The 107353-nt window shown below is 44.6% G+C and overlaps 1 protein-coding gene across 6 annotated transcripts; it reads right to left on the reverse strand.

Annotated features, from left to right (window-relative positions):
- Positions 1 to 902: 902 nt before the first annotated feature.
- Positions 903 to 88905, reverse strand: ACTN1 (actinin alpha 1). Of its 6 annotated transcripts, none has more exons than XM_048307099.1 (22): positions 88727 to 88905; positions 47846 to 47960; positions 41967 to 42086; positions 34789 to 34875; positions 34139 to 34226; positions 33124 to 33202; positions 27155 to 27236; positions 23980 to 24065; positions 18479 to 18571; positions 17125 to 17355; positions 16441 to 16588; positions 15694 to 15844; positions 13166 to 13274; positions 12541 to 12681; positions 10403 to 10585; positions 9546 to 9680; positions 8536 to 8715; positions 7492 to 7638; positions 5842 to 5922; positions 5224 to 5289; positions 3597 to 3755; positions 903 to 1798 (listed from the first exon to the last, which is right to left on the reverse strand). In XM_048307099.1, the coding sequence occupies exons 1-22, from the start codon at positions 88829 to 88831 to the stop codon at positions 1640 to 1642; spliced, it is 2745 nt and encodes a 914-aa protein (XP_048163056.1). In that variant the 5' UTR covers positions 88832 to 88905; the 3' UTR covers positions 903 to 1639. The 6 variants fall into 6 exon arrangements, with proteins under 6 accessions (XP_048163056.1, XP_048163055.1, XP_048163060.1 ...); XM_048307098.1 differs by lacking the exon at positions 23980 to 24065 and adding an exon at positions 25409 to 25494 and having other exon boundaries at positions 88727 to 88904; XM_048307103.1 differs by lacking the exon at positions 5842 to 5922.
- Between the last annotated feature and the right edge of the window lie 18448 nt (positions 88906 to 107353).

Here is a 107353-nt window from a genome sequence, read left to right on the forward strand (position 1 = left end):
ATCCCCTCTCCCAATAGAGTAGGCAGATACTGTCACACTGGGACACATCACAACTTGCTGCTCTGATTTTTATTGTGTCCTGCTGAAGGTCAGGAATAAACCAGAAAGCTGTGCAATACCTTCCTCAGGACTCAGCTCTGCCCTGGGGAAGAGAGGACGATGTTACCAAGGAGCTCCTTGTGAATCTGTCCACAAATTCACCATTCCTGCAGTCATTACTTCAAAATAAAATCTGCCTTTAGGACTAGAGACAGAGGTATATGCTTATACCTATAAAACACTTACTTGAAACACGTCACAAAGCAGTAATGTTATTTTGCTCCTAAACCTGTGTTTCCTAAAGTTGTGGGAGGGCAGGAAATGTACCTGTAGTATGAGATGGCTGGAAGGATTAGCTGCTCCCCCCTTTGCTAATTTCTAGACACATGCATGCGTGTGTTATTTTATGACACAATAAAAGTCCCAAAGGAGTTGTCCTGAAGGCTGGTTTCTTTTGTATGTCCAATAGAAAGATGACCTCTGCAGGAATCTCTGATGTCAGGAGATGTGGTATCAAAATCAGTCAGATATTCAGTGCTGAGCATGGAACAGTGGATGGATGTTTCATGGATGGTTTAAGATATGATGGTTTTTTGTACAGCTCTACTAATTAATTCTGTGCTGGTTTTTAAGGAATAACAAGAATACTGCTTCTAAAGATAGGGATGTATTGAGGTTTTAAAGTGGTCATAAAGCTGTGAAAATTTCAACATTATTCAGCAAGAATGAAAAGGCTATGGGGCTGAGAATATACCATTAAATGTACTGTAATTTTAATTAAAAACATAATTTTGGATTTTCCTTATCATGTTTAACTAAATAGGATTAAACAATTTTACTATACAAATGAATAAAGTCTAGAGTTGTTATCACAAGAAGTTTTTAATATGGTTTGTGACAAGCAATATCAAAGTTATCAACTCTCAAGCTTCATGTTCTGAAACCAGACAACTCTCAGCAACAAAAAAAGTTGTGCACTGATAAACATAGGCGGCGTATTGTATTTTTTAATTAAATATGAAAACATGAGCTGTGTACATTATTTTTTCCCTAGAAAACACAGCAATTTCAAAAGTTTATCATAAAATATTTTCATGAAATGAGTGAACCAGCAAACACATGCACTTGTGTGCCTTCCCCCCTCCCAAGATAAATGTGATAGGAGACATATGCAAATGTAATAGTTAACAGAACAAGTGGAGTTTTGTCATAGTTTGGTTCTTTTTGGAAAGGATGGAATGTAACATTGTGCTTGACTTTCTATGTCACAACAAAAAAATATTTGGTGCGATATTCTAACATTTCCTTTTTAAGTTTCAATCTGGTGGAGAAAAATACCTTTTTCTATAATAAAATATGTCTGTTCTTTTTAAAACGTAACTTTTTTTGCACAAAATAATTTTGTAAACTGTTATTTCAAGGGCAAGGTAGGCGGTGCTGTGTCAATGTCCTCCCCCCCCCACTTAAAAATGTGATCTGTTATCTGACGCAAAACAGGAAAACACAAAAAAAGAGCGGAGCAGAGGTTGCTTTGCAAAGAGAAAATAGGGCGTGTTGGACGGGGGAGAGGGGAGGGAGCGTGTGGTGGGACAGAAAAAAGTTAAAGGTCACTTTCGCCATAGAGCGCTGTGGAGAAGGACATGTAGTCCAGGGCACCAGGTACAGCATCACGGCCAGTGTAGGGTGCCATCCTAGCAATGCAATATTCAGCCTGATCAGGAGGCAGTTCCCGCCGTAATTCATCCACAGTGATGTAGTTCTGCAATGAGGACAAATGATAAGGCAATCATTACTTTCAGGAAACTGACTTTCCTCTGAGGGACAACCCCCCCCTGTCCCACCAGGGCAGCAAGGCAACACTGAGGGACAGGATCCCAACAATGAGACCTGTGCTGTATACCCACACAGGGAGCTCTCTGCACTTACACCCTGGCAGGACACGTACTCCTTCCCTACTGTTTGGGCAAGTAGATGGTTTTTACAGTGAATATTGGTTTCGCAGGAGAGATACTGGTGCAGCTAAAGAAAAGACCTGAAGGCAAGTCAGGCAAGTTGTTAGAGTAAGACTGTGCCTTCCTGTTGACAAAGGAGTTCCTGCTGAAAGTAAATGGGAGGAAACTGAAATTTAATTTGGATGCTGTCCTTCACCAGCAGGAGGTAACAGCTGCTTGTGCTGCTTGGGAGTTGCCATTCCCTCTCTTCAGAGCAAGGAAAGGGGCCCCACTAGTTCTTGCTAGTGCACCAATGCAGGCAGGAGACAAGCAACCACTTTGTATTGCTTCCACAGTTCCTTTCACTGTGGACATTTTTAATAAGCAAGCAAAACTTATGTAAATTCATCTTCTGAAGACTTGCTGCGCTGAGCTGAGCCAGCTTGGCTTCTCTCCATGCAGTAGGTAACAGTAGTTGCCTGTCTCCTAATCAGTATGTTGTCTTTAGCTTACCAACTCATGGCCATTTACAGTCTGTCTGAGCAATAGCTCAGGTTTCACATCACCCTTCTCTCTCCTGTGACTTCTTATAATTTTGCCTTTCACTTTAATGACTGGGGTATGAGGTATTTTTCTTCATAATGAAATACTAGCTCATGTTACAGTCACCAGAGCATGTTAAACACTGACGAGTGCATGTAACATACCGTCCAGAGTAAACAAGTTAATAAGTAATACTGCATCTCAAAGTACCTATTTATTCAGTGGTTAGCTCATCTGAATAACATGGAATTTTCAGGCCTCAAAAGACAATAGAACTGGCTTTGGTCAGGTATATATCTAAAGGACAGGTATCATGGGTTTCTAGATTATGACTATGAAAAGATTCTTAGTGAAAAATGGAAACCAGTACCGGATTTAAGGGTAACTCATTACAATCTGAGAAATGGCATCCAGTATTTCATGTGAGATAACTCAAATCATTAGCAAATAAAGAGATATGTTAATATTACATGTACATATAATATTTTCAGTTACATAAAAGCTTAGTGGGCACTGTTATATAAGAAAAATAAGATTACACTTTTTATCTATCAGCTGCTTGCACTGATCATTTAAATTTAAAAAATTAATACTTTTCATATCATCCTGAGTTTTCCTACATTCGACCAATTTCTATGATTAAAAGGTGTTCCTCCTGCAGATACTGCATATTCTCAATGAAAATCTACTGACTGTATAAAAACTGATAGTGACATGTAGATCTGAGAAAGGTCATCTCAAGTTTACAGCTGTCAGTAAAGAACAGTTTTCAAGACTAATCAAAAACCATCTGTTGAACTTGTTCATTTTAAAATAACAAATTGCAACCAAGCTCTTAATTAAAATTTTAAAGCAAGAGTGGGCTGCAAAGTTCTGACTGACAGCTGAACAGGACTTTCGAGTGCCTTAGCAGGCTGCTCATTAACCCACACTTTGACCTTGCACTCTTCCAGCACTACAGAATGTTCCTGTGAAAATACCCCCCCATGACAGAGTGCTTCCCTCAACACCTTCTCTCAGAGACAAGTGAAAAAAGAAAGCAGGAGCTAAGCAGATACAGCAAGCCAAGGTGTGGAGCCTGACCTTATCTCCAGCCAGGATCTTGAAGGAAGCCATAACCTGGTCAGCAGTATCTGTATCTGCCGTTTCCCGGGACATGAAGTCGATGAAGGCCTGGAAGGTCACTACCCCCAAACGGTTCGGGTCAACAATGCTCATGATGCGGGCAAACTCTGCCTCTCCCTGGAGAGCAAGAGAGTCATGTAAGCCTGGGTATTTGAGCAGCAGTGCTACCAAAGTGAGAGAAACCATTCAGCAGCACATCTCATAGCTAGAAAACAAAACCAAATAGAAACCACCTCTAGGGTTTTAATCAGGATGTTCTTTTCTAGTTTGCTGTTGTGTACAAATGCTTGCCACTCATTTGTCCTCTGGAATAAAACATTGCCAGCTATGCCTGAGGATAACATCTAGGTCTAGGACAATGCTCCTACTGGGGAACAATACCAACTGACTTCAAAGGAAGACCCAAATTTCTCTACACGTGTGCTAGATGTCTGTAGCAGTATTTGAAGATCTGCACTTCTCAAATCCTTTTACTTTCATTTACTTAAAGAGAACTTTTACAATTTTCTTCAGCTGACAGAACAGAACAAATGTCTCTGGGATATTTCATAGTATCTTACTCATCTTTAATAGGCAGGCTTTGGAAAGAAGGACTTGCATATCTGGAGTGGCCCAGGGAAATAGTCTCTACAGGGAAGATCCTACAGAGAAGTTTTGCTACGGAAGACAAAACCTTGTAGTGTAGTTTTTTGCATTTCTTTCTGCATTTAAACAAAAGGTCATCTGTTCTCATCTCTGGGACTCCTTCCTCCCCAGGTAAGGAGGAGGGGAGAGCAGAGCTGAGTCTTCTCCTGGGAACAGGCTCTCCTAACACATTTAGAACAGTATACCTTCAAGAGTAATTAAGATACCTAATCAAATGTTACTGTCTTGGCACGCTACACCAAAGAGTCTGTATTTATACTGGGCTGATGAGTAAGATGATTAAACTGCTTTGCCTGCTATCAGGAGCAAAGACACCCAGAGTGCAGATGAATATGCTTGCACTGTGCTCTTCTCCTGCCCTTTGAGGAGCATCAGTCTTTGGTGAAGCTCTTCCTGTTCACTGTGATGCCTCTCAAGGTGCTATATGTTACTGCTCTGAATATTCAGGTATTCTCGTGAGGGAAAAGCTTTGGGGAGAATGACTGGAACTGGAACATACATGTACAGGAAAGGAGATGTGAAACAAATGGTAGGAATGTGAGGAGCAGCATTCTGAGCGTATTCAGAAGTGAGGTCGTGTATACTTCCAAATGATTTCAACTGAAATTCAGGGCTGGGGGAGATTGTGTGTGCTGTGCAGAGAGCAGGCACCAGTATGAGGGAGCTTATTGTTTCTTCCACTAGTAGCTACACAGTTTGATAAACATAATTTTTATTTGAACTATCCAGGAATTAGACAATCATTTCTGTTTTTACCTTTAGCTATAGTTTTGAGACAAGAATTTTACACATACAACCAAGATTAGATTTAGATTTAACACTGTTGATAATTCTGGAAAATAAGGCTATATTTACCTTGATTCACTACACATTCTCCCTGTATTTTTGAAGGTGCCTACAGAATCACTTTGAATAGGAGTGACAGAGGACTCTACATTACCATATTGTAACCCATGGAGATAAGGCAGGCTCGGAAATCTTCACAATCCATCATACCAGTCTTCTTCTACAGAGAATGACGCAAAGATGGAAAAAGCCAAGAGAGAAAAGGGAGACCAGTCCAGCGAGAAATGAACCCACAGGAGACATTACAAAGAATGAGTTTTGGCAGGGGGAGAAGATAGAAGGAAGGATTTACAGGACAATGAAAAATAACAGAGGAAAGAGAGTTTGTGAAACCATGAAGAAGCAAAGGTGGTTTTGGACATGGAATAGTTTACACACAAGAAACATATTGGCGATGAAAAAACGGCAAAAAGACATTAAGCAAGACAGATTGAGGAATGGACAAGAAAAGGAGTTTTAAGTGACCCAGAAGTAAGCAGAACAGTTCGAAGACATAAAAGGAATTCTCCCAAGACAAAAAAATTAAGGAATTAAAAAGGAATAGATACCAAAGCGCATTTAGAGAGGAAGTAGTATAGAAAAGTGATGTATATATAGTCAAACACAAGAACAACAATGACAGATGGATTAAGACAAACAAGAAAAGAAAGGAAAAAACTGTTATTTTTTCACAGTTTAATATCTGTCTGTGTTCACCACTAGCATTCAGTACCTGTGCATCGTTTCCAATATCGTAACCCAAGCTGATGAGACAGGCTTTGAATTCCTCAGGGCCAAGTGTGCCGGAGTGGTCCTGGTTATGCGGTGTGCCAGGCAGCAGGACATGCAGTGCCAGTGGAGTGACGGTGTGGGGCAGAAGGAAGGGAGACACAGGAGAGATCAAAGGGAGATGAAAGGACAACAAACAGGTGCACCATGCAGTGGGTGAGGAGAGAGGAAGAGTAAGAATGACATGCAGATAGAAAGACAGGGAAGAAAAATAAAAAGTGCACAACATTAGATATCACAATGACATTTTAGGATGTGCTAAAAATGCTCTTGGAACAGTTCCTTCTCAGAGAGCTCATCCCATCTTGAGAGCATTTGAATGACAAAAACAGCTGATGCTCAGAAGCCTCAAGATCTCAATCTCCCAAGTGAATTACTTGCATCACTGCTTGTTATCCAGTGTCAGAAGCCCTGTGTTTCACCAGTAACCCAGAGTGCAGGTGAGCAGGCAGAGGCAGTGGGAAGCATTGCCTTAATCTTATAGTCAAAAGTTCCACTAAAGGAGTAGGTGAGGGCAGGCATGTTTGACAACACACCCAAGGAAGCTTAGCTGTCAGGGCATCCCAGGAACAGACAAAGAAAAACAGCTGAAGCTCAGGGGAGCAGCGTTATGGCTGTATTTATGAGACCTGCACACGAGGTGGAGCTTTGACTGGCAAAGCTATTTCAAGTGCTCAGCTCTGCAAACACCACAGATGTACAGTGCAGCACAATGCAGCTTGGCAGCTGCTCTTCCCTTTGCTCATTGCCCACTCCCCCAGCGTTTGGATGTACCTATGAAATAATACACAAGCTACTACAGGAACTAAGAATCCCCACTCATTCTGCAGAATTTTAGCTCAGAACAGCCCCCAAGCACTGAAGAGCCCCTGCCTGCTGCCACTACCTCTGGCCAGATCAAGGAAGCTACAGACAGGATGGTGGGCCCAATTTCAAGTGACTTTCTTCAAAAAACCCCCAGCTTTTAAAGTCAATGTTAAGCCATCATAAATCAAACAGATGAAGGTGGGAAACCCGTGTTCTGTCTGCATTAACATTCAGACTGTTGTGAACTTCAGAAGGGGCAAATGATATGAAGGTCAAAATATAAAATCTATAGAACTTTATGGGTCCCTCTCCTAAGGAGAGAAGCCATGGTTTATTTTTCTTTGACAGCTAGAGAAGGGCTGAAATAGCCAGTAATCAGCAATTTAAAAGCATTGCCAATCTCTGAGGGCAGGCTGCCCTCAGATACAGCAGAGATGGTAGAGAAGAGTGGAAAACAGACTGTCTCAAGAATTTTATAAATCAAAATAATAATCTGCTCTCTGAAGAGGAATGGATAAAAGTCTTATTGCCTAAAAAAGACTTCAAACCTTTCCACACTTTTGCTTTACCAGGAAATTTTGCAGTCTCCTGTGAAGACATACTTCTCCCCAGGCTAACAATCACTTGGCAGTCTTCACAGAAATGACTGCTCCACAGGAGTGGCACTTTTAAGAATGAAACATCTTCTGTGATCTCATTTTATCACAGTGACTGCTTGCTTGTTATTGCATTGCACAGTCCACATGGAACCTTGTAGTTTACCAAGCTGCAGTCAGCATTGACTCACCCTGTCAAAGTGGTTGAAAGAAGCCCGGAACTCATTCATCTGTTCCTGGCTGATTCCTTTGGCATCACGGGTCAGAATCTGGTTTTCCACTTCGTTGATGGTTCTAGCAATTGTTGTTAGTAACTGCTCCCAGCCCACTCGGATATGCTGGAAAAAGAGGTCAGGACAATATTGAAATTAAGAAGTCGCTCTTCTCCTTCTGAGGCTAGTGGATCAGACGTGCTACTTAGTGCAAATTAAATGATCCTGGTGTGCAACACAGTCCTGGTGTCCATTTTCTCACAAAAATTCTTTCTAATCTGCAGGTGTTTAAAATCTGAATTTTGACTGAAAAAACCCCATATTGAAAAGGCCAAATTCTGATCTTAAGAAAAACTTGGTCCTATTCAAAGTTCCTTTGCCTGGTCAGAGCAACATACTGGAGGGGCCTTTAACACAAATGAGAAACAAACCCAGTGCTCCTAGGACTTAGTTAAGCAGAAAACTCTCTTTACCAAGAAACTAAATAAAACACAGTGCTTGGAAGACACTGGAGCTCCCCTGCCTCTACTGTTGCTTAATGGAAAGCTGGACAGAAACCAAAAAACCAGTTTCAAAGCCTGTGTTCAGCTGGACTCATGTTGAACTCGGACTGCTCCCAAGAAACCTCACGTTATCAACATAAAGCCAGTCTCCAACTTTAAAAAAACCTTCTGTTGGACTTTTTTCTTGTGCCAGGTAGCTCAAAATCAGCAGCACTTCCCTTTCTAATCCCAGCTAACACAATCGGGTGGCAGGAGAAACAAGACCTGTCAATTTTTCAAGCAATACTGTGGATCTCATTCAGGTTGTTTCTGTTGTCCATATTTGGAAGTACATTGGAAGGGCTTGGCATGAAGTACAGCAAGGCAAAAATGAAATTCAGTGACATGTTGTTGCATGTTTGGCCATATTATCAAGCTCTCCATTTGCCTGAGAACCACAATATGTTGCCAGAACTAGATGTGGCTGACGCTAGCTGGCCACAGCAGATGAGGCTGTCTGATCTGCTGCCAAAACACTTACCTCCATGGTGTAGTTGGTGTGCTTGTTGTCAAAGATAAGCGCTTCCTGGATCAGCTGGTGGTCTCCTTCCAGCTGGTCAATCTTTGGTTTGTAGTTCACAATGCTCTTCTCGTACTGCCGCAGGTGGTTGAGCTGGTCCTCCAGGGTCCCATGCATCTCTATTGAAATGCGGCCAATCTCCTGCGATAGCAAAGCCAAAGGAGTTACACTCCACTGAAAGGACGAGCCTCAACATGCTTGACCTTTATTGCAGCAATTTCACTCTCACACAGGATGATGATTCAAAAAAAAAAAAAATTTCATGGAGCAGTTACTGTCTCGGCTCCTGTGAAGTGTCAGCAAAAAATTTAGCACAGCCCTGAACATTTTCCAAGTGAGGTGAATCACATAAGATGTGTCTAATACAAGGATACAAAAGAAAAAGAAACTGCAGTCCATAAGCTAGTAATGTACCAAGCCAGATCTTTTTCTGGTGTACTGTCTGCCACTTAGCTCCTTCATACAGACGTATTTCTGTAATCACTCTCTTCTTTCCAGCTCCTACCATCAGTAATAGCTTAGTATTTTTATGTTTCATCAACTCCAACTACTTTACCTCAAATCTTACCTAAAGAGAAACCTCCCTTAAAAATGTCTCCTCTGCAGATGTTTGGTATGTTCATTGTATTTATTTAGTCATGTGTATCAAGATCATTCTGCGAAAGCAATTACACAAACTATGTCTCTGATCTAGGATTTTTAATTTGTTGCATTTAAACACAAATCTTAAAATACCAATGTTCTCCATCTTAAGTAATGCTTTTTTTCTGGTACTAGAGTGAGGGGCAGAAAAGTACAAGCACTTCAGTAACCAATATTAATCTTGATATTCTTTGTATTTTCTATGATGTTTCTCTTGTTGTAACTTGAAGAAAGAATGGCTGTGACAGTGATCAAGAAAGACCACGAATAAGGATATCAGTGAAGATCACAGAGGAAAAGAGACTGTTTCAAAATTTGCAAAGCACTACCTCCATCTTGGTCTGGATCCAGGGTCCAATGACATTGGCCTGTGCACCAAACTGTTTACGAAGTCGTTCATTTTGCTGCTGGCGAGCGTGTTCTTCCATCAGGGCTTGATCCCTTCTGGGAACCAGCTGCCTCACCTACAACAATGAGCAAGTGTGCAGTTTAGACACACAAAGGCACATGTACAGTAAATGTAGAAGTTGCCTCAAGGGAGGGAGGAGTGGGTGTTTGCAGTGAAAACAAGCATTCATATGGTTTAAGTCACAGTGGGCAAACTCATGGAATGCGAACCCAATCTGCTGTAGGATACACACAAGCATATGTCAGGCCACAAAAGACCAGAAGCACCTTCCATTCATTATTTGGGTTTTTGGTGGCTCATGTTAACTGAGTTGCAGGATTCTGTTCAGATCTCACTTTGCTGATTTTGTTTGGTAGTAGGAACCATAAGTGCAACGGGTATGGGCAGTAGTTGCTCTTTTAGGATTACAGCAAGGAAAGGGTACTTGGCTGCAGAGATAGAACATTTGAAGGGCTGAATGGTGAAAAAGGATACCGATTTATGTGCTATACATGCAAGTCAACTGAAGATCAAAAACCTCAAAGCTTTTAAATTTAGCAACTTTCATTTAAAATTAGCATGTAAAAGGGAGTCTGATGTGCCTTAGACATTTATATCAAAGACATCTTCCACTTTCCAAGCACACGGCAATTGAGCCAAAATCAAATGACAAAACCACACCAAACTCAGGAGTAAACATGAGAGGTTAACTGCAGAGTAAATAATCCACTTCCTGGGCCCACAGTGGTTGAGCAGTGACATTGCCCCCACTACCCTGCAAGGCTGGAAAGAACTCACATGCTCCCATTTGCCATTGATCTCATGTGGGGTGATTGTAGTGTAAGGATTCGTTCCTGCCATGTTGACATGATATGTCTGGACAATCTTTGAAACTTCATTGTGGATTCCCAGGATGGCTTGTCGCTCCTTGTCGGCATCTGGCAACGTGGCTTTGAACTGCTCATGAGCTGTGGTCAATCCCTGCAGAAGGAAGGCAGCAGCAAAGGGAGGGTAAGAACATTACTTATGAAATAGCCTCTTCAGAGACCATATTCCTGAAGTGACTGCAAAAGCTAACATATTCCCAGCATACAAAGCAGGCTAATCTAATACACTTTTCAGGTTCTCTCAGTATCACTAATGGGATGTTTTAAGTAGTCAAATGATGTGAAGTCTTGTTTTCCCTCTCTTTCTGTCCCATGTTGACCAGTGACAGAGATCACATACCAAAAAAAGATGGAATAGTAACGGCTCATAATTTAGAAGGAACTATTTCTGCAACACTCCTCAGTGACTGCTTGCCAGCCTCTTTGGGGAAGAAGATCTGACTATTAAAAAAAAGTCTCACTAGTTTAAATGCACTGTGTTTTTTCTTCTCCCACCAGGTATGCACCATTTCTACACCCAAAGTAACTCCAGATGAGTACTAAGAGTCAGATTCAATTTCATTAGAATCATTTAGAACCAGGTGAAGGTCTTCCAGACAGCTGCAAATTTGCACAGGCATCACATGCTCCTGCTGCTGGAAAACAGCTCCTTCTGCCTGACCACAACAGGCCCTTCCTGCTCCCTGTCTCGCTGCGGTGCCCAGGCTGTGCTCCAAGGACTGCCGGTTGGGGAGTGCTTGCTGGTAAATTTGTAGTCAGCTGACAAGCCAGCTAGTCCTGGCTCATCTCCCACTGCTTCTACAGGCCTTTAAGGTACTTCATCCCAGAAACCTAGAAGATCAAGACTAGGGAAGCAAATGCAGGGAAAGAGGCAGGAAAATGAATGGGAAACAGCGGTGTGTGCAGGGATAACCAAGGGAACGGTGTGGACAGAAGAGGGCATGAAAGTAAACCACGTGACTGACTGTTCTCTCTCACAACACACACTGTTAACTACTTTCTGTAAAATTCCTTTCTTACACAGTGACTCATTACTTTGCAGCTGCTGTAGTGGCCATAGAGATGTAATACAAGTCTGGGGGCTGGAAAAGACACTGCAAACAGTCACAAGGAGATGATGGAAGTGTTTAAGTGCTGTTTAGATTTATTTTGCATTATGAAAGACTTAATGAAGCCCTTTGTTCAGGAGGGCATCATGGATGAAACAAGTAGCACCTCAGTAACAGTCACTGCTCTGCTTCTGCCCTGGCTGTCATGCTCCCTGTAGGTCTGCCATTTGCTGCCTCACTGATGGTCACACTCCTGTCAGCAATTCCGGCAAAGAGCTGACCTGGACTCTTTTCACAAGCCCATCAAGCAGGTGAAATAGAAGTCCTCACTGCAGTTCAGGAAAGAGTAATTCCTGCTCTCTAAGGTCTGCAAATTACCTGTCTATACCTCAAGCTGCTTTCCTAACACTCTTTCAGAAGGGGAAAAAATGAGACACTTGTCTTTGTTGTCTTAGAGTAGGCAAGACAACTTTGATTTCAAATGGTAATTCCACGCCAAAGAGGACAATTCTGATTTTTCTTGTGCTCAGCACCAAGAACCAGCTGGCAGCTCAACAGTCCTCATGGTACATCCTGTCAGTCACATAAGACCAAATGACCTGGACGTGACATTCCATGTGAGAACTGACCTGCAGACCCTGTGAGCAGCACTAAGCTTTGCTTGTGTGGGTTAAAGAAAAATTCCACAAGACTCTAAAAGGTTCTCTCGATTTTCAGGCTTCCATCAATATGGCTCTGGAGTTACTCTGAAAAATCTGCTTTCAGTTTTGTTGTCCAGCTAGGATGATGTATGTATGTTTTATATCTATTCAGATCCAGGTTTTTGGAGAAAATCAAGGAAAAACATACTCATTTTTATTTCTCTTGATAAGGCTCACTCAATAGAGCAGAAGTACCAAAATATAACTTATAAATTCATACCACTCTGAATTCATGCAACTCAGGAGACCCCAAACTTCTCACTGTCCCCACCTAATTGGTGCAAATGACTGCTCTGTACCTGGATCTCCTCAATCGTGTGAACAATGAACGTGTCCTGCAGATCCTCCATGGCCCCTTCCATCCAGTTATTGAAAGGGGCAGCTCGTTTGGCATATTCCAGGTACAACTGGTCAATTGTTTCCAGTAGTTTCTCTGTCCTCTGTGCATACACAAAAAGAAAAAGAAGAAAGAAAATCAGGAAAGATGGTTGGAGAAGAATAATCACATAGATACATGGGTTGTCTGAGCTGCTCCTTCCTTTCAGACCTCCTTGGTGCTCCCAGGATGGCACGTCAGTAAAAATCTCTCTGCTGTTAAGAGATTACACACTGGACAGATTTTTTCTCTAAGGGAAATAAAACAAATCCGAGGTCCTTTGAAATAAAACAAAACAAAGACAGTCTTTTCATGCAGAATGAGATTACAAAACACAAAAAATGTAAAAATAAATCAATAGTCTGAGAAAATAAATGGCACCATAATTGGGCTGGAAGAAAAGCAGACTAAGTATACTGAAATGTAGCCCTTGTTTACAGTCCAGGATGTTCTAGGAGTTCACAAGTGAGCTGATATTGCTTGTGCACACTGCAGCTTGCCCCCCACAAATGCACTACCCAGAAGGTCCAATTTGTAACATATCTCACCTCCAAGGCTTCTCTACGTTTCTGGGTTAGAGCACCCAGATTATCCCACTGATCACAGATCTTCTGGCACCTGGCATTGACACTGGGAGAGTCGTAATAGTCCAGCTCACTATAAAGGGTTGGGGAAAAAAAAAATGAAAAAAAGTCAAATAAAGACCCTGTACAGAAATAAGAGAAATCCATTAGAAATCTTTATCAGTCTTGAAGACAGATTCAGACAAAGAGATCATGGTCACTGCAAATAAAGCAAGTCAGGATGATACCAGGATCTAGTTTAGGAGACACTGTATGTTATGGTACATTAAACAGCACAGAACAGGACCACCCAAGGCCTCAATAAATACTGAAGCTGGCTACCTGATGGGAATAACTTGCCAAAGGGGGAAGGGAGTATAGACTGTCGCTCAGACTGGAAATAAGGAGATTATGAGCGGAGCAATCTGCTCCGGTACTCTGCTTAAGAACATTATGCAGGCTAACTAACTGTGGCTTGTACATCAGAATGGAAAGCAAAGATTTTATTAGGAACACTAAGAAACTGCTTAAGAGTGTCCTAAGAATTGCATAGTACAGGTGGCAAGGAATAGCTAAATTACATAACCCAGTAAATTTATTTAGGACAGTCCCAGAATAACAGTGTAGGTTTCTCTCCTAGAAGCCTGACGAGAAGTGCTTTGCTGACATATCTACAGGCTGACACTCAAGGAACACAAGCTGGTGAAAGTATGACTGGGGAAAGGAGAGCACAGGGACACGCTAAAGCTTACGGCCTTGCACTGCTTTGTGCTCATAGTTCTGCATATGGTCAAAGAGGGAGAAATCTGCAGGGAGAGGGAGACCAGCCAATCTGGGAAGTGCCAGCCTTAAAAGAAAAACCCAGAATAAATCACTGGGATACTGAGTGACCCTGAGCCATCTGATGAGCAATTCTCTAAGCAGTAATGGAGGTTACACTCTTGCCTCCCCCAATCGTGTTTCTTCATGCCATTGTATTGCCCTCCTGAGGTGCGTGGGCATAGCTGTCAATGGAGTTCTTCAGTAAACTAGCCAGGAAACTGATTTGGGCTAAAAATAATGTCTTTGCTAGGTTTCTAATCCAGATCAGTTGCTTGATCGACTTTGCTGCAGACCCAGCACTGCAGAAGAAAGAACTCTTTCTGAAAGTCTGACTTTTAACACACCCATGCTGGACCACTACTGCTAGGGAGTAGTAGTAGTAGTGCCATGCCCCCAAACTTTCCTGCCATGGGTAGCTGCAGTGGCTTCCTCCACACCCTCTGCATGTCTCTGGCAGTGTGTCTTAGGGGGAGAAAAGGAGCTCTGCCATGGTTTTTCAGGACATGGCCTCTTTGCTGAGATGGAAGATGGCTTTTATAAGAATAGCAGAGCTCGCTGTTCTCACACTTTAGAAGAAATAACCTCTCCCACAGCTTGGGCCTCAGTCTTCCCTGTTGCTCTTAGAGCTGCAGCTGCTTTGGCTGACATGTAGCGTGTGCTTTGGAAGTGGCAGGTCAGGTAATGCTTGCTGGCCAGACAGACTCAGTTTTAATCTTACTGACATGGAGGATTGCCTTGAACCCTCCTACTGTTCCAAGGTCAATTCTCCAGTAGACAAGAGAGCAATTCTGTAAATCTCTTTTGTCAAAGAAGATAATGATCTTGATCCAGTAATCCTAATTTTTTAGAGAAAAACAGCTCTTCAGCCCAAGAGTACTGATCTTGGCCCAGACACTAACTTTAGATAGGCCAGTGTGATACATAAATCTTTTTAAAATAGGAAACAGAGTCAACACCAAGTAGTTCAGACTGTTTTTTGCCAAGAAAAATGCAGGGTTTCAAAACCTCCCTGCTGCAGTCACTAGCTCTTTGCCTGCCTGTTATCTCCAGCAATCCTGATGAGCTTCCCATTTCTCCTGGTAACCTGTATTACACCAGGAAAGGGAGTGGAGGTGAAGGTTTCCACACTGGAGTGGAGCAAGGAAAGAGTTAATCTGCTGTGAGGATGCCCTGTAGCAAGTGCTTAACAGAGTGCACACAGTGCAGTACTCTTGGGGGAAAGAATGAGGCCACGATGGCCTCCAGCAGCTTTTTTCCGGCTAGAATAAGAAGGACTTTTTTTTTTTTTATAAAAGAGAGCAAACTGAGACCCTCCTATCCTCTCCTCTTTCCTTCTGTTCCTGGAAAAGTGTGATAGTATTACAACTCTGAAACACAGCAGGTGCCAGCAGCAGGTCAAACTCTTTAGGAAAGGGTGCATGGCAGCATAATGAACTGCAAGAGGATGGAAACTTGGCTTAGGAATCTAATTCTGCCTCCTCCTCCATAGCACCCACGACTCATCCATTTTCTGGCCTGCTTTTCTGGTGTGTCCGGATACTGGATAGCAGTATCCTAGATACTGTTTGGAAACACTGGGAATTCCCAGCATTTTTGTATGAGGATGGATTTTTTGCTCTCAAGGGGGCAGAGAGCAAAGCTCACTAAGCCTCTGTGGCCCCAAGGATGGGACGTGCGCTGGGGTGCCGTACTTGAGCTCTTGTGCAATAGCAGCAATCTGTTCCACGCGGTCCTGGTGTGCAGCCAGGTCACTCTCAAAGGCCTCGTGTTTCTTCAGCAGGGCCTTTATCTCTGAGAGGGTTGCAGTTTCGTAATCCTTCTGCTGCAGCATTGCTTCCTTACCTGTGGAGGGAGCCAAAGGACAGAAGAATGAAGGACAGGACCCAGGGTGGCCAAAGCCAGCTCTGGCCACCCAGGCACCCTCGAGGGCCCTCAAAAGGGCATCGGCCCCACTCCAGTCGCCCTGCCCGAGGCTTGTCCCCATGACTGCTGGCCCAGAGAAAGCACAATGCTCACTTTCAAACCACAAAGTGTGAGTTTGCCATTAACAGCACAGAAGGGCACATAATGCAGCTTAAGCCAGCACTGTCACAGTTTATACTGGACTCGTCTCAGTATGTGCAAAATGGGCTACGCTGATCCTGTAAAAGCCAATGGTAGCATTTTACAGCACAGGAACTTTTCCTTTGCTCTGTAGCTGCTCTCTTCTAGCCAAAGTTCTCACTTTGCCACAGTTAGGGAATGCCAACACTTGACTGCATGATGCAGAACAGAGATCAAGCTGGTTTTCATACATTATTTTCTAATAAAATAAAAAATAAATCTAGCCTTCTCAAGAGGAAACTCTCATGGAAGGACCCATGCACAACCCATCTCTTCCTCCCTAAATAACAGTCAGCACTGTGTCAGGCAATAGGAAGCATGTAGGTTGGCATTACCATCTGTCCAGGACTCATGAATGGATGCCTTCTGCCGGAACTTCTCTGCCAGGTGATCCAGCCTCTCTAGCCTCCGGATCTCATTCAATAACCACTCCTCGTAGCCCTTCTCAGCCTGCTCTAGACCACCCCAGGCATTGTTTATATCCTAGAGACAGGAACATGAGAAGGAAAGGTAGGTTAGAAGGTGGAGGGAAGATGTTCACCCGCATTAGTCTCAGTGAGCTACATGGCTCCAACTGACTGGAAAGCCATGAAAAGCACGGGCTTTTCACCTCACGGGGTTCTGCAGACAAGTCAGGGAGACAAGCAGGACTAGAAGTGCCAGGATATAACTGTCTGCAGAAAAAAGCCTCTCTAAACACCTCTAGAGTTTTAAAGTTTCCCTACGTGAAACTTTAATAAAACTTGACAGTTTCTGAATCAGAAAGAACAAAAGGCACCCAGACATCTCCTCATAAAGACATGCAATTTGGGAAGAGCCTCAGAGTCTGATTTAGACAAAGGAAAGCAATGATCACTTGATCCTCTCCTATCATGGCCTCCCTGATCCATATCTTGCAGGGTTCCTCCTGCAGAGTATCTCACAATGAAGGTGGGCATTCTCTGCCCACCCACGGGCAGAAAGGGAGTCTTGTTTTTTAGGCATGGTTGGGGTACACAGAAGCAGTTACCCCCACTCACCGAGACCATTTTCCCTTCTGAGGGCATGAAGGCTGGCCTATTGCTGAGCCGCAGCTTGGTCTGCAAGGTGTTGAAATTGATCTCAAGCTGGCACTTCTCTTGGACCTTGGGGGGCTTGTGCAGGCGGCGGTAGTCCCGGAAGTCCTCCAGTTTCTGCTGCATGGCTTGCATGGTGTTCTCTGGGGCCCGGTTCTCCAGCCAGGGGATGGTGCGACGAATCCACTCCAGCAGCTGGAAGGAGCAACGACAAGAAGCCTTCAACTGAAAATTGTGTTAAAACTGCAGGTGTTGCTCTGATTTCATAAGGGACCATTTACTTTTACGTTTGCTGCCAGAAAGATCTGCTACCAGCAGTGCTCGTGAAGAGAAGTTTGCCAGCTTTTTTGGAAGTACTTTTTTTTTAATGAGCAGCACATTCCCTACCACACTAAGTAGTAGTGCTTGTTGCAGCAGTGCCAATCCAACATGCTTAAGGCACAGCTTTTGCACAACCAGGACCAAAACTATGTCCTCAGATTATGGTAAAGCCTTAGGAATTTTGCTGGACTGTTGCATAACTAAAGGATGCTGTAAGTCATATGATCTCCAGAACAATCTGACAGGAGAAATCAAGTTCTTGCCTTCAGTTACATTTTTTCCCCTCTAGCTTCCTCAAAGTCAGTGTAGCTCTTTGAATATACCTCCATAACAAACCTATCTGGAGAGCTGGCAAAACACTAATGCAATGGGCAGTCCACAGAGTGAGTGGAGTAGTGCCCTATGCTTTTCAGATCAGGCTGAAACCAGGCTTATGGGTTATGTTTGCCCTTCTGTTGTCCATCTTCTCCCTACTTACCTACCACAAACATACTCCAGTCCACATTTGGGCCTCTTTTTGTAGTTTCTCTGCTGTCAGTCTGTAAGCCTTCTCAGTTAACAAAAGCAGCCACCAGTTTGTATCTGATTCAGATTCTTTCCATTATCAGCAAATGCGTATCTCTTTCTTCAATTATCTCTAACTTTTATTCTCTGATCCTGACTTCTACAGTATACTAGCATACAAGCTGTATGAAAGACATAATGAACTTGTATAGTCCTGACAAATGCAAGTTAAGCCAGCTTGATTTTTCCTTCAATTTTAGCATTTCTGGGCTGGCTCCTAATAAACTGAGCAATTCAAAGCTTCTCTATGGAAGCTTTCTGTTTTAAAGTAGATTGTTCTTGTCTTTAAGGTAAGTTCAGTCTTCAATTTGAAGAGGAAACAATAATTTCCCAGGGAAAATAGCAGTGGGTCAATAGCACTCTCCAAGATTACTTATCAGCATTAAATGCAATTCTTTTCTGCATACTACCACACTCAGAAACCAACACCTACATCACTGGCCAGTTTTTCATAGTCTTCCATGAGCTGCTCATTTTCTTGGTTGACTGCCAGCACCTTGCAGATACGATTTGCTGCTGTCTCCGCCTGACAAAGAGAAGAAAAACAAAAGAAGGGAAAAGTGTGAAAAAAACCCAATCCGAACCTTGCAGTTTAGCTTCCTGCTACATACCTGAAGGTAAAATCTCCTACCCTTAGCTCTAGCAACCTGCCTGCACTTTGAAACATCTGTCCTGATTGCTCTGCTTTCCATCTGGCCTTCTATAATGATTTATTTTTTCCCTTCTCAGGTGAATGCATTCCTTCAGAGATTCTCAGCTGTACTGATTCTACCTTATATGTTGTGGGACAACCAATGTTTCTATGCTTTTTCTGGAGCTGCTTCTGTTAAGAGGGCCTTGTGGTTTGATTCCTACCAGAGGGACCGTGGCTACCTCTTCATAAAGACAGGGCATTCCTGCTGCCACCTCCACTCCCCATACCAGCATTCTGAGCTGGAACAGCAGTAACAGAGTGATGTCAAGCTCATGAGACTGTCTCCATACTTTTACCCCAGGAAAGAACTATCCAAAGAGAGTTAATCCACAGACTGGACTTACAGGAAAATTCCTAATTTTGTTTGGAAGACAAAATGGTAGATACTCTTCTTAACCTTAAATTCTGCCCAGCAGCACTGTCTTCCAGTTTTCCCTGTATTTCTGGCACTGATTACAGGGCCACGTCCTTGGTGGTGCATACACCCACCATGTATTCAGGGTCTCATGATCCAGCTGAGAAGAGGATTTCTTTTCCCCCCATCTTTCCAGGTAATCCTTCTGCTTACTCTTCCAAAACAAGTCTCACAATAAAAAATGATCCTACTGTTACTACTTAGGTTTGGAGGTTTTTCTTTCTTTCTTTCTTTCTTTCTCCTTCTTTCTTTCTTTCCATTGTGAGACCAAACCCTGATTCTCTGCAGGGAGCTGAACATGTTAAAACATGTATTTGGAAAGTAAGGATCAGAAAAATCCCAGCTATGAACTTGGAAGCAGTCAGTCTGGTCTGGAGTGCCATGCATGTGTTTGGCATGGGGGACATACAAGCAGGCTGATCCTTGCATAGAATGTATCTGTGGGTTATCAGCTCCCTTTTTCATTACCATGGTGTGTGTCATGCTACATCACCTGAGGATGTGCCCCTGTGATGCATCAGGGGATTGCTCAGACCCCCTTACCACAGTACAGCTGTGACCCTGGTGCCTGGGGAAGGTGCTAGAGGTAACCCCCAGGCCCTGCTGGGAGAAGTCCTCCTTACAGAGGCTGAGTGCAAATAAGGAGGAGAGGGTACATGCCAACACTACAACAAACCAACTGTCAACGCTGTGTTCTGCCTTTAAACTACATTTGGGACTGATGCCAAAATAAGTTTTGCTGAGTTTGTAACTGGTAAGTTTCAACCTTTTTCTATTTTTAAAAGACCTTTAATTATCTGTTTATTCAATCTTCAAGGACATTTGAGAAAAAACCTCTAATTTTTGCAGCTGATGTGAAGCAGCAAGAATAGCAACAAAGTCATAGGCTGTACAGTGATATATGGATTGCTAAGGTCCCAGGGGACAAGGCAATCTTACTAATTTGTAGAATGAAATGAAGCTGTTAAAACATCTATTCAGTCATCTGCCCCTTCCCTAAAGTGGACCAGCTATGAGATACACAGATTATCAGCTAATATAAAATACATCAGAGAGACCTGTACAGGAAAATGAGCAGTTTCACTTAAAAGAAATCTGCAAAAAGTGGAAACAATGGTTATGTTTAAAAAAGCTTGTACTTTGACCTGTTTTTAACTAAAGTTTGTACTCTAATGGAGTGGTTTTGATATACAGAGAAAACTATACACAATGGGACCAAATAGTATGTCAAAAAGACATTGCTAGAGCCCTGCCATGATATGCCTAGGGACTGCAGGGAACTGGCAATACCAAATGTTTATCTCAATCACTCCAGGAGAGGTGTTCATTGCACACTCTTAACTTTCTCATTTTTGCACCCCATGAGCTCACTGCAGCAGCAGCCAGCTGTGCAGGCAGGACCCCATTCCATTGAGGCACATTTACATGTATCTGATGCTAGGACTTTCTCCAGCTGCCCAAATTTAAATATGTGTGTGTGTATATACATATTGAACAACTGTCCAAACAAAAAGACCCTAAGAATGTCAACAGTTAGGACATTATTTGTATTATCCCAATGGCAGAAGCTTAGAGGCTTTCTTTCCCCCACCAGTACTTGCCTCCCAGTGGTTCTTGCCTTGGAACTGCTACTGCTCTATGCAACAGCATGCTGTTGCTGCAGCCACAGGAAAGGCTCTGTGGCCATTAATCACCATTAATGTCACGAGCAACGTTACACTGTGCTCTGAGCAAGGTAGGACAGAAGGATCCCAGTGCTTTCAGGCAACCTTCACAAATATCCCACACACTACTCCTAATGAGCTGATCCATGGTGATGGCAACCTCAAAACTAAAGCAAAACACTTCAAAGTAAGAGTGGCACACAAAGATGTTTTCATGAGGCCAAAGCAGCTCCCCCTACACCTTCATTAGTTCAGTGGAAAAAGCTGTTTTGGCTTCCCCACACTGCTAATGGCAACAATGCATTTAGGATGCTCACCCTGGCTCCAAACAAGCCAAGATGCCCACAAGGGCAGCACTGAGAAGATGCAGAATCCTGGGGTCTGGAAGCTGCACAGCTGTATTCTCATAGAATCTGTGTGAGCTCCTCAGCTTCAGTGCAGCATCGTGCTGATGCACTGTACTGCTTGCACTCAGAGTGCTGGGGAGGACAAGCCCAGGACATTCTGCATGATACCACGCTGGAGTATCTCTGCACATGCTCTCTGGTGGAATCAAAATGAAATGGCAGCAATTTATCTGCCTTCTGTCTTTTCTGTACTTCTCAACCATAACTTGAACTGCTTAGGATAGGAGCAGAGTTTGCAGTCTCTCTAGTTCATGGATCTAAGTCTTTCTGCTGAGGAGGATCATGAAGGAAGGCATTCCCACAGTGCACAACGTAGGGACGCCTGCCTGTTGCTGTCCTCTAGCCTCAGGGGAAGATGCCTGCCTGCTGCTGTCCTCTGGCATCAGGGGACCACTCCAAAATGCTGTACACCAAACACAATCTCTTAATAAAACAGTAAAACATTTGTTAGAAATTTCCACAAGTTTACAAAATATCAAGCCAACCAGGAGTTGCATGCATTTAGTGTGAAAGTCAGAAGCGGTTAGAAAACAAGCAAACCAACCAAAGCAAGTATACCTACAAATATATATATATATATGTGTATATATATATATATATATATATAAATGGCATAGAGAAAAAGCAGCCATCTACACACACATGTCAGGCTGGGGACCCTGTACCTTCAAAGGCTCAGTATAAGAAAGTGAAAGAAGTAGAAAGCAGCTCATGGGACTCTCCCCTCAGGCCTGGTGGCAGTAGTGAAAAATCTGGATGAAAAATTCAGCGATATCACAGTAAGTCACCTAACCCTGCATGAGGTGGCAACACAGTAACATCTGGGCAGAGGCTTGTATTCAGTAAACGCTTTGCATTTGCCTGCAGGTTTGAATCTGTATCACTTAGCGGCTGGCTAATGTATGACTAGGGCAGCTCCCAAATGGAGCTGTGCCCCTCCTGCCAGGGCACAGTTGAGTTGCTGGCCCACCAGGACTGCTAAAAAATGAACAAACTATTAAATCTTCCCTGTAAGCCGGTTGGACTACATGGGATTGAAACTTTAATAACTAAGAAACTTCATCTCTAGTTTTTGCCTCAGCTACTTGGTTCAGGTCCTGAGGCAAGTAAAAGACTGTTTTCAGTTATCCCAGGAGACTTTGCATCCACCTAAATTACTGATCAGACCATGGAACCTGCTGAGCAGGTTCCCAAATCACGGAGTGAGTGCAGAGAGAAAAGGAAGAGATTGGCAAGCTGCATGGCTGTTTCTGCAGCAGGCTCCAACCCTCCTCGTATTGTGGTTTGATGTTTCCTCATCTGGAGCTCCTCAGGTTAAGCAGACAGCATGGAGCAGTCCCTCAGGGGCACCTGGCAAACAGCAGGCCTTATCAGACTGGCATGACTTCTGAAACTACAGTCTTCCTGGGCAAGTATCAGCTGGCTGGAGCTTGCAGACTGGTCTTAAGTGTTTTGAACAAAAAACCACAGGATCACAAAGCAGGATCCTAGCAGGAAAGTCATTACACCACATGGGCAAGTCTACTGCACTGCTGTGGGACACATTCCCAGTTCCTTGGAAACAAGACATTATCATGTAATTTATACAAAACTGGGTAAAGAACAAAAAGCTTGAACTAAAGAGCTGCTCCCTGGAAACTACTGCTTGCATTTGCCCTCTGAAAGTCAGCATCAGCATGGTAACTGAATCAATGTTGGGACCATCAGCACTGCTTTGCACAAAAGAGATGGAATCTTCCTGGAGTCAGATTAGCCCTCAAGATGGGCAACACAAGGACTGTGTCTCAAATAGAAAAAGCCTAATGAGAGAAAGAAATTGTGGCTGGGGGAAACAACAAGATTTTAATTCTGTTTGTAACATGAAGAATGCAGTCTTGGATTTTGGATTTTACTGTTCTAAAGCCTACAATTTGAAATTAGCAGTAATCTTGTGGAAGGGCCGCAGCCCAGGCAGGTTATGACACGGGAGAAAAGAATGGAACTTTTTCCCTTATTCAAAGGATTGCTGGGAAATTGCTTGCCCAAAGGCAATCTGCAACTATTTAGTTACAAATGTCCTGATGTCAGGCAAGGAGACTTTGGAGTAAAGAGGAAGCAGAGGAAGAAGGAAAGCCTGAAGCTATGGAAATGGACAAGGCAGAGGAAAGAGAAATAAAACATATAGGTGGTTTGGGAAACGGAAGAGAATGACAAGGAAGAAACGAGGAATGGAAAAACCTCCTTAGTCTGGGAAAGCTGAACGTCTGGTAGAACTGAACTTTGTGGCTGGAGCACAAAAGTGCTATGTAACCAGCTCACAGATGATTCAGCCTAGGAAAAGACCTAGTGGAGGCTGAGTGTGGAAGGCAGGATGGCAGCCCAAGAGGGACAGGCTGTGATTTCCTGGAGTGGGCGGATTGGACTGTGGTACTTCTGGAGGCACACTGCCTGGCCAGGACAACGCCCACTAGTTACTGAAAGGGTTCTGCCTCTGTCAGAGCAGACATCCATTCACCTTTCAATGCCAGCTTTACCAAATATTTTCTTCTCTGCTGTGGTGTGACACTGGAGGGAAGGAGCAGCTCAAGTCTGTCCAAAAGGACATTTACATCACTTCTCCAGCAAGACTACAGATGGCATATCCAAATGCATCACTGGATGCATTGGGCTTCCCTGCAAACGCCCTGGGGCGGATGGGGATCTGGCATTCCTCATTGGAGAGGACAGGTGGGCAGGGCAGGGTGAGGGGAGGGGTTGTTAGCAGTAAAGTCTCACCTTCTGCGCCCCTGAGAAGGCGTGGTAGTAACAAGAGACATAGGTCATTATGGCCTTCTCATCCGGCCTTAGCGTGCCTATAATATCTGTGCAGAGAAGGAAAAGAGGTTGAAAGGATAAAGTAAGAAGCAGCACATAGGATAAAACAAAACAATCATGGGTGGCGTGAGAGAGGGGGAGAAAACTTCCCATCATGCATTGCAGGACAGGCCAAACAGATTTCCATGCGGAGAGCTAGGAATTCGGATCAGAAGGTGGCTAGCAGCGTTGGCTTGTGGCTCAAAGCGGCACCCCTCCCTACCCCCCAATCCAGGGGGATCCTGAGAGGAGGATCTGGGCTCTGCACCTTCACAGCTGCGGTCTGGGGGCCTGGCCCAAGGATGGAAACAAGTTGTTTGGAGATCTGAACGCCCGCGCTCGAGGCCCTTCGTACGCCGAGGAACTGGAGATCAGAGCCTTCCTACGCAGTGCACTTCCTACACAGGATCTGCTCTGCTGCAACGCGCACTGCCTGTTCCTAAGGCACTGAAGTACAGGCGGCTGCTTGGTTTTGGCAAGAGATGTGTACAAGGTTTCACCCACAAAATGTTTTCCTGAAGTGACTCCATTACCAACAGGAAAATGGCTTAGCCAGAAGTAGCAAGGACTCAACTGCCTGATTTCCAACACAGATGAGAAAAGAGGGGGAAAAAAAGATACAAATGAACAAAACCAGGCATCTCTGTCATGATAAGTAATGCTCTGTTTGCAAAACCACCATGGATGTACTTGTTAGACATGCTTTGTAAGCCCCAGATGAACTGAGACTGAATTTGTGGCACAACTTGAGAAAGCAGCAGGTTCAGACCTTAAAGCAAGGGTGCTGGAACCTGAAGCGTACATTAAGGCAAAAGAAAGCTTTGGCCATTCATTAAACCCTTCATGAAACCTCAGTCAGCTCTGTTTCTCCATCTTTGGAGAAAGCAAAAAAAAAGTTAATAGGTATCTGTATTATCTTCCCATTGGGGCAGGCTCCAGTTTCCTGCTGGGCAGAGCATCTATGTGGTGGCCTTTACTTTTTGTGAGACCAAGCATCCTAGCTCAGATTTACCAGGAACAGGAGGTACAGGTTCTCAGCCAGGATGACAGCAGTTTGTAAGGCAAATGGAGAAGGCAGAGCCCCCTGCTCCCTTAAATTTGCATGTGTGCCAAAGTGTGGCATACCTAAGTGCCATTGGAAGTACTGCTGACTACAGGGAAATGGAATTCCTGGCTCCCTTGCCCCATGTATTGTATCTGGGGCACCACTTTGAACCAACAGCCAACTCTACCAAGAACATGATAATAAAGATGCCCGTAGCTAGAGAGGAGAGAGAGAAAGAAAAAAGGTTTGGACATTAGCAACGGCACCAGGTGTGCTCTGTGGAGGGAGCTTGGGATCCTGCGATACCTTCTGGGCTCCTGAGAAGGCGTGGTAGAAGCTAGAAACATAGGTCATGATGGCTTTCTCGTCAGGACGGGCAGTTCCAACAATGTCTGTCAAAAAAAACCTCACGTTAAGAGCATAATCAACTGATGGGAGGAAAGCAAAGGAGAGGAAGAACCACAACTGTCCAGGAGGCCTGCTGCAGTGTGTGCTTGTCATAGTGATTCCACAGGGCTTCCCAGCATTCCCCAGAAGATGTGTGTGTCTCAGAACCCAGGATCACCCTTCTGGTTCCCCTCCCTCATCATAAAATTTCCTCCAGAGTCTGGACAGGCTAATGCAGCCATATGTCAGCATGTCTTGTGTCACAGCACTTCCCTGTCCTGAGAATATTATTGTGATTGGTGGATTGAATCAACCCAAACTGGCAGCAGGCTGACATGACTTTTATAGCCATGCAATTCCTCCACGCAGTTCTGCTCTTCTGGAAACATATTTTCTCCCTTCTTTTCCATGCCTCCCTCCTCCGTTTCAATACAATGATGGCTTGAATTTCAAGAGGCCCTTTCATTAGTTTCAGGGGAAACTCAACACCTCCAGAGATCAGAATTAATGGTGTGGAGGAATGCACATTAGCTCAACTCCATGAGGGAGGAGAGAGATCAGTAAAGAGAAATGAGAGCTCCTGCCAGGGGCCCTCTTCATCACTGCTACTTTTGCTGAGATCTGAAGCTAAATCCACTTATTTTGGAGGTGTCTGTGTTTCCTACAGAATGGTAGGAAACATTTGAATCTACTCTGGAAACCTAACGATTTTTTTTTTTTAACCTCAGCATGATGAATGCAGGGAAAGCAAAACTCATCTCCAGGCATGGGAAATATTACCTAGGAATATGAACATCCTAGTTACTGAAATATAAGTTCACTGGGTTTGGCTGTCCTATTCCCACCTTTCCTCTTTGCTCCTCCTACTCCTTTTATTTAACAAAAATCTTTAACTGCTTCTCCTGTCCAACCCAAGCCCGAAATAGAGCTTCTACCATTGAAACCAGCTGGCTTTAGGCAAACAGCCAACAACCAGTGAACTATTTCAGGCTGTTGTTTGTACTCCACAGTTACAGTCTTCAAAATCTATTGCCAAGCTGGTCCTGACAAGGCTCTGAAAAGTAATCCTTGCTGTCCCAGGGGCCTCAGGGAAGCAATCATAATCAGCAGCAAAAGCATCTCTGAACAACATGGAACTCTGCCTTGGTCTCCAGATCCAGTCAGTGAAGGATCTTCAGGCCAAACACTTCTGAGTAGTCAAGAAAAAGCAGATAATAATAATAATAATAATAATAATAATAGTAATAATAATAATATCATGCCCTCAAAAGGAAGAACACCAGCAATGTCAGAAGGACCACACAAAAAAACCCTAGAGCAAAAGGAACACAGTCCTACACCATACACTAACTCACTATTTGGCCTGATAATTGAAAGGGAACACTTGAGTCAGCAGATGACAGGTGTTACTCATCTCTGCCTCATGTGTCAACCCCAAGCTAAGATCTCCATGCTAGACTCAAAAGACTGAAGGACAGAGGAAGAAGAGGGAAGCAGAACATATGAATCATTATTCCATTTTAACTTTTTCCCTATACATTTACTACACAGTCATGCAGGGAACATTCAGAGGTTACTGAAATCTTGTACAAAAGAAGTCCACCTAGAAGAAGTGGAAAATTTCTTGAGAAAAAGCAAGTTAAAAGCAGTTGGATTCTACTTTACCTTCTGCATCCAGCATCTTCGGAATATCCAGATACTTCTCAGCCACATCAAATGCTGTGTTTAGATTAGTGAGAGGATCATCCTGGGAAAGAAACAGAGGAAGGGCATCAGCGTTAAATTTAACAGGGTACACAGCATTTCTCTCAGAAAGAGCTTGGTTTGGTTCAGGTAACTGTGCTGTCCAGAAAAAATTGTGTGTGAAGCCTCATGTATCAGGATGAAATAATTAGCTTCCTTTTGAAAGAAGAGCCTGGGGACTCATGGTATGATAATTAACATAGAGTCTGTGCACTTGCAAAAAAAAAGGAATAATGCATTTTGTCTTGAACCTAGTCTAAACTAAAATTAGCTTCACATCATACTGATAGTAAATGATGAGACCACATCTCACATTTACATCTCATGCTGTATTAGGTTTGCAACTTCCATTTCCAAGAACTGCAGAGCTGTGTATCTGTTAGAACATCTAAGCAATACCAAAATAGTAACAACATCTGCAATGGGTGCTGTCCTTAGCTAGTGTACAGTTTGCTGAACACCAGTTGAGTGGGAGGAAGAGAAATGTTTCAACAAATCTCTACAAAATAAATACATATAGAAGTACCCAGTTTGCCTTGAGTATTGCTTTTCCTCTTGCACAGGTCTTGTAATTTCCTTAGTACATTTCTATTCCTCTCTATATAAATTTTCTGTAGATTTTAAAGAGCCACACGAGAAAACATGAAATACAAATGTCATTGAAAATGAAAGACACTCTGCAAATTGTGTCCAGCATTCAAACATAATAATCAGCAACAAGACACCTGCCAACCTGTAGAAGATGCTCATACCAGCTTGTTCCTATATTCCTGTATAACCATGATACTTCATTATTGTGGATCAATCCACTTCATGGATTCGAATTACATTTGTATTATCAGTTTCTACTGTTGAGACATACGGCTTCTACCGGATGAAAGGCTGTGCATAAACTGCTAGTGTTTAGCCATCTTGTTTGGTGTCTTTTGGGAGGGAGGAAAGATGGGGTGGTACTCTCCATATTGCCCTTTGTGCCACCCACACTGAGACCCACATAAAAAACTAGGAAATAGGGAGTAAAATTACTTCACCTTCTTTCTAGAGTGGCATCCACGTTCTGTTTATTTTCTACGTGAATCATATGTCTTTGCTTATTGCACTGACTTGGAAGATTAAGCTGTGCCTCTGAACTCTAATCAACAGGCAGTTTCCTTTGAACCCACCCAGCAGGAAAGATGAAGCTAGGCAGGCTTGGGCAGACAAGGTATGGGCATGAATAGAACTTCCTTTATGGCATTGGTCACTATGCAGCCCTCAGATTACAGCCTTCATGAATTAGGAAACTCAGCTGCTCCGAAAAGCAGTTTCCTGCAGCATTTCCCTAGGAATCAACGATGTATTAGGCTGGCATCCAACATCAGCAACATATTCCTTTGGGTGAATGTCTCTAGCAGACAGCAGTGTTTCACCTACCGAAGTAAATCACACACAAGGGCCATTAAAACAGACAGTGATCTGTATTTAGTCCACTAGAACAAGTCAGTATTAAGCAAGGAAATGTTGTACAGGCGTGCTGTGATGAAGGCAGCAGCTGTCACGTACAGTATGACATAGTGTCAAATCCCCATATTCCTTTCAATGGTACACTACATCAGATATATCTACATCCACCTCTTCAGAGTTGAGCAGTGGAGGAGGCAGTGGATTTTTACTATTCTCCAGACACAAGGAACCATCATATGGCATGGAATTAGAGGAACCAGTTCAATTTCAACCTACTTGTCTTCTGTGCCTGATGTGGAGAAACCTCTATGAACCCATAGTGTAACTAAAAGCCTTACTTGAGGAGGTGAGACTAGCTGGTATATAACATACCTTGTTCACTGAGTGTAGACATGGCCCTAGCTTCATTTCGGAAGAAAAAAGAACTGATTTTCTTTTACTCAAGTGCAGGAGCGTCCAGAAATGCCAAGTGGCAGCTCTCTTGCCAGCCTTGCCCTAGCCCATGTGCCATTTTCTATTTCTGTAGAAATGTCACCACCACTGCGTAGCAAATTTCACCCTATGCTGACCATGACCATCATGGTTGTTAACACCCTGATAGAGTGTTTAGTATTAACACACACTCTTCCTTGGCATAGACCCATCTGAACAAGTTGCATCATGATCTGTCAGCCTCTCCTGGAGGAAAGGGAGGAGCAAATCTCTCACTGCAGATAGCTTTCCTATCAGTTTGCAAGTAACACCACCAGGAGCACTGTTGCCAAAGGTTAAAAAGAAATTTTTGGCTGAAAGCTGGGAGAGGTTTCCTGATGGAAAAACTTACTGGGCTTGGGCAGTCCCAAAGGAAGGGCTGGAAGTTTTAACGTGGGAAACTGGAGACTCACCTAGATAAAGCCAGCAGATTTCTACTTCAAATGCAAGAAAGATGTGTGATCACATATCTCTTAAGGAATGAAACTAAAGATAGTACTACTGAAAGCAAGCTACCTAAGTCCAAGACTAGCTTTGAGATGAGCAGAGAGCTACACTCGAGCAAGATTGTCCCCTGTAGAAAAAGCTTCACGCCTCAAGGACACTGGAGCAGCTCATCACAACAATGATGCTTCTTTGTGCAAGACTTAGGGCTTCCCCTGGAGCTTATCTAAGACTACAACAGGGTCTCAAGGCCTATGAAATTCCTCCGAACTCCACCACTTTCACTTCCATCCCATGGTACGCTAACTGATCATTATTTCAAATCACCTGTTTCAGCTGATGCCCATGAAAAGGGGCAATGTAGTAAAGACTGGCCAGGCAGCTCCAAGCCTCACACTGCAGCACCATGGCTGCAGGCACATTTTAGGGGCCCCGACACAGCAGATCAAACAAAAGACAAGTCACCTGTCCCCTGATTCCTTCCACAGCTGAAACACACACCCAGAAGAGCACTGACCCAGATGAGGCTGCAGAGGTGCAACTCCATTTACATGAACATAGCAATGCCAGAGGCTTGAAGAGGAACAGTAACTTGCCAGACTCTAGCTGGGCTAGCCACAAGGAAATCTACAGCTTTACCATGGAGGAGGTACTTTGTTTTAGTAGAGGCAGACAGCAAACCTGCCCTAACAGGTGCCAACCTGGCTCACTCTCTGCTTTTGCTGACTAAAGACTATTGCGGCTCTTCATCTTTTGCCACAACCCTAACTCATACAGGGACTCCTCTCTTCCTCCAGCTATTTCCAAGTCCTTGCAGCACACAAGGTTGCCATGGCAATTATTGCAATGTAACAAAAAACATCATCTATTATCTAGCAGTCAGGAAAGGAGATGGAGGGGGAGGAAAATTGAGAGAGTGCAAGCACTTACTATATCTGCCAGAGTTAAAGACTCTAGGAAAGAATTCCAAAACTCACGTTTTCAGAAATATCTGCATATAACACAGCAGTACACAGACTACAGTTCTACACAGATTGTGGTATATGATGGGGTGTTGGAGCCATCAGTCAATCACTGTACTTGATGAAAGTATCTTAGATGTGGCTCACGGCTGAGCTACAGTCAGGGGCAAAAAGGAGGAAGGGAAACCCCACCTTCTGCATACCCCTCACTTGCAGACCATGAGCTTATCTACAGTGACCCAAGTAACAGCAGACAGACCTGCACTAAATAGAAACTATCTAACCAAGTAGCTGTAGTGTCAGGGAATCACCACCACCAAGCTGGACTTGCACCTGCTGTTTTGAGGCTGGGACTATAGAAATAACTTTAGTTAGGCAGTGCCCATATGCAGAAATTAATTGTGCTTGTTCCACTAATATAGCTAGACTTGGAGAAATAGCTAGGAACAAACTCAATACAAAACAGTGCTGACAAAAGAAGTTGCTAAATTTTGGGAAGACATGCAGCTACTCCACTGGCTACCTTTTTCAAGTATACAGCACCAATAGAGGTCTGTAGCCTAGACACAGCTTCTGTGAAAGAGCAGAAAACACTAAAGCTGCAAAAGAATGCTGCCCAAACAGGAGGTACAGTGCAGAACTCTGGACAGCTTGGACTGATTTCACCTCTTTATCTTGTACATTTGTGTGTGTGTCTATACACAGAAACACACACAGCATTGCCAAAGGTACACACAATTGAGATGCCACTGCTCCCTGGAGCTGGAAGAGAACTTGAGGTGGATCTCAAATCTACTATCCACTGTAATGGCTGCTTCTCAGCAGTCTCCTCTGTGTTTATACATTCCACAAAGGGGTTTATAACACCTAGCATAAAAAAGGTTAACTTCCCTTCAGCACACATCAACTGCCAGAACTAAAGACTAGGCTCTAAGTTCCTCCCAGCTATTTGCTCAAGATTTCAGCTGTTGTAGAGTTCTCCAACATACATTTAATCTCATCCCTTTAGAGTAACTGAGGCAGAACAACAATAAAAACAATACAGAGAGAGTGAGAAGACTTAAGGAGGACAGAGGGAACCGGATGAAGGATAGGATCAAAAGCAAGCAGAGATCAAAAGATGCTGGTTCTATTTAACCTTACTCCAAGTAGGAAAAAAACCCTCTCATGTACACTGAATTTGGCTAGAACAATCACCCTATTTTTCACCCAAAAAACCCTGCAGACAATATGACCAAATAACTCACTTTCCTTCACTCTGTTTTTGCTTGGGTTTGGCTTAGGGCTTTGTTGATAACAGAGTGCACTGTAGCATTTACCAGCCTGGGTTTGTCAGGCACACATTGCTTAGCTGCGTTATTTTCCCAAGATTAGGCACTGAAAATGTTACTCTAATAAGTCCTTTTCTTCTTACTGCTGTTTATGTGAACAGGTACAGTCTCCTCCCACTGTTTACTCATCATGTGCTGACTCCAGACACTAAAACCGATCAGAAAATATAACTGACTGCTCTGCAAGACAGTAAAGATCTAAAAGGTTATTGAAAAGCAGATCAGGCATTGTACAACTCATTGCCTTTGGAATGCAGCTAATTTGCTTGGGTCATTTACATTTTGTCTATTTGCATGGTGGTCCAAGAGCCCAGATCTGTTGGTGATGGGCTTCTATGTTTATTTCCCTAGCTAACAGCAAGCTCACATGCACTTAAAATACTGAGCCCAGGAGATCTGATGGACAAGCTTTTTGCGTTAGCCTCGGCAATGACACATGAATTATGCTCTTGGTGACATTTCATTATGCTCTAGGTGACATGGGCACAGATACAGCGAAACTGGATCTCAGGAGACTGCAGGAATGCCAGTAGGATAAGAACCCAGTCTGATCTTCTATCACGCTGCTGGGTCAAGACATTGGGAGCAGCATAAACCACTAAGTGGTTATTGTCATCATCCATTCAGCAATCTTGTCTCCAGATCACACAGGAAGTAAACTTTGGAGCAGCTTGCTATTATGCTACCAGAACAAATTCTTAAGTAAAATTGAATTTTGTGACAAATGCTTTTTTGGCACCTGATACCTATGTGCTAGGGGAAGCCCAGAAGCACTGCAGATGACTCAGTGCTAAGCTGGAACCATGTGACAAGTGTCCAGTGAGGGCACACAAACCCCTCAACAAGCTATTGCATTCTGAAACCAGATAACTGGTTTCTATCCAACTCTCCACAGAAATGTTAAGTCTGATTTGACTCACTAGTCTGTGACATTAGCACAGAACTATTCTCACATTTGGTGTTACTGAGTTTGCCAGCTTTTGCTCATCAGCTGGGATTGGGGCACGTGTGTCTCATATAAGGCAGTCTGAAAGCAGGGAAAAGTCAAGCAGGAAGCTCATTAAGTTCACGCTTCACTAAGAAGCCTGAATGTACTGATTCATCCCTCTTTCCTTCCTCCCCAGTCCTGCAACTGCCAGCTTGTGCTGAAGTTCTCCAATTATGTTTATCAAGCTAATTCTTTTCCCTCTTTACTTCCAAGGAGCCAAGCATCTTGTCTGATAAACAAATGGAGTTGTACCTTTCGTAGCTTCCCGTAGTCGATAAGCTCTGGACGGTGTCTATGAATTAAAGCACAGAAACCAAGGCCATCCTTCCAACTACGAGAGAAACACAAGAGAGAACAATGAACACTGTTCAGCCACGGACACACACAGCAGTGAGCATGAGAGAAGGCAGCAAGGCAGTGGGACAACTAATTCTAGTTTAGTTTCCAACTAGCAGTGCTTCTCTAAGTGCTGGGAGTGAGGGATGTCTCGTATGTGCATGAGACTGCAATAAAGACTCCTATCAACCCCTACAAAAATCCATTGTGCTTAGGACTTGCCCATTGAGTTAGCACTTCATTTTTGGCAGATCTCTGTGCTGAACTCTCTGTGCGTATCCTGTGCAGCACGTGAGCTCAAGGGTGAAAAAATGTGTAGACGCAAGCCGTAAAGGAGGAAAAAGTGCATTCCTTAGGGAAAAAGCAGGTGTCCTCAGCTAGCTCCACTAAAATACTGGAGAGCATGGATGGCAGTTAAGCTCTTAGAAGTGCTTTACATTATTATGGTTCATACAAGGCTCCAAAGTGTGTTGGAAAAAACACTATTACGCAGAATCTTCACTGGAACATCTGCCAGTTTGGAAATATGAAAAGCAGAGCAAGAGAACCTCTTATCCCTTCTCAGCTCTGCCATACTACAAAAGTTAAGAGGCAGTCCTTTCTTCATGGTTCCTAAAGTGTTCTGAGTTTTCACAGAGCAAAAGCGCTCTTGGTTAGCCCATGGCACAAATGCTGCTCTCAGAGGACTTAATGCCCTGAAGAATTTTATGAAAGCAGCAACTGTAACCTGAATGAGGAATTGGGATGTAGGTACTTGGATCCTCTTAGATCCTCCGCCTTCAATTTCCTAGGCATCTCTCTGGACCACACTGCTACTGTGTAAAGTGCACATGCACTGCCTTGGGAGGCCTGTCAGGAATATTGTTGAATATACTGAGAGACACAGGAAAATAACACTGATTGTAAAGCTAAGTTTTTGCCTGTAACTCACCTGATATGGAAGTTCTGGATGTTTACATTTTTGTACGGGGCTGTCTTCCTCTGACACCATAACAAAAGTCCTTCTTTAGCAGATGTTTCTAAAGAAAGAAAGGAAACACATCAATTAACTCATTTTCTTAGAAAACAGGAGTCTCTGGAGCATAAGCTAGAAAACCATCACAAATTCCTCTTTGGTAGAGACTGCACTAAATTATGTTTTATTTAACTTCACTTGTCAGAAAATGTCTTGTTTGGAAAAGTCTACTAGGATAGTTTTGTTCCTATTATCTTTTTAATGAGGTTCAGTAATAAGGAGATAGCTTTTTGGGACTAGAGTCTTGTAGGACTCATAAGTGATAGGTTCATTTTCAGTGCTAGTGCCTGAATCAAAATCCAACACTAAAGTTTACTTTCAGGCTTAGTCATCCTTTTGAGCTACTCTTGAAATCTCTTGCAAGAGAAGCATGTGAAAAACTCATCTCAGTATGCTTGAACCTGGCCATACATGTCTGTGAGACATCAGGGCAGGTTGGGAAGAGTAGCTCCCTAGGATTTTTCAGTGACTCACTTAAGAGCACATTTTGGCCATTCAGTGGCAAAGCCATTTAGTTACCCCAGTTGTCCATTACTGAACAGTGGCAGGAAAGAACTAAAATTTACCTTCAACTGAGATATCCTGAATGGCAAAACGAAGGATGATGGTCCAGATCATTCCAAGGGTCATTTTAACATTGCCATCCACGATTTCTATGGAAATAAAAGGTAGAAAGAGAAGAAATAGAAGACATCAAGTTGCAACTGCAATCCTTGTAAAACAGGAGCATCAAGGAACATTTCCTTTTGCAGATGGAAAACTGGAATTCCTGCTAAAAACTGTTTTCTCCTGCCTTCCCAGATGCTCCGCTGGTACAGTACAGTACCCAGTAATCAGACTGGTTCTTTTGCAGTACAATACTGAGAGCAAAACAGACACAGATGTTCCCAAAGATTAAGAATAAGCACTAATTTAGATCAGTGTAATTCCCCACAGAAGCCTAAAAGCACCTTCCTCAGGTATAATTATTATCACTTAGAGAAACCAAACTGAGAAAAGGAAAAGCCTTCCTTCTCTTACCCTATGTCTACCCCACGTCACCTATATAACTGCCCCAGCATAATTTTACCAGAAGAACCAGTGAAAATTCCCAGAGCACATGAGCTCTGACAGCTGGTTTTGTCCTGTGAACAAGATACCACCAAGAAAACCATACAGCATAAACATTTTAATTTCAAACAAGACTAAATACATCAGACTGCCAGTATAGGACTCCTTTCAGTCATGTAATTGCCAAAAGACACAACAGAGCATTTCTCAAAGTCCACGCATCCTGCTGGAAGAGGAAACAAAGACTCATGCTGACCAGTCTGTGCAGAACGTAACATAAACCATGAGGTGAGCAGACTGTGCTTTACTGCCCATTAGATTCCACAATATAAATCAGCAAGGGTCAACAGCTTGGCGGTTTTACAAGGCAACTGCTTGCGTGTGTGAGGTACGATCTATTTAGGATGGTGGATCAAGGTCCTGGGGAGAGGTACTTGGGGCAATGCAGAAAGGAGCTTCCACCACGTATGGACTAGAGCCAGAGTCCAAACAGTGAGCAGATGGGTCTCAAGTGCTGATCCTCAACATCTACAGAAATTGCAGAGAGATATATATACAGTTACAGAATTTACAGCCTTCACATTTTTAGACAGTGAAACTAGCTGAGCTGCTTTCTCCTACTCATCATTCTCTGGCAGATCCCTGTATGGCAGGATCTTTCACAAACAAATGGTAAGTTACAAGAGTATTTTCAGTAAGAAAATGGTTAGAATTAACCTAGTGTTTGGAGGCAGAATAATTCAAGTCCCAAGAAGACTGTCAGAAACCATTTTTGTACTATTGTAGACACCTCTGTGCCACTTCTTTCATAAAGCTGCCCAGCAGGAACACATTGTGTTCTGGGGGAAGTAGAATTTGCAGTATAAGCAACTGACACCTGTCTGGATTCTGACACAAAAGTAACAATATTTGAATTTTTCCTTTTAAGCTATTTAAAAAATGCTTTTCTTCTTACGAAAAAATTTCAAAATGTGAATCTCGTTGCACTCAAACCAACAGACAAGCAGCACACACCCCAAACACACATTTTGAGAAATCGTGTCCAAATTCCTGAGAACTTGTGATTTAGAGATACATGTCGTGCAACTTACAGTGTAAATTAGAATTATAAGCTCTGCTGTCCTTTGACATAACACCTGAATTAGGGACTTACAGATGCAAAACACAGAAAACAAGACAGGCCACCTTGTTGAACCGCAATAAAACTGTCTCTGCTCCTTCCTAAACTTCAGAGTACACACAGATCTCTTAGTGGGTCACCAGTTTGCCCAGAATTAAACAGCCAGTAACTTTTCTGTTCAGTACAAAAAACCTTCAGTTTACTCTTGGTGGCATGAAAAAACTGTGTTTTTCTGTTGACGGTTTTCACACAAATTAATTTTTTAGAGACATTTTGAGGTCAGGTGGTTGTCTGCTAGGCTGATGCAAGAAAATGTCATGTGATGGCAAGTGTATTCAGTTCTGTACTTTTTGCATTCTTCACCCCTCCAAAAAAACCACTGCAATCAACTTAAAGGAAAATCCTTACTATTTTTACAAATACCTGAGATACTGCAGCTAAAATAGACAAGAAAGCATCTGTATTTTCAGCTTGCTTGTTTTGTTCATGTGATAGATATTCATGGGGATTTTCAAAAAGCAAAAAACTCAATGCTCGTAAAACCCACCACAGTTGCCAGGACTCTCCTAAGACATATTTAAGACCTGAAACTAAAATGAGCTCTTTATTTTAACGGGCTTGATTAAAATCTGATGACAATACTTAAATGCTGAAAATGCTTCATGAACAGTAATAAATCAATCAGTGAGCTGAAACAGGCAATTAATATTTCTGTTCCATGGATTTTAATTGGAAATAAAGGTCAAGACACTTACATAACACCAGATAGTGTTAAGTCGCTAATGTCGCCTAAGAACTCGGCACTATGTTCTAGTCACGTTCTCAAATTCCAGTTTTATAAAGTCAGCTGCTGGAATTAAGATGGAAACATCCCTTCTTTCCTAGTCTTCTTCACAGCATTACCCATTTAAAAAGGAAGACGTGCTCCCTGTTCCTATATACGATTATTCCTTAGCAGTGCACCAAAACAATGCTGCTGTGGAGGAAACCCAGAATGTTTCTACCACTTCATCTCTGCATGTCATTTTACTTTACACAGTACCACCACCTGCCAAGCAGATACTGATGTCAGTGAGATTAGTGAGTGATCCATCCCAGGATACACATTCAGCAAGCCTCACAGTCCTCAGTCCCTTTCCCCGCCCCCCCTCTTTTAAATAGAGTTGACAAAATGGTTATTCTTTGTTAGAAGCAGGCAAGCAAGAAATTTTTCATTTCTGGTGCTAAAAATCTTCTCCTGGAAACCTGGTTACAAAGCCAGCCAGCCTGATCAGAAAGACTATGCTCCTTGGCCTTGACTCACTTGGTTTTCCATCCCTGCACTCCCCGCTGCCAACCTCCTTTTCCTTCAGAATTCAGGACACTTCATCTGCTGCCGCTCTCTTTCTAGTAGAGTAGAACAGGCCAAGAAACAAAAGTGAAAAACATGGTTGCAAAACAGGTTTGCAGGAAGCTTTCTGCTTCCTGGTGACGAAAAAAAAAAGAAACTCCACAGGAATTGTTAAAAAGTTGACTGCAACACTACAAAGGTAGAATAATCTAATGTTTAATTAAAGACACTATGCTTGCTCCCTGCTGATGAAAGGAAGACTCAGTAATGTGAGAGCAGTTCACGTACTAAAAGGCTAGTAATCAGACAGTATTTTCTGGAAGCCTGACTGTGCTTTCCAAGTGCTCTTTCTAGGCAGGGCCTCTGCAAGCACTGTGTGCACTTCACCACCAGCAGCTGTTGAAGGAACAGCAGCAGCAAGCACATGTTATTAATGTGATTTACATTCAACTTGAGGGTTGATCAGTTGCTGGCTAAAGCTGGGGAGGCATCTGCATCCACTAGAAGGAAATTTTTTGCACCAGTGACTATGCTTCCGCTCAGCTCCCATCATTGTACCAAGTAACAAGTATGAAAAAACTACAGTACTGGCTGGCTAAAGAGACAAGCCTTTTGAAATGCCACCACGTCTTTTAAATGCATGAGCTCATTTTGAAAAACGCAAAAATTATTAAGCTTCCTTTCCTGCCCTGGACAGTTAGAAACAGAATCATCAATAACAACAGAAGTTGTTATCCCCTCCTAGATACTTCTGAGCTGCCCATGAGAGCACAGCCTCTGGTTACCACATGGAGAGAAGTTGTTGCAGGGCATGAACAACTGGCAGGATAGCATTATGATCTGGGAATTACAGACACAGAACAACAATGGTGATATAAAGTCTGCTCTGCATTTTGTTTATTAAACAAAAGCCAAATACAGCAGGGCAATTATCCATGCCCCTGTCTTCAGAAAGTGTGCTGCTCCTGATGGTCCTGTCAGATTTAGGACAGATAGCTGGCACTGTTAGTGAGGGTAACTCTCAGGTCCCTAACTGAGTGGACAGGATACAGGGACAAATAAAATGCTATGTTTCACTCACTGATGTAGAGAGACCCTATTTCCCCCCTCTTTCCATAGTGAAATAAATGCATGCTTGCACTGCCTGGTGCTTCAGTAGGTGTTTTAAACTCAGATGGGACTTCTGCAGTCATTGAAATCTCTAAGCTTTATTTCTCCTTTTACTTATGCAGGTGAGAATAGCAATCAGTTCACCCAAAGTTATCTGTATGTTGAAGTGAGCAAGATCTGGTTAAGAAAGCAGCAACTTTCTACGCAGATTCAAGGTAAAAATAAACCAGTCTTAGGGTGACATACTTGACCTATTCAGTCTGTTAAATCCCAGAAGCATTTGACATGAGTATGGAATCTATTACAGCAAAAGAAGCCTCCTGAAGTGTCAGATGACAGTGAGATTTAAAAGCAGATGAAAACCATTTGGCTAGAGTCTTCCTTGATCCAGATTTACATAGATCTGCTGTATGCCACAACATACTTTGATTCTAAAGACTCTGGCTAACAAAATGTTTAGATTCAAAAAAACCCCAAAAAACAAAAAAGACCAAAAAAAAACCCCAGGACACTGATGGCCAATGTGTACAGGGAACTACAGCTGGGCTGCAGACCCTTCAACAGGACCTCACTGCCCAGCAGACACCCAGAGATGGAACAAGCCCCTGAGGTAAGGAGTGTGCCCCCTCAACCAGTACCACCACACTACTGCTGGATGATGTTTTTCTTCTCTAGGAGAAAAGCCCCCTAGAAAACTTTCTACATCAGTCCAACCTGACTGAGGCATCTATAGTTCATTTTCTTGGTGCAGACTTATGACTGACTCATTGGTTTTGACCTCCTGCTTTGCTGCTGCATGATGTCTTTTGAAAATCTGAAAGCAAGTCCCTAAAATTCACGTTTCAGGAAGGTTTCATAATCCCTTCCTGAAACATGAGTCCTTCTGTCCTAATAGACAGAATTAACTGCTGTGCTGTCCAAAGTAAAAGTCCATTTTTATAGCTGATGTGCAGTTTACTGTCCACCAAGCACCTGATGGGCTGGGCAGAAGGCCCTGCAGCAGGTTATGCTTCTTGGTGACAAGCAGAGTGGCATGGGCTCAGTCTGTGTGCACAGGCAGGCACTGGGGTGGGGGAGTCTGTGCTGTGACCACACTTACATGGCCTGGGCTGGCATCACAGCACAGGCCCAAGCACTCTGTATAAAAATCAAAGCTAACCTTCGTCTAAACTGCAGTGCCATGCTGCCTTTGGTAGTTTAAAGAAAGCCATATGTATTCTCCATGTAGCTGCATAGGCATCAGGACAAAGAAGAGCCAGGAAACATCTGGCAGGGGAGGTCAGGATCACTATTCAATTAATATGAATCATACTTCTGTCACAAAATGCCACCTCACAGCCTATTTCTGAACAGGGTACCACTATGAGTCCATAGTGAACAATCGGGCCCTGGTGATCTTTGGTCACAGATCATTTGACTTGCAAATGGTATCCAAGTGCTGTGAGGATGCAATCAAAGCTGACTCAGGAACAAAGACAAAAAAAAGAAATCCCTCAGAAGAGGAAAAGGCAAAATAGTGCCAGGGAGAGCAGAATTGGAAGGAAAAAAGAAAAGGGAACAAAGGAAGAAAAAAAGAGAGATAGGTTTTATACATACTCTGGGAAAAGGGGAGCTATTCTAAGGTAGACCACCTCTGGGTCTAGATCCAGCTTCTAGTCTTCTAGTTGAAAAGGGTCTCATATATATATGGACTATTGTGTCAGACACTGGATGCATCAGTTTTTTTGTAAGGACACAAAATGACCTTAGATATCTATTTGTGCTCCATAAACAGTACTCATGGCCAACAATAGCCTCAGGTTGCTACTGCTGGAAAAAACTGAGAAATTTGAAGAAAAGTTTTGCATGCAAAATATCAATATCATTCAGCCATTCACCTCTTGCATTTTGCTCTTCAGTACCAAACACAGTAAACAGGTGTCTGCAATGTCCCTGACAAAAGTTCTGAATTATTCCAAGTCTCCACTAAGTTAAAGCAGTACGTTGAGGTAAAGGTTTGGGTAAGGCAAACATAAGCACCTGCAGCAGGCTGCAATAATCTGCCTGATCTGACATGGAACAAATGAACCATAGGATGGGTACAGGTGTTGGAGATATCCCAGGAGAACGCCTGAAAGTTCAAAACTGGGGACAGCAGGCCAAGACTGCACTGCTCTCTTTCACTGAGCTGAAAATAGGCAGAGCTCAGCCCTGTAGCCCCAGAACTCTCCCAAAGAAGGAATACTCATCCAGAACTGTATCATGGGCTCATTTCCTGCATGTATCAGAAGTTTCCCTAGAGAAACCAAGTATTTCCATCTGCAAGATGGAGATAACAAACCTCCCTCATTTTCCATGGTCACTGTAAAGACAAACCTAGAAATATCACAGAAGCAGAGTGTCTCCACAGCAACAGTGACAACCTGAATCCATAGGAAGGACTTACACACAGATCCAGAACAGAGTAAAACAAGTGTTATGAAAACCTGCAAGCCTTTCTGGGTCTTGGGTGACATATCTGTAAAACACCTACCCATCTCTGCTAAAAAGACAAAAATCCTATGCAACTGCCTGCTTTCTGCATGATCTGCAAGTTCTTGAGGGCATCCCAGATGCTGCCTGCACTGGTCTCTACACAGTGATACACACGCTTCCAGCCAGAGCATCCAGCTACGTAGGGTGCACAAACAGAAGCTTGGAAGCCCTGAACATTGGAGCCTCTGGGGTCTTTGTCCTGTGTTGGGGACTGCGCTTGGCTTTGACCCATGCAATGTCCTCCAGCAACAGACCTTCTCCAGCAGCTCTGAAACAAGCTAAACACAAATAGCTGCTATGCTTCAATTCAGACTTTTCTTCATTTGAGAAGGAAACATCTTAATTAATTTGTTTCTGCCACTGCTCAAAGTCTTCCTCAACTCATGAGAACCAGGAGAAAAGCAGGATGACCTGACCAATAATGCCAAGTGGGATTCAGGTTTGGCAGCCTGGTGTGAAGACAGGATTTAAATCCAGGGTAAAGGCCTACTACATCCCATTTTTAACTCAATGATTTATTCTACAAGAACACTAGGGCACAGGGAAATGACATGCAGCTATGAAAGAAAGGCAAGGGCTAAGCACAGCTTGGGCCCAGAAAAATCAGATGGTTCCTTTACCTTCTGCTCCAATAGATACTAGCTTGACTCCTTTGCTGGCAATGAAATCCAAGGCCTTGTTCACGTTGGATATTTTGTGCACTCGCATTTTGCCTCTTTCAGGCTTAGCCAGACGTTCACCTAATAAGAAAAGAGGGGGAAAAAAAAGTATTAGAAAATAACTCTGAACCTGTTCTTCCCTGGTGCATGTTTCCTGGGGTGTGGCTCCCACTGCTCAGCCTGGCAGAGAGTAGACTTCCCTGCATCCTTTCAGGACAGCCACGCTCACTGTTTAAGCACCTCTAGAAAGAATCAGACAGAAAAGTATCTTTTTGATGCATCACAGGTAAGTTGGTTACAGAGAACCTGTCAAGTCCTTTGCAGAATAGGTTTGCATCAGAGGTGAAAAAAGTGAAAAAGTGAAAAAAAGTCTGTTAAAACCCCACTGAGCTAGGCAGTGGAACCAACCTCCTCCAGACACAGATAACAAGGCCTGGAAAGAGCACAAACTCCCCTTCCCGACAAAGACAGGCGAGGAGCTCTCCTCCAGCATTTGCAACACCCAACTTACAAACCAAATCTCTCCCTGGAACTACCTACAGTCAAATATGAGGGTGATCTTGTACCTTGCCTTTTCATTCCCCCAGCCAAGATTCAAATCTCCTACCTCTCTAGTCTCTCCACTGAATGGCCAAATGTAGCAGGAAATAAAATTACTTCTTTGGCAAAGTGGCTTTATAACTGTAAGGACTGTCACCTCAACTCCTTTCCATTAAGTCTGATGTAATTCTGACTCTATACTAGGTCTTTTACACAGGTGCATTTGAAATGTTTATACAGAGGCACAGAGAAGGCAGCAGCCTAGCCCTGAGGTAAGAACAGGTCAGTATCCAATAGAAATCAGTCTTAGGATAACACCCAGCTCCTGACTGCAACAAAGCTGGTCGATTCCGACCTTATTTATTTGAAAGAGGTGCATTAAGTGCAGTCATGTCCTTCTTGATAGGCTGCTTGTAACTACACTCACAGTCTGCTTTTACTAACAATAATCCAAACACTCAGAGTAAGCAAATTAAAGCTTGGACAGGTGGACTTTTCAAAGAAACCTCAACTAGAAATACAATTAGATGGGATTTCAGGAACCACCTGTATGTGACACAACATTTTAAGCGAAGACAACATCTGCTTCCAGATCACAAGCTGCAGAATACAAAAACAATCTAAAGAAAATCCAAGTAGGTTTTGTACTTAAAAAAAGTTATAATTAAAAGGAGATCAAATGGGCAAGTCTAGGCAAGTAATTACTCACCTGACCTATTCAGTTCCAAAAGTCTCCCGCTATATCTTGAACTAAATATTTAAGCCAATGCAAGCTGACTCAAACCCTTTATTTTAGGCTTAAGTGTGAGAAAGAAAAGTACTTGGCTTGTTTCCTAACACAGGCATGAGGAAAAGCTAAAACAGAGAAGAGAATACTATCTCCATAACCACGTCCTCCAAAGGAAAAAGTCTAGAAATGACAATCCTTTAAAAAGTGTTTCAGTAGTTACTGTATGCTGGTGTCATTACCTCTCACGCTTAAGGACAAAACCAGATTCAGTTTTAAAAGGAAACACTGATGTCTGACAATTTAAGTAAAAAGGTGTATTTATGGCATTACTTCCTTTGTAAGATTAAAAAAACCCAGCTCTTTTGCTTTAATGGAACCTCAAGTACATGTCACAGTACACTGCTTTCTTTTTCCACTTGGATAATGCTAGTCTTTCTAAAGAAAAGTTGAAGCATTTTGTGTGACAGTTACTTGTGACAGTTTCACAACGACATTTTTACATGTAATTTTACGATAGACTTAAGCAGTCTTACGCAGCCAAATGTCAACAAATGGGTTAAGCCAGCTAAAAACCAGCCATTTTCTTCAGTTCGTGTGACTGTAAACTAGCCTTGCAATAAGAAAAATAAAGACAGGTGATTAGGTTTCAGCTGGAATAGCAAGCTGATCCAATTCACCTTGTGGCTGCATGTGCAATGCCAGTGCAGTGGAGAACATCTGAACTGCTCTCCCCGGGGCTGGGGACAGCAGGATTGTTCCCCCTGACAGCCAGGAGATCCTCAAGCAATTGATGGTGATTGCAAACCTCTCCCTGCTTAGAATCCTTTCTTTGGGAACTTTTTAGCTTTCAAAACCCAACTGCTATTCCTTCAGACTTGGACTTTATTACAGATTTAGATTTCCAGAAAAACGCATCATCTGGTGCCATGCCATACATTATTAATGATGTAGACTGTTAAAAAGAAGCCTGCTAGAAATATGTTCTACTTTGAGCTATTTCCATCACTGGTTTTATTTCTCAGAACTTCTAGCTGAGACAATGAAAATCATCTACTCGCTTCTCACTCTGATTCTCATATACTAGCCCAAGGCTGTGCTTTGAAAGCCAAACAATGCAAGGATGTGTTGGCATAGAAGTTGTTCACTGCAAATTTGTTTAGGAAAAATTTCAATTAGTGCCTCTGTCTCTTCAAAGGGAATAAAAAGCACCTTACAATTTTATTTTAAAAGCACTAAACGTGAGTTTAGCCTTTTTCAGTCTTGCAGTAGATTTTTAAAACAGTTTTGTCAGGGAAGGAAACACAAAGTGAAAAATGAAAGTGTATCTTTTCGGGCAGTTTTTAAGGCGAGCTGCAGTTGTTACTTCCAGCCACAGAGGCCAACCAGAGAAGACCTGCAATGAGGAAGTCCCAGGACAGGCCATGGAACTTCGCCCACTACACAGTGACTGGGGAACCAAGGGTCTCTGGTGGGGCTGAAAGGGGAGCTGTCAGCAGCACAGCTCACCTCCAGAAGGTACCACACTGAGTAAAACTGAAGCATTTTCCTCTTGCAGACCATCATTGCTTCCCATACTTTGGGAAACTGCACTGGATGGGAAAACTGCTTCCTACTTGCCCTAGCTGCCTAGCAGCAACATGTTCCCAAGGGTACAAGTTTCCCACAGTCTCACTGGCAGTCTCTCTTCCACCGTAGGGTCTCCAGTAGCTTCCCTGATGCAGGCTCCATCCCTCCTGCCATGGCACAGAGTGGCAGCAGCCATTCTCCAGCAGGGACAGAGGGACATAGTGCTCCCTCAGTCCCACGCATCCCAGCCAGGCAGACAGGTGGAGGAGGCACTCGGCTCCATGTGGCTCTCAGCCAAGCCGACCCAGCACTCTCATGGCCGAAAGCTCTTATGGCCATCATCCTCTGGGTTAGAGGAGATCAGCCTGCCACAGAGTAACGCTGCCCATGGCAAATTCCCAATCAGCAGCTCTGCAGTCCCCCAAAATACGTGACGAGGAAGGTGTGAGCCAAGAGTTGAAAGGAAAGGCCAGAAGCTGGAACTGGAGGGCTAACAGCCACCCAGAGACTCACCATTTAGGCAGATGATGAGTAGGAACCATGGCAAAAACATACAGGTGAGCCCTTGCCAATCAATCAGGAGACACGCTGCTCCCCATATGGGCGGCTACTTCCCCAGCTCCAGACCTAAGGGATTGCTAGTGGAGCTGGCAGCTGGAAGAAGGCTCTGTATGAGCAGTGGGGCTCAGAATGGGTAATGGAACTGCAATGATGGAAGTGAAATGGCGAAAAAATGTGCCACGTTTCTCTTTTTCTGTCACTGCACTTAGGAGAACTGCAGTTCTGGCTTCTGCTGTCTCTAGGGGAAGGATGCTCAGTCTTAAGTGTGTGAAGGACTATGGTCTCTAGTGGGATGCAGTCCCCAGCTGTCCCCATGTCTTTGCCCACTCGTCATGCAGCAGCAGGCTTCAGGCAGAGCTGCTCTGCACTGGGACAGGTACGTGCCATGCCCACACCACTGCAATTGGAAGCTGCTAGCTTCTTCCCAAACTCAGGTGGATCTGACAGGCCCTGCCAGTGGGCTACCAAAGGGACAACAAGAGAGGAAGAATGGGAGATGATGCAAGGAAATTAAGCAGCATGAGATACAAGACCCCCTGCTTTAGCACCAAGCCTCATCTGCCTTCTCCTACACATCCTTCTCTCCCCCCATCTTCCAGTCCAGTGATTAGAAGCTAAGCCACCAAGGCCCATCTGCCCCAATGTCCAGGCTGCAGCCCTGCCTCTGTGAGGGAACATAAATACAGAAGACAAACTAACAGGACTCTGCTACCTCATTTCTTACAGGCACCGCACACTGCAAAGTTCTTACAATGTTTTAAACTCTGATCCCTCCAACCCACCAGTATGGGCAAACCCCCTGAGATTCCATTCTATATTCATAATTTCTGACAAACACTGACAATAAACTGACAGAATCTTTCCATAAAATGGAGAAAAAGGAAGGTAAGGAAAGAAAAGAGGGACATAGGAAAGGCAATGTGAGTGCTTCTATCACGGCCATTTTATTGGAAAATGTACCAAGGTCAGGAATGCAAGTCACTGGGTTGCTGTAACTGGCTTAAAAGCCACCAAAACAAAGTCTGTGAGCTGGGGGTGAACAACCCCAGTTTGAAAAATACAGTCTTGCTGTTGGGGAAGATGAAACAGGAAAGCCTTATAAATATGATTGCCTGACAAAAGATTTTGGGAATATGAAAACTACAGGCGACATCGAAATGAAAGCCACTTTCGAAATACCAAGTCTTAGTTACTGAACAACTGGAAAACAGTGGTATGGCCGACTGAAGGTAATCCCCTCTTGATTGAACAATACCCTCTGCTTGCAAACAGGTCCAAGGGTCAGAGCAGACCCTACTAGCTCAGCAGAAGGGGTCCAAAGAGTAGTTTTTAGAAGTTAAGATGTAACACTCTATGGTAATATAAGAACTCTTATAGGCTGTATGTAAATGCTATAGGATTTGTATCTTGTATTAGATTGGTTAGTGACAATTAGAATATTCAGTGCAGAAGATGATTTATTGTATTGTAACCAGGACTTCACCATTCTATTCTATTCTATTCCATTCCATTCCTCTCTTACTCTTCGCACACTCTTACACTCTCTCTCTCTCTCTCCTTACTTACTCGCTTACTCTCTTGCTCTCTTGGGCCTGCTCCGAGCTGAGTCTGGCAGCTCTAAGCAGTGCCCCTATACCCACGCCCTTTGCAATAAACCGCATGTCCCAAGATCTGCCTATAGAGATCTCTCGTCTCCGACCGTCCCGAACGAACCCACTGAGTCCCTACACTTGCCCTCTTTCAATCCATCCTACAACACTTTACTAAGGTATTTATTCCTACTAAGGCATATCAAAAGGGATTACTGCTTATATGAAACAATCCCTGGGAGATATCTGTCTAGCAGTGGGACACTTGTGACACAGAGTAAAAACAAATCTGACCTAACTTGTTCATGCCACTGCTTTTATTTCAGACTATTATGGGATTATGCTTTTCTTTGGGATGTTTTTTTCCCCCCATGAAGGTTTGAGCACTGAGCTCAGATTGAAACTAGAATGGAAAAACTTCAGTCATGGCTGAAACTGAATGACACAGAAGATTTACTGGTTTGACTCCTTTCTTCCAGTAATTTCTATCGTACTCCCACTGCCATGTGGCTTTGGTGTGATTTGCCAGTGCAGCATTCCCACACTTCCCAGAGCTGCTTCATCAGCCCTGCCAAACAGTAAGAGCCACTGCCTGGATCTTCACAGGAGGCTGTGCATTCCTGACAGGCCGAGAAAAGCCAAGAAGCCGGAGCAGGAATGCAACAGGCAGCCTGCACAAGCCATGAGCTTTGGAGTACATTCCAAAATGGTCATTGCTAGAGACATATATTTATTAGGCAGAAATTTGTTCTGAACCAGGAAGCAGCTGTTCTTACATTCCAGCAAAAACTGCAGCATTACAGCCCTTGCAGTCAGTATCCTACATGGACAGCACCACACAGAACCTCTCTCACCTGAAATGACTTCCAGAAGTAACATGAGTTTAAGACCATCCCTGAAATCTTCCTCTATGTTCTCAATCTGTGTCCCAGCCTTGCGGAGGTGAGAATTACACCATGCTGTAAATGTCTAAAATATAGGAAAGAAAAAAAAAAAAAAAAAGCAGTCAGTAATCTTCCCACAAACCAAACAACAGTTCCCAACCAAAGCAGTGTTGCTAGGTACCATGACAAATGCTCGTTAGGTTATCACCTCTCCATCCAATGTCCTTGTGGAGCACAAGCATTTGTACCTCTAAACATCCAAAGAAGTTGCAAAGTGTTTCTGTAGCAGAGGGAATCTGAGACAGTCATTTTACAGCTCTAGCACATCTGATGTACTGGAGAGGCTTCTCATTTTCTGTTTGGCTTAGAATACCTTGAAACTGATTTTAAAGTATGCTAAGTGCTCAGATTGCTAAGGACTTCCAGTGGTATTAGATGACACATATTAATATGAAGGAGAACAGGGAACAGCATTCCAGATGATCTTGTCTCTAGAGATGTGCTTGAGAACAAACAAGAACCATTCTTCAACTGCCTCCGGTCTACTCCATCCCCAGCAGCCCTTAAGACACTGAAGAACAGCATGCTGACCTCCTTAGCCACATAAATCACATCCCAGGAGTGTCTGTCCTGCTGCCTCCATTCTCATTGACTAGCTGCTAAGTAGACCTCCCTCCCCTGTGATTGTCCCACCTTTCCTCCCCCACAACATGGAGGAGTAAATACTTTCTGAATAAGGATAATATCACCATCTCAGCAGAAGTGCAGGTCCTAGAAAGGATATAAGTAACCATTACTTAGAAACACTACTGTCTAGCACAGCCCCAAACTCCCACTACTTGAGAGCCTCTGGCAGAAGCATCACTGCAGCCATCTCAATAATAAAAATCACAGCCACTCTGTAACTAGTGATACAACGCACCACCACTGGAATGATGAGTCTGAAGTGCAGGACAGACTGAGGCCCAAACTACAATATAGTCAGTACTATGCAAGCTAAACATAACTCATTTTTGAAAGCACCTTCTGACCTCACGTAGTCAGGATAAAAGTATCTCTCATATGAAAGAAATCAATTTCACTACAACAGATGACAGCACATTTTCTGTGGGTGCAATCTGTAAGCCCATGCTCTGAACAATGGGCATGTGGGGGACTGACAGGGGAGAGACCATCTCTTCCAAGAGATGTGACAGAAGGGGTTATCTCAAAAGAGTACCATGTCAACTGGTCTGAAAGAGAAAAGTTTGATGGTCAAAACACAAGAAGCAAATATGAAACACCTCAGACACCTCTTCGTGGCATAGACTTAAACAGGTGAATCAAAGAGCTCAATCTCATCTGAAGAAGCAGAAGCTGTTTGACACAAAACTACTGTTTGAAGAGTAAATGGTAGCAACCAGGAGGACAAGGTTTGTTCAAGTGCTAATGAATGTGTTTCCCAGTGTTTGAATAGCAAACCAAGTAAACCCTTTCCTTTGTACAACCTGATAAACCCTCAGTCACTCTCTAAATAGAAGGGTGAGGTTACTCACAAATGAATGTACCCAAAATCTCAGTGCTACCACAAGTAAAGTCTTCCCCCCCTCTCCCAGATCTGGTCCAATTCAACTCACTGACCCAGCAAAGAAAATTGTTTACTTTCTTAAAGGTCTCCTGCTCAGTAGTGCACGGAGGCAGTTCAGCAGCATTTAACAAGCCTCTACAAGAGAAAATTTGGCATACAAGGGCCAAGCAGGAGGGTGGAGTGGACCACAGAAGCCATGCCATTTTAGGCTGCTGGGGAACCACAGAAGGAAGGACTCATCTAATACTGAAGCACAGCATGCCAAAAATTTAGAAATGCTTCACTATTACTTATAGCATGCACAGGATTTCAAAAGAAAGATTATCCCAAAGGACAACAGGATTGTTCTGAGTGGTCTCAATGCTGGGCTTTCACTACTAACCTGCTCTTATTTGAGTTCACCACACCACAAACAGTGTGGCAGAATCTTTCCTTGGAAAAAGCATTGCTCAACAGCTGCAGAGCTTTCCACTGCTGCACTCTGGCCTTGTTCTCCACTGGGACTGTGGAATGGAGCAGGATAACAGCACAGCTGTAAATACTTTTATGGCAATGGCCCTTTGGACGGATGCATGTATTGTGAAAGTCTGTGATCTCTTTTTTCAAAAATAGCCTGGTTTCCTTCCAGATTTGGAAGCTTGGAAAAAAGAAGAGTAAGTAATTAAGCACCTTTTATTGCTTTTTATTGTTAACCCCCTGAGAAATAAAAGGTGGTGGGTTTTTTTCAAATAAGAGTGGTTTTATTTGGAAAAGGGCCCTGTATCCTGAAGTATGTTCTTTTGGCTCTACTTCCTTCATGCTACTGCCTGAGCTGTGTTACAAGAGAGGTTAATTTTATTTGGCTCCCTTTTGCAGCCAGGCTACTTCACTCCTCCAGAAAGGCAAATGACAGCAGAGATGCTTTCAAATGGTACATCATCATCACATATCAAAGTATGCGAGCAACTTATGTCAGAAAGGTTGTGGCTGCCCATGAACCTCCTTCTCATATCTGGAAAGCAGAAAAAGCGAGATACCTTGAGCTAGTGCCTGGCCCTGGGTGACATTACAAAACTGGTGTTGATTTGAGGAGGAAGCCTGAGATCTAACTCACAGGCCACAAACCTGCACTTTTATTTCTTGTCTGACTTCTCTGAAATAATTTCAGTTTTGTTTTCCATCAGCTCAAAGCAGATCAGACATCTCTGCTTTAAATCACTGATAATCCCAATAGAGCTCAACAGGGCATCCCTCTGCATGGTTTGAGGGTGGAAGAGGGCCACCAGTTCTACACTTCCAAGAAACACAGATGAACTTAAATGCAAACTACAAATCTTCTAAACTTTTCCTTATTATAAAGCCTGGCAGGGTAACTAGATCAGTGAGAGTATTTTTATTGCTGCAAGAGTCACCCAGGGCTTGGTAGGAAACAAAGTCCCAGAGCCAGCACCAACTTCTCAAATGGAACTATCTCCATCTCATCATGGCCTCAGACAGGCTGAAGCGACACAATTCTGCAAAACACTGCCATTACCCATGAGTGGCAGAGTGGACACTTCAGCTCCTCAAGAGCATGGACCATGAAGGGTGAATAGATAGAGCACGCACAGTTTCCATGAAACAATTCCCAGATGTGCAGACATTTTCTCAAGGCATTCTTCAGGTCCTACATGAACTCCAACAAGCATAATGCTATGAGCAGCACATTAGCATAGTGAACAGCAACAACTAATATCCCAGTGTAGATGCATTAGGCCATTTTACAAGAAAGCAGGATTATGAATGCTTTTAATAACTGCAGTGGGACTCAAACTATATTCACCACAGATCAACCCAGAGCAGTATCTATCAAAACACAATCATCAGAAAACAGCTTTATGTTGCATTTACTGCATATACTGCAGAGCAGTAAAATATCTTCTTACTTCAGAGTAGTAAACTGGAAAGAGATCTGACAGATATGAGAAGCCCGGACAAATGCGCCAGAAAAGTAAAGGGAAGCAAGAGAAGGGAGAGCTGAAATTTTTGCTGTCCACTGGGTCTTGCAATCCCGGCAGTCTTGTTTAGAGCCGTTTTTACTGACTTGGCTTCATGCACCTGCACAGGATCCTTTTTGTTATTCTAGGAAACCTACTGAAGCCTCCCACTCACCCCCATCTACCTTCTGGGCAACACAGCCGCTCCTCCCCACGCCTTGAGTCACAGCTACTGGTGGCACTTGGCTCGGGGCGGATACTAAGCCCCGCTGTGCTGCCTGTCACCAGCAAACAAGTTTTTGGAAGTGGAAAGGGCTGTCAAGAGCAGCCATCCACCTTTCTGTTGCAGGCCTGGCCCTGGGAGCAGCCAGGCAAGGAAGAAAACACCAAAAAACACCACACCTGCATTTGTTGGGGTGAGGCGACTTGCACCCCAGTTCAGAGGGCAAAAATACACTGCCAGGTGGGAAGCTGCTCGGAAGCAGCAGATGTTCTTCCTTGCTGTCTGCAGACACAGAAGTCTGGAGATTATTCTCCTGCTTACTTCTAACTCCCTGTCCCAAAGACAAGAAAACAAATAGTCTGTTAATCTTGAGGCTTATGGAAATTTCAGAGCCGGAAAACTACTTACTGTTAAATAATAGCACAGAAACCTCACACCATAAATTTTCTCTGGCAACTGCACAAGAGGTGCAAACAGAGCTGTGTTTCTTGGCCCTTGGATCTTTCCATATATTGTACTCCTAGTTTCATTTTTGGACACAACAGATTGCCAGGACACCCCTGCAGGTCTGTCTCTTTTTCACTGTTCACTATGGAGGACGCCTAATGAAGGAGCAACTGTGTATTTGCATGTACATGGATGCATTTCTCATCATTGCTCTCTGTACTCCCTGCTCCCAACCTAGTTAAGATTTGTAGCTGGTTTTTTTTTTTTTTCCTTTTTACACCCCAGCCTGATCAGCAAGATCCCAGACATCAAGATCACCTCCTGCAATTTGGCTGCTGGGTGCTGAATGAACACCAACACGTTCATATTCTACCACAATATAACGTGTCGGATAATAAAGAGAATAACAAATGTTCCTAAAGCAAATAAATATGATTAACTGTTCTGCTGCCTCAGCATATTTGCTGTTGGGGTATCCTCTACAAGCCTACCTGCATACCTATTTTAACAGGCATGCACACTCTTTTTCTTGACACAATACAAAAAAAATCCTTGCTTCTTCACTGTATTAACCCTTTCCTGGTCACAAGCTAATTAAAACAAGAGCCCGGTGATAGCTAGTCCTGCAAGCAAAACCCTAATGAGATTCAGCTAGGTCCTTCCAGGTATCTCTCAGCCATGTCAACTGCAAACCTACCCATACCACTTAAGTGTGCATACACACTGCACTCTCTGGTATTCTTTGCACTTCCTCAACATTTGCTTTTGTTCCTGAAAGCCAATAACCTTTCCCCTCCACACTGTTATTTCCAATCTGAGTACCTTTCTGGTACCAAAGTGGTTCAGGCAGAATTCCTGAAACCTAGGGAAGCAGGACAGTATGTCAACATTTTAAAGAATGTTTCTGCCTGGAAAGCAGCAACAGCACCACGATATCACTCAGAGCCAATCTAGAGAGCTCTTTGCTCAAAGCAAGCAGGCATAAGGCACTTCGGCTGCTGAGCAATTTTAGCAGTGTAAATGTTGAAGCTACCACAACCACATAAATGACAGATACAAAGAAAAAATAAACAGGCAGTTTCATCTCTTTGTGGCTGTGACATTCCAGCTTTATCTGACCTTTCCAGACGCTCTTTACTTCTCTCCTTGCTAAATCACTCTCCACACAGCCCTGCTTTCCATGGGTGAATGTAAACTTTCTGACACGGCCAAGAGACTGCCATATTTGTGTAACAGCCCTGGAGAAGCCGTAACTGAGCCAGAGCAGTGCTGCTTGCCTCTTTTCTGACAGGAGAAAGGTCTGGCTTAAGCAAAAGAATTCACTGGAGCACTGCCTCTCCAGACCACCACCACTGGGCTCAAAGGGAGGCAGTGTTCACAGTCACCAAGACACCCTCCTTCCTTGTGTTTATGCTGGGGGATGAATTTTAATTAGATATTTCAACACAGCTCTGCTGTTGAGATGTGTCCACAAAGATTTGGCTCCTGGTAAGAAGGGGATGGAGCTGCTAGCACACAAATCTCAGTTTAGTAGCAGAGTTTTATGCTGTCTACACATGTTCTCTGCAAAGGGAGGTCTTGAGTGGGCTGAAAGCTATGGGTGCTAGCCCAGGCTTTCTTCTAGTGTTGTAGGAGAAATGACAGCAGTACTCCCTTTCCACTCACCAGAAAAGAAAGCAGGATATTCAAACAGTACTTCATACATAGGTGAAAAACAGAATCAATTTACCCAGCTGCACGTGCTGCACTTCTGCTAGTCATGTAGTTAGCAGTGCACCTGGGCTTCTGACTGCACAGCCGGGCTGCATTCTCTGCTTGGCCTGAACGCAAACCCTCCGTGGCTCCTGCGTACTGCAACGCCATACATTCCTTACAGGACTGCTGGGGCAGATCAGCTAATTCTTGCAACAACTTCTACAGCCGAGTCCATGCTGCAAGGAATTTTATTTAAATAAAATTATCTGAAACAAGGACTAACGCAATCATCTAATAACAGCTAATAGTTTATTATAGCAGGCAGAAAACTGCTCCACACATAGCTTTTTTTAAGCAATAGGATTACTAATAAAGGAGTCCAGCTGCCCCATAAAGGGATCCTTTCCACCTTAGTAGTCTGGAAGCTGAACATACTGTATCAATTAAGGAGGATGCTAACCCACAGCCACCACAAATATCTCTCCCTTGCTCCTTGAACAGACTAGGCCATCATCAACTTACTAATTGGAAGGATTTGGCTGGGTAGGCCATGAAAAATAAAGCTCAACAATCCATTCCAGTTTCCCTTCATTCAGTACTAACTCATTACCAGCATTACCTCCCAGGGTCTCATGTGATTTTTCCCTTTCCTAATGCTACTGCTCTGAGTCCTCCTTTCACATCTTAAAGCACTTGGAAGAAATGCTGGGGTCTCGTGGGTGGCTGCTTAACACCCTCCCCACACTCAACACAGACTCAATTATCAGGCTTGGTTGCAGCTTTTTTTCTGCACAAGTCTGTGATATAAGCTGACAAGGAGGTACTCATTTAATTGGGGAGTAATTACAAAGTAATCCTAGATCCTGTCAACACCCTGGCACAAGAAAGGCCATGGCTGGTCATAACAGATCACACCAACAACCCTAGTGAAGAAAGCTGGGTATTAAAAAGGCTGTCCATGAGGTACAACTGGCCCATTGAATATTTTGTTTGCCCATGTGCTGCAAGTGGCAGAAGCTTTAAACACATACATATTATTGGTTTTCAATAGTGATGGAGGAAGTGCAGACCTACTGCATCCCTACTTCTGTATACTACACCTCTTGGATTACTCCTCGGTGTATTAGGACGTCTGCTAGAGTGCCCAAAAATACTCAAAAATAGTTGTCCTCTCCCCACAGGGGAGCTCTAGGTATTGCAGATCCTCTACACAAACTTCGTCACAAGTACAGGGAACCACCCAAAGCTCTTTTTATTTGAGCCTGAATTAAGAGAAAAGTCACCATTTGCCATACTCCCCAATCTCATCTTCTAACCTGAAATACCTTCACTGCATGTTGCTTTGCATTTGAAGCCACATTACAATTTTGAAAAAAAGAAAGGCACTTGATAAACCTTTTGGTATTTATGTTCCAAATCCAGTCCCCAGGACACAGAGGTAGTTCAAAGAGCTTGGTTTGTGTTGACAAGTTACACTATCAGCAGCTGACCTCTAAAGAATTACAGGTATGATGCTCAAGGAGATGGATGCTGCACAGTGAAGAGCTTTGCTTTCCAATAGAGTTGGCCTTTTAGAAAGGCTGAAGGAATTAAATGGATATTCAGAAGGAATCATTACAGACACTCAGCACAATTTCACCAACTCCGCACAAAAGAGTTTAGTACCACTAGCGTCAGTGCTAATGTCCTGTTCTGGCTTAATTGCAGCTGCTGAGTTCCAAGCTGGAAAACAAAATAGAGAGCACACTACTTCTCAAGTGCTATGCCCTGAAAACAGGAGGTATCATTACACTGTACTGTGCAGTACCAGCATGTGCTCAAAGAGCCATTTGGTGGCTGCATAAGGACTTACTGAAGGTGAAAAGGCAAATTGTAAGTCTACTTGCATTTACCAACCCCAGGGCACAGCCCCTGCAATTTGGAAACACAGAACTCAGTCACTACTTCTTAGCCACTTTCCAAAACCCATCTCTGCAGCTCAGGATGAGAACAATACTACAGCAGTAAGAGCTCCATCCCTAAGCATAACGGCGTAAGCTGGCTTGGATCCCACTGGTGGTATGAAGTTCTCCACTGAAGTCTCTTTGTCCAGAGGAGCTAGGAACTGCAGCATAGAGATAATAAACTCTTCTGACAGCCAGTTCATCCTTTTGGACACTGGCAATGAATCAGCAACACATCACTTGCAAGAAGCGCCACGTAAATTCAGTGCAGGAGTTTTTATTTTTGCTCAGTGGCATAGAGTTCTCAGTGTCTTGCTTAGTTTTTAATTCTCATATCCTGGAAGACAGGACAAAAGAAGAAAACCAAAAGTCTTTCCACATTGGTTTCCCACTGGTGTGGTATTAACTGCTTTGGAGCCAGAACATGCCCTTTTATTAGCTAACAACAGGCTAAAGTGGCAAGGGCAGAAATCTTAATCCAGCACACTTCCTGTCCAACACAGGGTAAATATTTGTTCTCCTCTACATTTGTGCCTCTGGAGCCTTTAACTCCACTTCTGCTACAGAACTGCACCATTTCAAGAAGAATCTGCTTCTGGTATTTGAAAGCTACTGACCATTAAATCAGTGAGTTGGTTAGCATTTCAGATCAGTAAAGTATAAGGTCTCTTGATCCCTGAGTTACCAAAGAGCACTGAGAGCTAGGAAAACACAAGAAGCCTTCGAACATGCAAAAACTACAAAAATCCCCCCAAAACTATACAAGGATATCAACTAGCTAGAAGTAAGGTCTTTAAGAGTTTATCATGAAGTTCAGACTGCAAGACTCTTCATTATACTCTTCTCTCTCCTATGAAATCAGCTCATAAATGTCAACTTGCTTCAAGCTCTCTCACAACAAAAATTAAACAGAGCTTGTCTCTGCATTTTATATGCTGAATTTCCCAAATGCTTTATAGCATTTGAAAATATACTGGAAGAAATTACTTTACTGCACTAGGATGAAACTATTTATAGACTGAAAAGTGGCAACAAACCACTGAAAGCCAGACTGTTCAATTCATGGAAGCTGAACTCCAACTGCTCAGCACAGGACTGGGCCAAGACACCACGATGAAAACCTGCACGAGCAGCCTTATGTTCCTGATGGCAGGCCCACACCTTACATCTCACCATCCAGGTTTATCCAGACCCAGTACTGATTTCACCGTGAAGGTGAGGTGTCACCCACCTGGTCCCAGGAAGAGGCTGGGGGGAAGACAGAGAACACCTGGCACTGTAACACAAAGCAGGACATGCAGCTCTGCTCCAGCTCTGGCCTATCTGAGAGCACGGACCAAAGGTACAAGACATCTTTCAACTCAAAGGAGGTCAGGAAGCACCTTCCCTCTGGTGGATTCACAGGCAGACAATGCTCCAATGAAGATTTGTCTTGCTTCTGCCATGAAGGTGTATGTGTGGGGCCTATCAGTTTATACTGAGTCCACAGAGCCAGCAGTGCAGGAGCTGATCTGGCTGAAAGCCCTTCTGCAGTGTAGGGGCTGCCCAGAACTTCCTGGGAGGATTCACAGGTGGTGTTTTTTCTGTGGCTCTTCTTTGGCTGTTTACTTTGCTGATGAACAGGAAGAGAGGGTGAGGAGGTTACAGATCCATTTATCCAGGCTTTCTAAATAAAGAGCTACATAAACAGGCTGAATAATTGAAACAACTTAATGTATTTGCCCACTGCTCTGTATGGATGCTGCAAAATTAGCACAAAGCATTGGCAGAAGTTTAGGGACGCTGCAGCTCTGGAACATAGAAAAAACTTGAAATAATCTGGTTTTCTAAGGGATGATGGCAAATGTTTCGGATAAAAGAAATGATAGCTGCATTTCTAGCAAGAAAGGGCCTCCAAAACAGTATTTGGCATGAAGCCTTGGAGCTCCCTGTCAAAGAGCAAGGAATCAGGATACCTGTATCCAACAGAAAGCTACATAGCACAGATGTACTATGTATTTGGGCTTCACTCTCATCACCAGTAACATCAACTCTTGGATAAAACATACAGAAAAAAGGTAAGATTTTTGGATACATTTGTCCCCTTGGCCATCATCACTGTCCCTGACACAATGTGCTGTCAGCATTCAGAGCTCTCACACTCATTTGCAACTGTGAAACACATAATTCCCAGTTCCAGGGGGGTTATTCCCAGCTCCAGAAGAGTCGCTTTTTGAATAAGGTCTGTAATTGGCAGTATCATTCACCTGAAATGGGGTTTTTCCAAAATTAGGAAAATAGCTCCTGGGACAAGATGACTGTGATTCACATGTGCTACCAAAGAAGTAAGGGCCCTGAAGGATCTTACTGTGCTAGGAACTACCATACACAGGGCTAAAAGCTGCTCTGTGCTCCAAAGCACTTCAATGTGAGACTCAAGATGAGGGTGGAAACCAGTAGGCAGTGTTAGTCAGGGTGCTTGGCAGTGGTCTAAGCACACCCACCACCTAGCTCTTGTCATTTTCTATATCAAGATCGTAGTAAACTAAAGAGAAACTTGATCCACAAAAAGACTGATCCTATCTGAAAAAGGAACAAACAGTTCACAACCCCTACAAGCTACACAAATGTATCTGAACTGTAGCCTCCTATGCAAGACCTCAGGACTGAATCTCCCCCACACTCCAACGTTTGGAGCCATCACCTTGGTCTCAATAGCTACATCCTGCTGCCACGGTGCACTTCCCTCTAGTTTGGTCCATGCAGTTGGTGCTGCCAGCCTAATGCAGGGGAAACAACGTGCCAGTCTACAGCAGATCACACCTAGGCAAGCAAGGCAGCACAAACGAGAGCAAGAAAGCAATTGAAAATGCAACAAGCACACAGTTGGCATCAGGGGCTGATACAAGTGCGGGCTGACATCTCCCTGTAGAGGTAAGAATGGGAGAGGTGAAATAGGGCCTTGAAAACAAAGGTAGGTACCTCATATTTAATGAGGTGAAGAAAGGGATGCTACTGAAGAGACATGAACCGAAGGGCATGTTTAAAAGTGATGGATGACAAAAATTATTGCTGCAGCTCTTTGGGTGAGTATGATTGGATTGCTTCATGGAGGTCAGAAAAAAAAGAATGTTGCCATTACTCAACCATAAGATAATTGAGAGCCTGTGTGAGAGCTGCATGGGAGATTCATCAGCCATTCTGGAATAAATAAAATGTCAGGTCAGAGTAGGGAATGTCACATCTATTGTTGGATGAAATGATTTAACTGATCTGGGTGAAGATGAGATACTGAACGTTTACATAAAGACACTGTAAAAAAGTCTCACTGATAACCCATGTGAGCAGTGTCTTCTAAAATGCAAAATACATAACTGAGCCTTGGGAACTCTGAAAGGGACCACCTGGGCAACCCTTCTTCCTCTCACCTCCACCCCTGCAACACAGAACAACAGAGAGACTGAGAAGGTAGAACTGCTCCTCCATCTACCCCCAAGCAGATGTGCTCCTTTCATTCACACAAACAGAGCAGCAGGAATTGTCACCTTTTACTGCTGTTGCCTCTGTAAAGCCAGCACAGACAACTGGAATGGGACTGACATCTACACCTTCTCATGCATGAAGAGAAGGTAAGTCTTTACTATGGCACAAGCCTGCCAATGTATCCAACTCCGTGTCTAACTGAACCTCCAGGCCTTCAACACTGCACAGACAAGCAGTGTCAGAATGATCAGATCCTCAGTGAATTACTGGGAGTTGACCACAGGCATTTTGCCTCCCAGGCTTTAACTCTTAGGTGGGCTCACATATTTGCACAGTTGTAGGCTCAACAGTTTTTTCACTTACAGTTTAAATAACCAGCTTATAGTTTAAATGAAACCGCTAACAACAACAAAATTTGATATAGATCAGTGTCTCTGTGTCCTGTGGTTGTGGGGATGAGTATTTATTAAGTTAATGGCCATATTTAAAATTGAATTGCATTGAGACTTACTTTTAATTGGATACCGAAAGTGTGAAAGCTACTGTGGGTGCTGAGATTATGAAGATGGTCTTTTCTGGAATCTTAAGACATATTTTGTGCTTAGGCATGAATATGTCATCTAAGAGTAGAATACAACAGGATTTAAACACTCTACAATGACACTGAAGAGCAAGTAATTTCTCAGTATACATCACAGCCCGAGGAAGGGTCTAATTAGTGAGCATCTTCATGGACCTTAAGGCATCTGCATGCCACTGCAAGCTTCTAGCACTGACTTACCACCACATGCACTGTAAACAATGAGATCTCCTATCTTCATGCAGTAGATATAGTCCTGACTGGTACTGAGGTGTGCTTTGAGTGATCTGTGCCAAGTCTGTGGGTACACCTGGACAGCACAGTGAAAAACAGTGTAGAGTATCTAAGCCAAGGTGCCAGAAACACTGGTGGTAGTAAAGCACAGCTTAGCCATGGCTATCTAAGGTAGGAGCTGTAACAGGCATGGAGGGCACAGCCCCCCACAGAGATTAGTACCCAGCAAACATGGGAACTGAGGCTCAGTAGTGCAATGGAGCAAAGAAGGGGAGTTCACATCATGTCTTCCCAGTATGTTGTGTTCAGGCCAGGATGCAGATCTTGAAACAAAGTAAGAAAAAAAGGACAGTTGAAGATTAAAAATGATGATAGGGCATAATTACAGCAGGAGTTTGGTTCCAGACTGCTGTGGTCCAATGTTTCAAACATCCTAAGAAACCAGCAATTGCATTAAGAGAGGTGGAGGCAATGCTGTTATGTTGGGAGGCTCACCCAACATAACACCTGGCTGAGGACAGCACAGCACCCTCCTGTGCATCCTTCAATTTACTGTCTTTGCTCCAAACTCATGCTCCTTGGCCCTGCCCACAGCCTTTAAAAATTCAGGCTAGGAATCTAAGGACAATATACTTAACTTTAAGGAGATGCAATCTTTAAACACTTTCTTGATCTAATGAGTAAAGCCTCATATTTTTATCTATTTTTATCTTAATTATTTTGTCTTGAGACTGTTTATGTAGTTTAGCAAAGCAAGGAACACTATCTAAAGGAAGTCAGATGTGGGACTGATACCAAGGATTAAAAACAGAAGAGAAACATTCCAGTTTGTTGGGTATTTTTGTTTTCTTCTTTCTTTGATCTTTTATTCAACCTGAACCATTAGCAAAGGCAGTTCCAGTTCTTAGCAGCACAGTAGCTCTGAGCTAATATCTGTTAGTATTGTTTATTATTTTAAAAGGCTGTGCTACAGGGTTTATAGTCTAATTTTCCAAAACTTTTATGAAAAGGAGAAAAGGAAGCGAGACTTAAAGACACATTCACCAGGGATCTGCAATACTTAGGGAGAGTGTTGAGCTTATTAGAATAGCTGTCCTAGGTAAAGCCTGGGAAAGGCAGTCAGCAAACTTTCTGGACTTAACCCAAATGCTACCAAGGAGAATGTTTCCACTGACTGCTGGGAGTTGGGTTCAGGCCCTGCACTGTGGGGGAGAGCGGCAGAATGACAGAAAATGTCTGATGACTCTAACCAAGTCCAAAGGAGTCGTACGGAGCTGCTGTGTTATTTAAAAGCAGACACGCAGAACACTTTACCAGATACTATTGGGAAAAAATTGATCTCTTCTTAAACCTAGCAGCAAGATTTTCACCGTCCTGATGACAGGAAAACCTAAGGGAACATAGCAGGAAACACACTGCAGAAGGAACTGGGAGGAAAACACGGCTAACCAGCCAGTTCAGCCCATCAGGAAATGTTTACTCTTTTTAATTTTCCATGTCAAAATGCTGGAGGCTTCAAACTGTGTTCTCTGAGAGACAGAGAACAAAGGGACACAAGTCTCACTATCAATGCCTTAGGCAAACAGACATTGCCATTGACTGGTGAGGACTTGGGGACCAGCCCAGGTCTGCCTTCTCGTAAAGTCATGCTCTGCTCCACAGTCACCCTCTGAAAAGATGTGACAAGCCCAAACATAACCTATATTAGTAACACCACTCTACTGCATCTGGCTGGGGAAACTGGCACACAGGGCAGCCAGGAAAGCACATGAAATACTTGAACGCAGGAGCTGGATCTGTAGCAACTCCAATGGCTGAGGACAGAGTGTGATTTAAGCCCTAGCCACAGACACATTCAAATTCTTGCATTTTCTCATTTCTAGGAGATGAGGTCAAAGAGCTCACCACAAGAGAGGACGAATGACGTAAACTGAATGGTGAGTGCCAGTGTTATGCTGGGGTTTTTTTTCTCACTGTGCTCCACACATATCCCAAGCCTTTCCATTTATAGGAAAGGCCATTGATGTAAAAGGTGCATTCTTCATTAGACCAGAGGAGGCATCATTCTGAGTATGAACACGTTAGCACTGTTGCCACAGCTCAGTTAAGGAATGGGAGAAAAAACTCCAATATTTTCCCTCACTAAGAGGAGCCTTCAGACAGGCAGAGGACCAAAAACAGAAGAAAAATCATGTATTTTCATCAAGGAAAATGAATACACCTTCAAGTTTACAGTGTCTTAGCTACTTCTAATAAAAAGCCTCAGATGGCCTTTTTCTTTTTTTTTTTTTTTTTAGTCAGCTTTAGGCTGGAATAAAGAGGATTGGAACAATTCTTATGTGCCATGACAAATGTCCCAAGTTACTGTGCATTAATGCAAGTATCTTAGAAAAGGGCAAAGACAGAAGAAGAGTAAAATCCCAGCAGAACCAAAGCGAAAAGTAAATTTTTACAAGCAACTGTACATTATTTGTTAGTATTTTCCCTTCCTTACTGTAGCTCCATTTTAACCCTAACCATACTCCCATATACTTTCTTCTTAAATTGCGTTCCCCACTGATGGCTGCAAATACCCCATTTTTAGAAAAGCGAGTTTCAGGATAGCTCTGAGAATTTGGGCTTTTTTCTGCTCTACAGAAAAGGATCTGTTTACATCAAGGGTGCATATAATAAAAATAGTTCGTTACAAGTTAGAGAATTTTGCTCTGGCAGTGGAATTGTGATGTCTTTTGGGAACTGTAGTTCAGATGCTTCATGCTCCCATTTTCTTCTGCTCTGCAGGAACTTGTTTAAAGGCACTGTCCACAATAAGCTACCCAGTAGGATGGTACTTTACAGAAGTCTAGAGGGTGCACTTCATGGGAGATGCAATTCCCTTTGGAAACCACCTCACAGACACAACTGAAGAATTGCTAATCAACCCCCTACATACCAGCATTCCCCAAAGCATCATGGAAAGGAAAGGGGCACACACACAGTGCTGCCCGTTTTGCCATCAATCATGCAGTTCCTGAATGTAGTGATAGCAGGCTGTCTCTAGGAGGACAGTCATTGGGAAGTGAACATGACAGCTCACAAGATGGTGGTTTGCTGAAAGAGGATGGCACAGAGGCAAGGGTAGGGTTTAAATTTCAATTCACCTGTAGGGAGATGGATGACAAACAGCTGAGGTGACCAATTTGAGTAGGGTCAGGCAAAGATTAATTATTTGTCTCTGCTACTGTTTAAAGAGAAGAGTTGATGAAAATTGCAAGACGGTAACTGCTTCTGACTTGTTCTGGAAGAGGAGGAGGAAAAAGGGAAGATGGGCTCTAGCTTTGTGCACTCTTGCATGAGGGAAATTGCAACAATAGCTGAGTGAAGAGTTTGCGTTACAAGTTTTAATCTCAGTCTAGCAGCGGTGGCAACCGGTTTTGGTCCAGCAGCAGCTGGAGAGAATGACCATATGAAAAATCTTTATTATAAATGAACATAAATATAGAATTTTCCATTTCTCTTCCTTCTGCCTGGAAGCATATGGCATCTACTCCCAAAAGTTTCAAATAGCAGACATTGAAATGATCACTAGCTCTGTGGGCAAGGAATTATTTTTTCCACAGCTCTAGGTCTAAAAAAAATTTGTATTTTAGCCTTGAACATGATGAAATCTTACAATACAAGATATATTATCAGGTGATATGTAAATCAAATTAATTTTTAATCTCCCTGTCTGTCAAACAGAGCACAGGAGCTTACTGTGAGTCCAGCTGTACTTTTACAGCACTCATGACCACAGGTGCAGTCAGTTCTTAAGGAGATACACCACAGGATGCACAAGCTACTGGTGGAGGTGAGCATTTGCACAGGTTACCACAGGCCTCTGTAAAGCACTACCTATGCAAAGCTGTGCTACATTCTGATGAGCAGCTCACCCCACTACTGCTACTAGTTCAGGTTTCCTTTTGGCTCTGGGCTCTGCTGAAACTGCTCAGAGACCACAAACCACACTTTAATAAACAAAACACATATACACAAAATAGAAATTCCACCACAACTAAAACCCAGCCATTCTTCTGCTCTTTCCACCTCCCACACTGAGCTTCAAACTTGCATTTAGAAAAATCCAAAGTGACCAGCTCTGTTCAGAGCATTAAAACAGCTGGGACACAGACACATCAGCAGTTCTAGTCTTTGTACATAGCCACTCCCTAATATGTCTGCATAAACTTATAAGAGGACTATTTGCTTCCATTTCTAGGCTGAGCAAAATGGGAAGAAGCCATGACAACAAGCAATATTGGAGAACCCTAGAAGCTGAAGTGCTGTGCTCAGACATCTCATCCCCAACAGGGCACCCCTCCACTCTGCTCAACATCTGAGGTAGGATTAGTTAAGGAGGCCAAAGGGAGGACATGGAGATGGCTGCAAGGCATACCCTCAGGTCAGAGTTCCCCAGAAACAAACAGCTTGAGCACCCCCCTCGTTATGCACCAGAGAGCTTCACTGTAAACACACCCTCTACTGAGGCAGAGAGCAGTAATATAAACCAGATGCTGTAGGGAATTTTTTTCCTTCTTCATCTGCACTAAATTTAAATACTGAGTTCTTCTTTTGCCAATTTATTCTTAAAGGGCCTGTATGCTGTTCTTCATCTCTATCCCACTTGCTTGAATTTAACAGAGAACTCAGTAGCCCTCCATGCACTTCGACCACCCCAAGAAACACATGTTCTTCACAAAGTCTTAAAGGCTGAGACCTGGCTTTCCAACTACTGGGCCAGGAGCCCTCACAGCTTCTCTACCCTTTCACCTGAGAGCAAATGGAATCTTGCAGCTGAAACCATGGCCCTAGAAAAGTTTCCTCCTCCTTGAGATAAATTGTACTTCAGGTCTTTATCTCTGAAGAGTCATGTGGTAGAATCAACACAGGAGCTTAATTCCCACTTAGACAAAGTGTTTTGCACTTGCTTTCAAAAACTGTGCCAGACCTGATGAACACAAAGAAAGCTCCACCAAGAAGCTAGTTTAACTGCAGCGCCAAGGGCAATCCACCAGCCTTCTAGTCAGGTGACCAAAATGGGTATCCAACCATAGGCCTTCCCTCCCAGGCAAAGGAATGGAAATCCATTACTTCAGAACATACTGTCTCATGGCAAAAGGCAGGAGAGGACAACACCCAAAGAGTAGTGCCCCTCCATCTGCACTACCAGATGGCTGGCTCTCAGATGTGCCGGCTACCGAAGTACAGCTTAACTGACTGCACCTGCCACAGGCATTAAGTCAACACCATCTTCCTAGTGAAGGCTTTAAGTGGTCATGGCTAATCATTAAGATGGAATCAAGTTGAAACATCATGGAAGCGGTGTCCCTGGCTCCTCTTCTCTTTGCTGGGCTATCAAAAACCCACAGCTGCTTTGGTTATCAGTAGAGCTTTTTTTTCCAGGATGCTGCCTTAGCCACTGACCACTATATATCAGCTGTCCTAGGCAACTCAAACAAATCAATAGTAACAAAACAAACAACGTGCCATTCTTGAAAGATGCAAAATAATGCTAGTGCACATTTTCCTACATACTGCTGTATTCAATTCTGATTGGTTTCAGCTCTTCTTGAAAAGTAATGCCTCATCCCCAAAGTCAAATATTAACCTATTCATTCTTTGATAGCAAGCCATTCAGCAAGCAGCAGTACTAATGAATTCTGGCTCCCTACACTGCCCCAAGTGTGCTGATGTCTAGGTAAGGAACAAACCTATTTGGCTTGTCCCATTCTGCCACACATCTAGAAATGAGATGCAGTTTGCACCTTTCCTCTTTGTTGCCCAACTTTTGGCTTATTTTCCCCATTGACATAATTGAGTTTTCACAGGGAAACAGCTCTTCTGGAATAGGAACAAGCTAGAGGATGGAAAATGAAAGCATAAAGTGGCCAGTCTCCATCGTGGAGAGAACTAAGCAGGGGGTTACACAAAATGTCATACAAGCACAAATATCACCTGGTGTAATTACTAGTGATACAGAAAAAGAAGATGATCAGTAAGGTGTAAACATATTTTGGTTTATAAAGTCTAGCTGTGAAGAACTAGATTTAATCAAAGACATGTGAGTAACACAATGACAAAAGTCACTGGTGATAATTCCCCAAGGATTCTGCTGTATTGGAACTACACAAACATCTTACTAGATCCTAAATTAACTCAAAATAAACTGGGACAAAACAGGGAAGCGCCACAAACTCATTCCCTTAACAAATGGCAATATCCGACATGTGAGACTGCAAGTACAGGTGAGGAAAGAACAGTATGAACAAGAATTTATGGACATCACAGTAAGAGCACTCTGCTCCATGCTGTACCTGCATGCAGAGCACAGTGAGGTCCTGAACCTGCAACAAGACAGCAGGAACAAAACATTTTTGTAAGCAAATGCCTTGAATCATCTGAGATGTTTAATGTACTTCTGTTTTACACTTCAGTAGCAAAGAGCTGGATAGAATTATGCAGCAATTGTTCCATATATTTACAGCAGATTTTATGCAGAGTTTGACTTAAATGAAGGTCAGATCTATATTCTGTGGCTTACAGTTAGTTTGCTTAGCTCTTTTAAGGCAATACAAAGGAAATCTCTCCTTTCCTGCCCCTCCCTTGCCACTCTTGGAAAAGACATTGTCAAGGTACAGAAATAATTGCGGAAACCTAGATTTTCTGTGGACATTATGGTTGCATATTAACTACCAGTGACAATAGCAGCTCTGAGGGCAGCATGGGGAGGTGCCCTTTTCTCATACACAAAAGTGAAACCATTCAAAGAATGGGGTACTTTTTACCTTGTGTATTGCAAGTTTTGAAATAGCCTTACAAAGACACAAATTCTGGGTGGATATCAGAACTGGGCTACTTCAAAAAGTAGTGCTTCAGCACCCCCCATAAAACAGGGCATCAAAGCCAGTGTAAACCATCACATTATTTGCCTGTGAGTATGCATGCAATCATATCTCTAACTCATATCTTTCCTCAGATTTTTTTTTTTCCATTCTAGTAAGCTCTGATCTCATCTGAAATACATGCTCTTTTAGCTGTAAGGTCCCCAACTGGCATACGCTGCCTTTGAAACTCTCAGATGTGGCTCCTGACCACAGAAGCCCTTTGCGGTCTGGCTTGTCAGGAAGAACAAAGTACAAGGATGCCCGCTGCTTTATACTTGCAAATGGGTAGCTGGAACTACTACTTTTACCTAGGACAATGGGCACACCTTGTTTTCTGTGATGCACAGAAACATAGAATAGATTGGGTTGGAACGGACCTTCAATCTAGTCCACCCTCCCTGCAATGAGTAGGGACATCCTCAACTACATTAGGTTGCTCAGAGCCCCATCCAATCTGACTTTAAATGTTTCCAGGTGAATGTTTCCATCCAACACCCCTCTGGGCAACCTGTTCCAGCGTTTCATCACCTTCATTGTAAAAACCTTCTTTCTTGTATCTAATTTAAACTAACCCTCTTGCCTGCACTGTGAAGGCCCTGGAAGCTATGCAGGATGCTTACACACCCCTGTTCCCTTGTCAGACACCATTTCCTTTCCACCAGCTGTGCAGCCTTTGGAAAAGCAGGTGCATCCAAGTAGCACTTTTTTTTTTTTTAGAACAGTCTTTTTTATTAATATCAAGGAAAAGAGAGTCAGTAACAACAGCACAGGCTTCTCCAGTGTCTGCCAGCAGCACCTGCCTCCTCCAGCAGATTTGGAGAATCCCCAGGGCCTGTTTAACACTATGCTCATCGAGATGGTGATGAAGGAGACACAGAAGGGATCAACTATAACAGCTACAGCACTGTTTCTGTAACAGAGCAACACACACCCCTTACTACCATGACTGAAACCCCACAGGTACAGCAGGGAATGAGGTTGGAGATGCTCCCACTTCTGATGTGAACAATAAACATGAGGTCTCTGCTTTGGGAAAGGCAAATTATTTACACAAGACATTTCATTTGAGGGTAGGATGAGGCAGCAGGAATTCTATCTTTATTTGTAAGCTTGCAACAAGGAGTATTCCTAATAGGAGGACACAAAACCATACGGGGCAGACAGAATGACGTAACTGCAAGTCCAAAGCACAGCAAGTGGCACCAGTGCTCAGACCAGATTTGCTGAGACCCATCACAGTGACGGGTCCTCTCTCCACATGATGTCTGGTATCCTTCCATCAGAAGGGACAGGACTTGCAGAAATATCCTGGCCACAGGTAGGAAGCAAATTTTAGAAAAAGGTAACACTTTGCTGAGAACAGTTTCCTGCATGGCCTGGTTCAAACATGGAAGCTTTCATATTGGAGAGCTTCTGCTTGAGCTGTGTTGTCACGCAGGAAAAACAGCGATTCCCCCGTCCACATGATCCACGTTTGAGACAGGCAAGAAAGAAAGGGCAGGTACTGAGGAGAGAATGCTCTGGTTCCAACTGAGCCCTGGCCTGTAAGGGCAATGGAAGTACTGTAAAACCTCACTACTGCAGCAGCAGGATACTGGGAAAAACAAAACCTCTGCTTCAAGACTGGGGAAGCAGTCTGGGCAGACTACTACTAGGCTGTACCTTGAGCATTCCTTACATAACTTTTTTATCTTTTTTTTTTTTGCATAGAATTTAATAATCAAGTAAAAACTAGTCTGTAAGACATGTACCAAGCACCCTCTCACAGATTACCCCAGTAGAAAGGCTCCCACACACTCTGGGGCACATCACATGTGCCAGTTCAAGGTAGGTTTCTTTTGCCTTTAATCATTTCTCCCATGAATAAGTAACACCTAATGAAAGTGCACTTACCTTGACAGTATTTGTATTCTGATACCCAACTGCTATGCATATGGCTCTCCTAAGACAGTCTCTTGTTAAGATTACAGCAGCAAGGGCAGGAGACATGAACACAGACACTCCTTAACATAAATGCTTAAAGCAGTTGTTTAGCTTAGTACCGATTCCTTATTTTGGACTTTATGCCCTAAGACTGCTGGCTTAGCCCCCTTCATGGAGACTTTAAACCCAGTGTTCTCTGTAATATGTGCACACCTATAAATGACAAAATTAAAGCCTACTTCACCGTAGATTCACCCTCCGGCTCCACAGCCAGTACTACTGAACAAGGACTTCTGCAGACACCACATGGTGTCATTCATCATTTTGCCCTGTCTTGCTCCATACTTAAGAGAGGACACACCAGTACCTCATTCACACTCGTACTTACATCGCCATCAACCTTGGTGTAATCCCACAGAAGGGAAATCTCAAATACAGTATTGGTCATAGTCCTCTCAGGTACATCCTGTATTTTACAGGAAAACGAACGGTTTCATGATGGAGAATGACTAAGATAACCAGCTTTCTTCAGTTACCACGGCTGGATGGACACTGAAATTCCTCACTGCTCCCCAAGGATTGGTAGTAGAAGTTACCACCCCATCAAGCTTTTGACCCTGCTGCCTTGTATTGGTAAACTGCCTGCAAATATCTACTATACCCAGGTTAGCAAGAGCATAGGCAGACCTAAGGAATTAGACTGAACTTGCTTTGATATCTGTTCATAAACGCTCATATTCTTATGTGTTTGTGTAAGAAAATGCCAAATCACTTAGTCACAGATAACACATCAGAGTACAGCTCATCTCTCACAAAGAGTGCCTTCCATACTCACCACTCCTGATTTTGCTGTTGCCTGACAATTTTCCTTTGCAACAGTTGCTAAGCAAAACATTTGCAGTTCAGCTTAGTATCACAACTGACACATGACTACTGTCCTAATGGTTACACGTAAGAAAATGCATGGCTGTTCAGTCTGGTTCAAACCAGAGAAATAGATAACTCAAATGGCAGGACATGCAGGTCATGATCACTGCCATCATGTGTGCTGTCTGTTTTCTCAAATAAAGAATCATCTGAGCGAGGCACGGTACATGCATGACAGCAGTGTTAAGTTACCATGTGGAAGTCAAATTACCTTGGTACAAACAGTCAAGGAACATTTACTGTCGCTTTTTTCAGAAAACCTAAAAACCTTATTCTAAAAATGTCCACACAATGTCTGTCAGTATCTAATGAAAATACATATCTTGCTAGCACCCTAAGCCATCCACCACAAGTTTTCTAGTTAGAGAAATTTGAGAGTATTTCTGGAAGTTCAAGTAGCTTTCTCTTTCTCTTACAGTAGTGCAGTTCAGTGTAAGACCAAAATAAAAAAGACAATTCAAGATAGACTCAATGTGCTATACTTTTAATATCTGTGGCTAAGAAACAGTACCATACGTTAGCAGCCATGCCAGCACTCAACAGAACAGAAAGCAGGAATTCATCTCCTTTTCTCCTGAAGTACAAAGGAGTAAAAACTCACTGTGGTTGAGAAAGAAAAAGGAGGGTCCTTCTGACATTACTAGCAGACATATTGACAGGTTTATTTCAAGCTTGTGCTTAGATCAGAAAACCTCTTCTAATTCCCTTCAGCCCAAGAGTTTTCTAAGGAGGTAGATCCCAATAACAGGACTGTGAAGAGAAATTCTTTTTCCATTAGCATTGGCTTCATCACAGAGAAGGGGGGGAAAGGTACACCTCTTCATCCTTCCCCTCTCGTGTTTAATTCGTACAAACTTTATCCATGGATGATGATGTGACTTTTCAGATAAGACAGAAAGCAGGGGGGGTGGAAAAAGACCTTTAGAAACATGGGGGAAAACAGACTTCTGCAATCTGTCTTCAGAAATGGCAGCACTGCAGGTTGCTGCCACGTGTCGAAGCTCTAAGGAGGTCAAAGCAGGTCTTTACAAATGAACTGCTACTACACCAGAGAAAGGAAAAGCCACGTGTTGTGTATGTGTATGGGCAGAGATGTTTTTGTTAGGAAAGAGAAAGAAACAGAGAGAACTGCCTTGTGCAGAAGGAGTAGTAGAAACGTAAATCACAACCTGCCTTGGGCCCCATGGAAGCTTGCTACAGTAATGCCCATGCTCATAGCAAGAATAAGGTATAGACTGTGCTGTGAAAATACACCTTTCCTCTTATCCAAAACCACACCTCAAAAACTAACGTGAATTTTATACTTAGCTCTCCACTGCCACAGCTTGTACTCAGCACTGAAAAATATCCATCCAAACTCTTAAGCCAAGAGGCACAGTCTCATTTCCCCAACTATCACTATCAAACCAGTGCTCTAATCTCAGACCAGGGTAAGGCAAGAATCTCCTTTGGTAGGGATCAAGTTGTTATAGTGTAAGTTGATTCCTGGCAAAATTACCCTGGCTTCAAGCTTAGACTAAGATGAATGAAGTTCAGGCCAATCCAGTCTTCATCATAAAATTGTTCATTTTCTGCTCTCCCCATAGCTCCCTTTGAAGGCTGCAGAGAGAACCACGTCTCGGCAAGAGAAATGATGGCAGACTGCATAGCTTCAGAGGAATACAAACCTGACACACATTGTTTCAGGGTCTCTGGTTAAGTGCTAATCATCTGGATTTGGATGCCAGTCCCGATTATGAGAAATATGTAGTAAACAGAATCGTGCCATGTGATATGCGGGCTTAACCCTCTTCCTGCTGGCAGCTGCGCATCAGCACAAAGCTGCAGTGGGAACAGCAAAACAGTCTCCAAAAACCTACTGGCCTTTTGTCCTCAGCTTGGTGCTTGCTGCTGTCTCCTCTGATGAGCCACATCCACACAACAGAAGGTTGCAGAAGGATTTATGCAATTTTGACCATAACCAGCAGCCTGGAAGTCTGCTGTTTGGTGATCTCCCCTGCTCTGACCCAAGCACACAACTGGGCAATACTACATGCAGCTTCCCAGGGAAAAGACTATGGGTAATTAAGATGCAGCAGTGAGAGGCTCAAGCTGATCTTGTCTGTGGGCCAGGAAGAAATAATCCCACTCCCAGCAAGCTGAATAAACAGCGGGTGGGCTTGAAGGGCAAGGGTATAGTTGTCCCAACCCTTTCCTCAGCAAGCAATCACGCAATTGTTACACACTACAGTAGGTGCTGGCCATCACCCAGGGACGCCACAGCTGCTACACAAGCATCCAGCACAGGGAATTGCTCGCTGTGCTCCTGCTCCAATTGCTCACACATCACGCAGCTACAATCACACAACCTTACACCAGCACCCACCACAGGCTGTGAAGAGAAAGTGACCTGAACCAGCAGGCTAGAAGACAGTAAGTAAAGAATTTCAGTCCTCCTCTCCCGTGGGATTCTCTTGCTTTCCATGGGATCACATATCCTATTATCAAGGCACACAGGACCTAACCTTCACAACAGTCTTACTTCCTCTTATGCAGTCAGATAGCCACAGAGCATTGTGCTTGTAAGAGAAATATTTTCTTCCTGCAGAAATCAGACAATCCAACTAAGAAAGTAGTTTTCACAGATTAAATTCAACTTGATACTTAACATGCCTAGCTATGCTTATTAGTGGCCCAGGACCTCCTCACATCCTACCTCCTACATCCTATGCAGCATACTGGTACTGCCAGAGGAAGTTAGTCATTTCCACATTAGACAGCCTCCCATGCCATGAGCCAGCCAGCTCATTTCTGCACACAGGTAAGGTATTGTTAAGTGAATTAGAATTTATTTCTTCCCTTCTCAGCTGCCAAAACTGTTAAGTCGTTTGCACTGCTTAGCAGGCTACTCTAGCACTTTTTTCCCCTGATTTCCTGATGCTTAAGAACCCAACCCTGATAATTTAGAGCCTGTCTCCAGCTCTCTGTGTGGTTTCTCTGTATTTAGGACTGCTGTAGGCTGAGGTCTACCCAGGAAAACAGCACAGAGCCCTGAAATGCTCATGCTGCTGACTTTGAACTATATTTGAAGCATCAGTTAGCAGAGCAATAGATGTTCATATGAACAGTGACAGGGTAGCAAAAGCAGATCAGATCAGAGCACTATGCACTGGACAGGGGATAAAGAGCCAAGCACCCACCAGTGGAGCCACTAGAGCAAAGCATCTCCCTACTAACAGGGAATTCCCACTGTAGCAGCAACTGGCCAAAAAGGAAGCACCAGCTCCCAGGCATGAGGGGCCAACCACCCATAGCACAACCCTGTGTTCCCCAAGCTCTCTACAGCAGCCTGGCCCCTCTTTAAAGATGGGGGATCAGGTACTGGTACCTGATCATGGAAGAAGTCTGGTATTCTGCAAAGCAGCATGGCAGTCTTCAGGTTTTGAGCTTTCAGACTTGGAGGGCTGAAGACTGCACTTGCTGAGCAGCTTTGCTGCCTCAAAGCTTCAGCAACTGGGTTTATGTGAGTTGCACTGAGCTCTGGCAATCTCTGCAGGGCCTAAGAGGATGCAGTTAATGTTCCTGCATAGGCAACAGCAGCAGCTTCTTTTGCAGCTCAGCAGCTGCCGTGTAGCAACTTTTTGACCAGCCATCAAGTACTCACTTCCAGAAGGCAGGAGACTGCATTGGACTTGAAACTGAGACAGATCCCAAATCCCAGTCCAGGGTCAGTGCCTGGGGACCCAGGCAATGTGATGTTCAGAACACAGATGTGCTGGTATTTATTTCCACAGCAAAAACAGTCAAGATTGGGAAAGAGCTGGAGAGAGTCTAAGAAAAAAAACATTCTCTTGCTGCTCCTTCACTGTGGAGAGCTATCTAGGTTCAATTCTTCTTCCTCTTATTGTTTTGGTAAGTTAATTTTAACACAAATTAAGATTTTTCATCTGGCTCACAGTTCATGTCCACAAGTAGTAAATGTGGAAGCAATGCAGAGGCTGTGCCTTGCAAGGAAGGGAAGGAACCCCTATTTCTTAGACAGCCATTGCTAGTTCAGCCCACTTACTGTGCCAAGCAGTAAGCACAGTCTCACTGCTTCCAACATGACTAACTTTTGTCAGGCAGATTTCCATTCCCCGCTTAAAAACCTTTCCTCAATCTCAGATATCTCCCATGGCTAGAGGAGGGCAGCTTTTAAGCTGCATTCCTACCTATGGAGAGTTGGCGGACACTCTATTCTTTTTACATGCAAACTAGAACTATCACCTGGTCCAAGGTGCAAAAATTCAAGGAATTTGGGCAGGGCTTAAATAAAGAGGGGAAAGCATCACTTTGCTTTCCAACATAGCAACCGGTACTCAGAAGCCTGGAACAAAGCACAAACCTCCAGCTCCTTTGGCTGCCAGGACCCAGGTCCCCTCTCCATTTGCTGCAGCTCCAAAGGGACTGGTTTCATGGCTGACATTGACCACTTCATTGACAAGCTGCCAGTAAAGTGAGCAGTCCCACTCTGAACTTACCCTTCCCTTCCCCCACTCTGCTACCTCCTTCTTTTAACCTTAGGCTCAGTAGTGATCAACTCTGATCTGGCTGAAAACTCACTTTTCCATAACACATGCAGGTACTGATCAAGAGTGTGTCCAACTGAGAAAAAGTGACAGACAAGCACAGTCAGACTGGACTAAAGACTGTGAAACTGCATCTGGAGTGAGTCTTGTCCCAAGTAAATGGATGAAGGGAGAACATTCAGCACTTGCATATGCCAAAGTTAAATAAATTAGGTGCGAAACAAGATTTTGGCGGGTATTTAGAATCATCAGGGACTGTAAATTTGAATATACTTTATGTCACCCTCTGGCAAACTCTCTGGAATTCGCTTTACAGACAGCAATTACACAATACATTTATTCACCCCTTTTGTAAGGCTGCAGAAGTAGCAAAGTTTACAAGCCAAAAAGCAGATAAGCACTATATAAACTACATTAAGAGCTCTGGAGTGTATTATCCCCAATATACATATGTGAAATATTTTGCCCACTAATATCTTCTTGGGAAAGCAAAGCAAGCAGCAAATGGGGGGTAAATTAAATCCCAGTTAGCCTGACAGAAACAAGCATGTCAAGCTAATATTTGTATTCTGTTCTCTTCTACTAAGATCAGAAGGGTGATGGCTGTTCTGGGCACTGCAGCTTCATGGCAAATAAGCACCCTTACAAAACTGTTTTAAGAGTTCACATGAGAAGAGGTCATAGGAGAACATGATCTACCAAGCCATCACACAGGAAGGTCAGAGTGGAACAGAAACCCGAGTGAGCTGTGCAGATGCCTGCCTCTGCGATAGCATGAGGACAATACTCATTCCCAGAGGCACGCTTACCCAAAGGACACCTCTGACTGTGTACTTGTGTACACTGCTCCAGCACTGATGAAGAACTTTGCTCTTTGCCTAGAGACCTGCTTCTTTGGATGGGCTGTGCACCCTGAATACACACCTTGAATTCCCACAGCCTGACTGTGCCCAGTACAAACACTCCTCTACCTCAAGCTTCCCCACCGCTGCCCCACTCAGAAGCAGAGCAATGCTTGCTCAGGGGCTGCTGAAGCCCACTCCCAGTGGGGAGGGTGTTTCCAAATAACCTCTGAAGGACAGTGACACCACCAAAATAGTCCCTACATGAAAGAGATGAAGGTAATTATTAAAATCTTACTAACAAAAAGTTTCAAAAGCTCCTTCCAGCAGCACATCACTTTGTTAATGTATCAGACCATGAAAGCCAGCAACTCACCTAAGCAGAACAGCAATCTTCAATCCAAAGCATATGAGATCACTGAACACAATGGCAGAATAAGATGGGAACACATTTCCCTTCCCAGCGCCTGTTAATGAAGGTGAGGCAAGAAAAGAAAGGAAGAAGAGGAGGAGGTAGAATTTGGGATAGGGATTTATAGGTAGAAAAATATATCAAGGAGTACTATAAGATTGCTTTAAACTCAAAGCAAAATTTAACAAAAAATAATATGCTGTGATTTTATTCTCTAGTTAAACCCACATCAGAAACACACAACCAAATATTTCTGTACTACGCTCGCAGAGTTGAAAGAGTGTGGATAAAGGGTTATCTATAATTTCAAGTTTGTAGCAACATCCTGAAAGCAAACATCTGAAGCTAAACATTACAGAAATACAGAAGAACCACTTTGAAGTGGTCCATCACTAGACTTGGTCCTGAAGAGATACTTGGGAGCACTCAATCAAGGTGTGCTTACAGTGGCTGCACCAGCACCTAAAACCAACACCAAGTCAAACACATGGTGGCAGTGCAAAAGAACATGGAATTGTAAATCATTTCTTTGATTCAAGTGCATTACATGCAAGTATCACAAATAGGATGTACTGAAATCGGCACAAGTGGTCTTAAGGTAACATGTAAAAGCAACAAAAACCAAGATCCAATTAAAATCTGTTACCATCTTTGCAGCGCTTGTCGCCTTGCATCATCTGGGACCCACCACACTCAAAGATCAGAGTTCTGTGGTGCAGGGAGGTGTACAAACACAGCAGAAACACGGTCCCTTCCCCAGTTCCCTGCAGGATACAAGCCCAACAAGAGAGCACAGGAAGATGCAAGCAGTGCACAGGCAGAGGGCAAGGCAGCAGGCAGACTCTGCTCAGGCCAGCAGGCAGACATCTTGGCACATCATGGTGCCCACCATATAGATCTCTGGCCACTGGAGCTCCAGGACTTCTCCCCACCTTACTGACCACTCTGACCTATATGGCAACAAGTACATTTTCAACCTTTCACACAGCTCTAGGACAAGTTAAGTATACAGACAGCAGTGGTGGAAGCTGACAACATGCACAGGGTCCAAAGGAGTGAGAACATCTCTTCCCTCCTAGGCTAAATCCAGAGCACATTGAAGAAATTCATTCTCATCAGAGGTTGTTTTTCTCCATTTCATGTGCCAGGGACCATGGTGCAGACCTGCCTCTAATGCCCAGCACCACACAGGAATAAAGCCTGAAGACACTACACATTAACTGCTCAAGAGCAAAATGAAAACCCTGCAAGGGGAGTAGGTTTTGGGTGGATGGGTTTTGTGTTATTTTGGGGGGTTTTTTTGAGGGGGGTGGCAGTAGTCACATTTGGTTGGTTTGGGTATTGTTGTTGTTGTGGTTTTTTTTTTAAAAACCTCCTCCTTAGGCCAGAAAGACTTTTAATTTTTCTGACCCCATCACAGGCCAAATATTGCCAACAAATACCCTCCTCAGCTGCCGAGTCCAGCACACCTGCCAAGTCATGGCTGGCAGCTGGGCAACGAAGTATTCTACCACTGCACAGCCTTTGCTTGCTGTACTTGTATGTACTCATCTACCCTCACTCCTCCTCTCCAACAGGGCCCTCCATTTCAAAAGCTGCCCACACTTGATCCTCACCATGGCCCTCCTCCTCCCCAAGAAGGAAGTGCTCAAGTTACAACAGGCTTCATCTCAGGAGGTAAACATGAGGAAACAGAACAAAGGCCAGAGACAAGCATACTGGCACTGTCCTCCTGTCAGGGTATAAAGGGGAGAGCAGGTGAAGCCCTCAGGAAAGCTCTCTCATTGCTCTCAAGAGGAAAAGTGGCTGAAGAGTGCAGTGAGGGATGTGTCTGCCTGGAAATCCCAAGTCCTGCAGGAATGGATGTGCAGGGCCAGGAGCTAAAGTCCCTTGGCCTTGCCTATGAAGTTAGTGATTTGGCAGGTGGAGGGAGAGCACAGGCATCACACACTGGGACAAGAGGGTACCCTGACAGCAAGAAGACACTGAGCCTGCTGCAACAGTGATTTTCTAGCCTGTATAAACCAAACGTTAAGTACAAATACATCACACCTTCAATGCCACCAGCTGCCCTGAAAGTTCCACCCAAAGCCACTGTCTTCTGCCACAGCTTGCAAAAAGAAGGCTCCTTTTTGACAGCAAATCACCACCCTAAACTAGGCACAGCATCTCACATCCACGGGGCTCTGAGGCATCACCCTGCTGTGGAAAGGCCACATGGCGCCAGCTGGGGCTTGGCACAAGAGGCAGGGTGGCAGCTGTGCCAGGCTTGCCCTGTGTCCCCTGCACCCACCCCTGAGCCATCAGCAGTAACTACCTCTCACACGACTGCAGGCAGAAGTTGTTCCAAGCTCTGCAATCAGAGGATATTCCGCTTCAAGTGCTTTAGTTACTGTAAGCAGTTCACTAATTACAGTAGTAATGATTGGATTATGGCCAGTTAACAGCTTTAAAGAAACAAGCCATTATAGGAGGGGGAGGGAAATACTCCTTTGAGTTTAGGATAGAAACAGATTTCAGCAGTTCACCCCGTAGGAGGCCGTTAGTAGCTGGCTGGGTCAGACTACTTGCAACATGCTGCAACAGCAAGGTGTAATGTGTCACTAAATGGTATGTTGGCACATGAAAATTATCAGCGTTGGAGGAGGTGTGTTTGCAGGAACAGAAGGTTTTCTGTTAATGCACTGATCCCGTCAGCTCCAAAACTTCTCCATGACTGGACCCAAAAGACATGGTGCAGGCAGGTGTGTGCATGCTAAGTTACTGACATGGTATCATGCCTGAGATGCTTTGTTTCAGCATGGAAGCCCTGAATACAGGCCTTTTGGAAAGTCTTAACAGAGACCTGCTAGCTTGAACCAAACAGCTGAATACAACCACCCACACTCCAAAAGCCAAAGGCACTCACCAAAAAGAGCAGAAATTTCACTAGCAATTGTTGCCAGCATTGGGAGGACCAGAAATCCATACAAGTAATGGGAAGGGAGGCTCCCTCCACACCTGCTGACACATACACACCTCCTTGCTCTTTCACAGTCTGACTACAGAGCAGTCTGCAGAAAAGCAACTGGACCAATGGATCCCTGCATGAAGTCCTATCCCAATGGAGAGACTGCAACAAGAAGGACTGCCAGCTCTGGAAGATGAAGTTTTTTGTGGCCATGCCTTTTCTGAGAAAGGCAAGAAGACTCCCAGATACGAGGAAGGCAAGACTACCAGACACACAGCCTCTCCACCTTGAAGGGCACCTTCCACAAAAGAGGAAAGCAATATCCTACTTTACAGAAGAAATCCCCAGTGTGTTGAAATCACAATGAAGGCAACAATACTCATTGACTGGTGACCACCCTGATGGTAGTGCCAGCAGTATGGCATGGCCCTGTGGGTCAGGTAGCTCTGCCTAGCCAAGAAAAGCCAATCCCCTGCACCACCACCAGCCACTTTTACATGTCTCCTCTCCCTAGGAAAAGCAGGTCTCTTACACCTCTTGCTAGCCCTCACCCACAACAGCCAGCCCTCAGTGGTGACACACCACCACCGTACCCGCTGCAGAAGCTCTTCAGTTATTCCCCTTGCCCCCCATAGCAGTATTTTGCTCTGCTTGGCCTCCTTGTTCTCTTTTCCTTTCAGAGGTCTTCAGCTGAGGACTGGCAGAAACTGAGCTTGGTATCGCTGGCTGGAGGGCGAGGATTTCTGGCAAGAAAACCAGTGGATCTGGGCATCTTGCCCAGAGTGAGTTCACACTTGGCTCACCACAGCTGGAAATAGTCTCATCTCTGGCCAGAGTTCCCCAACGGCCCAACAAAACCCTTGGGAAACAGCAAGCTTCCACATGCTGACCATTTTAAAACAGACTGAAACACTGGTGTTCATGACTGTACTCCCCCGCTGCTCCCAGCCAGCCTTCACTGCACAGTGCAGCCGCCTGCAAGGGCCACTGCCAAAGGGTGCCTGATGAGCAAGCACTGACGAAGCACAGGGCCTCTCACTCTGTGCACAGAACCAGGTGGGGCCAAGGCCAATGCTTCCTGTGGAGATGCTCCTCTTGTACAGCAACACCACAAGCAGGGCTAGAGGGAAGGCAGAGGCTTGAACAAACATACCCCCAACACTCCTCTTACCACCACATGCCTGCATCTGGGCTACTGCTCTCCCCGACTTCCTAAGTGGGAGATGTCCACATCTCGCAAACCAGGTAAGACATGTAGGAAACTCACCTGGAAGCACACATGTGCTTAAAAATTTGGAACTGATTTTGGCTGCAGTCAAAGTTTTCCTCAGGAAATTAAGTATTTTCTGTTGAGATAAAGCCTGGCATAGATATGGTCTACACAGCTTTAAACGGCCTCCTTTTTTTGGCATTGTTTAGCAGTTAAGAAATTAGCTTGCTTTTTTTTCACCCATGGAGTCAAATTTTACAGTTTTCTTGGGGATAATACGTTTAAGTAGCAGAACTAACTTACCATGTACTGAAGGGTAGATTTAAATAAAGTGAGGGGGATTACAGGTAAATACGTACTTGGGTAGCAAAAAAAACTTGGCTGCTGTAGAGCCACGGAATCTGGCCAGGAAACAGGTCTCTAGGACATACACATCATTTTCCATGATGAAGAAAAGAGTACTCAGCTGGGATGCAGAGACCATACATGGTTCTCTCACTCTCTCTCATCTCTCGGAGGCCTTTATGGGCTAGCTCCTGCAGTGAAGATGTAAGAGCACAACTTCCATTTACAGCAGCAGTGAAGTTCAAATGCTTAGCATCATATGCTGCAGTGAGGAGTAGAAAGCGCCCTGGCTGCCTGATCCAGAGGACATGGAAAGCAGAAGTCCTTCATCCACTGCCAATTGGCCTTGGTTCAGCACCTCTGTAGGACATGAGAGTCATCCTCCGCATTATAAAAGGAAACATCAGTATTCTGTGCGAAATTTCTCCAGCCATCCAGCACTGTGCTCATGGAAGGAGCAGAGCAAACCAGTTGCCCAACCACGCTATGCTATGTGACACATACAAGATTTCACATGGGTCCCTCTGAAAAATGAGGGCCATGCACAGGACAGATGAGCAGAGCCCATCTGTGCTATCCCAAAGGGCAAGTCCTACACTGCAGCAGTGCACAATCACTGCCAAGTCAAGCAGACTGCCAAAGAAGCAATCAGCTGATCCATCAAGTCATCCCTGCCTTCACACTGACCACATAAGCTATCTAGAAGGATATGGAAAAAGTTGCTGCTTAAGAAGTCTGTCCTGCAGCCTCACACGCCTATCAACTATCCACCCTGGTGCTCCCAGTAAGCCCTGGGACCTGGTCAGAGACCTACTTGAAACCCCTCCAATCTGACTGACAGACAGGTGATATGGAGACACACACTAGTGGTGTTCACTGCAGTGAGTGTAGCCAAGACACGGTCTTTTCACTTGCCAACACTTCCCATCTTGGCTCTAATACAGTAGAAAAATGACAGGTTTGCTGTCATTTCTCACCTCACAGGGTTGAACACATTTCCAGTCTACATAGATAGAATGACAAATCAAAGACTCATCTGGATGAAAGACCAAAATCCCTGCTTATGCACGCATACCCGAGCCCGGCCAATGGGAGCTGTTTCAGAACACTGAGGGTTGAGAATGTCTCTGCAGAGTCTCATTCATGTTGTAGTGCTTCAAAGCAGCCATGGATTTGGAAGCAGAGTAAGAGAGGAAAACTGCAGGTAAAAGCATGAAGACAGCAAGCTGCAGTACGTATGACAGTTGACTTTCAAAGGTCCAACCCAGCCCTTGCCAGTAAGATATACTGATTGCCAGCTGAATGGCCAAGACACAATGACAGGAAATCAGCATGGAGAAAAAATGGTTCTGCTTTACTGCCTAATAGGGAACCAAGAGGTTAAACTGGCACCAGGCCACACCACAAACATACCAAGTTCTGCTCTCATACAGTATGAGAGCAGGGAATGGCAATGGCAGGATGGGAACAGGAAGTAAGTTTTTTTTTAATTAATCGTATTAATGCTAGTGCTTTTATTCACCTAAGCATTTTTTGAATTGGCCCAGGAAGTCCCCAGTTCTGTCTCAGGGATCTGAGTGACTACTGGGAACCTGTATGTCACTCTCACGCACTGGGGTCAAAAAGAAGAGGTGGGTGGTTCTACAGACTTCAATAGAAGGCTTCTCTGGCATGACTAACACCAGACAGACAGTACTGCTGCTGACAAGTCTATCTCACCACTCTTCACCAACTCCTCCCCACAGATTCAATCTCTGAGTAACATGCTTCAGCCCCAAAATCCCAGAGTTAGAGCAAATCTTATGCCTCTGTGAATAAAAGGTGACTGCCTTTCTTGCTGAGGTTATGTTTTTCCCACCCTGGCAGTTGTGAAGCATGTTACACCTGCTTTTTCCCCCTTCAGGCACAGCTCACATATTGCTTTGATGGGATGAGAGGGTTTTATAGTGCTATAGAAGATGTGTAGAAGTCATGCTAAGCACATTTCTTATGATAACCATCATGCTTCCAACAGTCACACATGGCAAGAAATCAGTTTTATATTCTCATATGGAAGAGCAAACTGTTGCACTGCCTTCCATCCTCCTCAAACATAATTTCTTAGACTGTACAAAATACCTCAAAATCACAGCAATACATCCAGCAAGGCTCTGGGGCAGACACAACACATTAAAGTGAGACCAGTCCATTGTATGTCGTATTTTTGCAGCTTCCCAATGTTTCCCCAGACAGTTCTCCAGCCTCTTTTCTACTGCTTTTTTTTTTTTTTGACTGCTTTCTGCACCTCATTGTCAGAAAGAGCACAGCCATTCTCCGATAGCGTAAGCGCACCCCAGAGAACAGCTTAAGTGTCAGGCACAACAGTGATAATCCACAGCCAGATGGAAAATGCTCTCAGTCCTTCACCAGCACAGCCATGCAAGTTTTCACCATCTCTGTCACTGCTGCTTGTGCCAACCTTAGTGGCACAATGCTTTTAGTGGATTCCAAGAGTCACCACAGAAAAGCACACAGGCTCACAAGGTGGCTGGGGAGGCCACCTGAACCCTGTTCCTCCTCCACCTGACAATGCGTAAGAGCTGCACCTCTCACACAGCACACATGAGAAGACAAAGTGCCTACAGCAGGAGTAGCTGGGACTTCAGGGCTAGGAGGAACCTGTACCATTCACTGGGCCACCACTGTAACATACACAGCTTCTAAAAATGTGATTCCAGCGTTCATGAACACTTCTATTGAACAGGTTTACTGTCCCACATTCTCAGTTACCACCCGGTTATACTTGAATTATACACAGACAACACCATCTCATACAAAAGCACACGCTTCCAAGGGACAAGTTCTCACCCCACACACAATAAAACTGGTTTCCAAACAGCTTCTACTTATGGATGCCCTAAGGAGCATGCCACATGCCCCAAGCTATGAGCACGGCAATTGGTCAGGGCAGGAAACAATGCTACCCTCTCTAGCCTTTGCACTTAATGCACTGAAAAAATGTCATTACTAAATCACATGCACAAGAATTTAAACTGGTTGCCTGAAGCAGTCATCAAGAAATTCCCCAGACACACATACTTTACATCACTGAGCTGGTAGCTGGATGCCTTTGAGGTGTTTCACCCTTCCCTAGAGGATTGGAAGGAAAAGTTCAGTACAGATTGGCGAGTACCATGTTCTCATAAACTGATCCTTGGGATCTGTTATACACTCCCCCTGAAAGAATCCTGCAGTCTCCTTTTTAACCCATGCCTGCTTCTTCCTTAGACTCCCCCCTTACACAGGATTCTGAATAGGAGGGTAAGTCATAGCAAAACACACATACCTCATTCATCATCCACCATGAAGTTATAATGAATAATAATGTTCTTGTTAAAAAAACCAAACACGCATATCCTGATGCAACCTGATCACAGAAAGTATCAGGCAGCTCCCACACTCAAGAACAAATAACTGATCTACAAAGCCAGATATTTCCAGAGCTCCCTACAGCAACTTTTGAGTTTAACATTTTGAAAAGCAAGTATCTGGCAACAAGCTACCTATGTTAAACAACAAAAGTTTGATCTGAAAGACAGGAGATACCTGGTGACCTATACTGCCTGCCTGTTTGACTGCAAAAGAGCAGCTGAGCAAGCAGCCTTACAAATTTCACCATTCTGCTTCTGTATCGATACTGGTCAGTACAAAACAAGGCACACAGAATACTCAGGTACATCAGGGCCACCTTCCCTGCACCACACCCACACTGCAGAGACCATGCAATGACCATCCCTTGCTATGACCCACACAGAATACTATGCAGTGTCACAGCAGGAGCAAAGCAACCCAGTGCAGTGCATTCATCAACAATGCACATTTATTTACCTCATGGCTGAATCTAAGAAGGCACTGAAAGAAATTTTAGCAAACTTCAGTTTAAGAGTGTTATCACACCTTTTTGTGGGTCCACAGCAGCCACCACAATGGCAGCTTTCTGGAAGTCTAGATACCTTTCTCAAAATAGACCCTATCTGGACAAGAGAACACTCAATTCAAGTGAAAAGGAAGCTATGATTGTGGCTTTTACATTTTATCAGAGAGAACAGTCACACTCGTACCACCTGATTGGAGCATGCTTACCAGCAGGCTTGGAGGTGGGGTGTTTCCATGACGGCCCTGTTTGATGGGTACTTTCTACCATTAATAACCCCACCTCAGAGAGGTGATTAGCACAGAAAAATTCAAATCAGAAGGGCAGTAAGGCCTGCTGGATGCAGACACAGTAGGGCCATGAGACCCATGGCTTCTTAGGTGACGGGATCACCCTTGTATTTATGTGTATCTTTACATGCAGTGCATTGCACAGAGTAGTGAGAGGGCTTTCAGGAGACCTGTGTAGGAAACTTGGGTTTCTAACAGGAAATTTCTCTAAGTTCATGAACAACTGTACTTAGTAAGCACTTCTTTGGTGCAGAAAAGGTGCTCCCAAAGTCTGTGCTATCACTGCTTCTGCAGCACCATAAATCTGACCGGTGCAGTTCTCAAAGCCAGAGATATAATTTCCTGCCACACTGTCACAAAGATGCCAAAGTGGCAAGGCAGAGCAGCAGTGGATAAAGCACAAGGCACATTAGTTCCATCAATTTGATTTTTGATTTTTTAAAAATAAAGACAAGCATTACTATCATTCCTTAGAGCATTAAAGTTGCATATGGCTGTCTTCTACACACTGCAAATGAACACTGCTTCCTACTCCTATTGTCAAGAAAGCAGCTGTCAGGTCAAAAAGCAATTTGGCATTTAAAGTTTCTCTGCCAGCTCTACAGTTGAGACAAGTTGCTTCAGGCCAGATTTTAAAATAAACCTTGAGCAATGAGCTCATTAAAAGAGAATGGCCCACATGAGAGCCAGCTGTATGCAGGACCTGAAGGCTGACCCCTACCAGCACCCCCAAACAAAGCCAGTTTCACCCCAGCATTATTCCTGACACTCAGGATACAGTGGCCACAGACTGCCCTTATAACTACCCTTCACCTCATCTGTGAAGATGAGCCAGGCATGCTGAGCACCAAGTGGCTCACCTAGTCCCTCACACCATATCCAGCTCCTTCACCAGCCTGTCAGGAAAAATTTGAATGCTGCAGCTGGTAACATGTCATCAGCAGATAGAAATGTCCTTGTGGGCACAAGTGACAATCTCTTGGCCACTAAAGACCACGTGTGTACTTTTTACATGGCAAGCCTGTCTATATCGACAGCTAGGTGAGTCCATTGCAATGGCGCAAGTTTTGCTTTGTAAATCTGGGAAACAGCAGGATCAATCTTGTTATGCCTTGGCTAGTGCTACTTTGAGGCTTGACTCCAGACAGAAAAGAAGAGAAGGCAGAGGAAAGAAAAGGCTGTTAGAAGAAACTGCTGAGATGAGTTCAACAGTTCAAACTACTGAGATGTAGTTCAAAGGAGAAAGTATTTTAATCTCCAGAAGAGACCCCCTGCTCCTGCACAAAAGACTGTGCAGAGGCTTACATCAGGTGAAAAGTAGCTGAATTTGTTCTGCACAATAGGGGTTTTTTTTGCTGCTTAAGAATAGCGGTGCTGTGACGAGCTCCTTAAAACTTCTTAGAGAGTCACTTCGGATAGACGTGAAAAATTGGCTTCACAGGAAAAGCTGCTTTCCTCCCAGGAACTGTCACTTTATCCAACTTTCACCCTCCACATATGAAATTCATTCTGCAGTTTGCCTATTCACCCATTTCAAAGCACCATCCCAGACAGCAAAGGTTGTAATGTCTGTCTCAGCACAGGTAGGAAATCTGCAAACCAGTTCCCAAAAGCTCAGCAAACTTGTCCTTATAATGCGCTCCTGTAGAGGCTGTTACTAAAATTCAGTAGATCTTCCCACTTCTGCCATGAGTTCTGCTGAGCCCATGCAGCCAGGTGAAGGGGAGCTGGACTTAATTCATACTTGAGTAACATTACTAGACTGCTCGCTTCCCAAGCCTCAGCTGTACAAAGCCTGGCAGAACTGCAATGAGGCACAGCTGTCCACAGCCTACAGAGCCTTACTGAGCCAGGACACAAGGGGCTGGGCTGGGAACAGCCAGCAAGACACAGACACTTCTTGCACAGACATTTGCTCACTGCATTACTGGCCATGCCACCACTTCAGACATGCAGTGCATGCTCCCAGAGAGGGCCCAAGAAAAAAAGTTTCAAGTCTGCCTCACCAGCTGGCCTCAGTGTTATAAATAATAATGCCAATAATTCAGTAGAACTTAAATCAGACTGAGGTGTAGAAAAACCTAAAACATGTGAGTCAACAAGAAAAGACTGTGCCTGAAAAGAATCTACAGGAATATTCGGTAGGCATGAATCTCTCCTCTTCCTCTCAGTAAGCTATTAGCTAACATGTACTGTACTGAACATTTAACTTTAATTACTGCAACGAATTCATTTCACAGGTAAGAAGGACTGACAGTTTTACTACACCTCACTTTGCAGGCTTTTGCTTGCTAGATACTGTTACCTCCCTACCTCAGAAGGAAGCAAGCCCCAAGATCCCAACAGGGCTTTTAGTCACATTCAAACCCCCAGAAGAACGAGACTGTCCCTCAATATCTGCATCGCCTGTCCAGGCTGGAGTCCAATCACCAATCCCTCTGAGGGGACATTAGCCTGATGGGCTGCAACTGGGAAGAGCCATCACTCCCAGACCTGATCTTCCTAACTACAGACACCAGCAGGGTGGGTCTCCATGAAACTTTGAGCTTGCACCCACTGCAGAAGGGAACAGCCTCAGCTGTCCATCAGCAGGAAGAGAAACAATGAAGCGATCCCATCACCAGAGACAGACATTTAACTATATAGAGTCCTCCAGTCCAGAAAGCTGGAGAGTGACTCCCAGCACATCAAATTCAACTGGTAGGTGTCGACCACCACAAGAAGTTGCCTGTGATTATGTTGAAACAGACGTATTCATTACTTGAAACTCCCTCTTGGCTTCTTCCCTCTGCACAAGTAACCCAAGTTAACAGAGCAGCTCTCTGTCACCCTCTTGTGATAGGACCAAGAGGACTTAAAATCTCCTGGATGGAGGCAATACTAAAAGAGCACGATATTTACAGCATGTACTACAACCTTGGGTTTGAGACTTCTTTTGAGTCCTAAGGTTCCACTCCTACTTTTGACAACCAAATCAGTGTCCCCCTACTTATAAAATATTTTATCTCACCCTGCACCATAAAAGGCAAAAAACCCCAGAGCATGACAATAATTTCCCTTCACAGCCTGTCAGCAAGGCTGGCGATCTTGCTCTGGGCCCCAATAGCTGTTTCTAGATGTGTTGGCTAGATACAGGCCTAAGACTGGAAAAAAAAATTGCAGCCAGGCAGATCTTTTGAAAAGAAACTTCCCTCCTCAAAGGAATACAGCTCTGACTTCTGATAAGCCACCCAGCACTCACAGCCCAGACCAAGATTGCATTCCTCACTTTTCCTTTGCTGAAATAGTACCTCACATACTATCAACTCTTTCTCCAGTAAATGCCCCTGCTTGTATACTTTAGTCCTCATGCTGTCTACTCTCAGCACTCAAGTCCTGAGCAAGGAAACCTCTGACAGCAGCTCTATAGCTATCACCTTCCATTAACTCATCAGACTCCTGGGGAAAACTTTCTCAGTGGGACCATTTTAGACAGCTCTGAACAGGAAAACCTGAAAACCTTTGATCTGGAAGCACAGGAGGGGAAGAGGAGAAGGATTAAAGAGGAATAATCACCTTCTCACTGCTGTGTTTTCCTTCCCAATTGTTCCCAGCTTCCTACAGAAAGCCCCGCACCTCAGGCTACATTATGTATGTTAATATATCATTTGTGCATAAAAAAGCAGTATCATCCCCCCTCTCACGGAAGGTCTGGGGTTCTTCTGCTTGTTCACAGCACGGGGAGTGCAAGGCACGATCCAAAACACGAGCCCAGAGAAAACGAGGGACTGGCTGGGAAGCCGGTGGGAGCCTGCTGCATCCCCAAGTGCCCCGGCCATGCCAGCATGAGTGGTGTTCCAAATTCTGCTTTACTGTTGTCTGATGGAGTGACTAAAACGGAAATGTTTCGGGGATTAGGATTCCTGAGTGATCTAATACAGGATGCTTTTGGTTTAAAGGAGGAGGGGAAAAAAAATTTTAACTAGCGAGCAGCGAAGCTGGAGCTCCTCCTGAGCTCCCCTCCCCACCGCCATCCTTTCGGTTTAAAAAGGGCCGAATGTTACCATTTTTGGACATAAGCTCCGCGCAAGCCCTGCCCTAAACCACACCATTCAAACCAGAAGCCAGTTACTGTCCCGCCGCCGGCCGGCGGGGCCGGAGCACGGCCGGTGGCGGGGGGGGGATGCGGAGGGGCCCTGCCACCGCCGTCCTCGCTGCGCCCGGGCGCACCTGCGGGCCGGGAGCCGGTGACCCGGCCGACATCTGTTGCTGCGGGGGACCCGCCGCAGCACCTCCTTCCTTCTCTCCCTCCCCGCCCCGCCATCACCTGCCCGCCCCGCCCGCCCCCGCGGCCCCGCCGCCTCGCCCCGCCACGCCGCGCAGCGCAGCGCCAGCCCCCGGCCGGGCGCGCACCGGCCCCGCCGCAGCGGTGGAGGGGGCGGCGGGGCGGGGTCCCGGCAGCCCCACAGGATGTATGCCAGGGGAGAGGACAGGAGTGCGCCCACCTTCCTCTGCTGCTTCTCCCAGGCTGGGTCGAGGAGCAGGTCCCGGTCCCAGTCCTCCTCCGGCTGCATGTAATCGTTGGTCTGCTGCGGGTCGTAGTGATCCATGGCTGCGGCCGCTGCTGCCCGTCCCGCCGCGTCGCGTCCCGCCGGTGCCGCTGCCCGCTGTGCCCGTACCGGCCCCGCGGCCGCTCAGCCCGAGCGCGCGGCGGCGGCGCCCGCTCCCACCTCTCCGCCTCGGCCGCGCGCAGCACACGGGGGCGGGACGCCCCGCCCATCGCCCGCCTCCGCGCCTCTCATTGGCCGCGATCCGCGCGGCCGAGCACGGGCCGCCGAGGGAGAGCCCCTCGCTCATTGGTCGTTATGCCCGTCCGTCACGGGATCCGCGTGCCGCGATAAGGCGGTTTGCAGCAGCCCCGCCCAGCTCGCGGCCCGCCCGGCGCCTCCCCGGCGCGCGGCGGAGGCCGTGGGTGGGTGCCCCGTGCTCCTGCCGTGCTGTGAGGGGAAGCTCTCCGCCGCTTTCGGGGTATTTGTCTTTCAAGCGCTCCGCGGCTAGACGGGGCGCGGGAGCCTGTACCAGGCGCGTCCTCACGGGTGGATCCGGGTGGCAGAATCACAGAATATTCTTGAGTTGGAAGAGATCCACAAGGATCATCGAGTCCAACTCTTGGCCCCGCACGGGACACCCCAAGAGTCACACCCTGTGCCTGAGGGCATTGACCAAATGCTTCTTGAACTCTGTCGGACTTAGTGCTGTGACCACTCCCCTGGGGAGCCTGTTCCAGTGCCCAACCACCCTCTGGGCGAAGAACCTTTTCCTAATACCCAACATAAACTTTCCCTGATACAACTTCAGGTGCATCCTGTCACTGTGAGGATGTTTCCTTGTGGCACAGCTGGTGGCCCATCCTGCCAGCCCGGGCGCTCACTCACAGCCCCACAGTCCTGCTGCCCCACTCAAAACACAGCTTCCTTGTGGGGTCATGCAGGTGTGCCCACACCTAGGACGCAAAAAGAAAGGGCTGTGTTATCCTGTTCCTGACTGGTAACCGCTGGTCAAGGCTGGGATTGCCAGCACTGGCAGCCAGAGTCCTCACACCCGCAGTCAGCAGGTGAAGCTGTGGGGCATCCAGTGCCGCGGCCGGGCCTCCCAGACACACCTGCTGCTGTCTGCCCACAAATATCCTGTTTGACAGGAAAACGCTAAACTAATGTGCGTTTGGCTCATCTAGCAGATCCCTAGAAGGGAAACAAAACGTGTTAAGGAGTGTACCGACACGCAAACGCTCGACATGGGCTTCCGTCAGTTGAACAAGTGGAGGGGGGAAAAAGGACAGTGGCAGTTTGTTTGCGCGTTAGTCTCGCTGAGAAGCACCATGGCATTTCTCACAAAAGTGAGAGGAAGCCCGAGGAAACGCCGTTCTACAACACCGTGCAGGGCAGAGTGAGCTTGTGTCCCAATTCGTCCGATACAGAGGAAGCAGAGGGTTTGGGGCCCAAGAATGTGGGAGAAGGGGTAGCTGAGAGTGAATTAGAAAGATGCTGCAAAGCACCAGGTTGAATTGAGCTGAAATGTTCCACATTAAGTTGGATTTAGCCCTGAATTACACCAATGAGCTCCACTTGCAAAAAAGGGGAATGTTTTCTCCTGCTTCTTAACCAACATTGGAGGTGAAATTGGATGTATTCTTTCACTTCTTGGCATAAATAACTGTCCATATAATGGACAGATGTATGGTATAATGGTACTCTATGCTGTACACTGTCTTCATATGTCATATGATGCTCCTTATGTACACTTGCCGACATCAAAAACACAAATATAATTATCAGAATCATAACAGTTCTGCACCGTTCAGAGACTTGTATTCATTTTACCATGCATCACTCAAGACAAAGATTATTTAAATATGTAAGTACAGTAACATTCATAATTTTGAAGAGGAAAGGCCAATTTTTATTTCATACAACCATTCGATGAATACCCAGTAACAGAAATTGTGAACCAACAGCTACAGCCTGATCACATGATAGAAACAACAAAGACATCTAAAAGTTTTGTACCTACTAGTTTTTATTATTTATGAAGACACTTTCCACCTGAGGAATCCAGAAGAATATAATGTCCCCTTTTCTCCCTCACTTTACCACTGAAGGGAAAGGTGTTTGCTGCTCAGAAGTGCACAGGAGCATCATGCAACCCAAGCAACTTGGGCAGCTGCCGAGCTGGTTCTGCAGAGGGACACAGGGAGTAAAACCATCCAGTGGCAGTGACAGAATCCCATTAGATGCCCATGAAACACATTGTACAGTGAAATGACCACCTCACTGGGGTTACCACCCTTATTCTATGATATGGGCATAGAGATCTTCAGTCACCTATGATAAGTACTTCTCATTTTCATGTTTTGCCTCCAAGTTGCTCTTTATTGAGGGGCAGGTCTTTGTGGGCTTCTTTTCCTCAGTCTTTTTGGTTTTCTGCGTTAGCGTTTTAAGGATGTTCCATTTCACAGTGCTGACACAGTACCTCTGTCTGGCCCAAACAACAAGGAGACTCAGAGACCAGAGAAGTTAAGACAATAGCATTTTCCATGTTCCTACAAGAGACAGGGAATGGATTAAAGTGTAGAAGAGAGCACACTTCAGACTTGACACCATAAGTGGACAAATCCCTGACAACTTGTGTATCCCTGTACAAACCAAAGGCTTGATCCAGGCCATGCTCAGTGCCATCTCTCCTGGTGGAGGCAGGGCTGCCCTGAGGCACAGGGGAAGCCATGGTGCAGCAGCTGCTGCAGAAGCTACACACCTCCATGAGCAGAGCTCTGAAAGGCAAAGCCAACCAGTGCCTTCTACATGGTTGCAGGAAGACAGAAGAACCTGCTTGCTTCTGGACACTGCAAATGAAATATTGGATGGCTCATTCCTTGTGCCACCAAGAGGGAGACTTAGGTTTGAGTCTCTTGTTCTCACTCTGATTGAGCAGAGCTTGCCTGATGATGTGCCCATGGCTTAAAGATGCAAGAGGCAGAATTTGTTGCTTCTCTCACTTCCCAGGCACCAAAACTGGCCATGGAACAAGTGTGACAAGCTTTGGAGGTAAATGTTGCAAAGTTTTTCTGGAAAGGGAACAGCTGCAACACTGTAGAAGAAAAGCAAGCACCGGGATTAGTCTCTTTCTGGCTCCACCCTTGCCTTCACACAAAATCTTTTTTTATACGAGAGTCACTGAGCTCTCAGACGCACCATTATTTAGCTCCAGCTTAAAAACTCTACTTAAAATCCATTCACTTTGATGTTCTCCATAATTGCAAGTCTGCTATTTTGTAGTACAGTGCTTGAAAAAAAACCAGCCCTCCCCCATCTTCAAGTATATCACTTGTACAGTGGTATCCCCAGGCTGTTTTCCGGCAGAACCCCTTTCTGGCCATGGCTTGGAATCACTTTCCAGAGAGAAAGCCAACAAACATTTCATTTCTTCTGAGCAAGGCAGCTGCCTCATCATACTTCAGCAACAACACACCGCACTGGCTTCTTTCCCACATGGCTCTGCCACTAACCTGCGAGTCTAACACTGACCAGACAGCAATATCATTGCTATGCCATCCATCACTGCTCTGGGATGAGCTGGGTCCCTTACACATACAGCCAATATAGGTAGGGCATGCAGCTGTAGGTCACAGTAGTTGTCAGCAATCCCTGCCTGAACAAACCCACAACTGCACTCAGATATGTTTAGAGCAAAGCTCTTTGAGGGTGCTTGCTCAAGATTTTGCATGCTGCTGCAGTGGTCTGTAGCTGTCTGCAGACCCCAGGCTCCATCCATCCATCCATGGGAGAGTTTTGCACAAAAGAAGCATTCCTGGGGGAAGATCTGCAGAATTCTGCTGCAGAAATGCATTGCCAGAGAGCTCAGTGCTGTGGTCACACAGCCCCTCCATCCCTGACAGGTTGCAGAGAGCTGGTGTAAGACCTGATCGTGCATGAAGTTCACTTGCTCATAATTTTTGCTCCACAAATGATGCAGGCCTGGGATAATCCTGTTGGGGAAACCATGGAGGGTGATGGATGGTAGAAATTTGATACAATGCAAAATGCAATACAAGCAGGCCAGGCACATACTGCAGTCTTTAATTCTTTGTGGGGAAGTGCATGGTGTGAGAGTTGAGGCTATGTGAGTTCTATATGCAGAACAAACACATACGAGCACACATCAACATATCTGGAGCAGACTGTACTGTCAGCAGCCAGGGAATGCTGTGCAATTGCAGTGGCATGGCAAGGTATGAATGCTGTGCAGGCAGATGGTAATGCCAGAGCTGCAGCTCTTTCAGGCCTTTCCCCAGGAAATCCATGCCCAGAAGTGTGTGCACAAAGCAGAGTCATTTGTAGAACATGAGAAGCAAGCCTTCTGTCCCCCTCAGCATTTGTAAGGCTGTGGATGGAGTCCCCTGTCTGGCTCTGGGTGCCAGTTTTTAAGACAGATACACATCAGCTGGAGAGAGTCCAAAGGAGAAGTAACAAGAAGGCTCGGAGGTCTAGAAAACCTGACCTTTGAGAGGAGACTGGAAGAAACAGGCTTTGTTTAGCCTAGGGAAGAAAAAATTTAAGTGAGACACAGTACTAGTCCTCAAATACATAAAAGTTTACTGCAAAAAGTAACACATTACACCATTTGCCGTGGCCACTAGGGAATCTGGAAATGGTCAGGATAGCAAAGCACTTTAGGAGGCCATCAAAGGAAGCTGCTGAATTTCCACTGCTGGAGATTTTAAAGAACAAGTAGGACAGTTATAAGAAAGGCCGAACTTTAGGGACAATGAACCCCACCATGAGCTTGGAAGATGAACCCTGTGTCACCTTGCGTGATCCCCTCCAACTGGGTTTCATACTGTGCAATACTGTCAGCTTCAGAGGGTAAGACAGTACCATGAAGATACATGATTGTAAAGAGGCTAATGATTGAAGAAAAGTATTTACAACTGTAGGGACATAAAAATGTAAAATCAGACATATGGAACCTGACCTAGACAGTCTCATCAGATACCCATGTGTAAAGCACACTGCAGCACAACTGCTGCAGGAACTGGACTCAGCTGAGAGAGGTAAGGTGAAAGGAGCTGTGGGAAAAAATACATTTATATACACTTACATGGACAAAAACTGCTTTAAATCCACTTCCAGCTGCCTCATAAAGGAAGTGGCAGTTCTCTGTGTTACAGCTACCATCAAAACTCACCATCAGTACTCCAAATGCTGACAGGAGATGCTTCAGTCCTGGTTTTGGCTTCTAAATGCACTTCTCATAGCCTCGCCATCTCCTCATGCTTTTAGCATCAATTGTTTATTTCAACAGTTAGATGGGTCACAGTGTCATCAAACTGCAAACTATATTCACAATCCATGCTTGGGTATGGAGCCACAATGACAGATAGTTCATAAAGGGCTAAGAAAATGCAGATCCATGTGATTCTAGAGAGGCCTGCCCTCATCATAGTGCATCATCAGGACATGAATGCTCTAAAATGCTTTAAATGAAAACTAAGTGTAAAGGGAGTTGGTCGATTCTCACCTGTTATCTGTGGTCTTCAGGATGCTAATCAAGGCTCCTGTAGTATCATCTAGTGCTCCTAAGGCTGTCCTGGGAGAAACACCTGAGATTTTCAGTTTCTTCTGTACAATTCCAAGCTACCTGCCTCCACCAGCAGCAGAGGTGGCACAGCTTAGCACAGTGTGGTGTGGAGGAAGAGCTCATTCCCTTTAGAAAAGTAGTTTGTACAGCTGAAAGACATACCAAGAGCCTTCCAGGCTTGTCAGCTTGTTCTCAGCACACAGTGGTCCAGCAGTGAGTGGGGAACATGATACTGAGTCAGTGAGGCTGGGATCCAAATTCAGACTTTTCTCAGAATTGGAGCAGGACCCACATGCTGAGCCTAAAGTCACTAGGCTCCAGGAAGTGTATTTTGGGAAGGCAAGCTAATGGAGCAAAGCTATCCATTGTACAAAGAGGTATGGCTATGGGCTTTTCTTGAAGAAGTTCCTTCACCCCACTTCTCTGGAGGGTTCAAGGAGCACCTGGGTGGCTGGCAGCCTGCCTGTCTCTGCAGAACAGGTTAAGCTTCTGCGCTCTGCAAGCAAAAACTGCTGCATAGAAGCAGCTATGGGTTATGCATGCCTTTGTACAGAAAATCATCTTGTGTTCATTATTCTTGTCTCCTAACTAGCTCATTTTCCTGGCTGTTTCTTCTCTGTACAGTGGGAGCAACTCTGCACAGCTACTGGAAATCAAACTGCACAGTGCAAAGTTACCTCTTGTATCAGAAAGCTTCTTGTTTGGAAAGCAGCAGAGAACCTCATAACTTCATATTTGCAGTGGCTTCACTTTGAGGAAGGTGACACTTGTGGAGCAGTATGTCCAGTGCTGTAAGACAAGCAAGGACGATGCTGCTGGGCAGCACCAACAGCATACAGCAAGGGCAGCTGCTCAGCAGGCAAACTAAGTAAGCTGCTCTCCCCAGCTTCCTTTAATCTCTTCTCTAAGAGGAGGCTCCAAACCAGCTGTGCAAGCCCTGGGCTCCCCTGCAGTGCTTTGACTCTCTGAGCCATGACTACCTGCTTGTGCCTTCCCTCCAAGCCTCTCATAAAATTAGCTTTGATACACAGCAAGTAAAGAGGGAGGTAAGAAATGCAGACAGTGGCACTTTGAGACCAAGGGAAGGAGGCTCTCGGGACAGCCCAGCCACCACCTCATTCAGGCTGGGCTGCTGCCTGTGTACATGTTCCACCTGTGCTCCCTGTGGCTGTAGCACAGCAGTCAGGGCCAGAGGTCATCTTTACCATTTAGAGTTTATCCCATAAATAGGTCTTCTCCCATCTCTAGGAGCTCTTTCCAGGGCATCCTGGTCTCCATTTATATATTCTGCTTTTAAATTTTTTTTTTTCCTTTGAGAAAGCCTAAGCTATTTCTTCAATAGCAGAGAGGGAGATAAAGTGGCTGAGGAGTAATAAATACTATAGAGTGGTAGAGCAGACCTCACATTAAGCCTGAAGTCCACATGTCAAGACATCAGTCTCTCATGTCTTTTGGTGGACCAACAAATTAACCCCAGTGGATTGGTACATGTTTCTTTCCTGACTTTTAAAAAATATTATTTATTTAATTAATTTTTTTGCAAGGCAGGCATCAAGCAGAGGCCTTCCCTATAGTTGTGCTCCTGCCCCAGGAAGGACAGATGCATTTCCACGTGGGATGCCTGGGAATCAAACTGCAGGCTTTTTACATGACAGCTTTAAGCAGGGTTTAGTGTGGCTGCTGTCCAGCCCAGCAGTCAGTGACCCTGACCGGGTCTCCTGGATGAGTGATGCACACAAGCTGGATCACGGCAGCACTGGTGGACTGGACTCCCCTCGGATCACTCTGTCTCTCCCCTACCCCAGCGGTGTCTGGTGCTTGGTGTAGGGACAAAAGCCGAGAGTCCCTGGTGGGCCATGCCATGTTCTCCCTCTAGGTTTTCCCACCCTGGGCTGTGCCTGGCCTCACGGCGCCCGACCGGGAGCTTGAAGGTTTCCACAGCCATCTACGGTCAGGCTGCTTCCCGCAGGCCGGCTCGCCCCCCCGCAGGAAAGGTGGAACCCTTCCAGCCTTGTAAGGAGCGGCAGCGGGGGCGATGCCGTCCCGCCGGCGGAGGGTCCCCGGCTCCACCGCCAGCGGGGTGCTGGCTCCCCGGGGCAGCTCCTCCCACTCCCGCTGCAGCGCCCGGCTCTCCCTCCTGAGCCAGAGCGGAGGCCCTTGGAACCTAAGCTGTGAAACGGAGGGCCAAACCCCCCAACTGGGTGCAAGAGGAAGAAACACCGAGCGGGGAGTTTGGGGCTGGGCTCATTGCTTGACATGTGCACTGTTTAAATAACTGTCTAGGTAAAGATGTGCTGCTGTATATTGCCCTCCAGGTCACAGGCAGAAAGCAGTGGTGCTGTCCTCTCTGGAAAGCTGCCCTTACAGCTCCCCTTGGTCTTCCCCGCTGAAAAAGGAGAGCCACTTGTTAACATCAAGGAAGATGCGGTTTTTTTCTTCTGTTCTGGCCAACAGCAAACTCACCATCAATGCTCCTGGCCAAAAATACCCTGAACATCCCTACCACATCCTCTTCACAGGGCAGTAGTAGATGGGGTTTCAGCACTCTCAGCTGGCTGGGAGGCAGCCTGCATGGCAACAGCAGCCTGGCCCCTGACCCTATATATTTAATGAAAGCAGTGCTGTAGGAGAGCTTGGCAGCTTTGGGGATGAAGTAGGAGCCTCATCATAGGCAGAATGTTCTGGCCTTGGGGCTGACACAGTGGGGCCTACTCCTACTTGGACCCACTTGGGAAGAGGTTGTTGCAGCCCTGGCATGTGCGTAGTATGTCTCCTCTGACACTGAATCACTGGCCCTATCTCATCTGTCCCACACAGGATGGCAAACACCTGCTTTTCTTCAATCTGCAGAGGAGAGCTGGAATCCATTTTCATTAAAATTGTGAGAGAAAGGCTAAAGGCTGAAGTGTTATCTCCCCATCCCAAGCTGCAATATGCTATCTCATGGCAGTCATATCTTCTAGAGGAATGAACCTTACAAAGAGAGGTGTCAGCCAGCTGTCATTTGGAAGAACAGAGACAGTATCACCTGCAGAAGCAGCCGTGTAGCTGTTGTGCATCCAGCATTTTTCCACTCAGTGAAGGCCGTTTCTCCAGCTAAGATGCTTGTTACCATGGTCTCCTTCTCCATCCTAGCATTTTGGTGATATGCAGCCTGATATATCTTGCTTATACCCACAGCTCTGAGAAGGTGATCCCAAGCAGTCACCACTGCCTCAAACTTGTTGGACAAGAAGTAAGGACATCCCCATCTGGGGAAAAGAGAGATGATGAGAATGAGCCACAAGGTCAGTGTGTTGGACTCTTTCTCTCGATTACTTAATCTCTTAACTTAAAAAAAAAAAATTACATAATATCACAGGGTATTTTTTTATTGCAGTAATTCCTGTGATATCTGATGTTGCAGGTATTGGGAAATAGAATTATAGTCAGGGACAGCAGAAGGTCTCCCACCTTTGGTGGCAGTGCATGGACCACAGGGCAGAAAAAATCATCAAGGATTTTTATCTTGCCATAATCACTGTGCAGGTTATGCACATTGTACCCAAATGGTTATGACTGGAGAAGCTGAGCTAATGAAGCATGAACCTCAGAAAACTTCTTTGTACTGTTGTGGTAAAGAGCCACAGGTGCTCTTTACTCTCTCTTGTAAGGTTGGGCTGAAAAAAACCCCATCTTTCAGGTACTGCATCAGCCAGGACTTTGAAAAGTCTGGGAGGAAAAGAAAGTGACCTGGTCTTACTATAAGATTTGGCAGCTCTGGGGCTGAGTTTTTGGCACTGTCCTGTTCCTCTGAACACCCCTCTGACACCTGACATCTTTGGGCCACACTGCTCACAGCACTGCAGTCTAGCAGACTAGAAACTGGAAATGCCAAGATACTGAGATTTTGTGAAATATCCTGGTTATTTCTTATGAAGTTCCATTCCATATCCTACACTTTCATAAATGAACTTAGACAATTCACAAGATAACCCCCAGGCAAGAGCCCTAGATTATAATCTTCCTTTATAGCAACACCCACATGAAAGAAAAACCCTCGTGGCATAGTCTACCTGTCTGTGTATAAAGGTGGTTTGCTCCTTTTTGAATGGTAAGTATTTTCTGAAGGGGAAAATGTGAAAAAATTAAGAGAGCTGCCAATTGTGTGAAATGAACTGACAATATTTGTATGGGAAATACAGTGAAATATATTATTTTCTACTACAAATCATTACAACTACTGATATGCACAGTACTAATGGTCACAGCCATCTCAGGTATAGAGCCAGAAATATGCTCTACGAGAAACATTTCTAGTTCCCTGCTAATAGAGATCTACCCACAGCTAATGAAGCCTATTTTAATCCCTATTTATTTCAGACCCAAGAGTACCTAAGTGCATCTCAGGTACCTCAAGTATGTGGTACCCTGAAGAATAATGGAAACCAAAACCAAAAAGGTGTGAATATTTGATGAAGAACACAAGGGAACTTACATGCAAATTACAGTTTTGCAAACCTTTGCCAAGGCGGTGCCAAATTCAGCCCTAGAACTACACAAATATATATCAACTTGGTTGATTAAGGGGGTTTGTTGAAAATTTATGGTTAAGTCCTGTCCTGACAGCACCTTGTTGAAGTGTCCTGTGACAAGACAGAAGACAAAATTTGGAAATAATTTTCATCGTATGTGTGCATAGATTCTGTTCACATACTCATAATTTCTGGAACATACTGCTTTGGGGTTAATAATGTTTCTGGGATCTTTATTCAAGGATGATTTTCTGCTAAGGCAAAAAAAGTAACCAAACATCCCCCTTCATCCCCCTGAGTCCCTACACTGTCATTCTTTGAAGGACAGACAATGCAAAAAGTACACAATTGACATTGTAGAAAATAAATGTAAGTACTTCTTCATCACCTGACTCAAGTAAAGCTCCATTTTGGTCGCCCTTGTGCTGAGTTCAGTTTAGCACCATAGCACTCCCACTTTAGTGAGAGGAGAGCAGAGAGTGTATGAGCCTAAGGTTACTGGAATACCACTTTATAACATGCTCAAATAGTGTCTGTTAGTAGTAAAGCTGAGCAGAGCTCACAGCGTTGTGTCATCTCTGTGCACATGCCCTCTGCCCAGGGGCTTAGGCTGGGGCTGTAGAGCTGCTGGAACAGGCTGTGTGGCTCTTGCTGAAAGACATAAATAACTTCACTCCTTTCTGGTTCTGTTTTTTTAAACCATCACATTAGCCACAAATTTACATTGCTGCAGCTAAAAATAAATTTAAATATCACGGGGTTGTCTGCAGATGTCTGGTCTCTTTGTGACTGGCACCTGAGATCCCTACACATGAAAAGTGAAGTGGAGAGCACAAGGCTCCCCATTTTCTCCATGCTTTTGTGCTTTATTGTCTCTGGACATTTGTCAGCACTGTGCAATTGCTGAGTTTCCTGTCCAGGGCCAGTTTCCCTGTTTGCCCAGGACTTTCAAATAGCTCTGGGGAGAAAAAGTCCAACCCCTCCTGTATGACCACCACAGAGGAGAGGTGAGTCCCAGCCCAGCTGCACAGATTTTTTTGAGGCATGACCAAGGTTCATGGCTCTGGTACTTCTTTTGGAGCACAGTGATGGCACAGCATGTTTGCCAATGCCATCTGGTTTGGAATGAGTCCCCTGACCCTTATTATTTTTCAGCATGATATGTCTCAGGGCACTTGCATCCAAGCCCTTGGGCACTCTCTGGGAGTGACTCCCATTTGCATCATAGCTTTTGCACACAAGGGGAAAAAACCAACTACCTACAATAGTGGTAATTATGGCAAGAGCAATTAAAAAAGGAGGGAGAAAAAGGGTCTAGGCCCAATCCAAATTGTGTATGCCCAATACCAAAACTACTATTACCTTGAACAGGACTGAGTGCTGGTTTCTTCCTGATTCCCAAATAAAGCTATGGAAGAGGCACACCTTGGATTTACAGCAGCATTTTCTCTTGTACTTGCTTATCTGCTTTGTTCATTTATCTGTGACTTAACATTCATATTTACAAAATCTAGCCCATCCAACAGGTTTCTGGTAGCATAGTCACAATGTATTGCATACATCTAAAACACCCTGAGAGAAAAAACCAGCTCCAAGAGCTTTTTAAACATCAATAGACTTCAGTTCTGCCAGAGCGTTGGTGGAAGAAATTAGAGATGGGTGCAAATGAGTGAAAAATTCCTGACACTGTTCTCCAGTCTGGTTCAGCAGACATACCAATCTCCTTGGAGCAAACTCATCCTTCCTGACAGAATTTCTGTTTCCCCCTGGTCTCTGCCTGCACAAGCCAGAGACCTCCAGGCCCCCATGGTCACTGTTGATGAGGGTGTTTCCCCTGAGCACAGCCCAGAGTTGCATGTGTGAGCACCCTTTCACATTGGTACCATCTCCTTTTATTAGGCACATTCAGACCAGCCTGGTCCCAGTGTAGGTCTCTATTTTCAGATGAGCCTGGGATGGATGCTCTGAAGAAGGAACAGGGCCAGTATCTGTCTTCCAGCTTCCCTGGAAGAGCAGAAACAGTATTCATTCTATGTGTAGTCCCACTGAGAAAACTTCAGGCCTTGCATTTTAATATATAGCTGCAGACACATCTCTCACTCCTTCCAGCTTGAATGGGAGTCTTGGAAAGAGCTACCGCTGCAGGGTGTAGCCCTCAGGGAGGGCATGTACATGCATGGACTGCTGGGTGGGAGGCACTCCCTGAACTGCTAGGCAGGGGATTGGCTGCTGGGGAGCCCCCACCAGGGGATACCCTGGGCTTGATGAAAAACAAAACCAGAAAACCACATTGGGCCCTGGGCTTGTAATTCAGAATGGAATTAGGATCTTGAATTTCACTCTGGTTTACTGTTTGTGGAAGTTCAAGGCAAATTTTTGTGCAGGCCAGTAGAAGTCTGTCATTCTTGAGTACCGTCGGGAAATCCAGTTTGGAAGGGGCCCCGGGAGGACAGCTAGTCCAGCTGCCAGCTCAGAGCAGGGCCAGTTTTCATCAGGCTACTCAGGCCAAAAAAAGCAGGATTTCACTAACACTCTCTTTTTCATCCTATCTGCTGGCTTGAGAGACTGGACTGTGTTTTTACCACATTTTAGTTACACCAGCAATAGAGAAACCACTGCAGCTCTGCCCAGCTGATGAGTCAGGTTCTGTTTTGCTTTTTGCCCTGGTTTATATGAAAATGGCAATTGGTAAGAGCCCAGACTGTCCTTAGCTCCACCAGAACAATGGCCATTGTCCTGGAAAAAAGTAAATCATGCTGAGCCCCATTATGCTACTTCTAGTGGCCACATTGTCTTTGATAAAAATAACCCAGGGCTATTCCTTAAAAAAACCTCATCTGAGCTCCTCATGAAGGATGAGGCTTCTCGATAAAAAACCATGTCTGAACGGCATAGCATGGCCTCACAGCACTGCAACTACAGTTCTGGTCATGACCTCTTCTTGTGGTACCTGAGTTTTGCTTTGAGATATCCTGGCCAAACAGAAAGTGTGCTGGGTCCATGCTTCCTGGGGTCCAGGTGAGCATGTAGCCCTTCCCTCACAGCCCTCTGGTTTCACCAGGAGCCTTGTAACTGCTTTTTCTGGAGTCCATGGACTAGACAAGGGATGATTGATGTCTGGCTTTCCATCACACTGTGCTGAAAAGCAGCATTTCAGCTAAGCACTGAGACCAGGCAAAAGGAAACATGGGGAAGGAGAGGCTATAAAGAGGTGAAACACAAAATAGGCAGAAGCAGTGGCGTGAGGGATGGAAGCAAGAGGGTTTTGATGGCAAGATTAACCAGGGAGCACGCAGAGAGACACTACCTAAAGTGACACGTCAAGAGAAGCTGAGGACCACACAGGCTTCTTACAATGGGACAAGATGTTTCTGGCCAGGCTTTGGAAAGTGTATGGAGGAAATAGCTGGAATTTAACACTTGGCATGCCTATGTTCTATACCAAGAAGTAGCATTTTCCTCTTTGCTTTTAAGAGAGACAAGCCATCTTAAAACAAAGGTTTAAATGATTGAAAAATCTCTCCCGGGCAAACTTTGTGGGTGTCTGGTAAGAGGCAAATGAACTGTTTTGATAGCACAGCATCTTCCCCCACTGTACTTTCAGAGGCATAGAGGCTGCTACTTTCAGAAAAAATTGCATGAGGGAAATGACAAATAACTGATAGATTGAAAGGCTTATCTCAAAATCCTCCCTTGCTTTCTCCCAGTTCCACGTCAAAGAGAGGTCAAAAATAGAGATGGAACACTTGAGGGTCCTAAGGACTTCGGATTTTGCCATTTTGTCATACAGCCAACAGATTCAAGCTTCCAGTCAGTGATTTTTAAAATCAATATTGTATTGATGTCAGTATAATCCTCTAAGGCACAAAATAGGACACAAGCAGGCAGGCAGATTTCCAAACTGTCCGGCCCCTTTACATCATTTCCTCCTCGTAACTCATCCTGTATATTGTACCTCTGACTTGACATCTCCGGCTTCCTTTAGATCAGGGAGAAATTCTTCTTGTGTCACGTGAACTTCTTCAGTTTTATCACCAGTTTCTCAGATAAAGGGCTCACGTGAAGCAATCATTGCCGAGCTCACATTCCTATCTTCTAACAGCAGAACACGGAACTTTCTCACCTTATAAGGATGAGTTCCACTGCGTGTTCAAAAGGTACTGCAACTGCTTTAAAAGATTTCGCAGCCTGAGTATTGCAGAAGGAAATGTACCTGGTACCCGCCCTTCTGGATTAGCCAGCAACCTGACATTCCTGGGATGCTGTCCTGTGCGCCAGAGCAAAAACCAATTTGAAGGTTATATTCCATACTTTTTTGTGAACAGATTTTCATCCGTCTCCCAGCATAAGCCAGTGCTGGCTGCATTTAACAGAACAAGTTAGAAAATTTCTTCATTGATTCAGGAACTGCTTTCATAGATGGGAATTCAATTCCCCAAAGTCCGTTCTCCTCACTCCATGGTTGAACTCCAGGCTCTGAGTATGTCTGCTACTGGTGCCTAAAAATCAAGCATGTTAATGTGCTTCTATGTAGAAGAACCTCAAAGCATTTCCTTTTTACTACATGTGAATAAAATTGGAATGTAAATGTATTAACAAAATAAGCACTGGCATTTAAAATGAGGCAGAGAAACCAGATGCTCTGTCTCTTTCATTATGCAAAGCAAGAAGGAAGTGTCCCAAGAAACACCAAATGACACCTGTTGTATGGAGGCCAGGCTGCCTATTCAGACTTTTATGCGATAAAATGGACACTTTAAGATTTACAAAATATGCAGTTCAGCCTTTTAATTTTCCTTCATTTTTGTTTCCAGTTTTGAGGCTACAAGTCTTTGTTCCACTCATAGTAAAAAAATAACTGTTTTGGAAGCCAAGTCCTAGGGAGGAGGGGAAAGGCTCCCTCTTTGGCAGCCCATTTAAAATCCAGGCTGTGATGATGAGTGATGCACTTCAGGCCATTTCATCACAGGCCATGCTGTTCTCAAAGGTTTCCTATTTATCACAACCCTCCTGGCTCATGCACAGGAAAGCTCAAGAGCAGAGCTGCCCAGCATGTCATGCTCCTCTTCACTCCTGGACAGATGTGGGACTGTGTGGTGCTGTTCTGCAAGAGCTCTGCTGCTCTCTCCTCCTCTCTGCGTTTTCCTTTTAGCTCCACTCGTGTGAGATATCTCAGTAGGACAGGTCAGGAGCAGTAGGACAGTCCTCAAGGGTTACACTGAGTGGCAGGGAGGCAGAAAGGTCATCTCTGGGTGGGAGCAAGGCCGGATCAGAGAAGTTGGAGGTCAGTGTCCAACTCCAACTGCTTTAGCCAAGACTGATGCCAAGAGAAGAGTAGGTTATTTTTAATTAAACCAACAACAGAGAAGGACCCATGATATTGTTCTTGAATAGAAACTATTTAGAGGAATAAATCATCACCATGGAAATGGGGAGCTTTGCCAGAGCAAGGCAGGAAACAAAGCACAGAGAGAGATACCCAAGGAATTTTCAGCCATGATAACTGCAGCAACTGCTCTTTTTGGGGTTGCACCTTTGGTCTAGGGGACCCCAAGTTGCCTTCCTAAGCTCATGGGGCACAGGGGAGTCAATCAACCCAGAAGCTTGTGGTGGGATGCAGCACCTTTACAAAGCTACCCACCAGCACCAGCACCACGTATGCTTGAGGTGGGACATGGAGAAGAACAAAACTGTAATAGGAGCCTGCAAAACAGCTTTGGGAAGTAAAATTAACTACACAGGGATTAAACCAAAATGAATCCAGAGAGCTTGAAGCCTTGAGACATTATCAGCTTCTCTAAGTCCTGATTAGATCAGAATGCCAGTTCTTTATCTTGAAGTCCTAAAAGGCAAGGACAAGAGCTCAGCTGAAAGGCAGCAATCCCTTCCTCACATTTAATTATTTCTTATGTCCCTGACACTCATCCTACCACTACAGAGAAAATATGGACACCCCATTCTTGGCTGTTCGTGCTGTCAGAGAGGCTGGCTCCTGAGCAGATCTTTTCAGTCAATATGATTTTGTCAGTTTTTGAACTATTTCCATGCTCAGGAGTCCAACCTGGGCAGCTGTCATCTCCTCCACTGCATTTGAAACTGAGCAGGATATATGGGCAGCTGCTTCACATTGTTCTTTGTTGTGTGCCTCTTCAATGTGATTCCAACCATGAGTGTGTAGGCAGAACCAAAGTTAAAGGCACAGAAAATCCAGACGAGAAGAATCCATTTGTATAAAACAAGCTAGAGAAGTGACAGCATCAGAACTCCAGGCAAAACTATAGTAGACAGAAGGCTTAGGGAAGCCCAAAGGAGCAGCACCACCACCAGCTTGAGAAGAACAAGCAGCCCTCATTCTTGCTTGATTGCAAGTGCAATAATTACCCAGCCTCCTTGACACTTATCCTAATATTTCACGTTGTGACAAGAAACTCCATCACTTGTGCATGAAAGCCAATCTGCAGAGAGGGCACTGACAACCTCAGAAGTGACCCCAGTTCAGGTGGCAGTCATCTGCTTGTGAGTCAGCCTGGAGGCTTGGTGCCCTGAACATGTGTCTGTAGGCACTTCAAAATCCATCATGAGCAGCAGCTCTTGGGTGTGATGGAAAAATGTTCTCTGCGTTCAACACATGGGATTTAATGCCAGTTCCAGCTCCCAGGACACAAAGCCTCGGTAGCTTATCCCTCCAGGTGGATTGAAGCAAAACTGTATATGAGAAGCAGGGGCTTTGTTATGTGCCTAAGCACAGGGGGGTCCTTGAGTTCAGTGTCCTCGTTATGCATCTCCTCTCCTTGGATGGGAGCAGCACCCCAGAGGCAGCCTGGAGACACGCAGCACCGAAGCGCCTGAGCTCGGCCTCGGGCAGCGGGGCTGCGCACCGGGCCAAGGCGGCAGCACACCAGACAGAGGCTAATATTACTCTTCCCAGAGGTTCAGTAGGTCACTGCTTCATCCTGTGAGCAACTCCAGATTTCAGGGCAGTGAGAGAATTGTTTATATTGGCTACTTGTATGAATGCTAAAAAAAAAGAGGGTATTATGGGACTTCTGTTCTTTAATTCCAAAAAGAAATCAAACATGTCTAGACTGTTGCATACATGTGGCTTTCCTCCAGGCTTCTCCCACCTGGAGCAATAAGCCGGCTGGAAATTCTCCACAAAAGAGTTTTCAAAGCCCATTTAAAAATGCTCTCACCCCATGCACACTAGCCAGTATCTACCAGTCAAATTCTATTAGGAGGCAACATCAGATAGAGAAAAAGCTTTCAGGCACAGGCCACAGAGATCCTCTGTGGTCTTCTCAGGCCCTTTCAGCTGAGGGAGACTGCGGAACCAGCTGGCAGCTCGCCCCGGCCAGAGTCCAGGCCGTGCAGGAGGATGTGCCTGCCTGCATTCCTGCAGGGAGGCTGGGGAGCAGCAGCCACACAGCCACCCCACGGGGGCACACGCTGCTCTCCTCCAGCCACAGCTCCATCCCCAGGGACTTGTCCCTGCACCAGACCATGTGAAACAGGGCTGCAGTTTAGGTGTGGGCTTTTTTTATTCGTGTTCCCTGGTGAATTTGAAATTGCTGCTGACAAGAGGTGTCAGAGCTGGTTGTGGAGAAGTTTCCTTTTAGGCAGGAAACTGTCGAAGTTCAGACTTCATTGGTGCCAGCTCACTGAGGAGCCAGGATGGCAGAGGTGGGGGAGGACCAGCAACCAGAGAATGGGTGCTCAGTCCTTGCAGATTATCTAGCTTTATCTTCCTTGACAAGGCTGATAGCCAGGGAGGTAGGAGGGCTGTGGAAAATCATTAGCAGAAGGGACAAGGGAATTGCCATGTTGATTGAAGCCTGAAGTCTACCTTGTCTGGCAGCAGCCCTAGCACGGCAGTTCAGAGGGAAGTGGAGAACTGTGTAGTCAGGCAGATGAGAAACTGTCACATACTGTAGTAAGTCAGTCGTGGTCTTCTGTGAGGCTTCCTGAATCTCATAAACCCTGAAGCTCAAGCTACCACGACCTGTGCTGTATTGAATCTTCTTGCCAGAGTTACCAGTCCCAGACTTTTCATTCTTTCCCCTCCTACTGAAGGAAAGATCCTTCTTAGCCCAGTGCTGTAGACCTTTGTCCAGCAGAGACTGAGGTCAGACATCAAAGTACCTGCCTAACCAATCAGAGATGGGAACAACCACAGCTGCTGGCTCGGGAAGGCCTCAGGACCCCAATCCCTTCCTCTTCCTAGCAGATTTATAGAACTATCTTTAACTGGTTTCCCTGCATGTCCTTGTTTACAAAGCTGTAACTCTTTGCCATCATCACCATTATCCAGACTTTCCATGGCTCCCAGGGATATGGATAGAGAGTTCAGCCCCATGTAGAGAAGAGGCCCAGGGAAACAGGCAGTGATTTTCACAGTTCTCTAGTCCAAAAAGAGGTCCAGATTGTAATTTTCTGGACATGATGCAACAGATAAATATTTGAGAGAGATTTTGAGAGATCTGCTCC

This window comes from Corvus hawaiiensis, chromosome 6 (assembly GCF_020740725.1).
Source record: "Corvus hawaiiensis isolate bCorHaw1 chromosome 6, bCorHaw1.pri.cur, whole genome shotgun sequence".
Lineage (NCBI taxonomy): Eukaryota > Metazoa > Chordata > Aves > Passeriformes > Corvidae > Corvus > Corvus hawaiiensis.

Excerpts from the sequence above, each read along its gene's own strand:
- ACTN1 (XM_048307099.1), bottom strand. The coding sequence starts at position 88,831 with ATGGATCACTACGACCCGCAGCAGACCAACGATTACATGCAGCCGGAG. Across the intron at positions 34,876-41,966 it reads AGTATCTATTGGAGCAGAAG|AAATCGTGGATGGCAATGTT; the intron begins GTAAAGGAACCA and ends TTATTTCCATAG. Across the intron at positions 33,203-34,138 it reads ATCCAGAACTTCCATATCAG|TTGGAAGGATGGCCTTGGTT; the intron begins GTGAGTTACAGG and ends TTTCTCTCGTAG.